At 40.5% G+C, this 144,179-nt stretch overlaps 8 protein-coding genes and 1 long non-coding RNA gene across 13 annotated transcripts in view; 6 read left to right on the top strand and 3 right to left on the bottom strand.

Moving 5' to 3' along the window:
* LOC144516600 (uncharacterized) overlaps positions 1 to 21,066 on the bottom strand; it is a 22,024-nt gene extending 958 nt beyond the window's left edge. Inside the window, exons 1-10 of one of the 2 annotated variants that reach the window (XM_078248032.1) lie at positions 20,837 to 21,065; positions 16,965 to 17,987; positions 12,821 to 15,239; positions 3,261 to 3,361; positions 2,249 to 2,345; positions 1,873 to 2,017; positions 1,558 to 1,694; positions 1,238 to 1,437; positions 1,030 to 1,115; positions 1 to 24 (exon numbers count right to left, since the gene is read on the bottom strand). The exon at positions 1 to 24 is cut by the window's left edge and continues 958 nt beyond it. In XM_078248032.1, the coding sequence (XP_078104158.1) occupies positions 1,040 to 1,115; positions 1,238 to 1,437; positions 1,558 to 1,694; positions 1,873 to 2,017; positions 2,249 to 2,345; positions 3,261 to 3,361; positions 12,821 to 15,239; positions 16,965 to 17,977 (4,188 nt within the window). In that variant the 5' untranslated portion in view covers positions 17,978 to 17,987; positions 20,837 to 21,065 and the 3' untranslated portion in view covers positions 1 to 24; positions 1,030 to 1,039. Of the gene's footprint in view, positions 25 to 1,029; positions 1,116 to 1,237; positions 1,438 to 1,557; positions 1,695 to 1,872; positions 2,043 to 2,248; positions 2,346 to 3,260; positions 3,362 to 12,820; positions 15,240 to 16,964; positions 17,988 to 20,836 lie in introns of those variants that run through there. The other variant, XM_078248034.1, reaches the window with a different exon arrangement.
* Positions 21,067 to 23,383: 2,317 nt separating this feature from the next.
* Positions 23,384 to 28,811, top strand: LOC144516191 (protein unc-119 homolog B-like). The gene is made up of 5 exons (XM_078247397.1): positions 23,384 to 23,875; positions 24,868 to 24,981; positions 25,221 to 25,320; positions 25,532 to 25,704; positions 27,241 to 28,811. Exons 1-5 carry the CDS (start codon positions 23,644 to 23,646, stop codon positions 27,351 to 27,353), a joined length of 732 nt encoding a protein of 243 aa, XP_078103523.1. The 5' UTR covers positions 23,384 to 23,643; the 3' UTR covers positions 27,354 to 28,811.
* A 6,357-nt stretch (positions 28,812 to 35,168) lies between these two features.
* Positions 35,169 to 57,270, top strand: LOC144516599 (RNA-binding protein Musashi homolog 1-like). 2 transcript variants are annotated; one of them, XM_078248030.1, is made up of 14 exons: positions 35,169 to 35,353; positions 35,845 to 35,885; positions 36,563 to 36,644; positions 36,786 to 36,870; positions 45,016 to 45,057; positions 45,472 to 45,564; positions 51,060 to 51,108; positions 51,711 to 51,793; positions 52,042 to 52,159; positions 54,261 to 54,341; positions 55,199 to 55,255; positions 56,377 to 56,433; positions 56,655 to 56,809; positions 56,890 to 57,270. In XM_078248030.1, the coding sequence occupies exons 1-14, from the start codon at positions 35,289 to 35,291 to the stop codon at positions 56,965 to 56,967; spliced, it is 1,086 nt and encodes a 361-aa protein (XP_078104156.1). In that variant the 5' UTR covers positions 35,169 to 35,288; the 3' UTR covers positions 56,968 to 57,270. The 2 variants fall into 2 exon arrangements, with proteins under 2 accessions (XP_078104156.1, XP_078104157.1); XM_078248031.1 differs by having other exon boundaries at positions 35,171 to 35,353; positions 56,926 to 57,270.
* Positions 57,271 to 61,350: 4,080 nt separating this feature from the next.
* On the top strand, positions 61,351 to 64,527 carry LOC144517457 (transmembrane protein 233). The gene is made up of 3 exons (XM_078249587.1): positions 61,351 to 61,536; positions 63,720 to 63,854; positions 64,516 to 64,527. Exons 1-3 carry the CDS (start codon positions 61,351 to 61,353, stop codon positions 64,525 to 64,527), a joined length of 333 nt encoding a protein of 110 aa, XP_078105713.1.
* Positions 64,528 to 70,776: 6,249 nt separating this feature from the next.
* Positions 70,777 to 72,750, bottom strand: LOC144516189 (uncharacterized). The gene is made up of 2 exons (XR_013501818.1): positions 72,335 to 72,750; positions 70,777 to 72,052 (listed from the first exon to the last, which is right to left on the bottom strand). It is a non-coding gene; the product is annotated as an uncharacterized LOC144516189 (long non-coding RNA).
* Positions 72,751 to 83,918: 11,168 nt separating this feature from the next.
* dnai1.2 (dynein, axonemal, intermediate chain 1, paralog 2) lies at positions 83,919 to 105,953 on the bottom strand. Its single transcript, XM_078247396.1, has 20 exons — positions 105,666 to 105,953; positions 105,376 to 105,441; positions 105,109 to 105,204; positions 104,786 to 104,866; positions 104,350 to 104,476; positions 103,996 to 104,051; positions 103,680 to 103,829; positions 103,431 to 103,490; positions 103,198 to 103,326; positions 102,777 to 102,861; positions 102,539 to 102,656; positions 102,322 to 102,365; positions 101,893 to 102,140; positions 101,470 to 101,559; positions 101,107 to 101,194; positions 100,822 to 100,901; positions 98,787 to 98,935; positions 94,181 to 94,280; positions 89,445 to 89,630; positions 83,919 to 84,493 (listed from the first exon to the last, which is right to left on the bottom strand). The coding sequence occupies exons 1-20, from the start codon at positions 105,702 to 105,704 to the stop codon at positions 84,392 to 84,394; spliced, it is 2,094 nt and encodes a 697-aa protein (XP_078103522.1). The 5' UTR covers positions 105,705 to 105,953; the 3' UTR covers positions 83,919 to 84,391.
* Positions 105,954 to 106,392: 439 nt separating this feature from the next.
* On the top strand, positions 106,393 to 117,904 carry fam219aa (family with sequence similarity 219 member Aa). Of its 2 annotated transcripts, none has more exons than XM_078248028.1 (6): positions 106,393 to 106,639; positions 111,120 to 111,216; positions 111,950 to 112,043; positions 112,592 to 112,672; positions 113,782 to 113,857; positions 114,826 to 117,904. In XM_078248028.1, the coding sequence occupies exons 1-6, from the start codon at positions 106,580 to 106,582 to the stop codon at positions 114,982 to 114,984; spliced, it is 567 nt and encodes a 188-aa protein (XP_078104154.1). In that variant the 5' UTR covers positions 106,393 to 106,579; the 3' UTR covers positions 114,985 to 117,904. The 2 variants fall into 2 exon arrangements, with proteins under 2 accessions (XP_078104154.1, XP_078104155.1); XM_078248029.1 differs by having other exon boundaries at positions 106,394 to 106,639; positions 113,782 to 113,836.
* An 864-nt stretch (positions 117,905 to 118,768) lies between these two features.
* Positions 118,769 to 123,976, top strand: LOC144516188 (BOS complex subunit ncln). Its single transcript, XM_078247394.1, has 15 exons — positions 118,769 to 118,915; positions 120,271 to 120,461; positions 120,666 to 120,810; positions 120,899 to 120,996; positions 121,132 to 121,209; positions 121,300 to 121,403; positions 121,679 to 121,767; positions 121,903 to 122,042; positions 122,127 to 122,305; positions 122,429 to 122,516; positions 122,624 to 122,662; positions 123,040 to 123,212; positions 123,313 to 123,366; positions 123,449 to 123,527; positions 123,674 to 123,976. Exons 1-15 carry the CDS (start codon positions 118,771 to 118,773, stop codon positions 123,728 to 123,730), a joined length of 1,659 nt encoding a protein of 552 aa, XP_078103520.1. The 5' UTR covers positions 118,769 to 118,770; the 3' UTR covers positions 123,731 to 123,976.
* Positions 123,977 to 127,699: 3,723 nt separating this feature from the next.
* Positions 127,700 to 135,668, top strand: myorg (myogenesis regulating glycosidase). Of its 2 annotated transcripts, none has more exons than XM_078248026.1 (3): positions 127,700 to 127,785; positions 130,274 to 130,651; positions 130,841 to 135,668. In XM_078248026.1, exons 2-3 carry the CDS (start codon positions 130,389 to 130,391, stop codon positions 132,630 to 132,632), a joined length of 2,055 nt encoding a protein of 684 aa, XP_078104152.1. In that variant the 5' UTR covers positions 127,700 to 127,785; positions 130,274 to 130,388; the 3' UTR covers positions 132,633 to 135,668. The 2 variants fall into 2 exon arrangements, with proteins under 2 accessions (XP_078104152.1, XP_078104153.1); XM_078248027.1 differs by lacking the exon at positions 127,700 to 127,785 and adding an exon at positions 127,807 to 127,965.
* The last annotated feature ends 8,511 nt before the right edge of the window (positions 135,669 to 144,179 follow it).

Here is a 144,179-nt window from a genome sequence, read left to right as displayed (position 1 = left end):
TGAACAGCAATGGCACTGTGTCTCCTAAAGGGAACGAGAGGAAGAAAAGTTCACTTTTCAAATTTATGTAATATAATTTATCGCATGTCATTAGTTGGTTTTACAGTAGTATAAGTACTCTGAACTTCTACGAGTGCATTCATTTTTAGCATGGATGGCCCAAGTGGCACTCAAATCCATAACCCTGTTACATCGACATGTCCTTTTTGTACCTGCTGTAGCTGAACAAAATATAGCTGCAAGGAGCAATTTCAAAGGCAATTAAAAGAACATCAAGCAGAGCAAACTGCATAAAGTCACAATGAGGATGTCTTTACCCACTACCTACAATTTAGATCATGATAGGAGAAAGCTTTGCAAAGCTATGACCCACTTCCTGTTTTTGTCTTTGCTGACAGTTTATTATACAGTTGCATTAAAAAACATTCGCTTTGTATTATCGCACACCTATCAAGCTGTCTTGCATGACTCACAAGCATATTAGTCCTTTTGAATAATGCCTTCACTCCTACAGTATTTCAGGGTATAAGCCAAATGTCAAAAATGTCAAAATGTTCATGCTCAACGCTCCTCTATGGCTAATCCTGTTAAATCCTATATAATGCTCTACATAGCATAGCAATTCACAGGTTATGAAAGCTCTAATGTGCTTTTCATTAATACCAGAATCAGAATTCTGTTACTAAATAGGAAAGTCATCCAAAAGATGCTTTTTTATTTATATATAATGACCACTGGATCATTTTTGTATGAGAATAAGCTAAACGTGTGCTTTTGACAAACTCTGAATACTTAAAGAAGAGTTATGTTGATTCATGAAAAGGTTTTAGGTGTCACAATAATGCAAATGTATTGACTCTAAAATGTAAGGAAAAAAAACACACAATGAAATAGGTGACTGCCCCCCCAACTCTATCACAAGCAAACAGCAGAAATCTTCTTTTAAACCTTTTTAAATTAATATTTTATTATATTTCAAAGAATCTGTGTCTTTGGTATTTCAATTATAACCTCTTCCATTTTGCTCACCTGTGTCTGGCTAAGCCTCGCTGTCATACTGACTCAGGCGCTTCTTAGACTTCAGTTCTTTCAGCCAAGCGGGAGAGGAGACGGCACTGAATGACACAGAATCACAGGTCAGAGGAGTGTCATGACTAAAATGCATACCAAATTTGAAATATTTTTTTCATCATTTCTATTTTTTTTTTTTAGGTGTGCTGTCATGCTCTTTTCCCACCCTGCATCCGTGCCGCCTAAGGGTGGCAGCACTCGTGCAGCCCCTGCCAGATGAGCGGCAGAGCGAGTAGAGCGGGACCGTTGTGAGGGAGATGGTGCCGCTTCCTCATTTTGACTTTCCTTCTCTTCGCTTCCCTTGTCTTCTTCTGGTTCCTCTCTTCCTCTGGTTTCACCTCCACCTGTTCTCTTTTTTAACTGAGCCTTGAATAGAAAGTTAAGGGGATTGTACTCAATTCAAATGCCTCCCATTTGTATCATGTTATATGATAAAAAAAAAAACATAATATACTTAAGTTCTCCTCAAACTCTGAGAGAACTTACAATCAAGGCTGCAGGGCTCAATCCAGGGAACATGGGGACTCTCTGAGAGGTGGGAGGAGGAGAACAGACTATCTTCGGTTTAGGCTGCTCCTCGTCAGAGTCCGACTCCCTTTGCTTAGAAGATGCCTCTTTTTCATCTAAAAACAGATATAATGGGTCAGTCAGAACATGCAGTAAATCAACATTTCCAGACTGCTTTTCGCCTAGAGCGGATGTGTTTAATTGAGACATTGTTTGCTTATTTTGAAAATATAAAAAAGCACTGAGTTCCAGCCATCCACGTAGATTACATGACATTATGGATGCAGTAATAACCTGTGGAGTCACGGGTCCTCCAGTCTGGGCTTTCTTTTGGAGCCAAACCTCCATGGAGCGAGCGTGACTGATGCGTTCGAGTTCGCCTCCTACCCAGATCTGCCTTCGATTTCTGCACGCTGGTGTCGAGGAGAGGAGTGGAGCTCTGTGCACAGACACACACACATAATCTAGCAAGCAATTAATAGAACACACTGTATTCACCGGTGTGTAATCATGCACCATCACACTACACCAATGCAGATGCAAGAGTTTTCCCAGGTAGGTATGCAAATTAACAACCAAACTACATTAGGTTAATGATTGCAGCGGATGACGCAGACATCAGTTGTCACCATTCACGAAGGGGGAAGATTAGAAACTAAGAATCACCAACCTCCGGAAATGGAGCCAGCTCAGGCTCTCTGGAAAAATCTGTGGTATCAACGTCTTCAGAGGGGACTTCAGGAACCTGGTCAAGGACGGGCATTGGGCTGAATAGAAAGAAAGCTATTTAAAATCGTGTGTGAGCACAGAATGAAATTAGAAGGACATAGGAATTGTTTGGATTCTTTCAGGTCAGGTTCAGGAGTAATTCTAGTCCAATTTCTGAGTTTTTGTGTTGTGCTTTAGTAGCCACAAGGGGGCACAGGGAACTCAAGTCTCAAAAATACTTGACATCACATTTTTGTATGTCAGAGAGCTATAGTGCTTCTATTTGTAGGTGTGCTCAGTTTGAATCAAATCGCCTCAATGTGAAGCCACACCTTCAGCACAAGACACAAGGAATGGCACTCAAACCTGTCCAGTCTTGTCTGTCTCCCATCAGAGTAAATTAAGGACATGAAGCCAAGGAAAGATACAGTCTGCAGTTCACAGTACTGTATGTATTAGGGCTGCACGATATGAGGAAAATATGCAATATGCGATAACGTTGTTGCATATCGTGATAACGATATTACTTGCGATACATAAACAGATATTAAAATGTATTCCGTTCTGCATTTCTGCTGCTTTCAGCATTCTTCTAAAATACAACAAATTGCTTGTTGAATTTAAAACAAATAAAAGGAAATAATTTCTAACATTGAATTGAATATAAAAGGCACCACCTAAAAAGAATGACAGTTACAGTTTAATGTGCAGTTATCTACTGATATTTTGTTACAACTAACACAAAAAATCTCTGAGTGTCTATCGCGATATGTTGCAGCCTTTCGCAATGTGTATATTGCACCAGTTGATATTGCGACGACGATTTAAAAAAAACCCAATATATATATTGTGCAGCCCTAGTATTTATATGTGTGTATGTGTGTGTTTGTGTGTGTGTGTGTGTGTGTGTGTGTGTGTGTGTGTGTGTTTGGGGGGGGGGGGGTTGTATTGTGTTAGTGCAACCTCTTTCCTACCTGTCAATTTCAGATGTCTGTTCACAGGCCTCATTCTGCGGGTCAGGCTCATCGTCTATCAATGCATCAATGTCTTCATCGTTTGTGCTGCTAACTGGTGCCTGAGAGACAGAAAGACAGACAGTAAATTAAATTGGAAAAAAACATATCATACAACAGAACCAGAGAAAACATAAAGGAAGCATTTGACATTACGGGATATATTTTCACCAAAGTCAACTCCAATTTCATGTTAAGCAAGTGCAGATATCTACCGGTACTACTCTACCTCTCTCTCTGTGTTGGATCAACTGCTTTATCACACAAAATCACATGATGTAAATGTTTTTTTGTTGTTGTGTAAATCTGCATATGAGAACTTCACATTGTGGAGATGAGGCAGAGAGAAAATGGAGTGTGTGCTGAGCCAAGATCACTAACTACAAAGGGAGAGAGGACTAAGGACCAGCCAAGCATGCATCTTTTAATGAGCCGGTCACAGAAGCTTGGCTGTCCTCAATAAACACCATGAGCACTGGCATACACACCTATATGCCTACACACAGACACACCAAACACACTCATGTTGTCACGCCTACATGCTGGAATGCATGGGTGCACACACACACACACACACACACACACACACACACACACACACACACACACACACACACACACACACACACACACACACACACATTCCAAACAAAAGCAACTACTGTGCACTTCTTAGCAAACATTCCTTTAAGTTCACTTCACATTTTGTCAAGGGCCACATCCCAATTTTATGTTGTCTGTATTGTCATATTGTCACCTGGATACAAAACAACACTTGAGTAAACACCCCTGCCCTCTGTATGATTTCACACACGTCTCATCTCCTTCATAAGTCCATTTATTACTCAGCACTCACACGACAGCTGCTTCATTTGCACAATGCCTGTTATTTGGCAACATCACAGCATGAATGAATAGGCTTCTAGTGATTTTCCTATAACCACAGACTGGTGTTTAGGTACAGAGAAAAACAAAGTCTGTTCTAACAAAGACACAGTCTACAGTGGTGCATTTCCACCACCATGCATATATCTGAAATCTATCCCACCTTTACTACAGAAGTAGCCACTGCAGCTTCCAAACTTTTTAATGTCGTTAACTAACATTTTTCAGTACATCAGTACTATTCACAAAAAGCTTCACGTGAATTCAAAGCGAAACGTTATGCATTTTCTGAATATTTCCTATTTGGTAGTGGTACGATTATGCAACAATGGACAATTCTGCCACAGAGAAATCACCAACTTTACTTCAAGTACCCTAAAATTAAAAAGATGATTGCCTTAAAGCAAGTAAAATTCTATTTTGAATAAGCAGCGGAAGAAGCTTTAAACTCAGCACTGACATATTGAACATGTTAGCAAACAGTTGCCTATTTGCACATCTAGCAGTTGCAGAGCAACTTCATTTGGTCTAGTAATTTGAATGTTGCATTCGAAAGGGGAGGCTAAGAAAATACACACTGCTGGGGGTTAGATTTTTTTAAAGTGGCTTTTTTGTTCTAAAAAGCCTTTTAAAATGTCAACGACGTCATACACATATACGGCCAGAGATACTGCTTCACGGCAAGCTCTGAGTCGCTTCCTTTGTTCTCTCAAGGCATCGACAACACAGCTGACTGGTTAGGATCTCCTTGTTAATACACGTGCTAGAAAGAGGTTTGCTAATGTTTTAAAGACCACACCGAAATATTCACTCTGACATTCTGGTTCTGCTTTGGATGCCGTCTAGCGGGATCTCCGATCGTAATCAGTCCTTCACTGACCAATCAGCATTCATTAGCAGAATGCTAGCGTGTTATGGGCAACAACGACTCAACCTGTAAGAAATCGAAAGGTCACAAGTACTCATTCATTTAACTTTTGACCTATAATCCATGTTGAACTTGCAAAAACTACAATCAAATCTGAGATTTCTCAACGACAATCAGGCGAAAGAGACACATTTAGCCGTCTAGCTCCATAGAGTCCCATTCATTTAGCACTGGACCGTGATCACCCCCAGTGGAACTCTGGTGGAACTGCAACCAAATTCGGTACAATGGGGCTGAATAGGGAGTGGAACGGCTTACCGTAGACGGGCTTTGTTTAAGCCCATTATTTACTCTCCTTTTAGCTCTGTTTTTGGCCTCCACCAACTCTGAGGGAAATGTTTAATTCTTTAGCTGCTAGGTGCTTTACTATGTTATCTGTCTGCCACTTGGTGCTGGGCAGGTAGCATACATACGGTTTATCAGATTGTTTTTGTCTGTTCCATGTGGGGTTGTCACTATGAGTGGGTACCTTTTACATTACACAGTAATTTAGGCCATTGTTAATATGAAAATATCTATTAGTGCAGCTTTAATCTACACGCGTGCAGCCGGATTCAGAGGTACATATACACTCTGGAAACTATATCGACGCATTTTGTTCCTTCTTTAAAAAGGAGTGTAAAACAATCAACACAACAACAACTGCCTCTAAGTTGCTGACATAAGAAACAGATGCGTTAAAAACTTCACAATACAAAAACTAGAACTCTAAACTGCAATAAATCTGCGTATGTGTGAATGTGCCAGCACAGTATGCGGAGGACGGAGGATGTGCAAGTCAAGACAGAATGGGCTTTATTATAGTTTACCTCCAAAACCTTTTTTGTCACGGTCAATGGAATGTGTAAGCTTGTTTCTGGTGTAGTGGAGAGGATAACAGAGATGCCACGAGCACAACTAACCGAGACTCTAATCCAGAATTAGACTGTCAACAAAACATCACCTCTAATAAAGGAATGTGATAGATCATCAAAGTGGATATAGCCTGCAGGTTATTTTCTACCTTTTGGTCGTTGTGGCTCTTGTGCATGCACACCCACATATATCAAAGACACACATGTTCACACTCACATGCAGCCAGCAGCCACAGTAAACACTACAAAACTACCAAGACAGATTCCAGCCTGTATATACCTCAAAAACTTCCACCTGTGTTGCAGTTGGCACCCAACATTTGTTTTATCTCCAAAGCAGATGACAATAAGATATTCAACAAGGGATAAGTATAAAGGAAATCAGATACCTGCTATTATGCTGTTTTGGCAGCAGATTTCCTGTTGAACTAATCGACAAAGTGTTACATTGAACGTTATTTCATCATTAGGTCTCTTAAAATACCATTACCATTATCATGTAATTTAAAGGTTAATCTAATGTAATGGGCTCTGATGTAAGGATAAATAATGGGGGAAATGCCAATTTCAACAGGGAAAAAGCTATAAAATGGCACCAGCCATGACTAAATGTAATCAGCTTGAGCTTAAGGCACACAAAGAAGCAGAGGGCACCGAAATAAACAGCCATACTTGGATAAACCTTGTCTAACCGTGTCACACTTTGTTATAGTCCTCGACTTTATCTCTGACACACACCACAGCCACAGAGGGAAAGGGCATGCATGTATACTGATAAAAAACTACATTTAGACAACTTTATCAGATAACTGTGGCCTTCCTGAAACAGGCAGCCACTGCCTACTGCACTCCCTTTTTACATTTGCATGGTTATCTGGTAACACATGTGCGGGGAAATATTAGACTATGGGATACATGGAGCTTTGGTGCCAACTGTAAAAAGCACGTAAATGTAATGAAGCCAGGCCCTAAAGGCTCCCATGTATATGTATCATTGTACCTAATGTCAACTAAAATGAGCTAGACAAACCTTTGAAGGTTTAATGTAAAATCTGATTGTCATTAGCAATTCTAATTATTACACACAACATTTCAAAGCCTTCATTGACTTCTACAGGGTTACTTCATCAGCTCTTACAGAGCAGGTTGCAGTGGCTCTCTTCTGCAGAGTCTGCCGACTTCTGACGGAGAAGCGACGCAGGGATCTCCTGCTACGTCTGGCGAAGCTTCGAAGCGGTGACATAGCTCTCTGAAACCTTCCTGTTCCATCTTCACCTTCTTCTTCCTCCTCTTTATCCTCCTTCTGCTGCTGCTTCTCTTCTGCGGTGCCCCACACCAGCTCCAGAGCCCCTTGCAAGGAACGTCGCACGCTGCCGACCCAGCCCGCCACCTGCAGCTGGGCGGCCGACAGTTTCCCTCCGAAGTACTGCATGGTTGAAAGGCTCACACGGCTGGTCGTAGAGGCACTAGGGTCACTATGGGAACTGAGTCACCACAGAAACTAAGGTTCAGCTTTGTTAGAGATGAAGGGGTTGTATGGGTGAGTCAGAAAGCTGTGTCGGTGAGCTGCCTTTCAGTTGTCATTTTCAGCAAGCAGAAGGTGAAGAGTCTTTTGTGAAAAGGTTTCTGACGTCATACAAAGCGAGATATATTCCTTTTGAGCGGGATCCATCCTCTTTCTCTCCATATTTTTATGGTTCGGGTCAGACAAACTTCCTGGAACAGTCTATTATTTGCTGTCAGTGAAGAAGTAAATAGTTTCACCAGCCATGTGTTTGCACCGTGACAACACTATTCCACTGCAGCATTCACTATGATGGATGTGACATCCTGAACAGCAGCGTCCAGAAAAAGATCATCACATCATCACATTATGATCCATTTAAAAACACACTGACAAAACTCATCAAAACTTTCCCTTTGGTCGTAAATACAAAAAATAGCAACTCAGCTTTTAGTCCTGCACAAAACTGTTTTAAGGATTACCTCTTTTCACGTGCACTCTCTTTCACTTCTAATGCCACAGTCAAGCCTGTTTGCTTGTGTACCTACGTCCAAGTTCACATCACTACTCCGTTTTCCATTCAGAAAAAAAGGGAAAAGCAGGGTGGGAAATATCTTCCACTCCAAACATCCAAAGCTGGGTACGGAGCGGTACAGTAGATCACCCCTTTATCTCCTCCATACCTGGGTGGTTTCACAGAACGTCAAAACAAAGCGTAGCTCTGTGCACGGGTGTGGAAAATCCAAAGGGAAGGAAGGAAGGAAGGAAGGTGCGGCAGGCTGGGCCAAGGTGCTTTCGGCACCTCCCTCTACTGTTCTCTCCCCGTAAGTAAATGATGCAGGTAACTTAATGAACCGAGTCTTTGTGAGAGGAGTAAGAAGAGGGAACAGCAGAAAACAGGAAGACTTTTGGAAAGTTGAGAGAAAGTTTGAGTACTAGATGAATGAGAGAATGGACAGTGGACAAGTGAACTTTCTTGTCCGTGGTTTAGCCCATCCTCTTTTGAGTGTATTTGTGCCAGAAAGCGTGTGTAAGAGGGGTGACGGGCTCTCTGAAAAGGGGTTGGAGAGATTGAGTAGAGACAGAGACAGAGAAAGAGTGGCACCATGTATGGTCATTCTGACACGCTGCCCTGTTGACCAAATCCAAATGAGGACATGATGACCACAAAGTACTTCGGCTCTTCTCACTATAGGATCTATCCATTCATCTTTCCGTCTGCCTTTTTAGTAAGTAACCTGAATGAGGTTGCACGGTTGGCTGCATAGCTTGTGTTTGCCCAGTAAATATTGTCCTCCATTATGTCCTGTCAAAATAAAAGCTTTTCTCTGCAACACAATAGTGTCCTATGTTTTTCTTGCAGCATAAACAAGTTTCTTAAACTCTCCCTCTTTAAACTTTACTGTTTTGTGTTATGGTGGCCATACATACATATTATAGTGGTGCAAGGAAGTGCAATTTCTTTTAGAGCAGCAGCGCCACTCAGTGGTGAAAACAGGACTGGACTCAACAAAGCAACCTAGTGGCTCTGTACAATGCCTCCTTACAGTAGTTCACTGGTTATGTGGATTGGTTTGTTTGCTGAAGCATGCAAACAGAAACACAATATCACTCACTCACACACACACACACACACACACACACACACACAGTTAAGGGACCCAGAGTTCAGTGTTTTCATTAATTATGCAAAAATGCTGCATGTTCAAACAGGTGGTGAACCGATCTGTCTTGACTTCACTGTTTGCTTCCTTGTCTCTTTTGATCAAGTTTTTTAGTCATTTAACATTTCCCAGCAACATTAGCTGACTACTACACGTCCAGCTGATAAGGACTACTTCTTTCAGGCAGTACAGCTATGATGTTTATTTGTGGCTCCACCCAAACGTTTGCTCAGACATGGCTTGTTGACTGCAGCTGTACTACAGTATATCGTCAATGGGTCCTTGAATGTGAATCAACTGAAGCAGAAAACATTTTGTTAGAAGCAGCCTTATGATATTTACAGTATGATAAGCATAGCAGCACTAATACAAAGCTAATACTTGTCCAATTTGTAAGATAAAAGTGGTTGACGTCTTCAGTCCACCAACACTTAGAGGTTGCCCAGCTTCAGGCTAAACTATAGAAAGACTTCAAATTAACAATTGGACATGAGCTACAAATGAATGCCTGAATTAAGAATGGGAAGGGTGATCAAATGGATTTTACTAGTCAGAAGTAGAGTTTTGTTAACTCCTCCCATGAAAACAGAGTAGGATTGCCATTTCTTGGTAGATCTTTACATTTTTATATTCCCAAATCGGCACAGAAAGTAAAATTAGGAGCAGGGACTATAGAAAAGATCCCATATCATAGTATCACACAGTATATAATTATATATTTTAATATAGTACATTTAATTGAAAATTAATTGAGTAATGTATAATGGGTGAAATAAACAGACAGGAAGATCTGTTTTTAGTTAATCCAGTCATTTAAAGCACTAGTTTGATATTTTAGGAAATACGCTGAGTTAGAAGAGAAGATTTATACCAATCTCACCAAATATGAAGCTATGGCTAGCAAACAGATTATCTTTATCAGTTATTTTAGCTTAGCATTAAGACTGAAAACAGGGAAACAGCTAGCTTGGCTCTGTCTAAATTATATATATAATGTATTAATTGGCATGCATTAGAGGTGCTGGTAGGCACTTTTTGTTACCTTTTGTTACCAGAACCAGGCTAGCTGTGGCCCTGTTTTCCTGTCTTTATGCTAAGCTAAGCTAAGATAAAATAAGCTAAGCTACACAGCTGCTGGGCCCAGCTTCATATTTATCATACAGGCATGAGTGTGGTATCAGTTGTCTCATCTAACTCTTAGCAAGACCGAAGAAGTGTATTTCCCAAAAAGTCTAACTATACCATACTATTCAAGTGGATAAATATAGTGATGGGAGAGGCTGGCTTACTGCATTACAGGACTAAAAAATAAATCTAAAACATGTATGGTGGAACCCACTCACTGGCTGGGCAATCTGCTACAAAATCTCTAGCACTTATTAGGTAACATTCAATCTGCAAAACTCACCCATAGCTGCTGGAAATAACTCATCCAAGACCCCCATGTGAAATAATCCATCCCTCCTTCTTATGCTCATGCAATGTTTTTTTTCTTTTAAACTGCCTTTGTCTCTGAAAATAAATGTTTTCTTTATGCACAAATAAGAGAAAAATGATTGTGGAGCGATGCAGAGGAAGTCGTAACCTCACTTCCTGTTAGATTTCTTAACCACACATCTTCATATGTGCACAACCAGACATAGAGTTCACACAATCTGATGTAATTTTACAGTTGACTGAACGATTCAGAAAATGCATCAGGAACTGTCTTTCTCACCCCCGACATCTCATCCTCAGGGGTAGTTTAATTTGATCGCACGAAATGAGAATCACTTTTTATCAACACACCTCCAAAGTCAACACTTATCTTTTTCCAACACTACAAGTATTTTTTTTATTGTAAGAAATAAGGTCGTGCTGTCAGCAAGGGCAGGTACTACTACTGACACACGGCACACAGATGTAGATTTCAGGCCATGCTTGTTACATTACTCAATATCACACCTAGACACACACCTAGACACACGCACGCACGCACGCACGCACACACACACACACACACACACACACACACACACACACACACACACACACACACACACACGTATTTAAACTGTGACTGAATCAGGGCGAAGCGAGTATAACAAGATGTTTTTCCCCGTGCTACATGAATGCCAATGTGTTGGTGCAGGTGGGGAGTGTGTGAATGCCAGGATGATTCAGTGGTGAAATAATCACATTTAGGCCTACCTGCATGTACACTCCTGTCTCTGTGCCTAACCTCACCCTTTCTGTGTCATTGAACAATTTCCCCTTCCATATAACTATGCTACGGTGGCAACTTAAGAAAATACATGCAAATAGACATAACACAAGCAAATTAAGAAAACAACTTCATTAATTTGACAACACATGCGCAGCATTCAGCAAACGCGCTGCAAATGCACACAACACAACCAAATACGATGCAAAAAGAAAAGCACACAAACCCCGAAAACAAATGCAACAAAAAAATGCTGCATCCAGATTACACAACGGAAGTTCTCCAGGCTTCTAGAGGGAGCAGCTAAGTGGAACAGCTGGATTTTCGACCCCATGGGGAGAGAGAAAGAGAGAGAGAGAGAGAGAGAGAGAGAGAGAGCGAGAGCCAGGACACGTTCAATCACAGAACGGTGTGCACCGTTGTGAAACGGTGTGCAACTGCTTTGAGATCATAGACTGTAAATATTAAGTCTATGTTTGAGATATGTTTTCTCTCGTTTGGTGGGTGTGTCTCGGCTCAGGTCACAGGTGATACTCAATCAGCAGAGACGTCTGTAAACTCGTGGTGATAAAACATTTAAAACTGCATCAGCGTTTACCGTTGACATTTGTTTAAGCCATATTACATGAGAGGGTTTAATTTCGAGGTCCGAAAGGCGCATCACTGCAGTGTAGGCCTCCTCAAGTGTAATATAAGTAGTCAATCTGTATTCATATTGTGGAGCAATTCACTCTTGAAATACAAAAAACAGACAGGATTTCTAGTCCCTCCCTTTTTAGTAAACCAGCCAATTTACCGTGGGATTTATCAAACTGAATAAATCCCGTCCGCACATATAAACACAAAACTGCTTCGCTAACTCCATCGTGTTGTAACTAAGTCATCTACTGAAAAAGTGATTGTATTCATTAGCATGATTGCTGTAGTGTTTAGTTCAAAAACATCCAAAACACCAAAATAGCAGACCAGACGCAAGCTTTAACTTTGAAAAGTCGAAGCTCGGGGACGACACCAGCCGGGAGGGCATGAGACGGGAGTTCTCTTTTAACTGTCTATGGAGGTCTCCAGGCTGCAGCCATACCCGACTCTAATAAAAAGGCAGAGCGCTCTCTCCCCATGGGGTTGAAAATCCAGCTGTTCCACTTAGCTGCTCCCTCTAGAGGTCTGGAGAACTTCCGTTGTGTAATCTGGATGCAATGTTTTTTTGTTGCATTTGTTTGTGGGGTTTGTGTGCTTTTCTTTTTGCATCGTTTCATATTTGCAGCGCGTTTGCTGAATGCCGCGCATGTGTTGTGAAGTTAATGAAGTTGTTTTCTTAATTTGCTTGTGTTTTGTCTATTTGCTATTTGTGTTTTCTTAAGTTGCAGGGCGTTTGCCCCTGTCGGCCACCGTACTATGCTGGTGTTCACAACAACAAACTCTATCAATAGTGGGTACAAATCGCGTTGCATTCCAACAGAATGGGACTGAATTTTGTATTTACCTCCTGCTCGTCTTCTTTGTCCACTTCATCTTCCATTGTCTCCTTCTCTTCCTCCCTCTGCGTCTCCTCCTCCTCCTCCTCCTCCTCCTCCTCCTCCTCCTCCTCCCCCTTCTCTCCCACCTCCATGGAGATGAGCTGTTCCTCCTCTGGTCTTTCCTGGGCTAATGTAGGCTTTGGGCTGCCTGGTTTTTCCACCTGCTCTGGAACTTTATTTTCCAGAGGACTGACATCCAGGGGTACCAGCACTTCAACTTCCTCTTTATCCACAGAGACAGCTGGCCAACTCTGGATGAGCGGACTAGTTTCCACTTTAGCCTGTGAGCCCCATCTCTTCGGTTTGACTGAAAAGTCGTCAAAATCCACCTTCAACAGAGGCGGTCTGACAGAGAAGTCATCGTAAACAACTTCGACCTGACTCTCACCCGTCTCATAGGCTTTCACTAAGGGGGAATATGCCCATTCTGACTTTTGAGGCACATCTTCAGAGTCAAAGCTAATTAAATTTGGCCCCGCACTCTCTCGTTCTTCCCTCTTTCTCTCGTCCTCCATTCGTAGCTCTTCTTCCAGTTGTTGTGCTCGCTTTCTGTCCAATTCCTCTCGCATTTTTCTCTCCAGCTCCTCCACTCTTTCTTTCTCTATCTGTCTCTTTCTTTCCTCTTCCCTTCTTCCTTCCTCTCTTTGTCTCTCCATCTCTATTTGCCTCATTCTCTCCAATTCTTCTTTTTTTTGCTGCTCTTTTAGCATCCTTTGCCTCTCCCTTTCTCTTTCCTCCGCCTCCATTCTTAATCTTTCTTTCTCCCTCTCCTCTTGTCTGAGTCTCTCTTCTTTCTGTCTCGCCCTCTCCCTGTCCTCCTCTTTCTGTCTCTCCATCTCTATTTGCCTCATTCTCTCCATCTCTTTTATTTCTTGCTGCTCTTTCAGCGTCCTTTGCCTCTCCCTTTCTCTTTCCTCCGCCTCCATTCTTAATCTTTCTTTCTCCCTCTCCTCTTGTCTGAGTCTCTCTTCTTTCTGTCTCGCCCTCTCCCTGTCCTCCTCTTTCTGTCTCTCCATCTCTATTTGCCTCATTCTCTCCATCTCTTTTATTTCTTGCTGCTCTTTCAGCATCCTTTGCCTCTCCCTTTCTCTTTCCTCCGCCTCCATTCTTAATCTTTCTTTCTCCCTCTCCTCTTGTCGGAGTCTCTCCTCTTTCTGTCTCGCCCTCTCCCTGTCCTCCTCTTTCTGTCTCTGCCACATCAACTCCAACTCTTTCTCTCTTTCCCTCTCGCCTTCTCCTCTCTGCCTCTCCGTCTTGTTCACCCACTCTTTTTCCCACTCCTCCTCTCTTTGTTTATTTTTATTAATTTCCTTCTCTCTCAGTTTTCCCTCCAATCTGTGTTCCTCGTGGCCGTCAATCAATCTCTCCTCCTCCTCTCTCGGCCTTTGTCTTTCTCTTTCCTCCCTTAGTCTCTCCTCTTTCCTCGCCTCCTCCTTCATTCTCTCTTTTTCCCTCTCCTCCTGATCTTGTTTAAGTCTCTCCTCTTTCTGTGTCGCGCTCTCTCTTTCCTCTTCTCTCTGTCTCTGCCACATCAACTCCATCTGCCTTTCCCTCTCCATCTCTTCTTCTCTCAGCCTTTTCCTTTCTCTCTCCTCTTCTTTTAACATTTCTCGCTCCCATTCCTCCATCCTCTGTCTCTCCATTTCCTCCTCCTTCAGCCTCTCTCTCTCCCTTTCCTCCTCTTCCCTCTGCCTTGCCTTTTCTTTCTCCCTTTCTTCTTCTTTTCGTTTCCGCTCCTCTTCCAACTTGAGTCCTGCCTGTTCGTTCTCTTTTGCTCTCCGTCTTTTCTGAAATTCCAAATGTTTCAGTCGTTCCTTTTCTTGCTCTTGCGTCTTATCATCATCCTTTTTTTGAAGACCTCCTAATCTTTTGTAAACAGGCACTGAAACAGGGATGTCCTCCTCAGCTTCATCCCCAGAAGCCTCTTCTTCTTCTTCTTCTTCTTCTTCTTCTTCGCTGGAATCAGACGCTGAGCCCAGGATCAATGGAGGCCCACCATCATCTCTCTCTACGATACCAAAGCGAACGGAGCGGCGTTTGACATCGTTCCTCTTTGGAGCATGTTGAGCACTTTCACTTGCAGCTGAGTCTCCCTCATCAGTGGCAGTGTGGGTCGTAGATGAGCTGTGGTTGCGTAGTTGGACACCCCCCTCTGTTGATTTGTTCTGCAGATGCTCTCCTAATGTTTCTCTTAAGTTTTCCGGTGGCTTAACTTCAGCAGGAGCATCTTTAGATGTTTTCATCGGGGTCTCTGTGGGTTGTTCAGCAGGTGACACCTTTGAAGGAAGATCCAGCGCCTGACTGGCCGATGTCTCGGTTGAAGGAGGTTCAACAGGCGGCATTTTGGTTGTTTTCTCTGCTGTTGGAGCAGTTGCTGGCTCAAAGCTGTGGCAGAGAACAGTTGTTCAAGGTAAAAAAAAAAAAAAATACAGTTTAATGATCCTGCTTTGAAAGAATGTTTCACAGATCAATGGCAGTGCTCAGACCTGCCATTTTAATACATCCAAGCACATTTACATGTATTTCAATACCTCTCTCATGACTAGAAACAGCTACAGGGGAAATAGCTAGCACCTCTAAAGCTCAGTAATTAACATGTTATATATTTGTATTTGTTTGCAAAGAATATTATGTAAAAATAAAAAGTTATGGTTTTAACGTCGTAATGTCCTGGCCTAGCGCCATGACTGGAGTGTTGCAAGGAACCTTTTATACGTTTTCTTGGAGTCTTGTCATTGCAGTAAGGTTGCCAAGGCGACCCGTAGAGAGTTTTAGAGACTTTGGACGGAGCCAGGCTACATGTTTCCCCCGTTTCCAGTCCTTATGGTAAGCGAAGCTAATCACCTGCTGTCTCTAGCTCCATATTTACCATACAGACATGAGAGTGGTGTAGATCTTCTGATCAATATTACCAGAAATGTCAAACTACTGCTTTAAAGGGTTGTTTCACCCACATTACAAAAAAAAAAATACATATATTCTTTCACTTACCTCTAGTTGTATCTAACCATTCTGATTGTTTAGTTTTATTTGCCAAGTTTTCCGCCTTTACGTCACAACAATGGTGGTGGATATAATTTGTGGTGCTCAGAGCACTGAAAGTTTACATTTACATTCAGAAATGTCAACAGCAACGCCTCTTTGTAGTCAGCTACTCTGGATCATCCACAGAACACACTGTTAACTGATTTTATAGGAACCATTCTTCTACTGTCGACAGTGATATCGCTCTTCAAATCAGTAAGGACATCTTGCTGTTGAATTTTTTAAATGTCATTTTCAATGCTGCAACAAAAACTAAATTCTACAGTATTCACATCTGTTGTAGTTGGAATAGCTGCAAAGGAAATATCAAAACTTGGGCAAATAAACCAAACTACTTGAGTGGTGAGATGCTGGAGGGGTAACAATGTCTTATACATAGAAAATACTTTAGTCTGTACTCGTATAGCAGATTGGATATCTAATCTTACTGTAATATTTACACTTTGAGGAGGCCTGGTTTGCACTCTTATCTAGACTTAGTTATTTGACAGAAATCTGGCCACAATCTTAATAGGAAACTACGTTACTCATTTACCACACCACTATTGATGTCCACACGGAAAGTTAGAGACACAAAGGAAAAGACGACAGGGCTGGTGACACTCAAATGAACACCAAACAGTTCTAGACTTGCACTCATGTCTCTATGATTTGTTATGTATGGCAGAGACTGGAGAAACCTTCCTCTCTTTAAGAAAACTATCAACCCTAGAGTCTAAATTCTATACGTGCCAATAAAGCACCAATTTTACAAAAAGGAGTACCCACAGTATTATATTGAGCAGACAAGATGTCAAGAGTTGACATAAAAAGCCCTTAAAGAGCACATAAAAAGTGTGGACGTGACACTTTGGATCTGTTGCGTGAGTCTGATCACAAAAAATGAATCTGAAATGAAAATAGTATAACCCTGGCCAATAACAGCCAACTATAATATATGTGCCATTAACCTTAAAATAAACATCTACCTTGATTGCAAATGCAAAAGGAAGTTCTTTTTTCTTTTACTGATTGTCTTAACAAGTCACAAACACAAATAGCACAGATGAAAGGAGGCTCGCTCACCTTTTAGAGCGAGTTCGGGTTGCAACCTGATGCTTCTTTTCAGTCTTCGGACCCTCAGGGATCGCTTCCGTGACCCAGGTTTTGATTCTCTCCTTTACACCCTTTACACCGCCTGTACCATTTATAATTTCTGGCTCCTCTCTCTTTGTCATGGCCTCTGGCCTAGATGACGAGTCAAACAGGAGACTGATTCTGCGTTTTATACTGCCTCCTCCCCTGTAATCCTCATTTAGTGCACCTTCATCGTTTGACGGCTCTGATGTTGTCTGGTTCGGCTCTGGATCTGAAGACTCTGGCTTGTGTACATCATCTTTGGTGCTGGTTGTAGAGACGGTTACACTTGGCTGAAGGGGTAGAGATAGGCCAGCTGACTCAAACTTCGAGGTGAGCTTCATGGACAGACGCTTCCTGCTGCTGCCCCATCGATATGCTGGATTGTCTGTAGAGGAAACGTCACTACCTGATTCTTCAACAATTTGGACGACAGACGTCTGAGTTATGTCTTCTGTCTTTTTTCCGTCTATCTGTTCTGAGTTTACAATATCAGTGGATGCTTTGTGGTTTGCTTGGATGACATCATCTCTCTGGATTGGCTCAGACTTGGGTGTCTCTTTGGGTGGAGCGGTTTGTGAGACTGGATCAGATTTTCCTACACTAGAATCAAGAGTATCCTCTCCATATGGACTTGCTTTGCTTTCTTTGGTTGGTTCCGGTTTATCTTTGGTGAGCACACTTACAGAGCCGGGTTTGGAATCAGAGGTGGTGGTTTGTTGAGGGAGTTTCTGAGCGGGGGTGGAGACAGATGGTTTGGGGACACCTAAGGCCTCCGATTTTCCAGTCTGCTGTGTTGTTGTCTTAGAGGTTGCAGCCATCCTCTTTGGGGCATGGATGGAGCGAATTGTGGTGTTCTTCTGCAGAGAGAAGGGCTTGGGAGTGAGCCGAGGTTTGGGGGCCAGAGATGGCTTGGGGTTTGAGGTGCCACCAGTCTGGGAAATCTCAATGGAGCTCTCCATAACTGAGTCACTGAAAGATGGGAGGAGAGGAAGTGTTTAGCAAAAACTACACATTGAAAGAACATTATCATCAAGCCATGACACAGACAGTTGGTTATGTTTTTGACAAAGAAAACTGGATGAGTCTGGTCTGTCTAGATTCTTGAAACCACATTACTGCTGCAGGGCCAAAGAGAAACTAATCAATCACCCTGAACAACAGTGAGGTAGTAATCGAGACCGGTCTTGGTCTTAAGACCGGTCTCAAGACCACTTTTTGAAGGTCTCGGTCTCGTCTCGGAATCGACCACATTTTTTGTCTCACCTTGTCTTGGTCTCGGATGAAGAGGACTCGGGATTTTATTTCAAGACCGGTCAAGACCACAACTGCAGTGATATCTCTAAATTGCCTGTGTATTCTCTGGTTTATGTGTTAACATCATTACTGTGATTGGATGTAAAACATCTTGCTTCAAATGCAACCAATACCTTGACTCATTTCTAGTTTGAAATGTGTTACTGGTAACCCCGTTACGCCCCCCTCAACACGCACTCCCAAAGTGAATGTAGGTGACAGGAGAAGAAGCTCTGGCTGTCTGGGAGATGTCAGCCAAATTGTCGGTAACAACATTTTATTTATTACCAAAACTCTCCAGTAATCTCTTTACCCCTCACCCAAAGGGATTTAGTGAATATTAGCTATACATATAAACTAGTTGTATACTGTAAGTTTCAGTTGTTTGGTCTGGTCTTGGTCTTGTCTCGGTCTCTGGTCTTGGTAATGACTTGGTTTTGGTTTAGGTGGTCTTGACTACAACACTGCTGAACAAACACTAGAAACTATGAAAAGTCTACCTGCTGGGATGGTTTTTATTTGGTTTTCTTCCTAAGTTTAGTTTTTAAATAATAATAAAAAAAACCTGTTGACAATTAATTTTCTCTTTTCTACTAAATTAAACCATTTAAATGGCCAGTTTCTTCCTTATGCCAAAGATCTGATCTGTCACTCACTGTCACTTTTTCAGCCTGGAGGATAATTGTTATGTTCCAAGTGACCTCTGAGGGTTCATCTTGATTGAGAATATCCAAAACTTGACTTAAAGTCTAAATGAACGGAGAGAAGTCATACATAGGATGGCAAACTAAAATGTAAGTCCCTGTGTTGTCCAAACAGTTTGCGAAGGACACACTTTTTATTTATGTCCCGAGCAACATGGACCATATAATTTTCAAGATTATATCTACCAATAGTCTTTGTCATATCTGGCTAATAAGAGGTTATTAACCTTCTGTTGGAGATCTTTGATAAATTCAAAGTGCACCGACCCAGAAAACTAGTGTGATTAGGTGACACTACTTGAATCTATTCTTAAGTCTTAGTAAGTAGATTCATAGGCTGGAAAAAAGATTCATTAATAAATGACAAAATTTACATACAAGTGTGATATTACACTGTTATAATATGTGATTTTGAAGGTAGAAATAAAGTGAGCTGCCATACAGTTTTAAACCACACTTAATATGAAAAACTACTAAAATAGAAATCAAAACAGGCAGGTGTTGTCAGAGACTGAAGCAGGCCTGATGAGTCAACACACACACACACACACACACACACACACACACACACACACACACACACACACATCTACAATATGGTCTTCAGAAAGGACACAATCACACCAGATTTCCAATTGAACAGAAACAACTGACAGATAAACAAGCTTTTATGTAAGTACTGTCTCATGAGCAAAAGAAGAAGCCAAACTTGCACACCTGTGCAAAAGAAATAACAGTAACAGTTTCCAATTTTACACTACAGTAGATGCCACAGGCATTCATTGTATGTCATCTGGTTTGACCTGTAATACTTTAGCACAAACCGGTAACTCCACGCCCCGCCATTTAATACTCTCAACTCTCTGCAACTCTCAGTGTTTGTCAGCAAAGTGCTCACTTTCACATTAACAATCTACAGCTAGTTTGGATCAACTGTATTGATTCGAGACAAAAGACTATTATAGGTTTTAAAGTATTTTTTTTGCATGTTATGTGTTTTTATAATTATCTTTTTGCTGGATTGCTCAAATACACATCACCTCTGGGCGTGCAAGGTATTGTGCAATGGGATCAGCAAGGACTCTTGCAGCTGTGTAATGTTTGTTTCTGCTTTCCTCCATTTTTTACACAGTTGAATTCCTAAGGAACAAACACTGTCTGGCAGATAAAGCTGCAGTTGATGGATGCTTTCTGTTGCTTATTTAGGCTACATTCATTAAGTCGGTAAAAATCATTCTACAGCAGCACTTAGCTTGTGAGATTTTAGTTTCTTTATCTTCGTTTGCCTTTAGTGACTGTTGCCCTGTCACACTCGGCCCCTTTCGTTTTTATGTCCACCCCGTATTATTTATTTCTTTGAGTGATGCTGTGAGAAGCCAACCACGTATTTTGGGATAACTGGTCTTCAGAGAGGCAAACATTGCGATGTAATGAAAGTAGCACACAATAAATGGCGAAATTAACGTTATTTCAGGCCATATGTTTCATTGCGGGTTGTTAATAAGTTACTAGCCTAATAAACGCGTCAACGAACTCCCAGTCGTTGAACCAGCAGTGTGTCCTCTGAAGCTGGACAAAGGAAACTGAGATGGATGAATATAAGTTAGCCTACTTTACGTTTAATTCAAGCTATGCTGTCAGTTTTGTGAACAACTCTTTGGTGAGGATAACGTATAGTATGCGGATACTCACAATATTACCCCACATATTCACGTTACAAAATAAGAAAATATAGGCTTGTCATAAAGACCACCTGCTCTATAACACCAGCTTTATGAACTTTCCCACCGGTTGAGATATTTAACAGACATTTCTTTTTACCTTTTGTCTTCACGCAGTCATACAGGTGGAGGAAGGAAGCGGGAAGAAGTTCCAAAATAAAAATGTTCCTCAGTTTTTCGCGATCGTCTCGCCTGCTGAGCTGTTGTCAGAGTGTGTTTTGTTTTTTGTTTTTTTTCCAAGTCATTAATACTAACAAGACGTCAGACTGCTCCTATACACCCAGCGGGCACTCCCTCTGCCCGCCTCAGGTCGAGCCACTTTGCTCTGGGAGTCAAGCTAGAGTCAAGGTTCACACCGAGAGACACGATTAGACAGGAAGTGATGTTTGTTTACTTAAAAATAAAAGCGCAAAATAATTATTCAAGACCATCCCTGAGAGGAGGATGCTGTCTCTGTCCACAGTCAGCTCTGTGCCCCGTTACAATGAGAGTGTTCAAACAGACACAGCTTTCAGTTTGTGTACAGCTTGCCTGATGTGTTTCTCCCTTAAAATGGAATCTATAAATTCCTATAGGCTAATATTTAAGCAAAGGAAATATGATGAAAGGTGACATTTGTTGGTATTATTATGATTAAGTGACCACTTTAGCCTACTGTTGTGATTTTGCATATTGTACAGAAGTGTTAACTATTGGGGACATAATGCATTTAGCCTACCTTAAATGCTTTGCGTGCTTGTGACGAGTTACAAAAGGCTATTTCTAGTAGATATAGGCTATAGGCTACAATATATACCAATTTTGTCAAGCTACCAAAGTGTTAGCTTTCTGTAATTAACAAATGGAACAGGTATGAAATTGATCAAGGCTCTGGGATCCAATGACTTAAACTACTGTTTTATGGCAATAATCCAAGGTAAGCAATCGATTTGAAAAGCTAGGCCTAACTGTAATGCTCAGGTTTTGCATTAAAATGAACTTAATGAATGGGCTGAAGTGACTCACCGTGATTTGAAATTAAAGCAGAACTGTAATTTTGGAGTGTTACTGGTACAGTAGCTATTTTGTCTTGAAAATTCGAACCAGAAATGCTCTGTAAACTGATTGTAGCCTGACGGAAGTACTCTGTTCAGTGGACTGGATTATCAGGTTCTGACGGAGACAAAAAGATACTTTACACCGGCTTTACACAAAGTTAAAAGGACTTGGATTCTTCCGTTGATCCTGTTCATCCCCTTTTATAAGAATTCATAAAAAAATTGCCCTCGGGAAGACATGGAGCCGTTGCAGCAACCAACATTTGCAAAAAGTCTTTCATTCCAAAACGTTATGTTTTCTGCATGTGCTATTTATTGTATGTATTGTGTAAGGCACATTCCCACATATTATTGTTATTATTATTAATATTATTATTATTATTATTATTCATGAAGCTTTCACTGCTTTATGGAGAGTTCTGAGACTTGGAGCATCTTAACAGCAGGAAGTGCCCATTAGCTCTCTCACACAAAACCTTTATTTGCATAACACCTGGGGCTTTACTGCGTTAAATTTGCGTTGCCTGCATGCACATTAGGGCAGGAACGTCACACGTTTTTAGCACACCATTTAGCAAATCTAAGAAATAAGACTTCTTAGATTAATTCCCCTGTGTGTGTGTGTGTGTGTGTGTGTGTGTGTGTGTGTGTGTGTGTGTGTGTGTGTGTGTGTGTGTGTGTGGCTGGCTGGCAATCGTCTTTCAACATACAATGGGGAAAATTTTCATTTTAGCACAGAACTCCACCTCAACTGTATGTCAAATGTATTGTTATAAAACATTGTGGCAATAAAACCTTTTCTGATTCTGATTCTGATTCTGAATCTGATTCCGATTCTGAAAAGCTTACATAGTGCATCAGTTGTAATAATCCAAACAAACAACATATACGCGCTTGCTGACACTCAAAGTACGTTTTGAAAATGATTCTTTAGTACAGTATTATTACATTGTGATATTGCTAATAAAGTAGGCAAATTTATCTGAGTACTTCTTCCATTATAGCATGTGTCACAATACGACAATAGTCTACTTTTTAATATTATTATTATTATTATTATTATTATTGTAACGTCCCTCAATAAGCAGCCGGTGAGACGTTATAGCCAGTTTACTGTCGGTTTTATTACTGACTTGAATACAGGTTACTGTGGGCCGTAACCAACGCCAAAACAAAGAAACACCTCAGTCAAATACACGTTACCTCACATTACTCGCACACCCCGCTAGCCTCCCTCTTCCACCTCCCTTCACTTCCTCTAGGACATAACAACAGCCCCCCCCTCCTCCTTAGCTCTCAGCCAACTACAGGTTAGGCTCACTCTCATAGGAAGATGCCATGTAGACAGGGTTCACAGCATCTAACTCACGTTTACCTCACTGACAGGCGGAAATCTCATGTTTAACTCAACATCTCTAATCTGGCCCCAACTACTGTGTATAAACCGTGATACTCTTAACATTTTAACATTAACATGAAGACATTAACCTGGAGAATTAACACAGTCCGTTACATTATTATTATTATTATTATTATTATTATTATTATTATTATTATTATTATTATTATTATAATAAGTTTGGTCATTGGTATTTTCAGGTAGTCTTGGCGAGCTGAGGGGTTATCCAGCGCTCCCTGCTGGACGTTTCAAAGAACCACTTCACACCCTCCTCTGGCTCACTGGATGAGTTGTCATGGCAACTGTGCAGCATGTGCTTACAAAAACAAGAGCTTGACCGTTCACCGACAGTTCTCCCGACATTCGACATCTAAAACGCTACGACGCCATTTTATTCTTCTAGCATTTATCAGAGAAGAAGACCGAAGACACTTGTTAAAACAGAGGTAGCTAAGCTAAAGACAGTTAACGATGAGCGGAACCAAAGCCCGCAGCGACACGCCTGTTGCTGAAAATGTCTCCGGTGGCGGCCACAGCACTGCGGCTCCTCCGCGGGACCGCAAGCCTGGCGGAGGGGTTCTGAAGAGGCTCAAGTCCCGGAGGAGCCAGGTGGACAGCAGGCCCGTCACGGAGGAAGACCTGCGGACACAAAGTGGACACATCACGCCGGAGGATGTGTTAGGACTGCGGGTGGCTACTCGAGGTTTGAGTCTCTCTCTACTGTTTCTTGTTAAAGGTTTAGCTACGTGGATACATGATGCTTAACGTGCTCCTGTGCTGTTAACCGAGACTCTACAAGCTACAGAATACATTTAATCTACACATTAACGTTACATAAAACTAGAGGAAATGACGTCCAGTCGAGCATGCTTATGTGGTATTACATCTGTTGTATTATCTGAGAAAATACATATCTGACATCATAAACAATAGTTAGACTTCATTGAAAAAACGATGTTTCTATTTTTAAGCAGCTCAATGGACCCTGGGGATTTAATAATAGGAGGCGTCTTTGACATTAAGGTTCTCTGTGGTGTCACTTTAATTGTACTAAGATCCTGTCAAATGTCAAATTGAGCACACAGAGCATTACTTTGACATCACAGCCAGGATTGATCACTCTGTATGGCCTGAATTAGATAAAAACTAATAATGATGGTAGATTGTCGTCAATGTTGTAGCCTACATTTACAACTGTTACAACATATGGGATATGCAAGGAAATGAAACTGTAGAAATTAAATGAATCACTTCATCTCCCCTTGATACAAGGTCACTGTTTATCTTATTATTAAATTGTGAAGTCCTAATTAGTGTTTTTAATATATCTGTCTTTTGAAAAACAGCACACATAATAGGCTACAGCATATTCTTATTGGCTTCACACATGCTTATTTTCATGCATATTTCTGTAATGCCACAGTAGCTCCACAGCAATCATAAAAGCTTTGTTGTATCTTATCTTCTTTTATAGATTGGGTGCATTATGTAACTGTGTATGCACAGTTGTGTGTGTCTGTGCACAAGCAAAGCTGTGTCGTCAGTGTTAACAATGTCAAGCACAGTGTTTCGCTTGTTATATTTGTCCATGTCAAAGCACCCTGTTCATGCTTTAAGGGTGTACACATGAACTACAATGGCTTGAAAATAATTTTAGCGTTTTTAACCCCTGAATGCTGTCTGTCATTGTTGCAGGGTACCTCTGTAAACCTGAGGACAATATTTATAACATTGACTTCGTACGCTTTAAGGTCAGAGACCTGGAGACAGGCACTGTCCTATTTGAGATTGCCAAACCCCCACATACAGGTAATGTGCATCAGCTTCCTGTTTGTATTATTGGTATTATTTTAGTGTTTGTTCTTTAATGACGTTGTTGACTGTGAAGTATCTGGCTTCTTATGTTCTGACCCTGCTGCCAACTTGTTCTGGTTATTGTCTCAAACCATAATAACAAGGTTCAGAAACCTCCATGGTTATTTGGATCAAACATAGTCCTCATTGTCAGTTATTAAAAAAATGTCTCTGTCCTATGTTGTTGGTCTCAGAAGACGATGAGGAGAACAGAGAGGCAGACGCGTGCGCAGGGCGATTTGTACGTTACCAGTTCACCCCAGCCTTCCTGCGCCTGAGAACCGTGGGAGCTACGTGAGTGACTCACACTTCATCAACACACACCTAAGGGAAACACACTCACCTGTTCCATGCACAAACAATGGAAATAATTGCAGCTTTGTCACTGTCAGATACACACTCATTTGAACCAGTGCAGTATGAATGTAATAACATTATGATCACACAATAACAGACATGTTGTTGTAACATTACATTCTCTCTTCTCTCTGTATCATTCAATCAGGGTGGAATTCACAGTTGGAAACCGGCCTTTAAGCAACTTCCGCATGATCGAGAGGCACTACTTCCGCGATCACCTGCTGAAGAGCTTTGACTTTGACTTTGGCTTCTGTATCCCAAACAGCCGTAACACCTGTGAGCACATCTATGAGTTCCCTCAGCTGTCTGAGAGCCTGGGTAAGTCATCTTTTCCTAACACATAGACATTATGAGTAAAACCTAAAAATTCCTTAAATACAGTGTCATGTTAAAAAAATATTCCATGCAATGATTATATTGAAGTATGTCATATGAGACATTGTAGCTCAGAAGAGATTGTGTCACCTTATCCAAATGTTAAATGTGTACCATGCAAATACCAAAAGAACAGATCAACAGTTATTACTAATGGTATTTTTGTAGAGGAGATTTGTGACTTCTCTTTTGTGTGTCACAATTGAGCTCTTAACAAAAGCATAAATTAGTTAACTATTAAACTCGTCATTTGGTGGTGAAGCTGTAGGTGATGGAGGGATCTGCAGCCAATGTTCGCAACAGTCTTCAATCTCTTACGCTAGCAATGCAGCAATTTCGCTTAACTCGTTATTTATGCTGTTTTGGATAATTCTATCCAAAATACCACATTTTTATGACCCTCATTTATGGTATATGGGACAGTATGTCATCATTATGTTATAGAAAACAATAACTCTACACTACAACTACTAACTCTTACCACTGTAGAGTAGATGATCTTAATATATTTTGGACAATCTTGCTGCAAAGATGTGCATATAAATGAGCAAAAGTAGTCTTTCTTAATACAATATCTACATGCCATATGTACGTTGAAAGAGTTGTTGGTCACTGCAATCTGTCCACTACTCCATACAGGCTGTAAAGAGATCCCTTCCTAGTGCGACTACACTGTAAAACATGGGGAGCAAAATTCACAGTACTGTAAAAATGCATTTTAAAGTTCAGCTTGAGCTAATATGAGGCTTCAGCAGTCTGAGCTCGCTAAATCAAGCGGGTATCTTCTTAGTCTATCTAAGTTTATTGCCAGTGCTGTGTCCCAGCATCAAACCTACATGCAACCACAAAGAAGTATCCCCCTGCCGCAGTTCAGCAAGGAAACACATGGGTAAACACAAAGAGGGAACTTTATCCTAAAATATCTAACCCTGGAGGATTGAGATTAAACTAAATCCTCATTTTAGCCTAGGCTGCACTGAACAAGACAGTGAATTTTGTCCTCAGTGTTATTTCTGCTATTTCTGTCCTCTATGTTTTACAATGCAGTTGCTTCAGGAGGGGGCTGTTTCATGGCCACGGCAGAGAAAGATTTATTACATTGACCAATGACTCTTTTAATGTACATAATGTGCATGTCAGTATTCTATTAAGACAGACATAAATACATCTGAAACTTCCCTTTAATGCTTTCACGTAAGAAGTTCCTATAAAATCACTTGTGTTATGTGACAACAACTATGGTGCCATTCATATTTGCATACATTATTTTCCTAATGAGCTGGTTTTGCCACTGGTTGTGTTGTGACATTATTATTATTATAAGGGGCATAAGCCCACCACAGTAAAGAATTTGGACATTTCAAATGCTTAATCAATAATGCTGACCCGATCGTTTCACATTTTTATACAATCGGTTCCAATAGTTTGGCAGTTCAAAATGTTGGAATGGATGAAATGCATATGTTGTCTGTTTTTCAGTCCGTCAGATGGTGGAGTGTCCTTATGAGACCCGGTCAGACAGCTTCTATTTCGTCGAAAACAGACTGGTCATGCACAACAAGGCAGACTATGCTTATAACGGAGGACAGTGATATCGGCCTACTAGCATGCAAAAACACACACACACACACACACACACACACACACACACACACACACACACACACACACACACACACACACACACATACATGCACACACATGTACTGTCATCTGTAGACACACATTTAAAGATACACATACATGCATGCACATAGCTGATTATACATCACTCCTACATGCAGCTAAATGACAAGGTTGAATTGCCTCTGATGTTTTTTAAAGATGAATTGCCATTCACTGGGATCATTTTCAGGAGGTGTATTTCATATTGCAGGAGGTCAGTATCAGTCTCTGCTCCGACATACAAACAGGAAGCTTCTGTTAGAAAAAAGTTCAATACGGGTTCATTTATCTGTTTTTAATTATGAACAGTTCTGTTTTAAACCAAAAGAGGACTCATCACTCTAGTGGCTATGTAACATCTTAAACACACCAAATGGATTTTAGATAGAGGGTTAGTCTCATTTTAGCAATTTTTAAAGTGTCCTACCACCCCCTCAACACACACATCAACACACACACACACACACACACACACACACACACACACACACACACACACACATTCAATCCCCAAGTGACACACATAGTGTTTACGCAGTGTTTGTCAGAAGCAGCTGTTCTCAGAGCTACCGCCTCCACAATCCACTCCAGACAATATCGGGGGAGAAAGCACGGAAGCATCCACAAAAACACTCCTGTCAAACACACATGGTCACTCCTGCGATCCCCATCTCCCTCCCTTCCCTCCCTCGTATCACACACACACACACACACACACACACACACACACACACACACACACACACACACACACACACACACACACACACACACCAAGTCATCAACAATAGTACTGTATAAGACTTTGATCCATTACTTTTTTGTTTTTTCTCTTGTTGATAGCAACATAGAAAAATAGATTGGGTAACAGTTAACTGCAATGCAACTGTAACCTTTGACTGCAATCAAACAAAAGACAATAACCTCATATGATGAACAACAGTCAAAAAAGACATTTCAAGTAGATAATAATAAGTTTAGAGTTCTGATATCATGATGCATGCGATGATATAAACCAAACAGGGGAAACGATTTGTAAGAAATGGAATACTGAATACCAGATATACTGTGAAAAAAAAGTTAAAAGAAGTGTACTTGGTCCAAGGAAAAGGTTGGACGTCCTTATTTTAAAGTCATCAGATATTTGTTTCCCCATCTAAGTTTAATTAGCTGTATTTTTTTTTATAATCATTTCCTTACCACGCACGTCTTAAGACATCAAAATCAAGTTGGAATATGTCTGGAAATTGAGTGGTATTTCTGGCTAGATAGTGTATTCCCTCTTTGTACTTTGTAAACGTTGGTGTTCAGGGTTAAAGGTGGTGTTTGTAAAAAAAAAAAAATATATATATATATAGTTTGTAAAAAGTTATCAAAATAAATGTACATTTTCAGATACAAGATGTGTGATGTTTGCTTCATTTCTGGGGATGAGAAATAGTTGCAGGAAGTTGAGCTGATTTTGGTAGTTTTAGAAGTCCCAAAAGTGGCCACTAGGAGGAGTTATGTTATGACTAAGTTATAAATGAGTGCCACTGGTTTCAGTTTAGTTTCATGTTTGATTGTGGAAAAGATCACAGCAGTGGCTTTTATTATTATGCTGGAACATTTTGACATTGTATCTGGTATTTGCTCAACAGTTATATTCGTCTACTGTATGGCTGTGGTTTCACTGCAGAGGGGACATAACACTAATAATATCATTTTAATTCCACATAATTACTTTATCTACAGGCCACGTGTGATGAGCTAGCATAGCATGCAATACATTCAAAAATTGTTGCACTTTGATCATCCAGTTTTGGAGTCTTGTGGGATTTAAACCAAAATTTGAGCCGCTCTCTGTTTATTCTTTCTCAGGCTGTTTCTTCCTATCTCTGTGTTCATCTCTCGATCTCACTTAGCCTCTCTCAGTTTCCAGCTCTCTTTCCAGCTCTCATGCCCAAAATCTCATGGTATTTTCTCCCTCACCTCTCCTATTTGGTTTCTCTCTCCACACCTATGCAGCTCTCCCTCCCTCGCTCTCCCGCTCTGTTTTTCCCTTTTCTTTCCTCCTCTCTCACCTGGTAACCAGACCTCTGGAGAGGAGTGTTAAGTTTCCACTTTCCCAGAGAAGAGGACAATCTGAGCCACACAAAGACCCACAATGGACCCCCTCTGCTCTCTCCTCCCTTCACTCACACACACACACACACACACACACACACACACACACACACACACACACACACACACACACACACACACACACACACACACACACACACACACACACACACACAGTGAAATACAAAGTATATAAGAGTACATACGCCTTCTGCGTGTTATTCCTGTTAACCTATTCATTCTTTTTGTTTTACTTTTCTTTGTATGAAGCGTTGCTTCATCTTTTCTCCAACTAAATACTCTCCATATACATTTTGGTGTTCTCACTGACAGTCAGTTGTATGCAGTCAACATACAAATAGAAGTTTAGTCAGACTAGCATACTACCTCAAAGCTACAAAGCTAAACTAAATCAACCAACCAAATCATTATCATCAAAAGCTTCAAACAGCATGTAGACATTTAAAAAGGGCCTCCTTAGGTTTTCTCAACACACGCTTTCTCCAAAAAGTAAACTTTACCTTTAAAATACATTTAAAAAATGGTGTGAAGATCTAATGTGTCAGTTGCTGATTAGACTACAAAGCAGGGCGCAATTTATCTGTGAGCTCATAAATCAATAATCACAGCCTTCCATCAGGCTGGAGGGCCTGTACGTTGCAGCACACAAGTAAAGCAGCTGGACTTTAGTGAACCACGTGTTACAATTAGCATGTACACACACGCACACACACACAAACACACATCCACGGCAATAAATACACACACTTTCCAACTTTCCAGGGATGATTTGTGTGTCCCCAGGCCTTTGTGGAATACATTTCAGCAGTCAGTCACAGATCAACATGCACGCACCGGAAACAACTGGACAGGTGGGATAAATCAACCTCATTCCCCCCCCCCCGCCTCCTTTATACACACACACACACACACACACACACCTATATTTGTAACTGGCTTTCCCATATATCCTGTTCAGTGAATCACACCACATTGAGATTAGGAGAGGAGTGAGAAGTACTGGTTTATTGAAGGTACCCTGAAACACACACACACACACACACACACACACACACACACACACACACACATATCTACACTCAGGCAGGGGAACAGGGGGGACAGTGGTCTCCTATTAATAGTAACAAGGAATGGCGTTGATAGGTCCTGTGAAAGGAAACGGAGGGGGGAGTGGAAAAAGGATTAAAAGAGATGCAGGGACGCACCGCAACTACACTTGTGTGCGCGTGTGTGTGTCTAAGGCACTTTGGAGAGAGGTGGTATGGATTTCTTGCTACAAATAAAATTCTCTCTCTACTACCAATGATCCACTCTCTCTCTCTCTCTCTCTCTCTCTTAACATAAACACACTTCCTCATCCTCTCTTTTTTCTCTGTCTCACTCTCCCTTTATTTTCCTTTTTCTCACTTTCTTCCGTCCTGCTCCGAGCCCCTGGCGTGAAATCCATCATGTGTTAACACTACATTACGCAGCACATCTTCCGATAAAGAGGTGATGAGTCACAGCACAGTCCTCTCTTTCAGGTCGGCACGGCGATGGTCTCAAAGATAGTTGTGACTCCATCTGTATCTGTCACAATGACTATTCCAGCAATTGCTTAGTGACATCATCTCAACCCTGAAAGAAGTCAGGGCAGACATGAAGCTGTAAACATAGAGGATGGTGCATGTAAATATGAATGAACCTACATTTAGGAGTAAGAAAAAGCTGATTCATCATCACTATTGCCTTTTAGAACACTCATACAGTCAATCAAAAGAGTACACTTTTAAAAATAAAAAAAAAAATAAAAAACTTTGTTGAGGGATTGAAGTGTCACTTTTAAAGATCATCTCATTTCAGATTGAATGGATGTTGTAATTTATTGTCATGCCAAGCAAAGCTTCGTGGATGTGACAAAAGATAACAGATAATTAGTTTTCTGGAAGTTAATAATGCACTGGGTACAACAGTGATGGATAGAAAAGTCCTTTAACGAACTGTGACTCCCATACCAATTTCCACGGTGACGAGTGCAGTATTGAATATCTGTCTTTAAGTGTTAGGTCTCTGCGGATTTGTAACCAGAAGCCTTTGTGTGGCATCTATGTAGTGCATATGTGAGTATTTCCCTGCGTCCATCCGCCCCACCGTCTGTGTGGTATTACAGCGTGGATCTTCGCTGCTGCTGCTGCTGCTGCTGCTGCTGCTGCTGCTGCTGCTGCTTGCACTCACACATACGACAGAAATAGTCCTGTGTCATCAGGGTAGATAGGTTGTGGTCTGTTTGTGCTCGCAGGAAGCCCACAGCCGCCTTTGGAAGCCTCTCAGAGCCTTCCAGCACCGTCAGGCCAGTTTGTTTTGTGTACATACAATTAATCAAAGGTTAACTCAACCTTCAGTCAACTGTTGAAGAGACCTGTAAATCTCCCTCACAATCTCTTCCTTCCTCTCCCTTTCTCTCCTCCCTTTGTCTCGCTCCCTTTGCCACACCTTCCCCTGGGGGATGGAGGGATTGTGATAGGAGAACGGAGGTGGGGCTCCTGCCGCAACCACAGGTGTTGTTGTTTCCTCCCTTCTCCTCTCTCATGTAATGATTTCTTTGGCTCGCCACCTGCCAGGTGGAAAAAACACCCACAGCAAATGGAGTGCTTTAAAATGGTCTCCTGGCTTCCGTTTCAAAAGACTTTTTTTCTTGTTCGGTTTGTCTTTATCCATCAACAAACATTCCATTTATATCTCTTTTCATTATCCAATGCCTACGTTTATTTCAATGTAGTCCTCCTAGAACTACTTGTTGCTTGTTTACATTTTGCATCACAGTCAAATGATGGCTTCTGGCTCTAAGAACTGCTGCTACTGAAACATACAGATGACTATGCCACAGCTTCTAGCTTTTCAGATGGTCAAAAGTCGCCTTTAAAACTCCTTTCTCTCGTGATCCCCTTCTTAACTCTCTTTCAAACTGCCTCGAGGGTGGTGGAGAGCAGGTCCCAGGCCCTGGCAGGTCAGAGGTCGCTCACAGACAATTGGTTCCCACTCCGGGTCAGCTGTGGTCAAGGAAACAAAAGCAGTGAAGACTTGGGTTGGACAAACTATCGCAGTGTTTTAAGGTGGCAGAGTGACAACAAGACAGAGGGAGAGTGACGGGATGGAGCAAAGGCACGAATAAAAACTGCAATGTGAGCTTACTGAAAACCTCTCTCACACACCCACCCACTCACAATTTACACATGCGTAAATTTTGCTTTTACGCATACTTTACCAGATTTAAAATTCTGAAAAACTGTTAAACACAAGTTAGCCAAAGTTGCTCAAAAGCTAGACATTGTTGTCTCTTAACTGTCCTCGTCACTCTCTTGTATTTGTTGGGTTTAAATTAATAATCAATTACAAAAATTGACTTACTTTAGTATTATAATATAAATAAAGCCAAGTGTTTTTGCTTTATTCTACCCGTATCTTTTCAAATCGCTCTAACTTGTTCCTCCCCCTCCCCCATGCCGCTGTCTTTCTCCTCTCTTTTTTATTCAATGCCATTGATCATGCATGCAGAAATTCAGCACGCCCAACCATGGTGCTCTAGCAAGGATAGGTTAGCTAGTGCAAGGCCTTGTCCTACATACTGTTCTCTCGCTATGGTCCACTAGGCCACAGTCACACCCTCCCCCTGATCTGCCTCCCACTGACTTCCCCCATTGCCAAACACACACACACACACACACACACACACACACACACACACACACACACACACACACACACACACACACACACAAACTCTCTGCAGCCTGTCTCAGAAACCAGCACATGCACAGATCATCAGGTGGTGCTGGGAATGTTAACTCATTATTATCAAAACCTTTTTGTCACGTGTAGTGAACTTCTTTTTTTCTTTTTTCTTTTTAAGATTATTTTTTGGGGCTTTTTTTTTTAGGCCTTTATTTTGACAGGACAGCTGAAGACATGAAAGGGGAGAGAGAGGGGGAACGACATGCAGCGAAGGGCCGCAGGGCGGAGCTGAACCCACGGCTGCTGCGCCCGAGGAGTAAACCTCTATACATGGGCGCCTGCTCTACCAACTGAGCTGCTCAGGTGAACTTTTTAATGGGGCTCAAAACTGTCCCTGATTCAGGCCCGCTAACTTGTTTCAGACACACAAATAGTTGTTTAATTTTAAAGGCTATTATGTGCTACTGTAATCAGGTTACCATATTCAAACTACAAAAAAATCTAAAAATCTCAGCTTGATACAAGAATCTCATCTGGCCCAAAAAATCATGCATGATCTCATCAGTCTAGGAGATTTGACAGAATGATGTGTATGCTGTGAGATTATGCTTTGCTGTGTGTCAAGGTCACTTTATGATGATAGTAACTTTGTGAGCACTTGTTTCACTTTTGTTAGAGCAGCTGAGGCATGTGACGAAACTGCTCAGCTGACCAGGCTTGCCCTGGCCGAGAGAGTGGCTGACTAAGGTAATGCTGCTAATCTTCTACTTAGCTGGTTAGGGCGGCCTGTCACGTGGGGTGAAAGAGAGTGGGAGTGGGTAAGATCAGGTTTAGGTGAGGGTTGAACTGTGATTGGGTAAGAACTGGATGAAGGATGTAGTGTGGTGGTCACAGCTGTTTTGGATGTGATGGATTAGGATGAGAGCTGGGCATCAGGAACAGGTGGGCTGAGGGTTGTGGGGGTTGGACCAGGCAAGTATGATTGATGGATGGAGAGGAAATCAAAAAGGGGGTATTGCATTGGGCTTTGAAAGACTTTGTGGATGTGGGGTTAGTGTTGATGATGAAAAATGTAGTCCAGGAGGTGAGAAACAACCATGTTCAGGTTAAAAATGAATTAATACATGTGGTGGATTACTGTTGGATCTGACCATGGGTGAGGTGAGAGTTGGTAATGAATACACATACTGCCACATACTATGACATAACATCGGACATCACATTCATAAGCTCTGTATCATATCACATTACATCATATGTCACATGAGGTAGCATCAACACTCATATCACATCATAACAATATATATTTGTTATTTTCAGAAAACGAGCCCTTGTTGACCTTCATGCAATCTAAAACTACAATTAGGACTCCATATCCATATCCTGTTTATGTAACCTATAGTGTCTGGCTAAATAGGTGAGCAGGTACCCTGTTTATGGATGCCTCATTTCACCTGAGATGTAACCTGGCACCACATGAAGACATACGTTTCCATTATTAAAAATATGTTCATGTGGAGATATTACTATAATGAGTGAGAAAACATTGAGTGAGAAGGTTTTTAAAGCTAGATCTTTCTCCATTATAATGTTACAATAGAGAAAAGCTACTATAGCCTAGATCTCAAAACATTCAAAATGCTATGGGACCAAGCTGTTGGGATCGACCAATGACAGGAACGGCGGGGAAACACTACAGAGAGCGCCACTGGCAGCATGAATAAAGGCAGACAACGCAGGGAGGGGAGGGGAAGAGGTCCGAGGCTGGGGTAGGCTCATAGGGTAGGCTACGGGAAAACGAGGTAGAGGCGGAGCTTATCTTTGAGCGTGTATGCATGTGTGTGTGTGTGTGTGTGTGTGTGTGTGTCCTTGCTCACCCCTCCTCCTTTTAGCTACCCCACCCCCACCTCTCCTGCCCCCCTCCCCTCTCGGCTGCCCGCCCCTGAGTCTGGAGCAGCAGCAGCAGTGGAGCTTCACTGCCTCTCCTCGCCTCACAGTGCGGGAATATACCAGCGGAGAGCGGAATGGATACGGAAGGGAGCCAGAGCAGCCTGTCCTCCGGCACGGACAACTCCCCCCACGACCCCTGGTAAAAGCCTCAGCCCGTCCGCCTGCCTTTTGCTCGCCTCTCGGCCCGATTTGAGTTCACCTTGGACTTTAGTTGAGTTCAGTGCGGGAGCGGAGCAGCGCCGAGACAAAAGACAAGCACGCTGTGTGTGTGTGTGTGTGTCTGTCTGTGTATGTGTGGGATGGATCCACTCAGCGAAGGAAACACAGACGCACCGCTGCTTTCCGCCTGTTTTCCCCCTCTTGTTTGTTTATTTATCTCGGGTTTCCTCCAGAAGGCCAACTTCTCCTCCATCATCTGGAAAATCCTCTCCTTTTTTCCTCCTCCAGGGGATTATAACGGCCCGACTGGCCGATTGGTGACTTCGCAACATGGCCGATGCTTTCTTCTTACTTTATTGATGCTATATTACACATAATTTCCTCCAGTTTGCCCCTTGAATGTGCATGTGATGTGCTCGAAAGACGGCGTGTTATTCTGTGTGATTTACAGCTTGTATTTCTCTCATTCAGCAAAATGTTCATCGGGGGTCTGAGTTGGCAGACAACACAAGGTGAGCTGTCCCGCACGCTACTTTAATAAGTCTGAATGAAAGCCTCCTGTTTACTCCTGTTTTCTAGCTTCCATCTTACCAGTGAGGCTTCCTGGAGTTAAAGAGAAACACTGTAGCCTAAATAGTTTAATCAAAGCCTCCTATTCAATAAGGATCAGCTCTTAGGATTTAGACTTGCCGAGACGCAGTGAGATTAACACTGGAAGTGCATGCACATACGACGACTTTGTCTGCCTTTTCCTGTGCGCTCATTACGCAGATGGACATTTATAGTAAAAGCGAGCGATTATTCAGCGTTAAAGCAGAAGTTATCGCTCGCGTGTTGTGTTCCTTATTGTTTCACTCTGCTGAATCCATTCATTTATTTTAAGACCCATGAGCGCAAGGCAAGCTGATTGACGAATACATTTTATTCTTGTTGCGGCAGCCCTTGTTATTATCCCGCTGCTGGCTGCTATGTCAGAACAGCAATCGTCACCAAGTGTTATGCTGAATAGCCAGATAGCCAGTGTAGGCTACAGTCTCTGAGGACTGGAGGGACACAAACACAACGTGGTCAGCCAGAACCCATTGTCTCTTTCCAGCCACTGCCTGCACACCACCTCACCAGGGCCTGTAGGAAAAGTCATATCTGATTAATGGATTTATTTAATAATGTACACTTGCTGTCTTTGCAGAGGGCTTGAAGGAGTACTTCTGTAAATTTGGGGAGGTGAAGGAGTGTATGGTGATGCGGGATCCCGTTACCAAGCGGTCGAGGTAAGAAGGAGGCGTGTGCGCTTCGCCGTCCTATCACTGGATGCCTCATGCTCTTCCATGCTTTACCATTAGGCTGTTTAAGCTGCCGTGCATTTTCATTCTGATTTTGAGTTGAATTGCTTGTTGTTTCTCCTTTTGCAGGGGGTTTGGGTTTGTAACATACGCAGAACAAGCCGGTGTGGAGAAGGTTTTGGCGCAAAACAGACACGAGTTGGATTCCAAAACGGTGAGTTATAGGCCCACCTTTGAAGAGCTGGATGCTGCCAGTGAGTTGTTCTGGGTAACTTTTCCCAGTTCTGTGTAGCATGTTTTTTTTTTGTTTTTTTTTCTCAGTGCATTTTGCCTCCCACCGTATGGCTTGTAAAGTTGAGGAGTGCGTTTTGGAGCAGCCCCCCTCCTCCTCTCTCTCTCTCTCTGCTCATTTCCCTCTCCAAATCCCGGTTCAGGGCGCCAACATGAAAGCGTTCTTTCTTGGTCTTCATTGCCATGGTTACCTGGGGACCTGGATGGGGTATGAGCCCCTGCTAAACCCTCACAAGGTTTATGTAGAGAGCTCACAAGTTTTTTCTTCTTAATAGAAAATATCAGCAGCACCAGTTTTCTGGTGGCAACTCTCAAAGGAAAAAAAGTTTGAGGAAAGGAAACAGTTGTGGCAGTTGTTCCCAAGCTGATGTCAGGGGGTAGTCTGTGAGGTCCAAATGAGTCTGAGTTGAATTTAAATATTGAATTAGACGCTGAGGTTTGTTTGAACAACTACTGTGATCAGAGGGTTCTCTGTGATTTCCCCTCCTACACTACTGACACATGAAGATTCAAATGTGGGTAAATGGGACAAATCAGTTACCGGATATAGAAGTCAGAACACACAATGTGCTTGTGTTTAGCTAGCTACATAATTAGCTACATAATAATAATTTGTAACTATACGGATGACAGTGACATTTAGACGTGTGTGAATCCCTACGTTTGAGTCAAAGCTGCTGACTCAGATTTAAATATCTGTGAAGGTGTGAATGTTGTTATCTTGGTTATGTATATTAGTTGTAGAAATGGGGACTGGGTGTGTCAGTTTGTGGCCTACACACACACACACACACACACACACACACACACACACACACACACACACACACACACACACACACACACACACACACACATAATAGGATCATTTGAGAGTGAAAATCGGTGGCACAGAAAGGCAGCAGAGCCCAGGGGTGGAGAAAGGTAGAGTTGGTTAGCTGTTGGAGCAAGCCTGTTGCCGGGGGTGACGCCAGCCACAGGAGACAGTGCTGTAACTGCACAGCCTGATGGGATTTATGTCTCCATAACAACTTCTCAGCTATTTTGCATCAATTTAAGACACTCGGCTCGGTTGGGTAGCAGAGCCACACACACGCACACGTACAGATAATGTTATGTCACGACAGACCTTTATACTTAGGTGTGAGTGTGTGTGCAAGATTATCTGTGTGCTTTTAAGTGCAGTTTTCAAATGTTTGAATTTAATTGCAAAGTTGGATCTTTCTGCGCAGTTGCTGTGAGTTTTTTTCAGTTAGCTTGGATGCAAGTTCTAAGCAACTGTAAAGTGTTACTCTATGAGTCATATTAACGATTAAACCCAGGTACAGTCTTTGAGAGCCTGAGTGTGATGTGAACATTTTTGGCAGGCCACTGGTGGGGTTAGGCGTTGCCCTATTATAAACCAAAATACAGCATAAGGCTAAACAATAATAATGTTAACCACTCAAATGCAGCTGTGGTTGCTCAGGTTGTTGTGGCAGCAGTCTGCGGGGGAAGCACACCGTGCTACCATTTATCTAACCAGGCATTTTAAACAGGGTTGTGGTTGCCATTTTGTTGTTTACATTTCGGAATATTGGAGCCTAAATTTTCTTTATGTGTTTGCAAACCTCTCAGTTAAAGATAATAATGACTATATTGCTTATCACAATACATTACAGTGACAATACATCAATGAAATATCAAAAATGCAAAATGACCGAATGTTGTGCAGCGGCTAAACAGCTCATTCCTCAAAAGCGCAACACAGTTTCTACTTTTTTGTGCTAATAAATAATTATAAATAAAGCCTTTCAAGAGTACATTATTGTTCAAGCATTGAGTCAACTGTGGGTCAAATTCAGTTTTTTAATAACATGCGTAGCTTTATGGGATCAGTGACAACCTCTCTGTAACGTTTCCAACACCTGTCCCAGTTTAATTCTTTTCTATATTTATTTATTTCTAAGCACTTTGTGTCTTCTTGCACCTGGACTCTTTTTTTCCCCCTCCCTCTCTCCACTGTTAGAGGAGGATAACTATTGTTTGATCAGCAGGAGATGTGAGAAAGACATTCCTCCCTGGAATGAGGAAGAATATTCGAGGCTCTGATTTTCCCCCCTTCTTTTTATGCTGAACCTTTGGTTTGTGAGAAAAGACGCTACAAGGCCTGATGCATGAAGAAGGAAGGTGAATGAAAGGGATGTAACAGAGCAACAGAGTGCTGTGTAAGGACCCAGGGTTAGAAGTAAACTACATAACTGGTGCAAGGTTCATACCACTGGTTACAAGTGGTATTAAACATTTACAGCCCAGTGCTGTACTGTTACGTCCAGTATTATTTCAAAGCAACAGTCCAAACACCAATTGAACATTATGGTTACTGTCAATACCTGTGGGACTAAGTATTTACATGCAACACAAGAGCTTTTAGAGTGAGGTTGTTTTGGTTGGAGGTTAGATTTCCTGTCGGAACAGAGTGTGGCCTTAGGGCAGTGGTGTGCTGTTGTATTTCTCTGGACAGAGAAGAAGGGCACAACTGGTATTTGTTTTCTCTGAGGAAATAGTTTACTGGAACCAGTTATGGGTAGAAGAAAAAATGAGACCAGATATTCTCTGAAATGCCACTTCTCATTTACTCGGATTAGCGAGGGGAGATTTTAGATTTTGGCGTGATATTATTTGTGATGTAGTTATGGTATATGAGTTTTGAGATGAGACAAAATGTTCATGGGATTTTGTGACGTGAAATTTGTCCGCACAATTTTGTTTCACTTATTCGGAGAAATAAGTAATAGATTATTGTGCACTTTTTAATTCTTAAGATAAATAAACATATTTCTTTAGCCACATTCAAAGTGCAGTAGACAGTACTTGATGATGATGATGTGCTAGTAATGTGTAATAACAGTAATTGGTAGGGGTGTGAATCTTCACTGGTCTCACGATTCAGTTCTGTCAACGAATCGATATGATTCAATATCCTGATGCATCACGATGCGCCACCTCCTCAAATGTATTATATATTGCTACACATGGTTTTCATCAACACATTCAAGCAGCCCTCCCATTTTATTGCATCTGCTCAACAAGAAACATCAGTAGGCAATAATTGATTATTGTCTGTAACTGCATTGATGAATGATGCAATGATTAATTTCAATACCCCTAGTAATTTGGTAGTGTCCCAAAATAACCCAAGTTTAACGCTGAACAAACATTAATTGAAAGAAAAGGATCCTTTTTTATAGAAGAGAATGACAAAAATAAGGCACATACAGAAGATTCTTTATTTAATTTTTTATTTTTTTTTACACCAGGTAAACAAGAATGCCCTTTCTGAAATGGGTTACAGTGGGTGGTAATTGCTGCTTTTAGCATGACCATCTGTGAAGATACAGTCGTGGTCATCAGAATGGTGCCTATATAGCTGCTTCCGTCTATTGCTGTGCACTTTTAACAACCTACAGTATGTTAGCACCAGCCTCTGTGGACCATTGGCACCACAGTCTGCCGTGGCTACTGGTCTAACACCTAGTTAGTGGTAGTGGCTAGTAGAGTTCAGATGCTAGCACCAGCTCCTCGCTCCTGACTGGAGATTAGTTGTTAGTGCTGACGTGGACAAAACTGGAGATGGGGGATGGAAAAGGTGGAGGAGAGGAGAGTGAGGGAGGCCCAGCTTCTGTGCTGTAATTAGTATAGATCTGAAAAGCAACTAATCCGATTGAGGGAAACAAACTGGATTGGGCTTCCGTGGTCCATGCGTGGCCTCAGATCCAGGGTTCTCTGTCCACGCACAACCCTAAAATCCTTACCACCACCACCACCACACACACCCTCCCTGGTGAGGTGCCCTAGCAGGGTTATGGGGGCAGCGGTGGGGTTGGGTTGGGCCTGGGGGCAGGGGGGGGGTCCTCATTAGTGAGCTTCGTTAACTAATTACTGTGCCATTGTTCAGTTGTGCAGATTGACCCTGCTGGCCTGAGCCCAAACCAAGTCTCTCTCTTGCGCTGCGTGCATGCATTGACATGCCAAGTCCTTTTGTCTCCTCTTCTGTTTATAGCTTTTTGTCAAGCTTATATTGATTATAGTGCCATAATGAGGCAGACTGTGGTACTCTTTTTATCAGTGGTTTAACAGTGTTTGCCATTTTGTTGCAAGAATGTGTTGGCAGGTTGGCTAATGTGTCACAGCTTAAATGTCTGTATATGACTCTGTGATGGCAATGCACTTGTTGTCAGTAGAGGTGGATTAGCGTTTCTGTGTGTATTCATGTATTCTTGCTTATTTAATTACATATGTGCGCCACTTTGTATATGTGTTGGTGTTTATGTTTGTGCTACATTATGTGGGTGCTCGTAAGTGAGTGTGTATGCATGTGTGCCTGTGGGGGTAGCACCGGAGCCCCAGTTCCTCTACGGGCCCATCTGTTTTGTACTCTTTGTCCTGTTAATTAATGAAATCAGAGGGGCTGCCTGCTGAGACGGCCCCACTGCACCGCCACACTGGACAGGCCCACTTTCTCATGGGCTGACTCTGTTTTCCAAATGAATGCCTTCTCTTTCTCCCTGTGCTTTCTCATTTTCACACTCTCTCCTTTCTCTTTTCCTCGCTCGCTCTCTATCCCTATCTAGCTATCTATCTATTGATTTGACGTCCTATTTTTTATTTGTTTTCCAGTTTGTAACACTGGTGGACGCGCTGGGCCATGTGAGGTGAATATTGGTCGTAGATTAGTCTAGTCTTCAAAGCTAAACCACTAAAATCATATTGTAGGCTCACTATGCTACTTTAGGATGAGTGGAGGTTGGATGTCATGAAGCAGGATGTTAGTCAGACCATTTCATGAACACTCAGTCATAACTCTTCTTTGTCAGTCTGGGAAGAGCAACTTTTTCTTCCTAGAAAGGTTTAAACATTCACGCGTAGTTATGTTGTCACCACTGTTGATTGGGACTGTTAGATTGCAGAGCCACTTTTCAAATGTCCAGCCTCTGAAGAGCTATTTCTGAGTGTTGCAAACAATGACCTGGCTAAGTCATTTTATCTTTTGCTTTGTGGCCTATCTGTCTTCCCCGAGGCTAATCCGACAGTCTGATAGATGCTTTAGTTTTCATTTATTATAGCCTTCTTCTGAGTACAGCCAGATGTAGAAATGACTTGTTAGATATTTTCTGTTATTTCGCTGAAGTGGAATGTTTTTTTAACAGCATGGCATGACTGTAGCCATAGTAGCACTACTACAGATATTGCATTAGGTCTAACCTAGTCTAGTTGGTAACCTTCTGTATTTTAGGATGTCTTTTCAGATTAAAGATTCTTGATGATTTGAAAGCTATGAAATATTGGTGTTTTCACATGACAACATGTGAAATATGGGTGGGAAATATGATGATATATTTCATGAGACATAAACATTTGTCAACGGATCTTCCTGTACCGTTTGTCTCTTAAATGTCTCTGATTACATTGCATTAACACGATTGTTGCATCAATGTGATGACGCATCTTGACTTCGTAAGATGTTTCATTAGCTGGATAAGCCAAAAAAATACAGTGTCCGATTATTTTATCCATTTTATTTATAGTTTTTCAATTGAGTTTTAAGAAAGTGTATGACAATATATATTCATTTTGTGACATAATCTAGATATACTGATTACCTACCTCTAACGTAAAAACGGCTGTTTCCAAGCAGAATTGAAGAACAAATGGATCTTACAAAGATCCATTGACAGGAGACAGGTTTTCAAAATCAGCACATGCTGTTAAATTAGTAAAAAAAACCAATGCTGTTGGATGTTTGTGTTTGTATGCATTCAGGCTGATGGAAACTGATTTTTGGCAAATATTTTACTGAATACACTGTACGCGACTGCAGCCTGTCAAATGTGAGAGTTGCTTTCTGACCGCTGTTATAGTCAGCTCGTGGTCTCTGTCTCTGTCACATAATGGCCTCAGGGTAGCACCTGTCCTCTAGTTTTGTTAAAACCAGGGTAAAGGCACCTCTCAGCAGCCGTATTTCCCAACCACTTTACACCAAGACTGTTTTGTAAGGATGTGTTATTGTAAAAATATGTATTTACAAGATTACGGAGCACAATAGTTAATAATGGTTAGGTACATTGCTGCCTGTTGTGGTAGTCTTCTAGTGTGATTCTGTCATTGTGTATCCTTCGAAGGTCTCTGCACATGTGCACTGTTACTTGCACTGTAAACTGTGAGACTTGGAGTATATAGAAATGGCTACATCTGTATTTGCCTTTTATAGTATTTGTGTCTTTTGCTCCCATCTTTTTAATAAAAAAACAGGTGGTGGTACAAAGGTCACCGTGGTGGTAATCATACAGTATGAAGCCACTCATCTATTATGTTCCATTTGGCCCACTAAGCACAGATCCTGTAAGAAATGCTGTGTTGTTGTTTGGTAGTGCGCTCTGTTGTTGCACTGCTGTTGCCTATAGTCGCTGGTGGCTTTGTTTGCCCTTGTCACCTTTGTCTTTGTGCTCACACCAGCTGGAGGTGACTCCTCTCGTCTTTGTGCCCCACTTTAAGGTGCAAAGACCTTCTGCAATCCTTTCCAAGGACGCTGCCGCTGCATCTTGCACAGCGCCGTGTTCTCGAAGAGGTACTTAAAGGTCCTCGTAGGATACTTTCGTCTGTAGATTTGTCATCAGACGCGGTAAATCATCACAGGAAAGAGATGAAAGGATTGTTAGAATATTGAAAGAACACACTCTCCCTTGTATTGTGTGTATTGTTCACATTATAAGTACTTATTTCTGGCCATTTGATAGGCTCCTCTTTAGTTGCCAATATCAATTCAATACCTCTGATAGCGGCTGTGTGAGACACAAGGGCTTTTGCTTCACACATCCAATTATTAGAACAAAGATGGAACTCTAAGACCATAATACATTACAAGGTCCTGTGACCTAAAATCATCTCTCTCGTTGGCTTTAGTGAGAATAACACAAGATTCCTCACAAATTTAAAATGCCAAGCCAGGCTTTGCATATTTAGCATTATTAAAGGCCAGCTCATTCAAAACTCATTTGCTTCTAATTTTATCTGTAACCTTGACCACTGCTGAGACATTCCACTTGGGAGAAATATGTATACAGTCAAATCTGGTTAATCCAAAATGGAACTTGTCTGGATTTGTGAGATTTAAAAAATATACTGTATATATATATATATATATATATATATATATATATATATATATATATATATATATATATATATATATATATCCATCTGAAATGTATTCCGAATATTAAATGCTCATTTTGGATTCCAGACTGCCCTGCTCCGTCTAGCTTGTGGCTAAGATGTATTTAGTTGTGTCTCAACACACAATTTAGAGAATGTACGTATTCACGTCTCACTCTGTATTTTGTTCCCTACGCCTGTTTGTTTGGCTGGTGTGTTTGGATTTTTTTGGGCTTGCATAAACAAGGGTCTACTATACATACTCACAGATTAGCATATATGTTCCATTTCTGGAAAAGGAAAAATATTTGTTCTATTGCTTAACCTTTTTTTTTTAACGGTAATATTTTTTTTGGTTGCCTGAAAACTCAGAGCCCTCTTTAACAGCTCAAAATACATCTGACTAATTAGGATTTCTTATAGATGATTTTTAACTGATTACATTACAAAAAATGACACACTACTTCTGTTTGGGGCCTCAAAGACAAATATAAATTAATGTAAATTCAAAGGGAATGGTTATCACTTAAATACTTTTCCACATATTAGGGTTAAATAAGGCCAGATAAAAAAAACAATATGTAAAGGACAAAGCTTTGTTGATTTTGCAGTTATTATGATTATTTTTACACTTACAGCAGTGGGGTTTGTGGGTCTCCAAAACAATGAGAAGGTAAAGAAAATGTCAACCACAGCTCACTTCTAATAGAATCCTCTAAATATCTGTAATAACTGTCCTATTGTCACAGTTCATCAGTCATCAAAACTGCATTTAAATGCACACTAGGATGTCTTGAAATGTGTACGTTATTTCAACAGAAATCTTTTACTATTACCAATTTAAAACTCATCTTAACTCATCTCACCCCAACAGATCGACCCGAAGGTGGCGTTTCCCCGCCGGGCTCAGCCTAAGGTGAGTGCACCCTGAAGCGGTTAACAGAAAAAAGGAGTAGTGATGATGTCATATGTCACCCCTCATCACGCAGTCCTCTGGTTGGCTGGGATTAGAGTCAGGCAAGTGACCAAAGAAGAGCGGCAATCCACTTGTCCAGCCTGACACAGCGACCCCTGACCCTAACTAACCCCTGACCATCAGCACCCAACATCACACAGTACAAACACACACACACACACACACACACACACACACACACACACACACACACACACACACACACACACACACACACATGCTAAGCTAAACTAAGTACAAGCTTAACACAAACAAACACCAAGTCTCTTTATCATCAGCATCTACCCCCTGCCTAATGTGATTAGTGGTAAACGATGCCGTCTTCTTCTTCTTCTTCTTCTTCTGTGTTACTAGCTGGTGACCAGGACAAAGAAGGTCTTTGTCGGAGGACTGTCAGTCAATACCACCATCGAAGATGTGAAGCATTACTTCGATCAGTTTGGAAAGGTAAACTAATATAAACAAATCTTGTATCTATTTGTAGTCATCCCACTCAGTGATAGGCTCCTGTCTTTCGGATTCTCTAGTGCAGTGGTTCCAAACCTTTTGTGTCAGACTAACCTTAAAGGGGAACTACGTCCGTTTTCAAAATGTATATGTGTTATTCTTATGGCAAAAAAATGTTGGCAAACATGAACAACTCTCTCCCAAATCCCAAAACCAGAGTGCTAAAACTCAAAGTATAAAGTCTGCTCCCTAGATAATGAATTGGGAAAAATGTTATAGATGACACAGAGCACCCAGGGGAGTATATGAACATTCTTCATTCAGGTGGTGTTTCCCTTTAATTACCCCTTTATCAACAACCCCCCAACATCATGTTACAAATTAGTTCACATTGAATTGAGTTTAAACAAGCTATTGTTTAACTAATAATGACATAAAAGTGGATATGATACTGTATGTTAAAATATTTTTTTTATACAATTGAACTGTTTATTAGGTGGGTTTGGTTAGGTTTGCATTTGTAGGCTACAACTACAGAAGCGGGATGTTTATCCATTACTTTTAGCCATTTCAATCGTTTGTCCAATAGCTAACTATTTAAACAGTTTATCCATTGCTATTAGCTAATATTCACTATTTCAACCATTTTCCTTTTAGCTATTTTAACCATTTATCCATCAGCCAACATTTTCAATGGTTAATTCCATCCATCACTTTTAGCTAACATTAACTGTTACGCTATGTATCTCTGTTCGCCTGCTGGCTCAGTATGTGGTCATATTTTTTTATATGAAAACAAAATTTCTATTTTATCAAATTACTTGAGCTACTCAACAATCTTTCCATGTACCCCCAGGCAACTGTAGAAGTACCCCCCTGGGGTAAAAGAACCCCTGGTTCGGAATCACTGCTCTAATGGACTGTGCACCTTTGATAGATTATATTCATCTGTTGCCCCTATCCCTTTGACATCTCTCAGCTTTCGAAAAGCTTGTTTTTCTCATTTTGTTTCTATTTTTCCCCTTTTCATTTGAGTCGAGGCACAACAGAAAGTGCAAAAGGGGCCTAATTACAATAAACAACCAGCAAATGTTTAAGGGGAAAGAGAGGACTTGAAGGGAGAAAGAAATTAAATAAAATGCTGTTTGACCATTGATGGTCTGGTCTGCCAGCTACAGTATTAGTTAGTTTGTTAGTTTATATCTTTTGTTAGCTGTTTTGCTCTTTTACTTTTCACATCTTAGTGTTTTTGGCTTCTTCATTTGTCTTGCTCAGCTCCTTTGAATGAAATTTGGTGAAAGGCAAACACATGCTGTGGAGACAGATGAGTGGCCAGGGAGAGGGAGGAAGAAAAAAAAGCAGCAAGAGGAGGGGAAGAGAAGAGGGACATGGGGTGGGGGACTGAAAGGGAAGAAGCAACCCCCCGTAGAGAGAGAGGGAGGGGGGCTAAGAAGGGTTGAAGGGCAGAGAAAAGGAAGAATGTTGAGATAGGGAGGAAGAAAAGTGGCTATGAAAGGGAGAAAACACCAATCTGATGGGCCATAAATGCATCCAACCAACTTTGGGAGGTTTGGGAGTGTGTTTGAGTAGAGTTCAGGCTCTTCAGTATTAACTAATCAAATGCAACAGCTGCTCCTGTATTAGCCCCCCCCCCCCACACACACACACACACACACACTTTACCCAAAATCAGTACCTCAGACACCAACTCCTCTCCCATCCCACATACACATACCCTGCTCCAGTCCCTCCCAGCTTGTTGCCGTGGTGACCTGCTTTCGTCCATTGTCCCGCTGTAATCCAGTGTTTTTTTTTTTGTTTCCTTTAAAAAATGTGTAAGAAGTGTGCATTTGCATGAATTGAAAGCAGGGTGTGTGCGTGCATGGAAGTGTGACTGTGGCATCGCTGTAGCTGCGATGGGAGAGATGCTTGCATACATTTGTACAGACTGTAAGACTCACAGCCAGTGATCCAGTTGTCACAAACATTACGTGTGTGGTTCTACTGTTGGTGTAAGCAGGAAAAGAGTCTGAAAAGAAATATTGCTTCAGAATTTAGGCCTAATGGATTGGAATAAATTAACAGCACAAACCTCTTTCTGCCTTGTGTCTGCCTGTGTTTTCTCTCAGTTGGCCTCTGGCTCATGTTTAGGGTTTTACCATATTTCAGGGGCTAGTTGAAATTCACATAATGTCTTCTAATTGTTGGTCGTGGGTCCTGGTCAAAGGTGCATGTTGTGACATGTGTCATGTTTCCCGACTTGTGTTTTATAAAATGGCAGCTCTGTGCCGAATCAGTTTTCCCTGGTGATCACTGACACTCATATCTAAGACAACACTCCCTCAGCAGGATGAGGGAATATTTGGACTGCTTGGACATGTGAGCCCAAAGCTGTATCATGGATAGCGCCAATTCCAAAGTGCATTCCTGCTGAGCGGGAGGTATTTCTTGTTTATTATCTGAGCCTGGTTACAAGGTGCAGGTTGGGATGGAGTAGGACTCAGTGTCCTGTTTATTTTCGTACTGTGGCACCGCCTCGCAAAGGAAAACACAGAATGCACTATGCATTATCTGCAACTCTCTGATACGTGCAGTAGTTTATTTTTTTGCAGTATACTTCTGAAGGCACACCTACATAAACTTCATTAGACTCACTGGACTGAAATGGCTAGTCAGTTGACACGGCAGGTGTTTTGGACCAAAGGCAGGAGTCAACGGCATGTGTTAATGTGGGGTTTCCTTACTGAACAAATCGGAGCTCCTGTTGCTAAATGTCACCAGCACAGTCACTACAGCAGCCATGTTTGTATGAGACATAAGTCTTGTGATTCCCCCTCAACCTGGTGGAAAGTTGAGAACACCTCTCTTCTTTTGGCCCATGTGATTCAGAGAATTGTGTTTTAAACTAGTAGGAAGGTAACTTGATAATTAGCATTTCAGGCATTCCGGTCATACAGTCCCATCCATCCACCCATCCATCTACCCGAAGGTTTTATTCTGCTTATTCTGCTTATAGTACCTCACATGAAAAACTACCATTAAAATCCATTTTCTGAAATCAAGTGAGAGAGTAAGTCAGAGCAGTAAGCAAAGGAAGGAGTGGATAAGATGAGAAATGCAGCATGGATAGGGCAGACGGGAAAAGTTGGGACTCCACTCACCCATGTGAGTTGGCGATTAGAAGGCTTGACTGAACACTTTGTCTGCTGGCCTGTTTAGAGAGAGATGGCTGGAGAGAGAGAGAGAGAGGAGAGAATGAAAGAGGGAGATGTAAAGAGACAGAAGGGAAAACATGTGAATGCCACCTTTCATAATCTCGCAGAAAGTGTAATGGACTTGTCAGCAAACGCTTGTTTTTCAGACAATAGGTGCACGCTTCACTAAAACATGGATATTTTTAATGCTGCTCTCGGAAAGCTGCGCATGATCATAGCTGACCCCTTGTTCTTCGGTACATCTGAGAACGTCAGGACTTCATGAGAATATGACCTTAACTTTTTTTACTCTCTGCATGCATGCTGACTAGTTAGTTACTGAGCCGCTGCTAAGCCAATCTCAGACCCCCACAGCTATCCAATCAGATTGTCTTACATCACCCTGGGCAGTGGACATCGGAGATCATCTTCTTATTGGTTTTGGCAAGGGCAAGGGGCTGGTGTGCGACCACAGCATAAGCTCACACACGTGACGGAATATTTCTCAAGTCAGCGTGCCATTGTATGCTAATGGAAGACAATAAGATGAAACACATTAGCATGACTGCACAGCATATTATCTTTTGCTTCTGGCTTCAAAAATGTGGCTTAACAGCTCAAAAGCTCCTCAGACCAACCGTCGGTCATCTCATCCAGAATAGATGTGGCTAATGCTAACATGAGGGCTAGCTGTGCAACGTGTAACTCTACTCTTATGATAACATGTTGGCTTGCAGCTGTCTACTTACTGTCCTGTTCCCCGGCTCTCTGCTGTGTCATTGAGTTTGGACAACCGGAAGGGTGGAAGGCATGAGGGAAGAAGAGGAGGAGGAGGAGGAGGAGGAGGAGGAGGAGGAGGAGGAGGAGGAGGAGCGGTAAAAACTGAATGAAGGACAGAGAGAGGAGGGGGGTGCTCTGTGTGTGTCCAAGCTATATGTTGACAAGGATGAGAGTTAAAAGGGTCAGGTTGTGGACGCAACGCAACCTTGATCCTCTCCGTGTTCATCATTTGGCAAGGAAAATCGGAAAATCTTCCATTGGCACAGGTGTCATCTCAACTAGAAGGATGTGTTTTACATTTGAAGTAAAGGTTAGAAATCGGATGGCCTGGTCATACAGAGGCCTCTGCTACTCATGTTACACTGGTTTGAGTTTCAGTGCTTGTTGCCTAATGAAAATAGCCATGTAGTCATACTCCACATGTATCTTCATGTGATATAGGAAGATCTGTGTTGCAGATTTTTGTGAATGTTGTCACAGTTCTTGTTTTCGGCTAACGACAGAAAACAGAAGGTCATTTCCACAGCAATCCCAGGCCTTGGCCTCTCTCTCTCTCTCTCTCTCTCTCTCTCTCTCTCTCTCTCTCTCTCTCTCTCTCTCTCTCTCTCTCTCTCTCTCTGTCGTCAGAGCTCGAGCAGAAGCTGCTAACTTTCCTGCCAGTGAAGGACAAGTGAGGGAGGGAGGAGAGGGTGAAAGGGGGGAGGAGGAGGAGGAGGAGGAGGAGGAGGAGGAGGAATATGAATAGGGCAGTGGAGTAAGAGCAAAGAGGAACATGTAGGGAGAAGGAGAATGAAAGGAGAGCGTGTTGACAAAGACCCCAGTTCACTTTGTTCTATATTCTGATTCAAAATGTTCATTTATCCTCTATCAAAACTTCACCTTCTATTTTGTTTTTATCACTCAGTTATTCATCAGTTTCCCCTTTTTTCTTTTTCTGTCACATGCTTTTCTCTCCCTCTCCTTTTCTCCTTTCCCTCCATTCTATTCATTGAAATTAGTTGGGGGGGGCAAGTTCTTCTAATTGAAATTCTTTACAGGGTCTCCATGGGAATGGTAAACTTTGTGGAGAGGGAACAGTGAGGGTGAACGAATGAAAGGGGGGAAAACGAGGGAGAGAGAGCAGGACAGAGTTTGTGAGAACTCAGGATAAAGACGGAGACCGAGCAAAGAATGGGGAAACATTTCCTCCAGCGCCTCGTGAACGGGGAACATTCACTTCTTTTTTACCTTGATGGGTTGTATTTCATTTTATTTTTATACAGCGTTCCCCACCACCCCCGCCCCCCCATTTCCCCATCACTCTCTTCCTTTCTCTCCCTTGTAGTCTTTCTTTTTCTTTTCTCCTTTGTCACCTGTCACCCCTCCCTCTCTCCACTGCACCCTCTCCATCTGTTTTCCCCTCTTACTCCAAATGCTAAAGAGGGACAATGGCACCCCATGCTGTGTAATGATTGTGTGTGTGTGTGTGTGTGTGTGTGTTAATATGTCAAAGCTTATCTATTCTTTGCTTTGTTCTCACAGGTCGATGATGCCATGCTTATGTTTGACAAAACAACCAACAGACACAGAGGTACACACACACACACACACACACACACATTATGTTAAGTAGGGACACCTACAAACATCCGTTCTCATAAATGAAAGGAGAAACAGCGTGATAGAGTCACTGTGTGAACGTCCACGAAAAGAAAAAAAATGCATCCGATACAGGGTCAGGATAGTTCCAGGCCAGGACGCAACTTAACGAGACAAGTGAGGAAAGAGGGAGAAGGAGAAGAGAAGGGTGGAGTGAGAGAAACTGGGTGTAAAAATTGGTAAAAGGCAGTAAATCTGGGCTCAGTTTTTGATGGACCACGCCCCATCCCTGCTCCTCCTGATGCCAACAGCTTGATTGACAGGCAAGCAACGCCAGGCCTGTTCTGCTGTCGTTTAACTCCTCGTGTTAGAAATGGCTGGCGACAGTCTTATTATATCCACTATAGAGTTTTTAAAAGTGTGTGAGATATTGAATGTGGTCAAGTGTTTGTGTTAAAAAAAAGACTCTTTGTAGAAAGGGAAATTCTGTGTTTTTACATAATTCTTTTTATCCATATAATTGTGGGATCTGGGGTCGTCTTTGTCACAGACCAGGGTACCGCAAGTGTTGGAATAAGCTTGTGTGTGTTCCAGGCTTTGGCTTTGTCACCTTTGAGAATGAAGACGTGGTGGAGAAAGTGTGTGAGATCCATTTCCATGACCTCAACAACAAAATGGTACGCATGTCAGCAGTAACATAGCTTATCAACCTACAGGTTTCTATTTAAGAACTAAAAGTCATCTAATGAATAAACATCCAAAACTGTTCAGGTTTTGAAGGGTTGAGCATTATCTACTCAGTGATGTTAGGATTTGTTTGAGCTGCTTTTAGTTTTTCTGCCAGGGTGTCATGTTGTGTAGTTGTGTCTTTCTCTCAGTATTTTATACTGAACTTATTACTCAACACTGGTTTCCTATGCTTTAGGTGGAGTGTAAGAAAGCCCAGCCCAAGGAGGTGATGACGCCAACAGGCTCAGCCAGAGGCCGCTCCAGAGTGATGCCCTATGGGATGGACGCCTTCATGCTGGGCATCGGCATGCTGGGTAAGATCCAAAATCAGATATGTACCCGAAGCAAATAGACTGAAGTCTCCTTAAAGGTTTTATTCATTAGCGGTAGGTGTTGTTGTTTAGAGCAGAAGCTTAACACAACATGAACACTGACACAGTTTTATCGAAAAGGTCTGTACGTAATATCACAATTAGTAATGTATTTAACAGTTTAAATTAAAGGGTACTTTCACATATATAATTGAAGAGTTTGAGTTATTGCTGGAATTAGATTTTCTTCCAAATTTCTAATTGTTGTTATTCAAAATACAGGCCTGTTTTAAAGATTATTTTAGGCCTTTATTTGACAGGACAGCTGAAGACACGAATGACATGCAGCAAAGGGCCGCGGGTTGGTGTTGAACCCCGGCCTGCTGCGTCGAGGAGTAAACCTCTATACGTGGGCGCACGATCTACCAACTGAGCTATCCAGACGCCCATATAGGCCTGTTTTAAAGCTACATTTAAACATGTAATTGTATTTTATTTTTGATGTACATTTATCCCAATAATAACGCATTTGTCATGGACAGCAACTTGCTGAACACACCGCAAATTTCACGTGCATCTTGGCCTGTTTAGTGCTCTTTGTCTTTATCCTGCAATACAAAACTAAACCCGTGCCATGTTAAGCATGTCGTCTGTGGCTCCTTGTTAAGAAGCAAAATCCAGTTAACTTAAAATTGGCTTCTTAATTTGGTTGATATTAATCTCCAAGCCGATTCTTACGTGCTCATCTCCAGCGAATAAAACCATGATCTATGATGTAAACATTTAGAGGTCACAGGCTGAAGGGCACTGGAGTTAAATATGGTTTGAATGCGTTCTCATTGAGAAAAACAAACTGAGAGCTGTGTGTGGCATTTGTGGTTGTTTGGCTCCCTCTACTGGACATTTGACATTGTGCTTTACTGTAGTCCCCATTGTCTGGCTGTAGATGTTGTTTACTCATTTATTTTTTATTTTTTTATTTCACCTTTATTTTTACAGGCAAGTCATTAAGAACAGGTTCTTATTTACAATGACGGCCTGACAAGTGGCATAGCCACTTAGGGAAAGGGAAGAGGGCTAGATAATGAATACATTAGAAACACATACAGTTTAGAAACTACATAAAAAATACAATTTGAAATACTACACAGAAATCAATAAACACTTATAACGAGATAAGTGCACAGGTACATGGGTGAGTAAGAGAGGTAGAAACCATTTAAATATTTAGCTGGAAACATTTATTATGTAGAGAAGCAACTGCATATGTCCGTGAACAAGGATGATATTATGGTTTTGAAGGATGAAATGGAAATTAGTTTGTCCAGTTTGAGACTCTTTTGCAGAGCATTCCAGTCGCGAGCGGCAGCAGATTGAAAAGATGCGAGACCAGAGGCAGAGTTGGTTTTTGGAATGCTTAATTGACGATGAATTGAGGACCGGGTATTGTATGTGACAGACTTTGGCTGCAGCAGGTGAACTAAGTAAGGAGGTGATCAGCCAAGAAGGGTCTTGTAAATGAAAGTGTACCAGTGAATCTTACGTGAAGGGATATGAAGGGAGGGCCATTCGGTCATTCGGTCTGGTTTGTTCATAATTCCTCTTTGGTGACCCTGATTATCGGGTTGGTGTGTCACTGCCTTTTAAGAAATACAGGAAAAAATCTGTTATGATAATGTGGACGCTTTAATAATCATACTCGGTGTCAAGTAGTGCATACTTAATAATGGCTAAGCTTGTTTTTTTTATTAAAGAAATTGGTCATATTTATATCAAATGTAATGTTGATAATGCGACATCACATACTTTGGATACTTGCTGCATTGGAGCAGAGAGAAATAGCTGACAGGAGACTGGTTAGCAGCAGGCGAATGTATTGTTGCATACACAACATTAACGGCTGTAAAGGTTTATGATGACAATCCTACTACTAGTAGGCAGGTTTTCTTCATGTAAAACTAATCGATATGTAATCTAATATGTTACTCATTTTCATGTTAACCCGCAGATCAATCACATTTAATAAAGTTTCTGTCTTTATGTCTTCATGTGTCCTTATTCAGCCAAGTTAACTAAACGGATGATTATTTCTAATTTTTAACAGGTTACCCAGGTTTCCAGACTGCTACCTACACCAGCCGTAGTTACTCTGGAATTGCTCCTGGTTACACTTACCAATTCCCAGGTAAGTCCATATACATATAACATTTAATGCACTCTCTATATGTCTTTTAACAGGGAGAAGTAAGTAAGTTTAAAGGATACAGGCTGTAGCATGTAGTTGATTTACACTGATTTTCACTCCTTCTGCCCGCCTGTCCACAATGGGGTTTAGAGCCTTCAGACATTCTGCTCCTCGCCTTTGGAACTCCCCCCCGCTATCCATCCGTACCATAGAGTCTCTACCAACCTTTAAAACCTCCCTCAAAACCCACATGACCCCACTCTCCATCAAAATTGTTTGTTTTAATTATATTTGCCTTTTTAACTGTATTTTTGCTTGTTTTAACTGTAAGGTGTCCCTGAGCCCCTGATCTGCCTCCCACTGACTTCCCCCATTGCCAAACACACACACACACACGCACGCACGCACGCACGCACGCACACACACACACACACACACACACACACACACACACACACACACACACACATACACACACACACACACACGTTTTTAAAATTGTTCCTGTCTGGCTTTCCAAACCCTCCTCCTTCTCTTATAATATCTCCTTGCGTCTCAAATCTCAAATGTCCATCATTTGCCTGTTTTCTCCTTTCTCCTCGTTTATTTGATCTTCTTATGTAACCTCCTTTCATTTGGCTGTGTTGCCCCTCCTCTTCCTTTGCTCCTAACTTCCTGCCTGTCTGTCCTTACAGTAGAGGTGTAACATGTTGTGCTTGTGCTTCCATGTTAGCGTTCTAGTGTGGTTAAATCTCTTTGTGTGTGTGTGTGTGTGTGTGTGTGGGGGCTTTGTAGTCTGGCCGGTGGATGGTGACTGTATTTACAAAGCACTCTCTCTTGACCTTCTCTGTTTCTAGAATTCCATTTAGAGAGGACCCCCCTCCTGACATCATCCCACCCTCATGAACTGGCAGGTCAGTGGCTCCTCATTCCTCCAAGGGCCCGAGAAAAAAAAAAAAAAAGAAGCTATTTAGCAGCAAAAAGTCAAATGAAACTGATGGCAAGAAAGCCTTTAATCGTATTTCCCCAAATGTCAAACTATTTCTTTAGGTTTCATGTGATCTGACTCTGCCTTTGATGAGAATAGTCAGGTTGTTTACTATAATAATGACCCATTTTACTCAGGTAATAAAGTAGGCAAAAACACGAGCTTTGTAGCTTCCTGCAATTATTCCAATCACATTTTTTACACATCTTTAGAGACGTGTATGATCCTGTGACTCTACAAATGATCCTTTAAACTTACAATAAACTGTCTGTCTGTGAATCCTGTGGCCATATTAACAAAGTGCCAGTTATCTTACCAGTAAGAGTCGTCTTAAATTGCCACTAAGAGTTCCTAGCCAAGAGGTTCCTCTTAAGAGCTATTCGCAAAGCTGCTGAGAGCAACTTCTACTGAGAATTCTTAAGATAGGAGAACAAGCAGGAGAAACAAACTTGAATTTTTTATTAAAATGTGCATTAATTCAAACAAACAATTAAGTTAAAATATAAATTTAGATTGTAGTTTAATTAAATAATACATTCAATTTAAATTAAAAGTCGAAAATGAAACGCAACCAAATTAAAAGATGACATTAAATTAGCAGCATTTGACAAATTGTGAGCAGGTCTTTAATGACTCGGGAGTTCTTTGGACTGCCTCTAAATTCTCTACACTCATAATTTAACCTAATTCAGCCAGTTAGGAGCTACTTGTTTAGTGAGTATGGCCCCTGCATCTACCAGCAGCTCCTGCAGCTCTGCCTTTATTCTGCCATCTAGTGGCCCTGAGTTGTACTGTCATCCTCCTTGTTGTTATCGTACGCATTATTTTGTTCCTTATTTAAAGAGCCTAAAGTCTGATTTTATGGGATGTTATGTGCAGCTGTTTTTGGGGATTTTTCCCCCTCCACAAGCTGGATTAAAATTAGACGACAGACATTTGTGCAGATGTTATGTCAACCGACACTGAGCTGTAGATCGTGACTCATGATGTGATATGAGAGCGATTCACAATGACAATGGAATAATTTGGTGTGTTTGTGATCCATAGCCATTCCCCTGACTGCATATGGACCAATGGCAGCAGCCGCAGCAGCAGTAGTTAGAGGTATGTGTGTGTGTGTGTGTGTGTGTGTGTGTGTGTGTGTGAGAAACATGTTGAGGCAAAGAATGTGTGCACTTGTGCATACACTTGCCTTAGGTAGAAGTGTGTACAATGTCCTGCTTAGACAAAAAAAAGTATTTTTAGATGCGTGTGTGTGTGTGTGTGTGTGTGTGTGTGTGAAGCCCTCTAGTGAAGAAGCCCAACTTGTCTCCTCTGTTTCTCAGGCTCCACCCCTTCACGCACAGCTGGTTTCCTGAGCACAAGCAGCCCTGGACCAATGGCTGACCTGTATGCTGCAGCCAACCAGGACTCAGGAGTCAGCAGCTACATCAGTGCTGCTAGCCCCGCCCCCAGCACAGGATTTGGCCACGGTCTAGGGGTAGGTCACATGCCCCACCAACATGCACACACACATTTCAATGCATGCTTGGACGCACGTATTATTCCCAAATCTAATAGAACGTGTCTCCACTCACTTGGTCTGTGTATCCCCAGGGACCTCTGATTGCTACTGCGTTCACTAATGGCTACCACTGAGAAGACTCAGGTCACTGAAGATGGGTGGGCCTCTCTTCTGCTGATGAGCCAATCAAAATGCTGGCTGCCCTCTGAAGGCACAACCCGATTGGCCGGCCACAGGCTCTTCCTGGCTCCCTGTGGCTTCACCCACTGACTGAATATCTTTTTAAAATCCCGAACTCTGTTTTGCTGTACTAATCTCACTTCAACATAACGTCCCCCCTGTCTCTCCTCTTTTGTCCTCATGTAGTGTAATAACTAGACCCCCCACCCCTCTGTTATCCATTATTTTCTTTTGAAGCTGAGGAAAAAAAAAAAAAGTCTCGGAAGCATTTGTCAAAGTCACAGGGGACTATGTTGAGTTTTTTATTATTATCTTATTTCAATGTGATACTTGTTTCATTATGAAATCCTTTTAAGCTGTTACTGATGTGAACAGAGAGAGAAAAAGCTGTGCAAGATGGGTCTTTGTCTGAAAACCATTTTTAACAAAGGAAGAACAAAATCCAACAAACTCCTCTTTTTAACTCAAGCATCACGGAAACATGAAAAAAAAAACTAAACTAAAATGTATATTTTGGTAGTCTTTAAAAACAAAACCTTTGTAATATTGTTATTAATATTGACATAATAATGATAATATGTAAGGTATTTTATTCTGTAATTAGTTTTAAAGCAATGTTTTTATGACTGTAATATATTGTACATAGACGTTGGGTTGGGGGGGGGGGGGTTGAAGGGGTTACTGAACTGGCTCGCATGTCATTGGTTGGTTTGGAAAGGGTTAATAGCTATTTGATTGGCTGTCATTTACTACTACGTGTGGCCATCTCACTATTTTAATCAGTATACATATGGTATATGTGTACGTTGTTGGCCAGTCGGCTCCAGCGATGCTTCAGCTCAGCGCTGTCGACGATAGCTGTTGAGAAATAACACTTCAAGGAGTTTGTCTGGCACATTCTTTCAGTTAAATAAGTTTTGTCACATACTCATCCCTTTGTTTGCTTTGCTTCTTGAAAAAAAAAAGCAACTTTGACTTTTAACTTTTAACACCATGATGAACCAGATTTCTTGCATCTTCATGAAAACTACTTCAGATTAAGATGACGGACTACTGAAGTATCACAACCTTAAACAGGAGAAATCAGGGGTTCATGGGGTCGGGGGTTGACTTGACTTCCTCTTTTTTGAAAATATTATATATATATTTTTTGCGCGATTCACTTCTTAATGTTTTTGGTTTTTATTGTTTACTTTTTTTTTTAAATAATTCTTTTATGCGGTGTTCTCCACTGGGAAAACAAATGAAGGACATTCTCAGAGAAGCAATTGTAGAAAACATCACAATCATGTTCTGTCTTCTTATCGCTTTTGAAGGTGCATGTGATTGCGTCTGAGCGTGTGTGAGTGAGTGTTTGTGCGCATACATCAAGGTGTAATATGGAACTACTTTTGGCAACGGAGGAGCATTTCGATTGCCACTTTTTTTGGTACTAAAAGAAAAAAAAAAGCACCCTGTTCCATTGTGGCTGATCTGCTCCTCTCCCCTGCCTCCCTCCCATTTCATATTTAGGTTTAACAAATTTGTACTCCTCTGGAACCAACATATTGTTTATATACAGTTGCTGCTCCGTGTAGTGGTGAACAGAGGGGGTTTGGGCAGGGAACAACAAATGGAACAGGGTCTCGCTCCCAGTCGGCTCTGATACAGGACCTCAGTACAGACGACACTGGCTGGCAAGGAAAGTCAAAAAGCTGGAACAAATTCAACATTTGCAAAAACAAGTAGGCTGTTTGTTCAGCCTTCTTGCTGCAGCCTGTTTGATGTTCAGCACAGCAGAAAACTTCCTGATCCAGCTGGTTGTTCCTCTGTCAGAGCACCTGGGACTCGACATAAAACTACTGCTGGACACCAACACTGTAACTTTTTAACTTACAATAAAGCAATAAGTTATTTTTTACCTTACAAATGAAAATAGTACTATTATTGGTAATAGCAGACGACGCGACGTGTGGATAATTCTGCGGCATTACGACTTATTTTCAGAAAAAAAAAGAAGAAATTATATTTTTCTGTTTTGAGATCTTGTTCCCCTTGTATATTGATTTTAATGCTGTCTTTTGTTGTGTTGATGTAAGGAAAAGGGCCAATGCTTTGAATGGAGCTTGTAGCTCTATATGAGCTCAGTTAAAGTTTAAGATTTGGGCTGTCCCCCACCAAGCTTTACAGCAATGCTTTTCTTTTTTTTTTTCTTGTTTTCTTTTTCTGATAATTTCAATTTTAAAATCCTAATAAATTATTCTAAAGCATTTGATTGTGATGGTTTTTATTTATTTATTATAATATAGTTGACTACGTATATATGTAACGTTTCTGAATTTGGAGACACCTAGTGGAAGTATTCAAAAATATCCCCCCCCCAAGCAGATTTGACCTGGAGATACACCAAAAGTGGTGCATGCTATGGTGATTTTCTGTAAGGTTGTGCGGCAAAACTTCAATTTAATTGAACTTTGACTTAAATATTCTGACCTCCACAACGCACATTCAAAGGGAATCTGGCATATTGAGGTGGAGGTTAAGTTCATTGGGTGCATCTCTGAATTCCCAGTTAAAACTCCGCTCTCTTAATCGTTGTAAGACTTGAGTAAAAGTATCTTAAGCATGGCAAAAATATCTGTGAGGACACCAGATTAGAAAACTCATATTTTGTTCATCACGTACAGAATCCTAGTAAAAAAGACAAAACGATTCCAAAACCCTGATTTTGTCAGAGATCACTCACAACAAACATGTCACGAGAGGAAACATTTAAACCATATTGGATCATTTTCTTGCTATAATATTTCTGAGGTGTTATGTGAAAAGCACCTAAAGAAGACAAATGCCAAGAAGTTACAATGACGAGACGTTCAAGATGTAGTGAATGTGCAAGGAGAACCTGTTTGCCATGTGCAGCCTGATACTTTCAACAGTGTTTTCACAAGTTTTAAATTCAACTGTGACAGTTCCAGACAAACACAAAGAGAAGGGTACATGGTACAGCAACATTCCTGACCCTTGTGTAGTCTAAAGCAGGGGTCTTACATGTTTTGTAAGCCAAGGACCCCTTAACTAAAAGAGAAATGGAGCAGGGACCCCTACAGTGGTGTATTATATGTGATACGCAGGTATACGCAGTATACCCACTAAGAAAGCTCCAGGATTTCCATGTACCCACTTAAAAATGCCCAATGACCCGCAACAACATACTTTCCATTATATTTTTGATATATTTTGAATTGTCATCTGTGTTTTTCTTCTTCATATAGGCTAAATTAAGGTATTTCCACCGTAAATTGGTGCATAAAAGTGTATCAGAATACAGGAAATTAAGTCGTTGATGCTCAAAACTTCCCTGGGAAGGACAGCCAGATCTCCCAATATGCCCCCCCTCCCCCAAAGGCAGATTCTGGCCTATATATATATATATATATATATATATATATATATATATATATATATATATATATATATATATATATATATATATATATATATACCCACTACAATACATTAGACTACACCACTGACCCCCTACTATATATAGTGTATACAATGAAGTTGTATGATAAACTGGGCCTACAATACTGTGTAGGGCAGCCTAAAGCCTTTATACATACCTTTTTTGCATAGAATACTAAGCTATTCAAATAGCCTAACAATTGTTGGCATAGTTTTATAAATCATGTGGCACAGTGAATCCTTAGGATGAACTAATGTATCTGTGGATGGCCTTAGTGACTACCTTACCTATAGGCCAGTAAGCAGTGGGGATTTATATTTGCTAATATGTTGGACTTTTACATTTTTTGAATAAACTTTCAAAAATTAACAATAATTTGGAGGCCCCCCATGCACTGACTCTGAGGACCCCCCTGTTGAAGATCCCTGCTGTAAAGGGTTTACTGTGTTAACAACATTCATAGAAGTTACATGGCACTGAAGTGTTGATAGGGATTATTTCCATGTATCAGCATGTTGTGTGTTTCTTTGAGATGAGATGCCAGCAGTGGAAAACAGAGTCGATGCCTCATGCTTCATCTCAGGGCCATCAGTGTGCTGGATGGAGGCCAGCCGGGTTAGTGATCCCCTTCCAGCTCTCTCCTGCTCCCACTCTCCCCACAAACGTCACTATTTTCAGCTTTGACAGAGGACTACAACCATCAGCAACAACATATCAGTCTTCTTATCAACTTCTGGTTTCAAACATTTTCTAGTTAAAATTTGGACTTCAACTCAAGTTGGATTTTTTGTCCTTTCAGGTTCTGGTTATTTGCAGCTTGTTTGTAACTTTTCACTGTTTCAAATTTTTGTGTTTTCCCCCCCCTGACTGTGTTTCATTTCTGCCAGGTACAATGGCTCTTGGAGTGCTTAATTCGCAAGTTAAAAATTCCCTTAGTGGGAGTGTATTTCTCGACCATGGTTCTATAGAGGAACAGGCACCTCCACCTCCACTCCGCAGCTACCTTTGTTTGACTATTTTTACCTGCTTCTGTCCTGCATACCCCGTCAACATTGTTGCCCTGGTCTTCTCTATCATGGTAAGCATGGCATTTCCTGAATCATCTTACAGCATGATTTGCAAACTGATGATATTCAGTTCTTGGCCAAGCTACAAACCAGACTGTTAACAATGTGTTGTGTTTCCAGACTTGTAATCTGCCAGCAGGCCTGCTTAGTGTTGTTTTACCAATATTATTAAAAAATATATACAATTTAACCATTAAAGGTCCCATGGCATGACAATTTCACTTTATGAGGTTTTTTAACATTAATGTGAGTTCCCCCAGTCTGCCTATGGTCGCCCAGTGGCTAGAAATGGCGATAGGTGTATCCTAGCCCTGGGTATCCTGCTCTGCCTTTGAGAAAATGAAAGCTCAGATGGGCCGATCTGGAATCTCCCCCTTATGAGGTCATAAGGAGGAAGGTTACCTCTGCTTTCTCTGCTTCAGAGAATTTGGCCCGCCCATGAGAAAGAGAGAGACATCATGGCTTGCAAACAAGCAGAGTGGCAGTTGGTCAAGGCCACACCCCCACCCGCCACCTTGCCCCCCCCTCTCCTCCTCAATAGCATTTAAAGCTACAGACACAGAAATAGCACATACTAAGGAAAGCTCATTGTGGGACTGGCTCTAGTGGCTGTAATTCTGCACCAAGGCTGAATTTCGGCAAAGAGACTTCAGATACAGTATTAGGGGACCACTAAGGCCTATATAAAAGAGACTTCAGATACAGTGTGGGAGACCCAGGTTCGATTCCCACTGCGATATCGCACCAATGTGTCCCTGAGCAAGACACTTAACCACTAGTTGCTCCAGAGGCGTGCGACCTCTGACATATATAGCAATTGTAAGTCGCTTTGGATAAAAGCATCAGCTAAATGACATGTAATGTAATGTAATACAGTATTAGGGGACCACTAAGGCCTATATAAAAGCATCCAAAAAGCAGTATATCATAGGACCTTTAAAGCATGGGACCAGGTCCCAAAACGTTAGAAAGCTTTAGATGACACGTTAAAGTTTCTAAAATGTGTTTACGTTAAACAAATATTTTGCAAATCTTATGCTAAACATTTCTACCTTACAGTAAAATGTCTGAAAACGACTAGGCCTGTTAATATATTTTGTTGAGTTGTGTAGCCTACTTATACATTATCCCAAACATTTAACAATGTTTAAACAGAACAGAGAAATCTGTAATTTTATCCAAAGTAACAGTCCATTACATTTGGTTTCCTGGCAATGGTGTCATATAACCTTTAAGCCGCCTACACATTACACGCAATTTGCTCTCTGTGCACCACTAGGTAGGGTGCAGAGCAAAGCGCAGCGCAGGTAAACGTCATCAAGGGTGGCAAGGAAGCTATTTCCCATTGCTAGGCAATGACATGCTGTTATCTCATTGTTTGCGCTTTCGAAAGGTCAGCGGCTACTAGGTCAAAGTTTAAATAATTTGAACTTTGAGCGCAGCGCAAATAAAAGCTTATAGGAAATCAACGGAACAGCTGGCGCAAAGCAGTTTTGCCGCCTATCATGCATAAGTGGCTTTAGTCTATATCCACGACGTTTCACTTGCAGGATTGCTCTCATTCTGTCGGAAATTCCGCTGGATGTCACTCTTTTCAGATGTCCGTTTTCGGAAGTCCCGTTACCTTTGTGTTGTAATTCTAAACTCTGGTGGATTTATGAGGACTATGGTTAACTGCTCCTCAGATCTCTGCAGGGTAAATCCAGACAGCTAGCTAGACGATCTGTCCAATCTGAGTTTTCTGTTGCACGACTAAAACAACCGTTTTGAATATTACACGTTCCACCAAAACAAGTTCCTTCCCGAGGCTATTTTGCAGCAGCACTGTGACTCCACTCGGCGCTTAGCACCGCCCAAAACGATTGTGATTGGTTTAAAGAAATGCCAATAAACCAGAGCACCTTTTTCTCCCATCCCGGAATGCTGTGTGGACTCGCCAGACCCTCCTCTGCAGCGCTGTGGAGGAAGGTCTGGCAATGCAAGACTATGTAACCTTTAACCCTCCTAGTTGCTTTAACAAAGAAACACAGGAAACACCAGATAATACGTCAGAGAGTAATTGTAAATCATACGATGTCACAGAATTATAATCAGTAACTGTAATACAGCTTTTTGTCCGCCACACAGCATAATTGTTTCATTATTTTTTATTGACAAAGTTTTATGTGCAACAGTGATTTTTTTTAATTCTCAGTCTAGGAACAGCTATGCTTATGGAGACTATGATGGGTCGAGGCGGCTGGGCAGGAACGCCCTCTATGTAGCTGTTGCCTCCATCATCATCGGCCTCCTCATCATCGCTATCTCCTGCACCGTTCATTTCACCACTGTAAGACACACTCCTGTGGTTGGCCAGCATGACAGTATATGTCATGACCATTACCATGTGGTTATTATAGCCACAAAACTACTTTTACTGAGATAGAATATTGTATCCACCTACACACACCTAATTCATTGTGATATTTTTGAATTTCACAATGTCATTGTTAAGTCCTCTTGTTTGCTTAATTATACAGTAGAAAAGTATTTTAAGTATCTATTTCCATAACCTCCCTTTTGAAAATGTTCAATATTAAATAAATAAAATACTTTCTTAAATAATTTCAGAAATGATTGCATCTGTAGGATATATTTTAAACAATGTATTCATGTGACAATTTATTTCATAATTACTCGTTTGTTTATTTAATATTGAACACTTTGGGGTTTCAGGCATTGTATTTTGCGTCAAATCTGCAATCGTGACATATGATGTAAAATGCAGCACGGAGGTGAAAGAGAAAAGTCTCATCGTATATGAAATCTATATGATATAGTGCATTATTATGTGAGAAAAAAAATATCATTATTATGTATCAATAAAAGTAAATAGTAAGTTTTATAATATGTCTCTGGCAGATTTGTCTACTGTGGGTAACTACCACTACATGCAATTTAAAAGATGTTATGTAATGTAAGTGTTCAATGTACTTCTGTTTGTGTTCCAGATGGATTTTTAGTGTTGTGGAATGGGAGAAAGTGGGAGAAGAGAAATAAGACAGTTGAACAGGAAACTGTGGATGATGCCAATGAAAGGACTATGACTCGCCTCATGTTTACTTCAATCTGTACGTCACTTTCTCTCACGTTTATCATTCTTCATATGGACAGTCAAGGATGATACAATGTGGTGAATGTGTTCATTTCAGTGATTAACGTCAATGATGCTTTGAATTTTTTTAAAAGGGCAACTTACTACAAATGTGTAGTGAATCCATGGTCCACAGCAAGGTTTTGTTAGGCTGTGACCCCCGAAGACCCCGTTTTTTTTTTGGTAAAAACATTGCTAGAGCTAGATGATGACAGTAAACGGTCTGTAACTTTATCAAAATACCCACTTTATCCATGACAAAACCAAATGATGTTAATAAATGATATTCCAATATAAAAATAACCAATAATACCCACTTTCATTTCTGCCAATACTCCCATATATACAGAGGTTTAGTCCTCGACGCAGCGGGCCAGGGTTCGCTGCATGTCATTCCCCCCTCTCTTTCCCCTTTGATGTCCTTAGCTGTCCTGTCAAATAAAGGCCTAAAAATGCCCAAAACAGAATCTTATTAGAAATATGTAGTACTGCCATTGACATTATTGATTATTGATATTTATCTTCATTGTTATTATAATGTGTATGTCATAACTTTGGTATGTACAGTACGACTTGGAAATTTTACTCAGAGAATTTACAATGTTTAATGCTCTTTAAAAATAACAGCAAACTCCTTATTAATTAGCTCTGAACACATTTCTAGATGCATTTACTGCTAACTGTATAAACAAACCTTCCTTTGTTTCATTTTTTTCTATGTTTTACTGTGAAAGGGCAACCCAACCGATTTTATTATCAGTTGACATGTTGCAAAGAGCACTACTCCGCATGTATAATGGGTTTTTAAAGTGAGACTATGTAACCTTTAAAGAGGAAATAACCCATTTTTTGGGGGCAGCAAGGGTCTAATAGAGTACTTAATTGCATTATGGGAATATATATTTCTTAGTGGGTTTTGAGCTTGACCGATTCTTGGGAATCAAAGTCACAGTATCTTATCCTTTATGGCGTCAGTTTTTTTTAAATCCTTTCAAATCAGTCACTAACTAAATTGTTGAAGTGCCCCTTTAACAACGCACTTAAAACCAACTTCCCCTTTCTTGGCAACTGCAGTGAAAATGTCACACGTTTGATTATTTTCATCTTGCTAACGACAGAATTAAGCTATTCCTGCTGTCATGTTACCTGACTAGTGCCACGCTGTTTCCTGTGTGGACTGCCTTGCCATGGCTCCAGACTGTGCCACATTTGGCGTCAAAGCTATCATATTAAAGTAAACACAAACCAAAAGATCATATTACATGTCTTGAGATTCTCTACACCTGTTGCCTATTAGACCCTCATACCCCGCCTCTCTTTTAAACCTTTAAATTATGTATAAAATTAGGATTTAAAAAAAATATATTTACAGAAACAGACTCGGGCCTATTTAAAATATGTCGTTTTCACCCAAGTTAACTTAAAAACCTCCTTTGAACCTTGAAGTACAACCTGTCTTGCGGGGACATTTTCTTGTAGTTTGATATGTCATAGTATATCTCCAACTAAATATAGAAGAATCCCCCTCCGTGTTGCAGGCTGCCCAGCATGTCACGCGGTCAGGCTGAACTGACCCTGTTGCAAGGTAACTGATACATATGTAAAGTGTCATAAAAGGTAGGAAATAAAGTGAAGATTCAGATGGGTTCAAGCAGGAGGGTCCTGATCCTGTGTTACAATATCAATCTCACCTCAAACCTCTTCTCACTTTTTTTTTATTGTTGCTATTTAACAACACTTTTGGGCTGTTTTCATACATTTATTTTCACAGCTCTCCATGGAGTTTTAATGACCTTTATGGACATACAAATTAACACCTAAATGCAAAATAAAAAATAAAAAAAACCTGTAAATAAAATAAATAAATAAACTGTACTGTTTGGGTTTTCACTTTTTGATTTGCAGCATGCACCTTTTCCGTCAAACCAATCTTCTGTATGCAGGTGTAATTCGAAGCAGTGCCTCTGATGTAATAGGCCTGCTGCCAAGTTTCAGCAGTTATTCTAATGCACTTGGACAAATAAGGTTTGGCAGTAATTTTGTACTATTATCTCCCATTACTTGAAAGAGAATTGCAGCGTGTTTGTAGTGCCACCTCTTTGATGTCACACCAAAGCAAAACTCGAGAGAACAAGATGAAAAATGAAATGAGTGCAGGGATTAGGCGACTTGAAAGCATGCTTAGAAAGATTACAGATCAAGGTAGACTTTGTGACAGCTAACTGATTACCTTACAATATAATGAAACTCCTTTGTATTGAAAATTCACACAAACAAAATGCATTAATATAGTTTTCATTTCATTTTTTCATTAAAGTGATCTGATTTCCAGCTTTGTGAGACAGCTGTGTTTTTTTCTTCCCTACCAGAATAATGAATCATATTATTTTCCAGCTCGCATTCAACAGCATCAACTCACCTGATGCTTTGCTGTTTTGCTGCTAGCTGCAATAGCCAATACATTTGGAGAGCACTCCATGATTCACATGAAGTACTCATAAATAGGCCACTCAAAGCAGCTGCTTCCATTAACACAAGATAGAGCCTCCATGCTGGTACATATCCCATGACACATTCCTCCCAGGGAGCAGCAGTTTGATCCAGTTTGAATACATGAAAGAGGATAACTGTGGGAATGATGAGGAAAAATAAAAGACGTTATAGTGATTATAGAATGTAGTGCTGTTTACAATTATAGTAAGGACCACATCACTAACGTACTACCTAAACATACACTGAGCAGCCTAAATTGCATTATTGTTTTTAATTATAGTATTATTGTTTATGTCCATTTTTTCTATCAATGATTACTAGAGAAATAATTAATTATGAAAAAGCTTTAATTCATTTATAAATAAGTTATATAGTCAGTGTATTTTGCATTTAAATAGTAAATTAGATTAGGTATTTTTATTTTTTTAGCTTTAGCTAGTTTAGCTTTTCCTTTATCTTGTTTTTACCTTAATAGATTATAACTGTTCACCCTATTGTGGCTATTTAGAAATCATTGTATCACAGAGGGTGACCTTTAAGACTTGTCCTTTTCTGACCTGCTGAAATTTGTTCTCTGTATGACACAAATGACCTTTGAAAAACACACGTGGTAGAATAACCATTGCTTCAAACTAGAGATGTTCCCAAAATGCTGGTATCGGGAAGTACTGGAGTTTATGCACCGATCCGATACCACGTAATAAAGCCCTAAAGAAAATCTACATTAAAGTAGTTTATTTATGTTCTTTTTCCGTTATAACTGACTGTCAAACTGCATGGTAAAAGAACGTTCTGTGGCATTCATTTTGTTTGTTTGTTTGTTCATGTTTCACAAAGAGTATAACCTGAGCCAGACCGACAACAAAGATAGAAATCACATCCATACAGGGATAGTAGTATACAGCTGTTAAAACATAATAAAATATATGACACACTGGTATCGGATATATCGGCCGATACGCAAGTTCAGGTATTGGAATCGATATCGGGAAGCAAAAAATGGTATCGGACCATCTCTACTTCAAACTGGTTCATGACTGTGGCACGCACAGTAGCAAAGTATGGATGATTGTATGATGATGATTGATTGTAGTGCATATTGTCATAACAAAAATAATGACTGTGAATAATGACCATGAACTATATAGGAATGTGAAGGAGTTCAAGTACCTTGGGGTCTTGTTCGCGAGTGAGGGGACAATGGAGCGGGAGATTGGTCGGAGAATCGGCACAGCAGGTGCGGTATTACATTCAATTTATTGCACCGTTGTGACGAAAAGAGAGCTGAGCCAGAAGGCAAAGCTCTCAATCTACCGGTCAGTTTTTGTTCCTACCCTCACCTATGGTCATGAAGGCTGGGTCATGACCGAAAGAACAAGATCCAGGGTACAAGCGGCCGAAATGGGTTTCCTCAGGAGGGTAGCTGGCGTCTCCCTTAGAGATAGGGTGAGAAGCTCAGTTATCCGTGAGGAGCTCGGAGTAGAGCCGCTGCTCCTTTGCGTCGAAAGGAGCCAGTTGAGGTGGTTCGGGCATCTGGTAAGGATGCCCCCTGGGCGCCTCCCTAGGGAGGTGTTCCAGGCACGTCCAGCTGGGAGGAGGCCTCGGGGGAGACCCAGGACTAGGTGGAGGGATTATATCTCTAACCTGGCCTGGGAACGCCTCGGGATCCCCCAGTCGGAGCTGGTTAATGTGGCCCGGGAAAGGGAAGTTTGGGGTCCCCTGCTGGAGCTGCTACCCCCGCGACCCGACCCCGGATAAGCGGATGAAGATGGATGGATGGATGTATATCATGTGCTGTGTTTATTTTGATGTGAGTGAAGTTTAGGTTACTGTGTGCTGGACACATGTTACTGTGAGGTTAGTCTCACATTGCCAGACCCTCCTCCACAACGCTGTAAAGGATTTCACTCATTTAGGCCCGATGTCCCTCACCTTCCACTTCCTTTGTGTTGGCATTCTAAACTCCGAGCTAGAACCGACAATCAAATTACTTTCATCTTTTTTTTTTTGTCAAATTTTCATCAAATGCTCGACAGACATTTGAAATCCAGAGCTCGCCTCCCTACGTACACATGCTCCACCAAAACAAGTACCTTCCCGACGCTATTTTGCAGAGGCACCAGTGCTGCGTCCAGCGCTTGGCGTCGCCCATGACGATTGTGATTGGTTTAAAGAAATGGCAATAAATCAGAGCATGTTTTTCTCCTATCCAGTAATGTTGTGTGCACTAGCTAGATCCTCTGACTACTACTACTGTGAGGCTAGCACAGGCTGAAACTGTAAGTAAGCATAGGAACCACTTAGACTTTACTGAATTCAAAACTGCATCCCCTCTGAAAACAGATTTCTTGTGAATTACATGTCCTGCAGTTCTTTAGTTCCATTCGGAAACATTATTAACTTCACATGCGTGGGTGTGTTTCAGCTGGAGGTGGTTTGTGGTGTGCTAGGGGAGATTACAAACACTGCAGTGTGAAGACAAGATACTCATCTGTGGGAAGCAAAGGAGAATAAATGGAAAATAAATGTTTTTTGTGTGTCTTTTGTTGATAATGGACTCTACATAATAATGAACAGAATTGACCGTATATTAGGTTACACCTCGCTACCACCCTTGATAATATGAATTCTAGGGAGGGAGGTCATTGACATGATAGCAAAATTTGCTGCGGCCATTTCAGCAATGACATCTTTAATCTTTATTTAATATGTCATGTTGTGAAGTTATGACTGCGTTTTAAGGAACCGTTAGAAGGCTACTGATAAAAAACCAGTGATTCCTGCCAGGACCTGGAATATATTTCTTTGTATGCTGCGTAAACCTCTGCCTATATTGCTTTCTGCATCTGTCAAAATCTGGCAGCAAAATAAGTGTAAAGCAAAATATGTACGGTTCTATGTTCCGTGATTTTAATAATCATTCCACAGGTGCATGGAATTTAAATTTACAGCAACCAGATGACAGATGAAAGTGTGGTCTTATTTTCTGCTGATACAGGTGTGTACAGCGGTTTTCTTTATGTCCCAGGTCTTCTTCCGTATTTGTTTTTGAAAAGACCTGCTTATAAGAATATGTGGGAGCTAACAGAGAGTTACAGTATGTCCTGCCTACGCACAGCCAAGGTGCCAATCTGTTTTCCATTGGTTTTCTCTCTCAAGCGCTGACTTTGATCCCAAATCCTGGCATTTTGAGTTATGTGTGTGTTTGCATGTGTGAGCAAAAACAAAGAGAGAGAGCCACGGCAACAGTTTTACAGCCTTATCTGTCACATTCAGTCTAAATTCTGCTATTTCGCCTTTGTGTGTTTTTTGGTATTACATCATGTTATGTTATTATTCACAGTTGATCAATAGTTTGCGATATTGTTGAGGAATTTGACATTGCTAACAGTACTTGTATCTTTGCTGAACAGCCAAAGTCCCAGAGGGAAGCTGCAGATTCTTGATTTTTTTCCTGTGAAGCCTGTTAGTCTGCACAAAGACGTCTTCCACAGTCAATTCAAACCAGTCTACACTCGCCAGCAATGATATTTCTGGCCTGTAGAGGGGCCTCAAGCTAAATGTTCCATGTTTTCCTGAGTATTGATCTTGCCTTCCACTAAGTTATACAGTAAACAGACATGGGTCAGTCATGGTTGTCAATGTAATTAAGAAAGCAGAAGAGAAGATAGAACAAATAAAACCCCACAAACACACAATATAAATATACTGTACTTATAATAGCAATAGTGCGTTTTTTAACATGTTGGCACAAGGTGGTGATTACTGTATGCATTTTCATCTGATCTCATTTCACATTTTAAAAACATTTAGCAACTGAATGCATTAATTATATATTTCACAGCAAAAATATACCTTTTAAATGTCTTACACTGTTCCAGGTTGCATTGAAACATTTAATAATAAACAAACATTTCACAAATTGATTCAAAAATTAAATATTTTTCAAGTCTTTAAAAGTCACATGGTACAGCACTTTTCAGCTCCCTGACTTTGTAATTGAGACATTTGCCAGAATAATTGTTGTGTTTGACAGTGTCAGCCTCGACAGTGAGCGACTGTATATATTGAAAACATAACTAAACATGTTAATAGCTTATTGGAATAAACAGCCTGAATGAACCTTATTCAATTTGAAAAAAAAAAGTGGTGTAAATATTAGTTTAAGCACACATAATGTACTCATAAGTGGAGGCAATCCCAGCCCACTTTTTGTTCAGTATTTTGAATACAGCCCCTTTAAATAGACTACAGTGAATACAGTATTTGTCTATTACCTCCTAACCCTATGAATGGTCCATCTCAGGGCCTTTTTTTTCTCGCCTATCCAGGAGTGTATGTTTGGAGGGGCCAGACCTTACTCCGCAGCGCTGTGAAGATAGGTCTGGCAATGCGAGACTATTTTTACAGTGACCTTTCATCCGTATAACATATGGCTGTTGCAATATGAAAGGAACTATACCACTTTCCTAAACCGACTTCCAAATGTAATTTATTTTACTTAAATCACAGGTTGCAGTGCTGGTAAACTGTCGAAGCATAGCTTGTGAAGATACTTATGTAGCTCAGCGCAAATTCTTTCAGGAAGACCTAACAAATAATCAGTCTCTCCTAAAGTGAATCAGCGCTAGAGGCGCTCTCCTTCTGATAATCCAATCAGGAACGGCCAAAGATTCCATAGGCCAATCACAGCGTCACAACACTGTTTTAAAAGTGCTTCTCTCCCTGTGCTATCAGCTGTCATTTCAGAAAGGCGTTGTCCCTCCTCTTCCCCTTCCACCTCCCGTCCTAGTGATTCTACGGCTGTCGCTCCAGTGCCTCCTCGGTCTGGTCTTCCGGCCCTTCTCCACCGCCACCGGTGTCTGGATTCCATCGGGGGGTTACATCATGGTTCCCTACCCCTATATTAAATGTATTAATATATCAAATGTATTAATATAACAATGGAGTTCAATCTCCAATACAATGTTCAGATTATGCTCTTGTACAATAAAACATTTTGCATATCTGCAAACAGTCTCTCCTGATTGAAATGCCAGTTTGTGTAGAATTCCGTTCTTGTCTTATTCATTAATTTTGTTTAACTTATGATAATAAGTAATAACTAATAAAAAAAATTTAACCACAGAATCCTGGGAGTTCTTGTTTTGTAAGGGACAGATTAAATTACCTACTTAGCCTACCTTAAAGGTGAATTATACTGGCTGTTCCCAACCTGGCGCGCGCCATCGTGACGTCAAAATGACGTAGATCTTGCCGGCGCCCCCGGATTTATAGCGTGCGAGCCGAGATCGCGCACCACTCTTTTTTTTTCAGCGGCGCGCGACAAAGGGGAAACAGAAAGCATGAACAAGCTCCTGGGCAACCGGATGCAAGGACTCTCAGAGTGACTGCAAGTCTCTCTTGTAAACTTACTGGGTTAAGATGAGTTTTTTTATGGTGAATGAAAGGCTTGATCCGACGAAGTAGGTCATTGAATCACATCGAAGCTTTGCTGCTGCCAGTTCTGCCGTTGTTTATCTTTTTCTTCTTCTTCTAGTCCACAGAAAGAGCAAAGTCGGTCACCTTTCCTCATTAGAGCCACCTCTGTTCTGGAGAAGACTGCAACTAGTGTCGCTACCACCAGCGCGGGTATAAATAGTTACGGCGATTTCATGACGTCACATATGCTCGCGCCAGCTGGGCTGCGGTTACTGTAAAACACGCTTTAGTTGTCCATTTTGCTGTCTCTGAGCTTACTGTTTTGTCAGTATCTGCTGGCAAAAATGGCACGAAATGTTATCAGTTTCTATCAGTGTTTGGGAAATTACATTTTTTATTACGTTACTGTCTCATGTTCATTAAAAAATTTAAATCTTTTCTAGGGGTCCCTAAGCACTTGCTTATAGCGCTTAATGGGTAAGACCCTCTGGCTGCAACACTAATTGTTTCTCTCTCTGCTTTGTCAGCTGTTTTTCAGCCTTGAAGACATCTCTGTGCTGAAATCATTGTGAGCAGTCCATATGATAGCGTTACTTACTGGAAACCCTGCCACAGTGATCATTTTGCAGCTTACTTAGCTTGGCCTTATATTAGAGTATTGATCAGACGAGCTAAAGGGTAGGCTTATGTAATGACTTTAAAAATGCAGTGTGGTATATTTCCAATTTGTGAGCCAGCATTAGGGCCAATTCATTCTAATCTAAAACCTAACGTAACATGATAACATGACTTCCATTGGTTTCAGGACTATCTATTTATGGGGCACTATCAAACCCCCAAAAAGTGCATCACTAGCAGGGCCGAAGGAGGAGGAAGCATCATGATGGAAGAAAAAAAAAAGAAACAAACATGAGACTTGGACAGACAAGGGAAAGTTCCTAGTTTGGAAACTGTATAAACTTGCTTTGTAATGAGAGTAAGAAAAACAAAGTCCTTGAGTCTTAATTTAGGTTCCTCTCATAATAGCTGAGCGTGCCTCTGTCTGTTCCCATTCCTGCGTTGAACAGCTAAAACAATTTGTTTGGCCATACTCTGCGATGCGGAAGTCATTGTTTTGTCTGACAGGCGGCTTTGCTTGTTCGTAACAACCTCGCCCCCCCCCCCCCAAATCCTGTCTGCAGCAGGAGCCCTGTGTAATTACATCCAACCCATTCTTCTCTCCCTTACGCTTGATATCACTGCTGAGATCGACTAGCACAGCCCCTCCTCCTCCTCTCTCTCTCTCTCTCTCTCTCTCCCTGTCTCTGCTATTGGAGAGCTCTCTCATCAGCAAGAAGTGTGCACTACTGCCTCGTCTTCAGTGGTGTGTGTAGTGCAGCGGATCAGATGGAGAGGGGAAAGAATCAGGGTGAGACAGAGGCAGAGATGAGAGAAGGGGAAAGAGCATGGTAGAAAGCTGAAGAGGGAACTGTTGTCCACATAAACAGAAACGGATGATAACTTAATTATACAGCGGGATATTTATTCAGAAGACAAACTGTTGGCTGAGTCTGCGAGGTAAGTGAGCAATGGGTATGAATCTAACGACTTTGCTCTGTCATGCGACAGCACACAAAATTCAAAAAGTCTTGGCGAGCTGAAGTAAACATCCAGACAGTAAAAAAGGTGTTTTTTCCCCACAGGACTGGAGGTAACCTAAGCATCTTAAAATGTGACGTAATTAGACACTGAATTAAATAATGATACACAAAGGAGATCTCTTTGTTCTTGGATTGCTGCATCCTTAGACTCTCAGGGGAAGTTTTCAATTGTTTGTGATGTATAACAATCCTCCTTAATCTCTTAAGAATGAAAGAACGGAGGCTCCTCTCCACCTGTGGGTTGAAGGCTGCACCAAAGCTAGATCAAACGCTCTGTGACCTTATCAAATCCACCTGTCACACCCATTACAGTTGTGGGTGTATAAAATTCACTGAGGCAGGGAAATATGATTAACAGATCAGATGGATTGACAATAGGTGATTAGGGGTCTGGGTGCGACACTGCTGTCAAGGTTTGCCAACAGCTCTAGGTAGATTTTTTATGTGTGTGTTGTTTTGTGTGTGTAACCCACAGAGAGAAAGAGATCCAAGTGAATAATTCACTTGGGAATACATAATACAATACGATTTTTCTCATGGGAAGTGACTTAATGCTATTAACCACTTACTGTATTTGCGAATGCAGAGCACAACTTCTGAATTGAGAACTAGAGCCACCACTCTTGAGCTTTAAGGATATTTTCCTTAACGCACATTAAGGCCAATTGAAAGTCAATATAAAAATGAAAAGCTCCCACTCTCTGCCCTTCGATAAGTTTGCCTTATCCATATTCAAGGTTGAATACAAATATAAACCTTGACTAACATGATCAATAGTTATTAATTATGTTGTTAACTGTACTGAATTTCATCCAATATGATGACACACATTTTGCTGTTCTGACAGAATTACATGGAAGAGATCACTGCATGTCACCCTTTTTATGGCATTAACGGTGATAGTAAACAAAATGAAAAGACAGGTGTTCAAAGTTTAGTGTCTAAGCAAGTGTTTTTATTGCATAGAGATGACTGCAAATGAATGCTCATTTGTTTGAACTAAATCAGGACCACAATGAACATCACATCAATTCAGATAATTTATTTGATCAGTTCTCACAATAACTGCCACAACAGTAAATCACCAAGTGTTTTTCTTTTTTTAAGATTATTTTGGGGCATTTTTATTTCACAGGACAGATGAAGACATGAAAGGGGAGAGGACATGCAGCAAAGGGCCGCAGGTTGGAGTCGAACCCACAGCGTCGAGGAATAAACCTCTATATATGTACGCCTGCTCTACCAACTGAGCTAACCCGGCCACAGCAAGTATTTTTCTGATGTTGTTTGGATGTTTTTATGAATTAAAAATGATGAGACTCAATAAGCACTCTCCAGGTAAACACTATTCACTCCCTGTAGCATAAGTTGTGCTATTCCAATGTAAATTTATGGATATGCAAATTTACCAAATGGGAAAATAATGGGAGTGAATTTTCAATCTAGTTCCTGATATTGTGCATCCGTATTAGCATATGGGCCGTCTGTACTGCAGATGCTAATTTGAAGGATTATGAAGAAAGATGAGCACATCAAGTATGTAGACAAGTGTGGAAGAGTGAGATAGTGCATGTGAAACAAAAGCTATGCAGCATCTGATCTGATACAGAATTTGGGTTTATTTTGGTGAATCAAAGTGCAGCCCCACTTTTGGTGTATAGTTGAAGGCTTGCAGTGCACCAGTGGTGCACATAGAAACGGGATGGGATTGGGAAGAAACCATTATCATACATTATCAGTCTAAGGAATAGTTTGGGGGTTAGTAACAGTGTCATAGACACTGATATTATCACTTCAAAAGCAGTGCATACTGACAGTTGTGGTAATGGAGTGGAGAGTCCAGATTGGTGTCTTTTAAGCAGAAAGCATATTCTTATATGTGAGAGTTGTATGTGTGAAAGAACAGCAGCCTATGAATATTGTGTGGTTATTTTGCAGCAGCCTAATGGTGGTTGTGTCAAATTTAACAAAGCTAACCACAGTGGACTTCTAAGTGGAGTACTTAATTTGTGTAAGCTTGATTTAACACTTGTTTAGGAACGTGCACAGTGTGAGTACCCTGGAAATCCAGAGTTCTCGCGAGAGCACAATTTGAATTTGCTCAGAGAGTCACTCTGGCATTCAGTAATGATGCTCATTAACTACGCCCTTGTAGCCGAGTGCACCAATCACATCGGTGTATCTGATATAGGCGGGCCAGAGGCGAGCTAAACAGATGACGACAGCGCTGCGACGTCAAAGTCATTAGTAAACATTGCAAGATGGCTACGGATGAACGCCAGTTGTTTGAAACGGCTTTGGCCGCTACGATAAACGAGTTAGACTTGGCATTTTATGTAAAAGAGGAACAGAAGACGGCACTTGAATCGTTCCTTTGCAAGAAGGACGTTTTTGCTGATTTGCCGACCGGATACGGCAAGAGTTTAATCTATCAGTTAGCTCCGCTGGTAGCCAAGCGTATGGGTACCCTCTGGAAACGTCACCCCGTGTATTGTTGTGATTGGTCGTAGTGTTATCCAATTGCATGCAGTGAGATTTTCAAATTCATGCTTGGGCCATTTTCATTACTCATTGCCAGACCCTTAATCTTTAGGCCTGGCAAACTTGATTCCTTTTAAGGATTCAGGTTATTCTGAGTCACTCACTAAACTGATCCGGGTTGTGCGAGTCACTTGAGTCACTTGAGTCAGTATTGCTAGCTTGCAATGTTTCGGACTGTCTGCTCAACTTTTATGTTAAAATTGCATTTTAACATACTACATTATACACCAAAACCTACAGTAGGCCTAGCTAGGCTACATGCAGAACATTGTATGTTATTTCAGAAGTGAAAGAATGTGGCTTTTGTTGTGGATTTGCTTTACCCTAAGATCGAGGAGAGACCTCACTCGCTCATCTGCTACAGATCCACTCATAGCTGGCTGATTCGCGTGCTCACGCGAGAACTCATGAGTCATCGACAACTCATGAGTCCTCGAGTTAGTCCCATGGTCTTCGAGCTTGCAATGTTTCCGGCTCTGAGTCTGCAGGTAGGGAAGTTCCTATAACCTGTCTCGGACTGTCTCTCTGCTCACTCAGTCACTTGAGTTGACTTGTGGAGTTGTGGTTGCCTATGAAATTGTAAGTTCTAAAGCTTTTGGCAGCTAAGGTGGCTAGGACTAGTAGTAGCTAATGTTGCAAGAGGTTTGTGTGTGGCGCTGTTATCATTTTAGATTGAATTGTAGTAGGACTCAACTGATCTGAGTTAATGATACTAGAGACCAAGGTTATAATCGTTAACGAAAACGAACGAAATAACGAAAACTAGGTGGGAAAAAACATTGTCGTTAACTGAAATAAAAATAAAAACGAGGCATTACAAAAAAATGATAACTAAACTAAAACTGTAATGTCTGTGAGCAAAACAGTTCACAGACACTACTTTAGTGTCACTACTTTAAAGTTTACTTTAACTAAAATAAAATAAAATTATCGAGTAAATGTCCTTAGTTTTCGTCTTTGTCAATGTCTTTCACAGAGCAAATAACGTTATATCTTTCAGAGTTGACATTACTGACCATAGACCTGTTTTATTCAGTCTATGCCGTAGACATATAGTTTCCAACTGGGAACCCAGAAATTCCGACATTCCACGTCAAATTGAACACAGCATGTCCGTGCCCCTCGCCCATGCCTGGCATCATGGTGGTACCGAAAGTCGGAAGAAAGCGGCAGAGTCCTATTTGATTATGACTGTGTCAGATAAAAGCAAGTGCCTTGCAGTGGAAGGTGGTAAAATAAGTGGACAATTTATTAAAGGGAAAAATCCCACGAATTTGAAAGTACATTTGAGAAGCGCGCACAAGGAGGCTATCCTAGCTTACCTTAAGAAGCAGTGACAGGGCAAGGAGAACGCAAAGCCCCCTTTCCCCAAAACAGAAGCTAACCACGGTACAGGGCATGGATGTATGGATACAGGGCCATGGCCCTGTATCCATACATCCTAATCCTAACCCTAAACCCCGTTCCCTAAACGTTCTGTGTTAGTGGGGCAGGCAGCATGACGGAGACAACAGCAGGACAGAGAACACTACAGGCGGCATGCTTTCACCGGCGACCGGATAGCTGCTGGTTAGTATATACGCAGGAACACCAAAAACGGGAGGAAGCGTGGGCTAATATGTGTATTGATACTGGGATGTCTACACAACTGTGTGAGTCGATTGACTTCAAAAAGTTCACCACTTTACTCGAACCAAAGTTCAAAACACCTGTTGATGTCTTCTTTAGTCTATTGGTTATTTAGGTTTTTTCCTGGCACACGTCACTTACACATTTTGCACTTACTGTGGCGTCTTGTGTAGACTGTTTACATATTCGTGCTCATCATATGTACATTGTATGTACTGGTGTTATTATTGAATACATTGTGAATACATATTTCTAAAATTGTATGATGTTTTTGTTGAGTTATTATTACACAATACTTTTTTCTAACCATTTTGAATCTTGCCCCCGACAAATAACCCATATTACAAAAAAAGACTAAAACTAATAAAAACTAAACTAAAACTAAGCATTTTCAAAAGATAAAAACTAAACTAAACTAGCAAACCCACTTTAAAAACTAATTAAAACTAAACTGAATTTGAAAACAAAAAGTCAAAACGAAATAAAAATGAAAACGCAAATGCAAAACTATAATAACCTTGCTAGAGACTTGCGATTCATTAGTCAATTTAAAGACTCGGGTGAAAGATCCGAGTGAATCACGACTCAAACAGGTTTATTAATCTTTCAGATTTGGGTCTGGATTTCCAGGCTACAGTGTGAGGACAAAAGGTCGGAGCTACCGTAGTACTTTAGTGGTACAGATTCCCTAACAAATTTACAATTAATCAAATTACCAAAACCAAAAGACATACAGTAAACCCAGGGTTTTGGGGCCCTGGGGCAGTTGCCCACTTTGGTAATCCAGACCTGCCAACCATGTCTGCAGGTTTTCATTTCAACCATGATTCCACAGTACTTCAAGTAGAGGGGGAAAACTAATCTGTGGTGATCAGTTGGAATGAAAACCATCAGACTGTTTGCTATCCATGGCACATGGTTGGCAACCCCTAATCTATACTTTCCTTTACTGTGGTTATTGCTATAATCAGAATAAAATGTTTAATTATAAGCATGACCTGTTTCCTTTTCATTTTGGTCACCAATTTCATTTGACATTTAACACCAAAAAATAAGCACAGAAAGGTTTCTCATCACACAAGCTCAGATGCAGCCACGTTTAAGATCAAAGATGCAGCTATATCCCTGCGCATCTGATGAAAGTTTAATGATATGTTAACTGACTGACACAAAACTAGTTAGTAGTCCTTATTGGTTAGTAGTTATATGTCCTATCTCATACTCTGCTTGTGTTTAATTACTCCTAATTGTTCTATTTGTTTCCTCTCTTACAGACACCGGTAGGAATTTACTGGAATCATAATCTTTTGATACTGTGAAATAAACACCGCCAGAAAATGCTGCAAGGCTCATCTGTTTGGCAGAATGGTGGTGTGTCACCCTAAGTTAAAAAGAAAAATAGAGTTTTGAGGAGTAAACATTCATCTCTGCAGTGAGAGGTACAGGCAGAGACATTCCTGCTGTTGTCTTATCTAAATATTAGGCAAAACACAACGTGCATCATGCCAAGGAAAACTCCCCTCTTACAGTCACAATACATATTGATTTTTTTCGCCTCACAATACCTAAAGCATCTAACGAAGTAAAGTACATCTGTGGACATGAGTAATCATAATCATATGGATTCAAAGTTCTACCAATAAGTCTTAAATCAAGACATTGGTGATGCTCAGTCTTACTCAATCCATAATAATAAACTAAGGACATCATGGAACCAACTTAAAAATCGAACATCTAAGTTGATCAACACTGAACACTGCAGTCCAGTCTTCATTATGGAATCTGAAGAGAGCATAACAGGACTTTCTACAGCTGCGTTGGTGGCCATTGGCTGCAACACGTTTGTCGCCATCCTCCTCCTTCTTCTCTGTCTAATTCTCTACCGCGCCTGCGGGGTCCCCTCCAGCCCAGAGAGGCTGCCGGTGCTGGCTCTGAGTGGAGGAGAAACCCAGCAGGCGAACGAGCACAAGTACCTGTTGACCACCTGACTGCAGAAGGATGAGTCAAATGTAGCAATGAGCGATGGCCTCAGTGCACCTCTCCACATGACATGACCACAAGGATGGATGCAGGTTACACAAAGAGCGAGAGAATGGAATGTTCAGTACACAAAGAGTGGCTGGCCTGTTCTAAATATATCCTCTTATTTCATTCTCTCTCCTGAAAATTAGAGAAAAACAGTATATTGCTGAGAACAAGGACTTGAGCTTGTGTGGAGTGTGTGTCATTGTCACTCATAAATACCCGCGATCTGTGAGGCATAGTGCCTGGCTGAGGGTGTTACGTAAGGACTAGAGAGGCTTAGCTCAGATTTGTGTCCTCTTCAATTCGATCCTCACACTGACATCTGCTTGTGGCTGTATGTGACGACCCACTCACTCTGGACTGAATCACAGGATGCACACACAAAGTGATCAATCATGTGGAATTCTCCACATCGCAAACTGAAAACTGCCCACATTCCCCCACATCCCACCACAAATCATCAATACTTAAGCATTTTACCTGTATGGCTGGTGCTGCAACTTCATACTCAACAAGGCATGTTGTAGAGTTAAGAGATATAATGTGTATTTTAAACGTAATACCTTCCAGGCTTTTAGCTGATATCAGAGTACAGTATTAAGTAAGCAATGATTTATATACTTCCTGCATATTTATATATATAGGATATATATATATATATAGATGTTGATCACATGAAATGATGTCTGTTAAAGCTAAAACTGTGTGTATAGAATTTGAAAATGTCCAACTTTGGGGCATCCCAGTGGTGATGCACTGTGACAGACAGTAAGGTAAACTACAACATCATACAAACTACCACAACCATGAATCTGATGCAGGGAAACTCAGAGCATCGGGCTGAAAGCAATAAATACACCCAACCAATTCAACTGGAATTGGCTCATTTTTCTACAAACTGAAACTTTGGTCATCAGAATAATTCAAGAGATCCTGTAATCACTTAAATATTCTACAGATAGACATAGTGTCTCTAAAGAAACTATCCAAAAACACTTAACATGAGATAAGAACTTTTGGAACTGTTCTTGCATTTTTAATGAAGGAACGTTTCGTCAGGTTTAAAGGTCCCATGGCATGAAAATGTCACTTTATGAGGTTTTTTTTAACATTAATATGAGTTCCCCCAGCCTGCCTATGGTCCCCCAGTGGCTAGAAATGGCGATAGATATAAACCAAGCCCTGGGTATCCTGCCTTTGAGAAAATGAAAACTCAGATGGGCCGATCTGGAATCTTCCCCTTATGACGTCATAAGGGGAAAGGTTACCTCCCCTCTCTCTGCTTTGCCCGCCCAGAGAATTTGGCCCGCCCATGAGAAAGAGAGAGACATCATGGCTTGCAAACAAGCGAAGCATGGCAGTTGGTCAAGGCCACACCCCCACTCTCCACCTTGCCCCCCCCTCTCTCCTCCTCAATAGCATTTAAAGCTACAGACACAGAAATGGCACATCCTAGGTAAAGCTCATTGTGGGACTGGCTCTAGTGCTGTAATTCTGCACCAAGGCTGAATTTCAGGAAAGAGACTTCAGATACAGTATTAGGGGACCACTAAGGCCTATATAAAAGAGACTTCAGATACAGTATTAGGGGACCACTAAGGCCTATATAAAAGAGACTTCAGATACAGTATTAGGGGACCACTAAGGCCTATATAAAAGAGACTTCAGATACAGTATTAGGGGACCACTAAGGCCTATATAAAAGAGACTTCAGATACAGTATTAGGGGACCACTAAGGCCTATATAAAAGAGACTTCAGATACAGTATTAGGGGACCACTAAGGCCTATATAAAAGCATCCAAAAAGCAGCAATTGCTCCACTGACAATAGCCTAAGTAGACCAGAATGCAAAGCAGCCATGAAACATGTTATCGTTTAAGTTAAAGATGACACTCTTTCTTAAGAGGAAACCTTGAAAAGAAGAAGTTCATACCCCTCTGAAAAGGTGGTTGGAAGTCGTTTTAGTAGAATAATTGTCCTAGTCAACGACAGAAAGGAAAAGCAACTTACAACACCTCATCAAGTAGCTCCTGGAGCTCACTAACTCACTCAATAACACATATTGATAATAATACTATTGATAATAAGAGTACTAGTACACAAGGGTGGAATTTTACTCTGGAAATAATACAGTTGTTTCCCTGAAATTGTGACCTTTGTTTTGCTCTTTCTAACCACAAGACCACTCTTCCACCCAACCCAAATGTGATGCGCCTACAACAATCTACAAAAACGCAGCATAAACAAACAGTAGAACAAACAGTTATAGATCAAACCTGCAGTATGCTTCCTATTATCGCAGTAACGAGGTAACTGGTGCAGCTCTATTCAAGTTACTACCCCATGGCCACAATTATTTGTTACGCATTGTCAGTAAAAATGAGGTGATTGAGGAACCCTCTCTAAACTTGTGGAGATTAATGAATCACACTTAAGGGAGAGAGTGCTGTAAGTATTTGCAGAAAGATGCAAAGGGCAGAGGAGCTCCCTGTAGCATAGAGAGAAAAAGAAAGAGAGCACTGTGGCAGCATTTGATTCCAGCAGAGCATCAGAGCACTGGGTGGTGCTTTACTGAAGGACAAGATCATTAAGACAAAGAGGAATGGAGAAAAAGACGGACACCACCATGGGTCAAAGCAAAGTTCTCCCCATAGATTGGATATTAAAAGGCTTCAAGCTCATCCCTGGACGAGTGCCCAGAACAGTGTGTGCCAGCCAAGATAAGTTGTCTGGATATGGTCCATAAATGCTCAATCTATTACGCTACTTCATCTCCCCTTCACTTTTTAGCTTAATCAACTTGTACAATACATACAAAATAGGTTTAATAAATGCAGAGGTGGTCATTCAAGTCAAGGGAATTTTAATGTTGCCTGTTTAACATGTATTGAGTACTGAAGTATGAATAAATGCATCATTAATTGAATATGAATATTTTGTTAACAGATTAAAGTAAAGGGTAACACTTTATAATAATGGTACATGAATTATCATGAATTCACTCATGTGGTACTTCATGAACTATCAGTAATGTACAAGGATTAATAGTATCTCATGCATGACCTAATGCAGGAACAATACGTTAATTAATGCATCAATTAAGATATTTGAATCATCATGATTTCTGATTTATTAATGATCTTCATGTCAAGTTATTATGTGTTTTGACCAGTTGTATGAACGTTTTGACAATGGTTAAGAGCGCTGGGCTAGCCTAGTCTGGCAGAAATCAAGCGGCCATAGCGGCCATCGAGATGCACCCGCCCCTCCACCACCACCGGTGAGGAAAGTCTCCCAGCGGTGGGGAGAACAACAAACCTCTTTTCCCCCGGTGCTAAAAAACAACCAACAGGGGACAGAGACATGTAAAATATACTGTGATATTGTGGTTTTAGCTGCTGGCTAATGTTAGCTTCCTTGCTCACTAGCCGGTCAGCTACCACCACAAACAGAATCTAAGTAATTACGTGGGAATAACTTTGGCAAAAACAGATACAGATACAACAGATACATCTTAATCGGCAATGGTGGTTAACAACAACTCCCATGATCCCACAAAACTTCGAAAACATCAAAAGTCCGTGCTCATATCCATGGTTTCGATTGGGAGAGAGAAAATTACATATTGTAAATTTAAGAGAGATCAGACGAAAACACTTTTTTTTTTTTTTTAATTTTAAAGATTATTTTTTGGGGCTTTTTTCCCTTCACTTCAGAGTGACAGTGGATAGACAGGAAAGGTGGGAGAGAGATGGGGATGACGCGCTGCAAAGGCCTCAGCCCACACGGGGTGCACGCTCCCACTGGGTGAGCAAGAGGTCGCCCCCGAAAACATTTTTAATAAACATATACAAATAGCTTTCTTGTTATGTTGATGCAGTTTATTGTTGCAAACACTGAGTATAAGACATTTTTTATTCTTTCATTAAAGAGAATAAAAGATTGTACCATGTTGCCGTGTTGGGGAGACACGGTGGCTGTGTTAAACTGTGCTTTGTTCTGGTTCCCTTAGCAGACTTAGGAGCTTTTCCATCTTGGCTATTTCCACTTCTGGACCCTTAGGCTGCTCCTGACCTTTCTTGCACTACACACACACACACACACACACACACACACACACACACACACACACACACACACACACACAGAAAAATCAGAAATGATATTATGCTAACCAAGCTCTTAGGGAGCCACAACCCCAGCAGGCAGTAACAGAGAAGAACACAACCCAATCAGACAGAAATTGAAATAAATGTAAGGTCAATAGCAGCAGAGTGGTTATATTACTTCATTTTATAATAATTTCTTTCCGCCATACTGTGAAATTTCTTTGAAGAGATGGAGATAATGCCTAAAGGGCACCATTGCAAAGGGTAAATTCAAAGAGATCTTTCAGTTTCTGGTGTGTTATTATTATTGGCACATTAAATACTCCTGCGTGTAGAGAAGAGTTATATAATATGGCTCAATATTTCTCCTGTTCTGCTGCAGGAAGTCATTTTAACTCTGTTAAAGCATATTTAACGGGCCTATCATTATCAAGGCTCATTTACTCTTGTTACAGGATTTTTCCAAACTGAATTGGACTTTGATTAAAGAAGCCTGAACTTTAACATCGCTTCACTTGACCTTAATCAGGAAATTAAACATGCAGTTAAGAAGCAACATGCATAAAAACTTGTAGCACTGAATTAATGCAATAGTTGACATTTATACAATGATAGTACAACTTACTGGATATACTGTACAAATATGATGGACATTTCCTACTTTCATGAACACAGAGGTGATTCGTATTAACGTCTTGTGCGTTTCGTATAAACTCTGCAAAACGCTACTACTGAATATATTTGACTGTCATGCTCTTACCAAGACATCACAGATTGTGACTTTGTTAGAGCAGGAAAAGCACAGGTGTAACCAATAACATTTATGAGGGCTCGTTACATTCAAGTGTCCCAGTAAGTCATGCTTGTGAGCCAGCATGCACAATACCAGGACCGTGGAACTACAACTTCTGAATGGAATGCAGCTAGCATTAGTGTTGTTAGAATCACCTGTGCTTTTCCTACAATAACATCAACTTGCTTTCTAGGTATTCTGATTGACGATAAACTCTCTTGGAGAGAACAGGTTGGTTTTGTCTGCAAACAGGTCAATAAATCTCTTGGGATCCTGAGAAAAATAAGGGTTTGTACACAATTGATGTTTCTTAACATTATATTATAGCTTAATTTATCCTTATTTAACATACTGTAATATTGTGTGGGCAAGTGTGTTTCCTGCATATCTGTCTAAAATATTGTTGCTACAGCAAAAGTTAATTATATTAGCAACCTTCTCCAAAACTGTTACACCAAGTGCACCACTCTCTTTAAAGTTGCAGTTATTGATTATTTTCGATATCAGCATTCTTCAGACCTATATATTTGTGTTTAAAATGAAATATAAAAAAACTGATTTACCTTATAGCTTTAGATATTATTTTGCTAACAATTCACGTTTCCAGAATTACCCAACGAGAGAGAAACTTCATATTCCTTTTTACAAAACATCCTGCGGTCAGTTCTCTATCAAGTTTCCTGCAGTTATTTTGTGAAATGAAAATGTACATTATATGGATTCCTCTATGTCATTTTCTGTGTATAAAAATAGACTTAGAAATTCTTCTGTTGTTATTTCTGTCTGATGTATTTCTCTTTATTTAACTTTTTATGAATGCACACTTTAAGTGTTTTATGAAACACTTAAAATTTATTTTTGATTTTGTACGTCTACATTTGTGTATGTCCTTTAGTTGTGGTTTTTATATATATTTATATTTAGCTTTAATTTGGTGTTTGTCTGTGCACCTTTTACTAGTAAAGCCAATTCAATTATTGTATACTAACTATTAGTCTCGCTTTGCCAGACCCTTCTCCACAGCGCTGCGGAAGAGGGTCTGGCTAGTCCACATAGCATTCCAGGATGGGAGAAAAACGTGCTCTGGTTTATTGGCATTTCTTTAAACCAAGGCAAGGCAGCTTTATCTGTATAGCACATTTCAGCAACAGGGCAATTCAAAGTGCTTTACATGAAAACAGATTAAAAAATTAAAAACAGATTTACATGAAAACAGATTAAAAAATTAAAAACACATCGTCATAGGCGGCGCTAAGCTCCACACGGTGCTGCTGCAAAATAGCCTCGGGAAGGAACTTGTTTTGGTCGAACGTGTACGTTCAAAAGTTGTTTTAGTCGTGCGAGGGAAAACTCAGATTGGACAGATTTAGCTAGCTGTCTTAATTTACCATGCAGAGATCTGAGTAGAAGTTAACCATAGTCATAAATCCACCAGAGTTTAAAATTCCAACACAGAGAAAACGAAAGGTAACGGACATCGGCAAAAAGACATGCATCCGGCGGAATTTCCTGCGGCACCAGGGCAATCCCGTAAGTGAAACGTCGAGGATATAGACTAACTAACATTACTATTAGTAAATAATGTATTTTTTTATTGCTAAGTATAAGTATGGAAGGGGGACATAGTGACATACTGAAGTGTGACTGACTTTTTTTCTCAACAGCACAAACCCTCCACAATTACACCACAAAAACACAGGCCTATACAATTCTGTGTGTATAGCATAACAGCAGGCACACCTGACACTACCTCATTTGTAACTGTAGCCCTCAGGCTTACAACTGGGAAATAAGTACTCAGTTCAGCACAACGGAGAGCATTTTAGAACATTTAACATACTTTGGCAAGGTACATCCTGTAGTAGATTTCTGATACTTATAGTCAGAGTTCTAACATTTGGCCTCTCATTTCGTCCTGCTACGTCCAGCTATGCTCTGCTGTGCCACGCTACATACTGTAACGCCCTGCAGTGTCCTGCTATGACATGAACTACTACAACTACCATTTTTTAGTCACTGTTACATTATCTTTATTGTGACTATTATTGCCACTGTTCATCATTTCCCCAACCGGCACCGTCAGACACCGCCTACCAAGAGCCTGGGTCTGCCTAGGTTAGTTTTTCCTGGCCACTGTCGCACTAAATGCTTGCTCTTGGGGGAATTACTGGAATTACTAGAATTGTTGGGACTTTATAAATTACAGAGTGTGGTCTAGACCTACTCTATCTGTAAAGTGTCTCAAGATAACTCTTGTTATGATTTGATACTATAAATAAAATTGAATTGAATTGAATTTTGGAAGCTCAAAACAATTAATTAAAAACTATTTGAGGGGAGTAAGTCAGCCTTTCCAAATGCCCTTCAAATAGGTACAACAAGTACACCACACTTGTATTGTTACAGTTTGGATTACCAGGCCACCGTGCCAATGTTTTGGGTATATTAATGGGCCACCATGCCCATTGTGTAAGTTTTAGTGGGCTGCTATAACACATATAACTGATAATATTTGCTGTGGCTGTTTGTGCCTGACGCTTATTTGCCACACTGCGTTCCAAAATGCCCTGAGCGCTGTCAGTGGTGCTGAACTGTGCAATTATTTACCAATTGTACGCTTTAGGGCTACAGACTGAGGTCGCTAATGAGGTACCACTGGATGTGTGTGTATGTGTATTTATGCTGTACCCATATAAACTGTGTTTATGTGAGTGGTTGAATGAGAACCGTTTATGTGTGTTGCACCCAGGCCCCGCAATGCCATGTATTATGCACAAAAACGTGTTATGAAAATAAATACGTATTACTCTAGTCATTAGAATTTCTTTTAGTTTCCATGCACCCATGTGATCACCACAAAGGGAAACTGGAGAGGCTGCAGAGCTGACTGTAAATGGGCCCTGATTAAAGTGTTGTGACTCAGTGTGCTATTAGGTTTCCTCCTGTGTTTAGTACGACAGCTTTGATTACTCCACAGCTCATTAACCATTGTCATGAGTGGCAACAGAGTCTTCAGTAACTCATCAATTGTGAAGTTTCAAGCACTTTATTGTCATTATGTAGGACAACGAGACAGCCCAAGGGTGCGCTAAAAGTGATAAAAAAAACATGTACGATAGTACTGGAACAATTTAAATAAATGTAAATAAATCTAATAATAATAATAAAATAAATGTTAGTTTATCTAGAATAACATATACTATAAAATAACAACTATGTAGATAATAATATTAAATAAAATAAGCTGAAAATATAAGTAAACGTTAAGTACTAAAATATATAAATGTGTATAAGATTTATATATGAATAAAAGCTAACATTATATAAATAGGAGCTAACCATCAATTGTGAATGGACTAAAGCAAAATTTTGTTTTACTATATAACTAGAACTTAACTTCCTTTTCTTCAAGATTATTTTCCCCATTATGTCTTGGCAGTTATTGCCAGTTGGACAGTATGAATGCCAGGGAATATAGGGATACAGAAAACGGGATGACTTGTGAAAAATATCCATGCGGTTACCACGGGTACCCTTGTACCTGGTCACAGTTATGTGATTGGCCTTTTAAACCACTGGGCTTATTCAATTACAAAGAACACTCGGCTACTCTGTGGCTAATTGTTAACTGGCCTAAATCAGCATAGGACAAGAAATACAGGTGATTAGTGATGCTGATAATGAACTGCTGAGGAACAACGGTGGCCTTCATTCCATTGTTATTTGGTGAAATTAGCTCAAGGTCAGGACTCTTCGAAGAATGAATCATCTGATCTGCTTTCATTGATGTGGCAGTTATAAATAATGCAAAAGGGCAGACATGCATTTAGATCATTTACAGATAAGATGGTATATAAGGTTAAAGAACACATTCAACTGCAATGGTAACAATGCTGAACCATAGTGCTGCTGAAAGTGGCAGAAGATTTAATCCCTAATTTGCAATGTGGACAAGCTCCATTCGTATGTGCCAGTAGAGCCTCATTATAAAGACAAAGCAGCAAGCGAAGAAACATGAAATGGTAAAGCAGCTGCATTTGAAAATACTTTTTTTTTGTTTATTTCCTTACCACTTATAGGTGGCTTAAAATGGAGTAAATTAGCTGTGTCTCTGGCAACTCGATAATTCTTACCTTGGGTTTCTTGCGGAGGTTAGGGGAGAGTTTGAGGCTGCTGACATAGCCTCGGTCATCGCCCACTATGAGGATAGGATAGATGGGATTAAACTCAATGTGAGTCAGCTTGGTCTTCTTTTTGGCCACCACTGGCTGCTGGCAGATGGCTTCATATTTGTTGATGTTGAGGTCAAAGACATGAACCTGAAAAAGATAAGTGATCAAAAGAATTAATTTGTCGTTCATGATTTTATTTTATTTTTTTTTACAATTCTGATCATCTGAACTGACATTTCAGAAGGTTGGCATTACCACTAACACTGACTGAAGGTTTAAATAGAAACCCTATAAAAACTGACCCATCTTACTGACGACCATATATTAGGCTGGAGGATGTATGTCTGAAGATTTTGCCTCCAGAGTAAGTAAGTAAAGGCTAAATCTGTTGCTGCAGATTGCCTTTTCATATCATGTGTTTGTGTTGTTATTGTGAGACTGGTGGAGCAGAAGCCTCTGAAGGGATGCAGCCTGACCATCTGTTGCAATGAAGGGTGTTCCCTGTAATACAATGAGTGTGCACTTCTGTTCGTATGAGCGTATGTATGTGTGTGTTGTCTGTGCTGGCAGCCCCAATACAAAATCCTAGGCATCGTTATCCAGAAGGAACCAGATCTCAGATATTAGACAATCTGTCGGCGACAAATGATTCCACTGCAAAGCACAGCTCACTCCTTTTACCAGAAAGATGACTGTGCCCGGGCTGCTGGGGTTCACGCCGGCTATGTGTACCAGCACCACACAAAGCATTGCAGACATCACTTGCAACCAATTCTCATATGCTACCAGGGTATGACTTTCTGTAACCTTCATCACTACAGCCTTGATCTGTAGTGTTTTTGCTTTTGATATATGAGCACTAATGTAGTAAGTTAGTCATGACTGATTGCAGTACACACTGACTACGTTTGGAATTCACACAAGAACCTAGAGCAGAGACACATTTTACTGTGCTGAAATGATTGCCAATAATTTATGAAACTTATATTGTATTAGATATTGTATTTTAATTGATTGTAGTATATCAAAATAGTTCAATTATTTAGGCTTTTTTTTATTGCTTTAGGTTGATGTTGTTAAAGTATCAGATCTGAAAACCTAGCATGTGCTGATGCATGTATACTAACTGATATATGAGGCAGTCCATATGCAGAAGGTTAAGGAGGAGCAGCACAGAGCACAAATATGGATTTGGAGACTAATCACTGGAGAGTAAGCATGGACCTCTCATTATTTCATCCTGACACTTTATTTCCTCAACAGTCAGCTCAGATGGAGAGGCAAGGACAGAGAGAACGAGAGATATTTGTTTGCACTGCACAACTCAGTGTCATTCTTACACCTCAACTTGCCAGGCAAGTCATTATCCTAATGAACACATGTACAAATGCACGTATGCACACACACACACACACACACACACACACACACACACACACACACACACACACACACACACACACACACACACACACACACACACACGTACGCCATTGTGTCTGTGACATTTTGCAGTGTGGCAGCAGCAGGCCAGGTTTTCATCAACAGAAACATCAAGGGGTGCACAGCTCATGCTGAGTCACTCAAGCTCTACCAGAAACTTGTCACAGAAAACAGCAAATGTACTGCAAAGAAACTGCTATCCTGGGGAAGATTATGAAGATTAACCTCATGCTCTGCAACCGCATCAATGAATGTGGGAAGTCTGACAAATGTCAAGTTCAGCCTTGCCTTGGACTGAATGTACAACCGTTATTTAGTGGATCCAGTTAATTCTACACATCTGTCAGTTTACAGATGACATTTACACTCATCTCAAAATTTGGCATCACAGTGAATACTAATATACCTATATATAATAACTAGCTCACGTCAACAAAGTCTAAGCTATTTTCGCCCAAGTGCATCCTTAAAATCAGATTGAAATGATAGTTCAGTTTGGAATTTAGTACACTGAAAAATGGACCTGGCATACTGACCTTGATCGACTCCAATTTAATATCCTTGTCCTTCCTGCTGCTTAGATAGGATATTGTGCTTGTAAAATGTATGCCAACTGATGAGCTTTTAATGAGTTTTTTAATAGCTGTTGAAAATGGCTTTTGATCCAGTTTCAGAGAATAAATTACAATACAGGACTGAAATTTAATCTATTTTATACAGTCTGTGGATTTTATATGCTTTCTAGAAAAGTCAATTAGATTTTTTTTTCTGTAGAGGATGTTTACAATTAAACAAACTGCTTGTTTTAGTCAAGGTTAAAGATCACCTGTACGCATTGCCTGTTATTTATCTGACATTTCATCTCTTCCATATCAAGACAAATGTTTAGCTGTGAAATAATTTGCATAATCATGGATATACTACAGTATGTATTGTGTCTATGGTGACTGAATTCTGGCATTGGAGAGGACGGGACACACATACACACGCTATCACATAAGGTGTCTCTCAAAGTGCTCAGCTCTCATTTCCTTTTTGTCACTTTCACTCGACTTCACTTGGCACACTGGACAGTAAATGTGTCAGACACACAACACTCTAGACTTTTATGGCATGGTGCAAATTGTGCGAAGACAACAGATGGGGACAGATTGCAGCCATACTAAGAAAATATGTGCACATAAGCAACACGGCATCCACTGAAATTACTTTTGGCTGGAATTAATAACCAACAAACTAATTTGCCTGAGGCTATTCTGCATTAATCTGAGGCTTAGCCTTATGAATACAGTATGGGTTTAGTCATCTGAGTCTATAACTATATTATAAGGATAATGGTAGATGGTGCAGCTGTTTGTGATTTCACGTTCTGTCAGGTAAGTGTGACACTCATGTTATCTTAGGTACACAGCAGGGGCCCGTTTCAGGAAGGAGGTTTAACAAACTCTGAGTCTAACACTGATCTCTGAGTTGATTTAACCTGAGATGGGAAACTCTGAGTTTTCGGTTCCAGAACAGCTGATTTGAGTTGGTTCAATCAACTCGGAGTAGGTTCACTCAGAGTTAAGCGCGTGCACCACCACTATAAAAAGGCAGCATGATACTACGATTCACCATGGTAACAACCACAAACAAACTGGTCGGCGGAAATACTCCTGCGCACATACAGCGAGTTTGAACATATATTTCGTTAAAAAAGCAGCACAGCGGCTGCTGCAAAAGAGAGAGAATTTGCGTGGGAGAAAATTGCTGCTAGAGTAAATGCATAAGTTCCAATATAGTGTATTAATATCATATTTAAATCATAAGTATAATTAATATTACTGGTGAAATGATATTGAATTTATAATCTATTTCATTTAGTGCAATCCTGCGGGCGAAAAAGTCCTAGGCCTACTAATCCCATTCTGAGGCTGCAGCACCATCATTAACAGAATTATAATTCATAATATTTGATTTCAAAGGGTTTACATCATTCACCTGCAATACTGTGGAACTCCTTTTGAATGGCTCTTACTGGTGTGTGTCCAGGGAACACTACAAAAACGTTTATAAAACGTTTCAGAGCGAGTCACACTCTTCTGACGGCGCTTAGCTATACAGTGGCTTTACTAATATGCTCTGCATCACCAATGTTATAAAGAAAACTGCCATTTGCAAAAAGACGTAATGCGACACAAATAATCTGCTGGGATGTAAGAGCATGTCCACGATGGGTGACGTTAGTGATATGAGGACAGATAAGGTTACGTAGGCTACATAACTGATAGACTGGGAAGAAAAACGATACCGCTCAAATAGGTAGTTATCTGGAAATGAAAATGCATCTATAGTCGGGGCCTCAATATCATCTCCTGACGTATGTTTACCTCACTGCGAAGTAATACAGCTTCTTCATCAACGGGATCGTCGACACAAGGAAATGCCATGTTTTGAGAAAAAAAAACGTATAGTCTGCCTAACATGGTTAATAAAACAACACTGTTTTTTTATTCATGCAGATAACAAACTGCGCTAAAATGCACCTGATACAGACTTAATGAATGAATGAGGAAATGAAAGCGCGCTGTGTCAGAGGGAGGAGACTGAGAGAAACTCCAGGTTTCTTGAAGAAAACCTGCTCCCGACCAGGTTAGGTTCACAGACTCAGTTACCATAGTAACTGACTCTGAGGTTAAGTTACCTCTCTTTCTGAAACGGGCTGGAGTTACCCCTCTCTCTCAGGTTTAAATAACCTCCCCTTCTGAAACTGAAAACCCAGAGTTTCCCTCATCTCAGGGTTAACAAACTCAAGAGTTTTCACTAAACCTGCTTTCAGAAACGGACCCCAGATGTATGGGGGTGATATAATCATAGCCTTCAGACAAAGCATCTTATAGGCCCTCATATAGGTCTGAGACGTGCTGTACAGTCAGCCTATATCACATGGTGCCATGAAATGATTGTATATTTTCATATGTTATTATATGTATTAATATATTGATACAAATCATTAGTAATGTGTCCCTTCTTCTAATCCCAGCTAAAGGAAAAACAACAACATGTATGATACAGTCATTCTATATTGCATGTAGACATACAAATCTGCTTTTTTCAATTATGTGAGATTGTTAATTAATCTAAGCATAAATCATGCACTATACTATGGCTTGAGTGTTCTGAAGGCAGGTAAAAAAAAGTTATAAACTGCTAAACTTCTCGCTAAAGTCAAGCTGTGGGCTGCAACATTTAAATTAAGACTGACTGTTACTTACTGTTCCATCTGTAGTGACAGCAGCGAATACAGTGGAGGAGTATGGAGACCAGGCAACATCACCAACAGCTGCATTCAGATCAAAGGTGAACATTGGAGTGCTGAAAAAACCCACAGTCAGACAGGTCAGACAGGAAATCTTTTCATTATATTGCACAAAATATTATGTGTCAGAGAAACATCAGACGTATTTGCTCAAGTGGTACACTTTATTTTATATGGTCAAGGCAGTGATACATCTGTAATTTCTTCCAACAAGTTTCCAGGGGTGGAAAACCATCTTTAGACTGCCATCCATGGTAATCAGTTACAATCTGTCCAGACAACGGGTGAAGATAAAACAGAAAGGTATTGCACACTGTTTCCTCATATTAACTTGTGAGACACCACTGGAAGTAAGATGAAACAATGCAATATTTCTAAGAATCCAGGCACATGCAAGTCTTCTTCAAATATTAAGGAGGGACTGTGTGTGTAAGCAATAGAGACAGAGAAAGCAAAACTTTTCAATTTCAATAGATTGCAAATTTGGTAGGACAGAAGGACAGACTTACATGCGTACATGAAAGCAATTTGCACTCACAGTCTGTAGGTAATTGGTGTTTGATTTACTGAGGCAGAAACTAAATACACATCCAACATCTGAGATGGCCTTCTAGGCACATTCTGCAAGTGAAGCAGAGCTCAAAGACCCTATTCAGTGGTAGAATATGTCTACCATCAGCAAGCCCAGAAAAATAAATCAAAATGTAGCAATGTTAAATTGGGTTATCAAGAATGTATTTAAAATAGTGCTTCAGCAGCTCAGGAATATCAAATATGGCCACACACAGCCTCAACTCTATAGCCAACTCTATAATCACAATTAATTGCACATTTTTATCTATTCTAAATCCTTGATTTCTTTTTGGCCCATTATTTTTTCTCATTTTAATGCTCTTATCAACATGGAAAAGTGGTATCCATGTGCTTCTGTCTGAAGCATAGACTGTTAATATTAATATACAGTCTATGGTCTGAAGTCATCCATTGTCGCCTGGCTTTGACGAGGGGGCGGAGAATTCGCATCAGCTGTGTGCTTGGCCATCAAGTGGTATTTCAGACTGGACATGCTGTGATAGCTCAGTTCACAACGACAAAACACACAGATCACTTTGGTCTTGTCAATGGAACCATTTGGCAACTTTTTAAAAGTAAACTTTCCATTCAGAATCTTATTGGCATCCATTTTGGCGTCTCACACTCGCCATCCACTCAAAGCGTAACGTTAGCCTACTACTCTTTGGCCGGCTCGCAAGCCCAAACAAGTGTATACGGCGTGCCTGTTGTTTTGTTTCCGGTCTAGCTAGATCCGGTGTGGTGTTGTAGTTTTTCTAACGTTACTAGTTGTTGCAACAGCATGTGAAAAAAACTACAAAGTTTGCTAGGCCAAAAAGAACGTTAATCTCACGATAAAAAAATGTACGCTGTTAAAATGGGTTTGCGATTACGCCGTTAATAACGCGTTTAACTGACAGCACTAAAAAAAACATTAGATTTAAGCATGTCAAATGATTATTTTAGCACCCTATGTCTACCAGACAGGACAAGTTAGCTGTTAGTAGGTTAATACTAGCTCAGTGTTAGCAGGCTAAGGCACTTGCAAACATAATACTGCATAGCTTTATCATTTATTCATACTGTATATGACTATAACACAAGTTACTGTCAAAATGTTTTAACTTAACTTATAGAAAGCCTAAAACTGACATATGTGATGACAAATGTCAGTGCACACCTAACATTAGGCTTACTGAGTGTCAGGATCACACAGTTTCCCATTTTTTCTGCTGATGACATCTTATTGCCTGTATCCACTTTTGTCTCCCTAAAAGCTCAGTTTTTCGATTTGGCATCTTATAAAAACTTAGTTATGGGTTCTTTACCCTGTCTTTACCCTAGTGCATCCCACCCCCACAGAGCAGCTTTTAGGCATTTGTCTGTTGTTTGCTAACAGATGGAATTGACAAGGAGGCACCTTCACGCAATGGAGAGCGATGAATTGTTTTCCCCTCTGGTATGGGTGGGACTCAAATGCACTCTGTTTCTTTTTTGAGGTGCATTCACACTTCAACCACTGTCACTGGTTATTTACACAACATTCTTCCTTAAATACAGTTTCCTCACAAATATTCACACATTTAGAAAAGAGGTAGCGTAAAACAAGAGCAAAACATACCCTCACAAATTGAAGGAACTTCAGTAAACGAACCAAAATGAACAATCAACCACACTTAACACGCTTCCCATTATTTGTCCTGGCCTCCCTTTATGAGTTTGTGCAGGTTGACATTCAGAAGACAAACTGTGCTTCCATGCTGCTGTGCCTGTTTGATAAATAACATGCACTCTGGTAAGTGAAGAATATGATTAAAATTAGGTGCAAAAGTCTAATAAATCTGGCCCAGAGTCTTTCAAAGGAGGGCTTTTACAGCAGAATGCATACCGTTAATCCAAGAGTCAAAGCTAATAGGATTCATAAATTATGTCCAAGTTTATCTCTAGGCTGAGGTGAATTTATCAACCTTTTGTGTGATAAGAGACTTGATGCAAGTCTTTTCTATTACTACTTCAGCTCATTCAGGACTGGCTAATGCCATGTGATAGTTTTACAGGATATATTGGCGTCAGCCGTCAAACAGAAATAGCAGTTTTCAGCGTAAAGCTTTGACACACTTCTGAACATTGTGGCGAAGTTTGTAAAAAGTTGTTTGATCCAGTCATACCCTCTCCTGGAAACAATATGTCTTGTATCTATGGGATGTCGATCATTCTTGAAAACCCTGTCTCTCACAATGGGAGGGCGATTACTATCATTATTTAGTCAAGTTGCCTGTGCTGACAAGAAGTGGGATGCACCGTGGGTCAGTCAAATAAGCAAGGGAAATTATGCTGGGTCCATAATGAGTATAAGAAGGTAATAAAGACTAATATACTGTTATATTATGTAAAGATTACAGAAATGGTGATTATCTTGTCCCTTTTTCACTGAATACATAGACATTTGAACATTAGTAATGTTGCTAACCATAAAAATATAAATACAGTTTAAAAGTTGCTATTCTGTCACCACAGCATTTCATTCCCATGAGCAATACATGACACATTTACCTTCCATCTTCTTCCAGCCAGGTACTTTAACTTGAATAACATTATACTGAAACTAAAATATAAATTATACTTTGCAGTCAAGCTGCAGTTACTGGGAATCTAATTCCATAGAAATGGACAATTAGAAATTAACTTAAAGCGCCCATATTATGCTCATTTTCAGGTTCATAATTGTATTTTAAGGTTGTACCAGAATAGGTTTACATGGTTTAATTTTCAAAAAACACCATATTTTTGTTGTACTGCACAGCTCTCTCTCACTGCTGCAGATCCTCTTTTCAGCTGGTCTCTGTTTTAGCTACAGAGTGAGACCTCTTTTCTTCTTCTTCTTCTGTACTATCTTTGATTGCACTCGCACATGTGCAGTAGCTCAGATGTAGATCATGTCAGCTAGCTAGCTCCATAGACAGTAAAAGAAAGGCTGTTTCTCCAACTTCGGTCAGTTACAAGGCAGGATTAGCTGGGAGACTTCTAAATGAGGGCGCACATGTAAGTAGTTCTTTTGTAGATTATGGTGAACTTGTGTGTGTTGTAGCAGTGCTTTGCTATTGAGAACGAGGTAGCATGCTAGCGTTAGCATTAGCGTTAGCATGCTAACACTACGAGCTAACGGTTGCGGTTAGCCAGCTCGTGCCGATTTTGAACAGCTCACCCGGAGATTGAAGGCAGGACACATTCAGAAACCGTATCTCACTCTAAACAGCATGGATGGATTTTTTAGACACAAAAGAACACCCCAAATCCCAGAAAAAGTGTTTTTTTCATAATATGGGTACTTTAAATTAACAATAGCCAATTGAGTAATTCTTTTCCTATGTATTTATTTTACATTTCTTCTCCTTTTTTTCCCAATTTGACACAACCAATTCATCATGCACTTTAGTTCTTGTCACCGCTTAACTCCCACTGTCGGCTTACAGCCAGCCATGTGTCAAATGACTTGGCTCAAGTCCAAAACATATGGGGCTAAAAGCTCCTTCTTTTCATCCAACATTACACTGTACACTCAGTACACTGAGTATTTGTCACCCTCCTCTTCAAATGCACCACAGCCAACCAGTAGGAGTCACTAGTGCAGCAACAAGCACATGACACATGACAACACTGCCAGCTGTGTTTGATGGGGACGCCCAGTTAAGCCAACAGTGTCAGAGATGGAACCCTAGTCGCTGAATGCCACAACATTTTTCCAAAATGTACTACAACTTAATTGTCATGGTGTAGGTACTTTTTGATATATGAAATAAAAATAATTTAGAACTAAATAACTACACAGGAATTAAAATGACATTTCATAATAAAGGAAAACAAAACTTAATACTGTAGAAACTTCTACTAAAAACTAGATAAATATAGACAACATAGAATCATTCCTATAGTTGTGATACAATATACAGTGTGTAGAGTGATGTTATATCTACAGTAGCTGCAAGTATTCACTCTTTCGCTTTTCTTACTTGATGGCATGGTCCCAGATCTTGACGGTCCAGTCTGAACTGCAAGAGATGAAAACCTTTGGGTGGAAGTGGTTCCACTTTACAGCATCCACTGCCATGCTGTGGGCATCATAGGTCTCCAGGAACTGGCTTGAGTAGGTCTTGGAGCACTAGGGAATAAAGGCAAAGTCTTGCTTTGGACAAAGTTGTTATATAAACAAGGCTGCACAATATGAGGAAAAAAATCTAATTGCAATTGTTTTGACTGATATTGCATTTGCATATGATTCACTATATTGGAGGGATTGATTTTTGCATTATCATTCTCATTTTCATTGAAAAATATGTTAAAATTATCATGGTGTCATTTTGCGCGGATCTGTACCAAACAAAGATTTCAGAACAAAGAAATCAGAGAAAAACGAGGCCTAACAAGACATCACTGACTTGACAAAGGTCCCTCCAGTGCCACAGAATACATTATCCAACTATTTTCACAAGCTGAGTAACAACATGACTTGAGTTGTAAGTTGTAAGTTTTCTAAGGAAGTCTTAGGAAACGTTGATAGATTATTTGCTTGAGAATGCTTTATGTATCTGGGCACATGCAATTTTCCATTGACAGCTGATGGACGAGTCTTGCTGTGACATTGCTGATTGGAGAGAGGCCAGACGTCTAATATACTTGACAGTTTTAACCAAAAGAGAGTAATCCAATCCTCTGTGGTTCATAGTGAATTGCCCTATACATTTCCACAGTTTGTTTGCAATTGACAGAATAGGATTTACAAAAGCACCTAAACAACAGCAGAGTTAAATTGCAGGGATAAATTAACTGGACAATCCAGGATAAAAACAGCTACACAGCTTGTGGAGAAAGCTGTTGCACTTCCAAGCACTGACACCTTGATTGTTGACCTGCAGCTAGGTGAAAGATTATTTATCTGTCCTCTCCAGGGGTTTCTGTGCCACTGAACCTTGAAGTGACAGACACACATACTGGGTGTCTGGTCTGCCCATATGTCTCCAAGGAGGGTTAGGTAAGTTAGGTGATTTCACAGAAGTGCAGCTAAGGTGTAGCATGTATCTAAGCCACAAGAATCACAGGCAGTAGACTAAAAAGGCTTCATTCAAAAGTGTCTGATCACAATTAAGTCCAATGAGTAAGATAATCAGGGATTTCATTGCATTTCAGATGTTGTCATGTCAGGAATTCAAGGATAATTCTTGTCTGCTGTGAGAAGATACTGCGAAAATGGTTTTACTGAAAACACAAGATGTGAATTGACACTTATGAGTGTCTTGTATTGAATACTGTTATACACCATGGTGCACAACATTAAATATGGTTATTTTGTATTTTTAAATGTCACCTAATGTAATGGTAAAGCTCTTTTATATGATGTGTGCGCTCTTGCATTACACCTTAAGGTGCAGCCACTTTAACTCTACCATCTCACTACCGAACATTGTATTCTCTTTATGATCATGTGAGATAGACTTCCCTCAAGCACTAGGTTTATAAATAAACATCAGCCAATTTCAATGATGTGTGCATTAGTCAGTGAGCTGTTTTAACAATATTGTGTTATTAAATCAATAAAATGAGACTTTTATGAGTGTTTTTCTTCCTACCCTACGGTAACATGAGGAAGAAAAGCATTGAGAAGGTGGAAGGCCAGCCAAAAACTCAAAACAAATCAGCTGTCTGATGTGGACAGAGAGAGCCTCTGCTTAAGGAGACATGCACAAACGCTTAATGTCAAGCCTGACACACACACACACACACACACACACACACACACACACACACACACACACACACACACACACACATATATAGAAAGAAAACACATTTTAGGTATAAGGCTTTACTGCACAACAACAGCAGATTTTTCTGATGAATTTTCAAAAGTCATCCTAACTAACTAACTTCGCAAAACCTGTTTTGGTTCTTGTTGACTGTCTAAATGAGTGATGTCAACAACATGCTTGATGTAAGGAGTGACCTATGTCATCCAGCCAAAACCAACATAGTGGAATTCTAGATACATACCTTGTGTATTTTCCCCTCCTCTGTGCCAACTAGGAAGAGATAGTCAATCTGTTTATGAAAGTCAAACGATGTACCACAGGCTGTGGATAAGAGGCATCAAGCACTTAAATTAGACGCACACTGTTACAGACAGCCTGATGTACCAGACTGATTCAAATCTGGTCTGATATCAGGTAATAATTAAAGTGTAGTACTTTGCATGAGTAATAACAGTTAAATTTTTTTGTAATTGCATAAATTCTGTGTGCATGCACAAGATTGCATGCAGAGTAATGGAGACCTTACCGATGCCAGGCTGCTCTGCACCCTCTGGCCCATCAGAGACAGCACCATTTAGTGACAGTCTGATAATGTCTGTAAAGACCAGCTCATTCTGCAAGCATGCAAACACACTGTGATGCAGTAATAGATATACTGTGTAGACATGCAAAATATAGATATAAACACACGCATAGAAAAAACACAATTGCAAAACAAACCCTGAAAACACATGTAATTAGCATCTTGAAAGTTATATTATATTTGCATTTTACAGAGATAATATGAAAAGAGAGAAAATTACCTTTAACACTACCATATATTATAGTATAGTATATAGTACAAGTTACAGAGAGAATATATGTAAATAGAAAAAATTCCATCGCTAACCTTGACGAGTGTCCAGGACACAACTCGGCCATCAGATGACACAGAATAGAAATTATGGTTATTGTCCATGTCATCGTTCTGCCAGCGTACCTGAATAAAAAAATAAATGAATAAATCTACTGAAAACAGAAGTGAAAAAGGTTCATGTGCATGATCAAAATATTATTTGACAAAGAAGATACATTTACTGTATGTGACATTTCCTTTATTCTCCAGCACACACAATTCTCTGTTAGGTTAGAGTATCATAACTCAGGATTGCGGCATGCTTGGTATTAGAGAGTTAATTAGTTCACTAGTTCAGTTTTTAAAATGGAAAAACTAAGTAAACGCACAAATGAAGTAATAGTGCAAGGGTAGAGTGACTGGAACTAGACACACACCCTGAATTACCAACGCCTCTACCTTGTCCCCTCCTCTCACCTGCCAGACGGGGTCTGTATGCTTGCCAGTCTTTGCTGTACTCTTATACAGAGGTTCCAATCCCTCCTCTTTCAAGTTGTAGACAGCCACACAGCCGTCATAGAAGCCTACCGCCACCAGGTAGGAATGCTGCTCATGGATGTCTAGGCATAGGACGCCAGAATCTGTGGGGTAGATGAACTCTGGGAAGGCAGAGTTCTTCAATGAGTAGTAGACAAGCATGCCACGCCCCTGCTTACTGAAGTCGTCTGGCCGGCAGAGTGATAGAGGAGAGGGGACGGGAGGAAAAATCAGGTCAAAAAACAAATAGGCCTCATTAAAAAGATAACAATTAAATTTCTGATTAAATATAGGTAAAATGAAAATAGTCTCAGAAATGTTAACATAACTGCACACTCATAAATCCTCATTTCTATCCTGTGTACTTACATGATCCCATTCCCACAGCAAAAAGGTCGTGATATTTCTTGTTCCTGTTGAGGACAAGTACATCAATCAGTCATCTGCCCTTCTTGTAACAGCAGAAGGGATATACAAACATTGAAATACAAACACTGATAAATGAGGTATACCATCAAGGACATCTTTAAAACACTAGATAGTGGGGCAGTTGCAGCTACATACTGTAGTTCATGAGCAAACCTACCAGCAGAGGGCAGTGACAGACAGTCTTTTGGCTTTGTCATATTGAAACTTCCACAAAGGGAGAAGGGTGCCCTCCTGGTCCCTGAACTCATCAGACGCATCCTCAAAGTATTTGAAATCTAAAAGGGCATACAGTGAGGGCAGTGAGAAGTGAGGAAGAGAAGCGAGAATAGCAACTTGAGTATCAAATGGGATTGTAGTTTATTATTGTGTCACTTGACATATTTACTAGAACATACCTTGTGCTATGTCATCAAAAGTATTCTGATTGACCATTCGTTCAAAGATCTTGGATGCCTTTCCCACTTTGGAGATGTCATCATTCTGCAACAGAAACATGACAACATTTTAGATAAATAGACTGCAAAAAAATACTTTAAACACTGCTATATTTTGGCTTAATTTATCTACCTTATTAAATTATCATAGACCAACATGAGAACATTAGTATGATGGTACAGCTTTATCATGAGTCCTAGGAAGTCATACTGTTAACTATGAAGATACAACACCATGTTTTGATGGCGATTAACAATGTATTGTAAAGCATTGTATGTAATGTATGCATGGTAACATTAATATCAGATATAACTGGGCTAAGATGCAAATATTAAATGCATGTTGAATTTAGGCAGGAAAGTTGGTAAGCACTCAATTTACCTGAGTCTCCATCAGCACCGTCTTCTTCTTGCTTTTGTCATTATCGTTCTTTGATGCTGCAGCTTTCTGCTTCTCTTTATTTTTTTCTTGCTGCTGCAGCTCCTCCACATATGCATCATAGATTTCCCACTGCAAAGAGAATAGAGTTATAGTCAACCCATGTGAGCACATATATTCGCTGATGCTCAACAGTGTGAAAATATCTGTTTTAAACAAGTCTGGGAATCCAGTACCTGATTAGCGGTATCAGAGAAGTTGCTGCGTGGAGGAGGTTCAGTCTGGCAGCTTCTTTCCTACAGGAAAATAAAAAGGATTCAACTGAAACTCTTGAGGCACTAGGCTAGGAGTATTGTATTATACACACATCAATATTATGTTTTTCATACCCTCCAATATTTAAACTTTCCTTTTTAAATGTTAGATATCTCAAATATTGTGTAAAAAATGTCTGTTGAGATAAGACAAAAGATTCTCCTTCCTACCCTCAGTGGGTTATTGAGGGTCTGGGATGCCCTCTCACTAAAGTTGAACTGGTTAGAAACTTTTGGCTCCTTCCTGTCAGTTTTGGATGCAACACTGTCTGGTCTGTCCTCTTCTCCAGCTTCCTCCCCTCCATCCTCTACGGGTGTTGCCTGTTGAAAACCAAAAGGGGAAAGTGTTGTAGTCACACACTTGCATTATCGAGTATGTGAGGAAATGTTGATCAAAAGGACCCTGCCATGCATTGTTTAAAATGGAGCATATACTGTTCAACACAAACCGGTGCTCTGATTTTAGTTCATCAAAACATATTTTTACCGGGGTTTTTGGTTTCTCCTCATCAGGTTCTGTTCCAGTGTCGATGGTCGCAGTCTCTGGACACATTAGAAATATTAAATCATAATCTGACTGTGTAGAAAAAATGAACACGTCCCTCTTTGACATGTAAACTCTGAGCATGTCTTCAATTTTATAAATATTCACACATATTGAAAGTGACACCTTGTGGCACCAAGTATACATTACACCAGAGAAGAAAACAACACTACAAATATACACTATGGAACACTGTGTACAGTTATAGAAGATGATAATTTATAATCCTTGAATATCTCAAAAAGTGTTACTGTGATCTGTAAACTAATTATTATTGCAGCATGTTTCACTAACTACCCTCAGGGAGACCCTCCTTGGCCCTCAGTCTACGAGCCTCATCAGAGTCTCGATGCAGGAGGCTGCCCTCCAACACAAAGTGAACAGCCATCTGATCCACAACACTGATAGGCTTGTAGGAACGTTCCTGGGAAACACAATAAGCAATGATGTGAGGAACAGCGAGCCTGTTAGTTTTGTTTGATTATGGTTTGGTGAGAAGAAAATCTGGTAATGAATCACTTACATGGTATCAAACACATTTTTTTAAACAAACACACACAGGAATATTGGTTGGGAATAGCCATTTTTTAATTGTGACTAGCTAAGAGGGAAGCAAGAATGTCTGCCCTTCTCATGAAATAATCTTCAATATAAGGTGGCTCCAGTATTGCAGTGATGCATCTATAGTGAGTAATGTAAAGTAAAGTAATAAGCCTGGCTATAACGTTGTTACCTTAAAGCTGTAGCGGACAATATTTTGGGGGGCATGTGGGTTGTTTGCAGTCAGGATCCTTGTGGTTTCCTCTTTCAGCTCCTAATGATATCATTAAAACATAAAGAAAAAGACAGAGCACATAACATCACAGGTTACACATGCCTGACTAATTTGGCAAAGGTATTGTTTGCAAAAAAAACAAAAACAACTAATGACCAAAAGATGATGATGACCTATTCGTGGTGGAAAAAAGTATTATGTAATAGCAACAAAGTCCAAACCAAATTTCCTCAACACAGCCTATGTGGTTGTCTTAAACTTGAGTAATGAAGAACTCTTACAGCCTCAGTGAGCTCCAGTTGATCTGGAGGCTTAATAAGTGCTTTCCCAGACCACTCGTCCCATCCATCACCCGTATCCACTCCCTCGTCCTCATCCTGTAATGTTACATACAAAATAGATTTATGTCTTGGTTAAATTAAAAATGGCATCAAGTTGTAATAGCAGGTTTCTCATAGTTCTTCCTACTGCAGCCAAATGCCAAAATTCAGAACTGTCATCATTTTCTGGAATTTTGTCCTAGGTTTGTGATTTGGAAGTGCACCCACCTTTTTCTTACTTGCAGCTTTGGTTGACTTCGCACCAGGTAAAGTTCCCTTCTGAACAGTTGAGCCCTGTGGGAAAACAAAAGAAAACCAGCTAAATGGTTAGCTGCCACAATATAATGGCAAATACGTTACTACTACTATACTACTTACTATAGTTACTAACGTGAACTGTACTGCTTTTACTTTATTCAGTTACTGTGACGTAGCATAAACATTATCACTTTTCTAACTAAGTTAGCTAGCTAGCTAACTAGGTTATTTAACGCTAGCTTAACAAAGTTGGCATTTACCTTTCTCATTGATGCTGCGACGTTGTTAGGCACTGGCATTGCGAAAAGAGTGCGGTTTAATGACTTGATCAACAATTAGGCTATTTAGCCTTGACAAAATAGAGCACAACGACACAAAGTAAAAAAGAAACCTTTAAATAATTAACGTTAGCAACAGAAGACTCGCTTTTCTTCAGCTGCTGACTGCTGCTGTATATAGGTTGCCAGGACAACCAGCCGTCACACGTCGGGCTCTCGAGCTTAATGTCTGTTTTTTCCAAGTTGTGTATTAGACTCATAGACCTTACATCACCGACATTTTATTTCAGTCAGCCCATGACAACATGTTACAAGTTTTGAAAGCCACAAAACATTGATACATGGAAACAGTGTTTTGTTCTTTTAGAGTGCTCCTATTTTATTGAAGGAAAAAATATAGGGTAGGATATTTTCTTCAGGATATTATCTTCTTTCTTCTCTGTTTAACGATTAAACGGATAAAACCAGAATCGATTAAACTTTAATAGACTCAGGTTGTATCCTGTAAAAAATGGTTCATACTGTAGGAGGCAAAAGGGGTGGCTATATTTTCCTGCAATGACACACCAATAAAAAATGCAGTATTATATAAGTATATACTTCTACAACTCTTTCTATTAAATATGTTTGATGGACCATGAATGTACTTCCCTACGCATTTCAATATGATCTCCTCTGTGATTGGTCAGACTTGTCATGAATATTCAATAGACCCGGAAGTGGGGCGGTACTGCTGTTTTGCTGTCGAGTCACCTCTGTCAGGATGGAGGAAAACGAGCTGCTATCATGCTGAAAAACGAAGGATCCCGACAACCAAACATCATCAACCGGGATAGTTAGGCATAAGTCACCGTTTATCTTGACTGCTGTATTGTTTTCTGTAACGCTTTGCCAAAATGATGGAAGAAATCGACCGGTTCCAAGTACCTCCAGTCAACGGAGAGACACAGCCTTTGGTAAGAGAGGAAAGACAATAACACATCGTATGCAAATCATTCTTTTGAACGCATACGGCAACATTTTAGTCTCTCTTGTGTGTTTATCGTGACAGCTGTGTGACATAATCTGCGTGTGAGAGCTAACCGATAGCAACCTACAGCTTTGGCACAAACTGGAGCTTTGGGATGGGTGTAGATTGATTTTCTATAGATGAAAGGATTGCGGCTATAACGTTTTATCTCTCTCCATGGAGTTTGCATATAATACATATGAGAAAATTACAAAATAACAATCCTTCACTTTATGGTATCATGGCAATTAAACTTATGCATTTGAATAAAATCATGATTTAATTTTTTTTTTAAATCCACGTCAGTATGCGCGTTTACATTAAAAGCTGACATTGCCCACTGGCTTTACATTTCGTCATTTGGTGACGTGTTATTTGGTTCGGGATGGCTGTGAGCCCAAATGATCGCGTGAACAGGAGCTCTGTCCACACCAATACTGCAGACTACAACCCTCAGGGTGGTTAGCCCGAGCAGGCCCATAGTAAGAGAATCTCCCCTCCCATTGGTTGATTTTATGACAGACCTGCCAGTAAAATTAGAATCGATATACCTCAAGAGTAGCCAGTCATGACAAATGTTTTCTGTACATCATTCTCCATCGCACTGTTTATAAGGGTATATATTTCTCTGTGTTTGAATGCCAGGATAATATAGGCCCAACCTGCATACTGGACAGGATCTGAAATGATAAGTCATGGCCACCAATAACTTACTTGAACCATTTCTCTTATTCCCTGGATTCCCCTTTTATTTCAGCAATACAGCTTATTATCACCATAGATAGTTCTGATACGCCAGCCTTAGTCTCAACACTTTTCTTTTTCTTTTTTATTCACAACACAAAAAGAAGTCTTAAACAGCTGTCCCTTTTTTAAAAAGAGTTTTCCTTAGGGGTTTAGGCAAAAGCAGAGCTCCAAGTTCTACTGTTCATTATCATACCCATGATGCCCCCAGCCCTCCTACCCGCGAGGCTAAACAACAACAGAAGAACAGACATTCTCCACTACAGAAAGTCTTCTTCTTCTTTCATATGCAGCAGAAATTGCCTCTCCTTATGAAGATTGAATCAGTCTGCTCTCGTGTTTCATCCAGTAAGACTTCCATGGAATAAAAAACAATATCGGAGAGACGCATGGATTGTGGCTGCAGTGTGTCTGTGGTCAGCTTATATCCTAACACTCAAATTGAATAGTTTATTCCTTATCACGTCGTGTAAATATCATGCCAGAGTCAAACAAAAATGTGGGTCTCTTTAAGTGAACACCTGCTATCTTTTGCAGTTTCAGCCTCTGAAACAGTCCCTCACTCTACATGTAAACCATGACTGATTGTGTCGGGATCACAGTTGCTCTGGCGCACATGGCTCTGCATGCTCTTAATGCTATTAACTTCATTGTGATTCCTAAACTGCATGAATATGCTTGGCATCTGCCTCCTTTGTTGAGAATACATTTCACACAAATAAAACAGCTTTTTATAGATTTTTGATTTGAATCACTGAGTTATTGTCTGTTATCAAAGCTGTTTCAAGCTCCAGATTGTGAATGTTAACTTGCGAATCATTTTGAACCTACATGGTATTCCAATAACTACCCTTTTACAAACTGTCCCATCATTAAGCACAAGGACATTTGAGAATGATTACTGTAGGCTAATTCTAATTATGACAGATGCAGCCCAGTTAACATTGTCATAAGGATAGCATTCAACTGTGTTATTGGTCACCTGATGTATCAGCCTACACTGCTATTGGCCAGTGGGAGGCTGTGATGTGTAAGCCTTCCAATCGCTTGGTGTCTGTGCTGTGTCAGCAACCTTGTGGCTATTCATCATCAGCAGCAGTAAAAGAGTCGTAGGACAGGGTGATGAAACTGATACACTAAGAGGTCATCTCATTTATATGTGTATGTGTGTACGCATGTTTTTGTGTGATTGAGTGCAGGTGTATGTGAATGCATGTTGAAGGTCAGGGCCACTACACAGGTTTGACTTTTAATAGCAAAATCAATGTGTCACCCCAAATGTCATAGGCCAGGTCTTAATCATTCGTCAACGACTGTCAGCACTCACAAATACATTACATCAAATACATACATCAAACTCATGTACAATTACAGGGAACTATGTGTTCTTAGTGTATGTTTTTAATGGCCTATTTGGATTTGGCCCTCTTGTGCCAACTGTTGTGACTGACTTTTCAGCAAAGTGGTGCACATAAGGACTTATTGACGTCTAGGAACTTTTGGTAGCAATTTTTTTTAGGCCAAACTTTAGACTGATTTAGTGTAAGCTGTTCTATTTTAAGAGGAGTTTTAGCTTGTTTATTGTGGGCAACCCGCTAGTTGCTATCTGAGGCTTCTCATGTTCAAGAAGTGGAAGTGAATTCTGTCACAGACAGCTTAATACTGAATCCCTTTTATTATTCACTGCCAGTTCTGCTGAAAAATTTCAAAGGGATTTACTTGACTGACAGTATGACCCTACCTCATCACAGTATCTGTCCATGGTGGAAGGAAAGTGTGGAAAAACAAGAATGAATAAAAAATCCTTTGGATAAGCCTAATGATCCAAGGGAAGGGCCTGTCACAGAACAGAAAGAGCTCATGCTTGTGCTTGTTACAGTGGGAAAGCCTCATCTGTGTGCTGTGCTTTGATTGCTCCAACTATTGTGCATACCGTAGTCACTGTTGCAGCTCTCATTAATTATTCTAGCTAAATGAACACTGCTTCATAGCCAGATGAGAATAAGACTATTGAATCTATTGAAGGTGTGTTTGGCCATATTGGATAGCAGTTTTAAAAACAATGTGTTGTGCTTTGCTGTTTTTACCAGATTTTGTTGTTGGCAGCTTGTTTTAAATGTGTTACATGAACATTTATATGCAAAATAAGCTTCTCGCTGCCCCTGCTAAACACTCGTTTTTTTTTTAATTTATTTGTCTCATGGAATTGGCCTAAATTCCTATAGTATGAAGTAGATTCAGGCATATCTAAGTCTAGACCTATTTATATTGTAATCCCCCTGCTTTCTTTAACCCTCTGAGGACGAAAGACGCAAACATTGTTTGACAAAACTCCTACTCAAAAATCGATATTGCAAAATTTCATTCATTTCAGACATTTATTTACTATTTTAATCATATATAACCTAAGACTTTGGTGAAATCATTTCAAGCACCGAAACAATCCGTCCAAATACATCACAAATTAAGGTTTGTTTTGAAAAGAGATTTAAGAAATTAAATAAAGCCAACATCAACGTTTCAGCTTTATCTCTTTACACATTGCTCTAGAAAAAAATGTAGGCGTCAGTATACGAACAGCGGAGTTTGTTCTGAACATTTTAATATGAAACACATGGGGATCAGTTTTATGCTAATACCTTAAAAAGGTAAATTAAAAAAGATATGTGCAAATGCCCTTAGACCTCAGAGGGTTAAAGACACTTTACTATTTTATGAATAAAAAAAAACAACATTTTATGAAGTATAAACACACCTAGGCCTGTTATGTGTCTTTTAGGTATCCAACACTTTAATTAAACATTCTATTTTATATTATTAAAACATATTTCTAAAAGTAGCATACTGTATGTCAGTAAAGCTGTAAAGTTCTTAGTTTCAACTGCAGTTATGTAGTTGCTTGGAGGAGCGTTTAGATATAGCAGCCATTTCTCTGGAGAGAATACAGAGTTGTTGAAAGCCGAATGCTTTCGTCCATGTGGCCTGTGGAGACCCTCAGAGTGCAACAAGGGGAGGCCTGTAGGATCAACATAATGTGGAGCTCTGTCAGCAGAGCAGGCCAAGCGCTGCCCAGCTCCCCTCTCTCAATCTGGGGAAACCGTGGCTCCAACAGCAACCCCCTCTGTTCTCCCCCAGCCTTCTCCCACGGCCTTCTGCCATCACTGCTCACGCATAAAAGAGCCAGCGACATAGGCAAAACACTCAAGCCTATTGATGCTGCAAACCAGGCAGCTATAGTATAGTAGCACATAGAATTGGGAAATCTTGCCAGGGTATTGGACACAAGCAGCAGGTTCTTAAAAAGAGCGGATTTTCTGGGCTATGTGAGCCTGTGCTACCCTGGAAAACCAGAGTTCTCGCGAGAGCACAATTTTGAATTTGCTCAGCAAGTCAAAGGTGTTAAATCAGTGGGTCGCCCTCGGTGCTGAGTCGATTGTGCCCAAAGGAAGTATTACACAAGTTGATTTGAATTGTATAACTAGAAAACAGATTGGGTCCAAATGTAATCCCTGTCAGCTACTGAATTGGCAAACAATGCCGTCTCTGAAGAAACAGGACCCTAGGATATATTTCTGAACTATATGAGATTGTACTAAAATAAGATGTCACCTGTTAGTTGTAATGTTGTTATTTAGTCATACCAAAGCTAACGTACTCTGTACTGTGCCTTTTCATTTTTCTAGGACCCAGCAGCATCCTCCACCTCAGAGACAGACCCTGACACCAAGGGAGAGACTATGGCCATGAACTACAAGCCCTCAACACTGCAAGTCCAAATAGGTATCCCAACTGACACACTGCAAATCAATACATGGCATGACTTCCCACTCTATAATTAAGGTTTAACAGTAAGCAGTAGCAAAGAATGCAAAGCCCTCGTAGAATGGATAGAATTTAACACATTGGTGCATGAAATGTGCCATGGGGCTACCACAGTATGCAAATTCAATTCAGGTCAAAATAAGCCCAAACATTCTGTTCGTCATTAGTTTCTATCCAGTACCAAACAATATTTTACAGAGTATTGTATGTCAGTGAAATTATATTCCCCAGCATTGCAATTTACTTCGGCTGTCAGAGGTGTCGGAACATTTTTTAAGCTGCCTCTGTTGTTCCGCCGCAACACTATCAAAGCTTTTGTCACTATCAAAGCCTTTGTCACACTCAGGATTTCTCATTTGTATTTAGTCCTAAGGGCTCTGTTCCAAAAAAGTTAGCTGAACAGTATTGTTTCCTGAAACTCACCAGTCAATATCTCCCAAATATTCATTTTTTTTCAAAGGATTACATCCTTTAATACATATTTAAATTGAATTAAAGGTCCTGCCTGTGCTGGCTATATAGGCTGTAAACTGTATAGCAGTTGTATAACAGGTAAGATGACTAAAAGCCAGTTTAACATATTTGTTTATCGTTATCAACAAACAAAATCATATAAATCTACAGCTGATGGTCATGAAGTTGACATGTATTGATGTATTTACTGATGACCTCACATCCTGTGGTTGCCCAGAGAAACAGAGGGATCTTGCCAGGAAGGGATCAGTGAAGAATGGCACTGTGGGAAGTCCTGTCAATCAACAACCCAAGAAGAATGCCAGGACAAGGTAACAGCTTCAAATGCCTACTTGTTTCCTGTGATGGTGACCAACTTGACAACAAATGGCACACTTACTCACAACAAAGCTTTTTAGAGAAGGGGATGTTTTCGTGGGTGTGATGATAAAAAGAGGGCGGCATTAACGCAGTATAACCAACAGCATTGACAACTGGATCATCTGTCTGTCTAATCCCACTCCCTAGTGGATTAGTGGAAATATTAGAAAGGTTACCGACTGGTCTGCCCTCCGAGTCTCAGAGGGGAAAAGATAATCTGGAAACGCCTGCAGTCTGAAGGCTACAGATTAGCCCCAATTTTTGTGTCTTTGTGGCCTATAAGAAGAACGCCATACTCAGGCCAATTATCTTGTTTCTGTCTTACATGATTTGAAATGTTTGGAAGTATTTTTGTTGGGGTTTCAGTAACAATGCATTGCACTGCTTGGGGAAAAGTGTAAAAGACTTTTGTTGATTGTTGAATGCTTTTTCAAGTTTTGTCTTCTGTCTTCTGCGTGTCGTCTTTGTGTTCCGTCTCGTTTTCTGTGCTCATCTTCAGGTTGGTGGTGCCAAACAAAGGCTACTCCTCTTTAGACCAGAACCCAGATGAGAAGCCCCTGGTAGCACTGGACACTGACAGGTATGTACATTATTTAGTATAAGTTCTATAACACTAAAATATGACATGGTTAGAAGAACAAACTTTTCACGCCGACCTAAAAGGAGAAAAAATGGGATATTTGCTAACTTGTAGTTTTGTAGGTCATAATGGTACATTAATCCATAGAGCAACTTGAGAGAGTTCTTAACAGACGGGATCCTAAAAAGGGGCAAAGCCTCCCAGGGTGCCGGATTAAGGGATAGCGGGGTGAGGATTTGGACAGGGAAAAGCAGCTCAGAGGGAGTGCTCGTTTGCACCCTGTAACAGCAGGTCTGCATTTGACACAAATGAGGCCCACCCTTTGTGCCCTCCATATGTTGCTACACTAGGGAAACTCTCGTGTGAAATGAGCACTCTGGAAGCCAACCAGGCTTACATCATGTACTGCATCGTACACACCCTCTGACAGGCTTTCTGACTCACAGTCACACAGGACACCCGTTTGTTTATTGTCCACATTTTAGATTCACGTGCAGAGACTTCGCACAATGTCGCTCTGTTCTATTTGTTCACAGTGTACGAAAGGCAGATTACTCATTTGGAGGAAAAAAACGGCATTAGCATGATATTACTACTCCTTAGATCACATTTTATAGAAGAAAGGTTGACCTGTATGTTGTTGAACATGTGCTACAGTATTTTAAAGGGACATGGCATACATTGTTTTAATGTATAAGAAAATAAATAACCCTGATGATGTCACCAGGGTTATTTAGAGACTAAAAAACAGAAAGTCTGCGTTACAAACTAGGACCAGAGAGTTTGAAAGACTTTTACCAAGTACAAAGAAGGTACCAGACAGGAAGGGTAGAACAAAAGAGCTTACAGAATTGCATTATGGGAAATGCAGGATCCAACATTTTTTAGGCTTGCTTGACCCATACTTGGACTAAAAGTCAGGATATCTCACCCTCTGCTACTTCAATTTTAAACTGTTCTTTAAAAATCTGACTGAGTCTACCAGCAATACTAAATTGCTAGACTACCCCTTTAAACATTCAGATGTCATTTTCCTATTTTTCACTATTATTTGCACCCTCGTCATTTGAGACGCTTGTGTCTAACTGCTGCTGTCTCCTGTCTTTCAGTGATGATGACTTCGACATGTCCAGATACTCCTCATCAGGATACTCCTCAGCCGAGGTGAGATGTCTGAGGGACCAGGTATCTATACACGCATTATACTGTTTCACAGCATCATTTGCCGAATCCACAAACATCACCACCTGATCGCCCACTTCCATTGTCACACCCCTCACACCAGGTATATGTGCACCCATTGGAAAAAATGTGTTCTGGTTCCTCCAAGGATTCCTATTCCTCTGTAATTATTTCTCCATAATTCTCATCCAAATTCCTGTTCATTTCTTCCTGTTAGAGTAGAATAATTTGTGTTTGTTTGTGCTTCTTGCCTCACCCTAGCCTGACAAGCCAGACCCACATCAAGATGTTGGGTCTGGGAACTCACCATTGGCAGGGCTCAATCCGAGGGGCGGGATAAACGGTTGTTTTTCAAATTCCCTCTTCACGAAATAGGATAGCACTACAACCAACCAGAGCAACGCTAGTTGATAGATTAAACTTTTGCCGTATCCCGTCGGCAAAACTCCGAACACATCTTCCTTTTTTTCTTTGTTCTTTTTTCAAAGAAAAGCTTAACTCCAAGTCTTCCAGAGTCGCGGCCAAACCCGCTGTTTGCCAGCAGCAGCAGCCATCTTCTTTGTTTTCAAGTAGCAGGGAATTCACGTGGAACCGTCGTAACTCTGCCGTCATTATGTTAAGCCTGCCCACCGACTCTATACACGATGTGATTGGCCCGGCTAGAGTTTGGCTTTTCCAGCTCGCAAGCCAACGGAGAGTTGCTAGACTCACCCTGGCTGCAAATTACATTTGCTGCCGCTAGGGTGCGTCTAGATTTCTAAGCTAGCCTCACTCCAGTGCCAACAATGACCTTCCTGCTCTATGTAAAAATTAATAAATTTGGACTACCATGTTTTGGAACATCTATAATGAGATTTTGTAGAACTTTTAGAAACTAATTTAACTAACAAGGTCGTTCCTAGCTTAAGGATTTTTTCAAAATTGTCATGAAGCTCTGCTGACGCCGTGTCTCGTCTCTTTTGCCCCTGCAGCAGATCAACCAGGACCTGAACATCCAGCTCCTGAAGGATGGGTACCGGCTCGATGAGATCCCGGATGACGAGGACCTGGATCTGATCCCCCCCAAAGCAGTCAACCCCACCTGCATGTGCTGCCAGGCTGCTCCCTCCACAGCCTGTCAAATTCAGTAGCAACCCCCTCCCCCCCCCACCTCCCAACCTCCCAAAAAAACAAAAAAAACAAAAAAAAAACAACTACTGACCAGAGTGGCAGCAAGGAGGCAAAACTATCGACTGGCAATGGCACAAAGGGAAATTAAGAAATGGAGACAGGTCAAGTCTTGAGAAAAGAGTCAATATGTACAGTATCTGTGCACGTTCCTCCTATGGTAGGATCTGTGCATCTTACTTGATTGATGGCAGAAACATTACCTCTAAGGAAAACATGTTACTTTTGCTTCTTCTTCGTTTGACTTCCATTTCATGCTTGGGGATATTTTGGGATATAAGGACCACGAGGGATTGTGAGACATTGTGGAAGAACGCAAACAAAATCGGTTGACTGAAATGAATACATGAATTGGTCACAAGGTGACATTGCTGTGACAGTGCGTCATCCATTGAATCTACTTCTTCTACTCGTGTGTCATTGACGGTCAGATTCGATAGACAAGAAGAGATTGTGAGTTTTGTAATGGCCATTCTTTTTTGTTCTCTCTTTATCATTTCTTTCAGCCAGACTGCTTTGTCCTTCGGTGTATATACAGTATGTGTCAAACATGAAAATGACGTGTGTGTCTAAATATGTCCAAGAAAGTAGTGCTAAACCGTCAAGCTGCTGACGAAACACTAATGCTTACACTCACAACACTAAGTTATTCCAGTTTTCTTTTTCAAGTTTGTCTGTTAGAGTACACCATGGTTGTACTGCTTTATTATTTCAAATTCAGTTAAAAGAAGCTGAAAACAAATAGTTTTGCATGTTGCCTGTTAACACTGTGTCTGAATGACCCGCTTGTGCAGATGATTAATCCGTTTTTATTGAAATCTAAACATATCCTTGTGCCGATGACACATTATGTGAAGCGTTCTTTTAAAAACATCAAGTTAGTAATGTTTAGTTTCACCAACTGTAATATCAGTAGATATAGAGAAACTATTATTAGAAACTGCTCATGAGTTAGTGCATACTTTCTTTCTGTTTGTCCACGTTAGCCTCGACATGAGTGGATGTGTAAGAGGAGCACAAAGCGGTCATCACCAGTGAATGTGGTTACAAAGTAATAATAATAATAATAATAATAATAATAATAAGAGGTTTAGAATACGTGCAAATACATAGAAAGTTGTGCAGTTTTGGCCGTACCTGTTATGGGTTCAGAAGAAAGTTCTGAAAAATCTATAAAGTGATTCCATATTGCCTGGATGCAAATGAAATGGGATTTTTGTTTTCATAAAAAGACAAGTTTTGTTTTAAGTGTATTTGGTTTGTATGGTTGTACATCTGCACATATTCCCCTAGAGTTTTAATATAACCAATTTGTCTGAACTGATTTGGGGACAAGAACTGTATATGTAGCACCGGACACAGCTGTGTATTGTTGATGCCAATGGATGTTTCCCATAATGTTGAAAAAGAAGTAGTCCTTATCGTTAGGAAGAACTGAATGCATACTGTCTATTTGTCATGTTTACATCTCTAAAGACATCTCTAGAGCTCTACAGACATCTGCTTTCTAGTAGATGATGATAAAAGTCACTTGCATGTGAATCTGCTCTAAAACAAATGACAGTAGAAGATCAGGCTGGGTTTCCCAAAAACAAACCATTGTGACTAGTATGACACCTGAGAAACATTTTCTATTTAACGTAACTTAAACCTAGATAAGCTCTTATATCTGGTAATATAACTGCAGCTCTAAGTGTTTGTGCACTTTACGATGTGGTGTAAGTTTTTCTCTTACGGGAACGTTCGGGATATTCTTTTGACTCATGTACAAAGGATTTGAGATCAAGATGTGAAATTACTTCTGAAATACTGTGCGCATCAACTATGAGCAATCTTATCTTGATTATCTTAACGGATATGTTGCAGTGTTTTGGGGAAACTTTGCATTAATCATGCTCTGCTGATTTTGTTAGCACGTTTACAACTTGGTGGTGTTACATTTTTCTGAAAATCCTTGCAATAACGACTGCAGCAAAAGATACAGTGTGTAATGTATGAGTCCAAATGACTGCATTTCTTCGAGCTGAGAGAGTGTTTGGAGAGGTGCCAGATCTGCAAGCATACATTTAAGCATGGTCAAGGAAGGAAGGAAGGCATGTTTTTGCTCTGGTTAAAGGAATGAATGAATAATACTATATGTGGATAGTAAACTGAACTAAAGCTATTTGGAAAGAACAAAAATGCTAATTCTACCCTGTAAGAGGGCATCTCCTTTTTTTTTTTAACACTGATTTACTGTACCTGATGCAGCCTCAATGTCTCTACAGCATTTGAGCTAGAAAAGTAAACAAACTAGCATAAAAACAAATTACATTTCATTTTTAAATAAGGTGCCATCTGTGTAGATAATAAAAATACTTAATTAAGCATTAAGTAGAAAAAATACATGAATAGTACAGTAGGTCAGGTAATATGTCACTAATGGAGCTATTAGCTGAGGGGTGTGTTGGACCAGTAGCTTTACAGTTAACATTGACATTGAGGGACTTACTTTCTGATTGACTATGGTGCTGATTTTTGTCTTCTATCATTAACATCATCCTAATAGACACACACACACACACACACACACACACACACACACACACACACACAGACAGACGTGTGGACTACTGACGGCCAATGTCGTCTCACTCGAGGCGTAGCTTCACTCATCTTTTGAGTTCAGAGTCTAAAGTAATGCATTGTAACAGAAGCTATTTATTTGCAGTTGTGTGTTTTTAATTTATTTTTCACAAATGGAAAATAATTCATGTGCAGACAGATGGGTTTTTTTGTCAGGTGCTTATTATGATGATTGTGAACTGGTTCCATTTAGATTTTAACAGTGTCAAAGTTCTGTGTATAGTGCAACATATCAAAAAATAAATATTAGATATCTGATGTGATGTGTGTTTCTGTTAGTTTTTAATTGTACGTTTTTTCTGATAAACAATGTCTTACATATTTCAGACAGACTGATTAGGGGGTGAAGTTTCCAATGCAGCCTCAGTTGGTTCTCACGTGCTCCTGTGTACCATCTCTTCAGACGGCTTCAAACTGTTGTCCCTGCAGGAGATGAAACAAATAGCTACTGTATGAAGCAGTTTGCTTGCCACCCACACAGAGTCTCTGCTGCTGATGTGTGATTACCTACTGAGGTGACTGAATGTAACATTGTAGCCAGGAAAGAGAAGATGGGAAGGAGGGATGGGTAGATAGATGAAGAGTAGTGAGTGTGGGGGGTTGGATATTTGTGATTAGCCTTGAGTTGATCCCTTGAGAGCAGATGGTGAATGGTGGCTTACCTACAGAAGACGCCCTGAATCCCAGGAGCTAGTTTGTGTCCACGCTGCAAGCAGTAGCGCTGAAGTTGACGAAGAAGTAGTAAGAAGGCTCATGAGACAGGAGCGCTGGGAGACAGGTGAGGAACATTTCCATGCCCAAAATGGTGCCAGTAGAACATAGCTGACTTAATGGGTTTAGATATGATACATTCTTGTAAACTGTGGGAGCTGTGGGAGCCTCTTTATGGATGTCCAGGTTGGTTGAGAATATGGTAGTCTCTAGTAAATGACAAAATGGATGGTCCATCTTCAGCCACCTGTTCCTGATGAAGTTGTCAAGGATATCTCTAATAGGAACTGCAAAAATCCTCAGCATGATTTATATAGCATGTCAATTTGAATGTGTCTGGCCTTACCTTACTGTAACATCAACCTTCCTGCATAGATTGAGACCATTACATAACTCAGGCAGGACGTGACATCATGTTGCTGAGAGACCTGCATGTAGCCTCCGTGGTGCTGCTGCTCTGTGTCCAGTGTCTGCATGGATCGGCTCTCCCTGCCGTGTCCTCCTATGAGTTCACAGCCTACAGGATGCAACAGTACAACTTGGCACAACATAAGCACGGTATGTTCAGAGAGTAACACTTTATATCCAGTGGTGGAAAACAATTATGTACATTTACTCAAGCTTTGTACTTAAGTACAGTTTTAAAGGTACTTTACCGTCCATTTTATGCTGCTTTATACTTGTACTCCGCTACATTTCAGAGATAAATGTTGTATTTTTTACTTCACTACGTTTATCTCATTTAGCCATAGTTACCTCTTTTAAAGATTAAGATTTTACATAAAACAAAATATGATACTCTTACATACAATGCATTGTTAAAGATATAACAAGTAATTTTCACATAATTTCCACATTTTTGGCTTGAGACCCCCTATACAAAACGCAGTGTCTTACAACATTTCCCAAAAAGCAATTAGAGGAAACTCGGGAGAATGAACATACATTTGTGGTGACGTTTTTTTTTCTTTCCTACCCCATTAATCATCTTAACCACCTAGATGTATCTTGTTAATGTTTGTTCACAATGTATCAATGTCATATATGATCTATTAGTCAAAACCCTTTTTTTCTTTAGAACGAGTACTTTACCATTTATTGCTTTAACTATTTTTGGCTGATAATACTTCTGTACTTCTACTTAACAAGGATATTTATATGTAATTGATTTTTCTTTCTTTTTTTTTTAACATTGTTGTATTGGTACTTTTTCTGAAGTAAAGGATCTGAGCACTTCCACCACTGCTCACCTCACATATTATTTGGCACTTTTGAGGTGATAGATGCATCAACATGCAGCAGCTATTCTACAGTCATTTTGTAATAAAATAATTGTGAGAGGTCCTGATTATTGTTACATTTGGTACTCAGAGTGATTCAAGAAGATACAAAACAAGGGTTTCATTCACTGTATTAACACATACACTCAAGATAACACGGCCACCACATGCTAAACACATTTGTATTATCCTTCAATGATAACGAAGATCATGTGTCAGCTCATCTGAGCTACTGTAAACATAAGGACCTTTATTGACAGATAACAGTTATTGACATTACATTTTTAAATTTTCTTAAAATGTAAAAAGTAAAAGCATGCATTGTGCATTATGTGTTTGTTTAGACTTTTAAAATAATATTATAAGATGCACTAATATGTAAGATGGATTTCAATAATGTAGCTAATTGAGATGGAGCCAATTTGAGCTATTATTGTGTCTCATGTATAGCAATATATCTCATATCTCATAAGCCTCTCATGTTTGCATGTAAAATCTGAATACAATTTTACATAAAATCTATAGCTGTCAGATAAAAGTAGTGGAGTAAAAAAATACCACATATATAATCAAAGTGGTTTGAGTTGATATTTTGTGTTCATTTTACCCTTGTCTTTTTGTTTGTCTGCTGAGGTTGCCGTGGAGCCATCGTGGTGGCGGAGGCACGCTCGGCGGAGGAGCCGGTGCTGACTCGCCGCTGTGTCATCATGAAGGTGCTGGACTTCACAACAGACAAATACCTTGAGGCCCAGAGGCAAAATGCTGCTGCCATCCTGATCCTGCTGCCCCAAAATATCTCCAGTATCCCCCACGACACTGTACAGGTAACAAGTTACCCAGAAATACCTTTTTGCTCTAGGAAAAAAAAATACAGCCTCTTTTCTGATCCATCAAAATATAATATCTTATAGCTTAGTGCTCCAGGGTATTATGTAACAGCTTGCTAAAGTGTTATGATCACCACACCACAGAGTATAAAACAATTGCTGTATATGCTAACGAAAGACACTTCCTTTTTACCCTTGCAGTCCTTCATGGTGAGTGAGCGTAAAGCCTTGCTAAAAGAGACGCTCATGCCCGTGTATGTGGCGCCTGAGGATGAACAGCTGCTTTACATGTATGATGAGGTCAAGCAAGCTGCAGCCACCCGGACCTCATCTATATTCGTCAGAGGTGAAAGGAGCAAGAGGATATTACATTTTACTGTAAGCAAGCTGAAAAACAATACTACACTGAAGTTTGTGTGCTTTCATTTTGGCAGTCCTTCGAAGCATGGTCACAGCTACAGCCTTTCAGATCTTAGTGAGCAACAGTGTCCCTATTAAGGGCTTCACTGACAACACCATCGCCACACTGGAGGTGAGTATGGAACTATGCAGAACAGAGCAGTAAAAACCTTTGATTGACATTCTTTAAATTTCAGTCAAACCTGATTAGTTTGGCTTGCGATTGGTCCTCAGTCCTGCACTGTATAACTGGTGATGTTTATTTCAGGGGGTGCTTCCCGGAGCAGGGGAGGATGTACCCACTATTGTCATCACTGCCCACTATGATTCCTACGGGCTGGCACCAGTGAGTCACATGAAAATGATGAAAAACAATCTCAGCACTTGCAGTATAACACTATGTTCATGCATATGTGTGTTTTTGTGTGTAACACAGTGGTTGGCATATGGAGCAGACTCTAATGGCAGTGGGGTCACCATCCTGCTCGAGTTGGCACGTCTCTTCCAGAAGCTTTTTAGTAGCCCAAGCACCATACCACCGTGAGTTACAATTCTCTCCAAAGAGGGACCTTTTAACAGAACAAGACATATGCTATTTGGTCATTCATGTCTCCAAAGAACCCAGTAATGCTAACAGTGTTAGCACTAGAAGCTATGAGAGCATACATTTTTATTATGGGGTAAAGAAAATAACATGACAATCCTGACAGATGCTGCTAGATAAACCAGTAAAAAAACATACTATAGTGTTTGGTCCATTCAGGATAAAATGCTTGACTGTAAGACAATTTTCACATTTGTTTTTGGTCTTTTAGATATAATTTAATGTTCTCCTTAACCGGGGGAGGAAAGTACAATTTCCTTGGCACAAAGAGATGGATTGAAGAGAATCTGGACCATGCTGGTGAGTCTTTGGGCTTCGGGACCGACGCTGTATCCAACATATGGAAATTGGTCCACAGCACTACAATATCTGGTTTATTCCATTTGTTTATTAATCCAGTTTAATTTATTTCATCCAAACCTTTTTTATCTCCAGAGACCAGCCTGCTCCATGACAATGTGGAATTTGTGCTGTGTTTGGATACACTAGCCAACAGTGATGAACTGTACGTGCACGTGTCCCGCCCTCCTAAACCCGACACTCCAATGCACTCTTTCATGCAACAGCTGGAGGAGGTAACAAGCTTTACTGCTAGGTCCAAAATATGGAGTAGGCCTTTCTCAATTATCATGGACTTAAATGTGTGATTACTCCTCCAGGTGGTGTCCTCCAGATTTCCCCATGTGAAGGTGGGACTGATCCATAAGAAGATCAATCTTGTGGAGTCCACAGTAGCGTGGGAGCACGAGCGCTACAGCCTGCGCAAGATACCAAGTTTCACTCTGTCACATCTGGAAGACCCCAAATCTGAGCTCCGTGGTTCCATGCTAGACACCATGTAGGTTCTTAATTCGGTTTATGATTATTATGACTAGGTGCTTGAAGGCCTCGTTTACTATGAGATGATATGAAAAGATGATGCAGAGAGACACATCACAGTGGTCTCTGTGTCTTCTCACAGGTCACAAGTGGATTTCAGGAAAATGAAGCGTAACGGCATCATCGTAGCAGAAGCACTGGCACGTTATATGTACAATCTCTCTGGCAAGGTAATTAAATGCATGAAAACAGAATGCATGTCTTCAAATACAAAAACTCTAGTTTCTTCCTTCATCAGCATTTGAATATGTGATTAAGCTTCATTATCTTCCACAAGGGTTCACCAAAAGATGTTCAGGTTTTCAAAGGCCAATTGGTAAGTTCCTGGTTATTTTTGCCATCATGCAAAGAGCAAGTACTGACCTCTGGTGTTAGTTTGTAGGCATTGCAGAGTCTTCAAAGGCCTAGGTCTGCAAAATAACCGTAGTGTGTTCATTTGATTCATTTAAAGATTGGGGGCATTGGATTAAGACCATTTATTTAGATACATTTGGACTGTAAAGTGTAGAAAGTTATTTAAATATTCATTTCTCCTGGTAATTGAAAAAAAGCAAAGTGAATTTCTAATTAGGTTTTTCATGAGTAACGAGTGGGACTCCTTGACATACAATTATTTAAATGTTTATGTGATGGCACATAAGATGTTTTCTACATTTTTCTTTTTTTCTTGCCACGTCTAAATTCTTGCTGCAGGACTTTCACGACGGTCGTATGTCCAGTCTGATGTCCTTTCTGACGTCCGTTCCTCGAGCCACCCAGCTGCTGGATAAGGAGCCCAGTCACATCCTGCTGGTTAACTCACTGGAGCATGAGTTCAAACGTTACCTGCAGCAAGTTCACAGACATGCCTTCCGACAGGACAGGAGGTATAATGTGGTAGTAGACAACACATACTGTGCAATGCTTTCCTACTGCAGGAAGAAATACAACAATATCACTACTGATTAACTATATTTATTCATACAGGGACCCTGATATTACCTTTTTTGATCAAATGAACCCACCAGTAGTGATGTACAGGTAAATATCTGTGTTCATATGCGTTTTGTGCATGTGGTAATGTCAATAAGATATTTGGACACTGACACACTTTTTCTTCCAGAGTGAAGCCTGCTGCCTTTGATCTCTTCCTCGGCGGCTGCATTGCTGCTTATTTGGGGATTGTTTACTATACTATTCAGGTTCGTTTATATATCCTTTTATATTGTCCATTCATATTGTATTGCATAGCACCTTGTATGTTGTCTTATACTTTTAACAGATAGGTAGACGACACTTGACATATCAGGTTTGTTTTCTCACAGTATTTGTTTGTTCTCCATTACAGAATTGTGGTTATCTCTACACAAAGCTCAAAGCAGCAATGAAATCCAAGCACGAGTAAATAAGACTGTGAACACTGAGTCTATGACAAGGGTTTTGAAGTCTGCATTGCACATGTTGGAGCTCTGTTTCACTGGCTGTGCAGAACGTGAAAGCAAAGCAACAAGAATCTTCAAAGACTAATCGTATGCACAACTTATAGTATACTATGAGTGTGCATTTGCTTTTGAAATGTATTGTGTCCATAAATCCACTGTACTGTAAACCATTTCTTATATGAACAAACTGGAATTTTGAGAGATGTACTGTAAACACAATAAATAAAGGAGGAGTTTGGGATTTGCCTCGCATCAAAGTATACTGTAGAAGGGAGCACAAACTACAGATTGGATTTGATTTTTTGGTCCTCTGCTCTGCATCTGTTGACATGGATTTAACTGAGCTTCACGTGGCTGTCAAACAAAGCCCAGGCACTGCAGCGAGATGAACAGCCAGTTCCTGTCACAGATAACTCAGTGAGAGCAGTGGAGACACAAAGGCACCCTACAGCGCTTAGTGAATTATTGATGCTCATGTGGCATGCTGACAGTGAATAGAGGTGACCCTGGGTGGTGGTGGTGGTGATAGTGGGAAATTCTTAGAAATCCCATCCCTCCTCTGGTTTGTTCCAGTTCTGCAGATCCAAGAAGATTCTGTTTTAACTACGAGGTGGCTTAACAGCTGGGAGCTGAGCCTTTTATTTGAGATCAGTGCTGGATGGTTTGTAAAGGCCCTGGGAGGGAAGTAGGTCATGGACAGTGACCCTAGGTATGTATGTCTCTGCAGGGGGGCTGGGACTATTAGAAGGGAAGATCAGTGGCCGAGTGCTCAGGTAGCACAGAGAGATGTTCTGGTTCAGCAAGGATGCTCTTAACCGGTCTCAACTATAGATTCATCACAATAGCTACAAGTTAAACAACGTTTTCACCATCTATTTGTTCATTGTTGAAGACCTGAGCAGGATTTATAGCTATAAGTGTGCGCACATACTATATTGTGATACATTGAACACAGAAAGAGTAATATATACCAGAAAAAATAGGTAGCATGCACAACCCAGCAACCGTTTTAAGCAGAAACCCCCCACACATTAGAAAAAATTTGCAGGAAAAAAATTGAGGGTAAAAGAACAACAGATGCACAAGTACGAGGGAAAGGGAGGAGCCACCAGGTGACAGGGGAGGAGAATGATGCTCATGACTTTCAGGCAGACTGGAGGGAAGCACCAGTGGAAAATAAGTAAGACAACAAGAGAAGATGGCTCCCCAGCTCTACATCACCATGTACAAAGAGCAGTTTGCCTCTCCTGGCAGACCAAAACGAGAACAACTTCGACCCACCTCTGCCCACCGCAGGAACAACCCCCAGCCCCGGCCGGTAAGAGGCACAGCCACATGGACTGTATGGGTTGAAAGGGACAAAGTAATTATTTATGATTGTGCATATACAGTAATGTTACTACAATAATTTAACACATTTCCAGGTGGAGCATTTAAGGCAAAACAAGACTAATTGGGTCACTTATTACTGGCACTCTCTTTATTGTTTTCATTTAGCCAGACTAATGTGTCTTACACTAATTGGCAGGCTGGTTGCTAATGTTTACATTTCCCTGTGCTTAGTGAAAGCTGTATAACATCTATTATTCAGTACTTCCTCCATGCCTATTTATCTATCCAGACATGGAGTAAACAGAGCTAAGACGAGTACAGTCACCCTACTGTGAAGGGGGAAAAAAATCCAAAAACCTACTTTACAGTTTCCAGTGTATTATAATGATAATAATACACAGAGGAAAGCCATTTAGGATAAATCAAAAATGCTATTTTAAAACCTGAATGCTCTTTATATTCTGAGTACTGACAGAAAGGAATGATCTGGGACATGGTTTAGTCAATCAGAGTAAATAAACAAATAAGAATGTAAAACATAAATAGGAAAGTATAAGAATGCCATATTAAAAGCATATTAAATGTGCTATGTACGGTAGACTACATGTAAAGAAGGATGTTCAATTTAGTGAGTAATAGGAGGATAATGATATCCAGTTTCTTCTTCCCCTTATCATCTCCTTATCTTCTTCTACATCTTTTTCTTCTATCTCTACCTTTCCAGGACTTTCTGTTTCCCCGGAGTCTTCAGGCCAACTACAGGTCATGCCGTACACTACCCCACTCCCCTGTGGACATTGGGCGCCCTCTCTTCCCCCCTGTCAAACATTTATCATTCCACAGTCCAGTTACAACTTTTCCACACAACTACCTAAACACAGCGAACACCGGCAAACCAAACCGCATGCCCCCTGTCAACCCATCCACAGCACAAGCTCCGCCCTCTGCTGATGGACCTCAGAAACTACAGCTGAATGAGCCTCCTGCTGGATTTAAGCTCCACGCAGCTTTGAAGAACCCAGCACGGTAGCAATAGATAATAGATTAATGTAATCTACAGGCCAAAGATGACTCTAAATACACAACAATGACCCTAACTGATTTTCTTTGCATTAGAATGGATTATCAGAGGAATGTTCATCCACTCTCAGCACAGCAACTCAGGTGAGGGAATGACCTCTGACCCTTCTTGCGGACTTTGAACCCTGAAAACACTGGATAAGTTGATGAGAATTATTGAGTGATAATTGAGTAATTCTGACAAAATGACATCGTTTTTGACAGGCAACATGCAGGTGCTCAAATTCGGACAAGACCCCAAACCAGCAACCCTCAACACCACTTTCCGGGGACACAATACTGGAGGTCTACTTCTAGTAGCAGCAATGAGTATGGGTGCATATTGAACTTTATTTGATAAAAAAATATAAAATAAAAGTGTGTCACAATATAATAACCACTCTATTTTTTGCTCCGATGGTCTCTCAACAGCGGGTGCTACAGCTGCTTCCATGTGGTGAAGCCCTACCAAGCTGGACACTACATCATACACCCAGAGTTTGTGTCTGAGTGCCAATGTTAGGATTATTAGAGCACTGGCTTCCACAGTGGGGACTGGGGGACCTACAGAGGTCCTTGAGGGGATCGTTAACTTCACTATTGTTTAATTCTCCACTAATTAACCCAGCGAGACAAGGTGTAATAATGAATAATGTAACTGTAGGCAGCACTCTCACCACTACTATCTCCCTACATAACAGTGTGGTTACTTTTACATTCCGTACTAAATCAGCAGCAAAGATCTTCCCATAAGGGCTTGTGGTGATTAAACCGAATGAGGCACTGTGGCCCTAATGTGTATCTGTATGTGGCATTATCATTTTATCCTATACTAGAGAGATACTTTTCTACATTTGATATAGGAATTCTTTGTTGCATGTTTGGAGGGTTTGCAGTTTTAGTAGCAAACAATGAACTCTACTCAGGGGTGTTACAGACTTATTATGGTGATTATTATAGATTATTTCTAGTGATACTATAGTAGACAAAATATACTGCACAGCACATATAGACCTCAAGTCCCCATAGAAATGTGTTTTCTTTTCTTCTACATCCATTGTGTTATGTGAAGTTTTTCAACTAGAGTGACATGCTCAAAACATGTAAAACATATACAAACATATATAAATGTAAATAATGAGAAAATAAACAATTCTCTGTTCCCACCAGTGGTGTAGTCTAATGTATTGTAGTGGGTATACTGTACTGTGTGTGTGAATCTGCCTTTTTTTGGGGGGGGGAATTTCATAGAGGGGGGTCTGGGTGTCCTCCTGTATTTGGATACACTTTTATGCACCAATACCTTTATTTAGCCTATGTGAAGAAGAAAAACACAGATGACATTTCATAATATATCAAAATTATAATAGAAAGTATGTTGTTGCGTGTCAATGGGCATTTTTAAGTGGGTATATGGAAATCCTGGAGCTTTCTTAGTGGGTATCCTAACCTGCGTATCACGTTGACTACACCACTGGTTCCCACAGAATGGACTACATTTCCCATGCTACGGTGGGCGTAGACAAGGCGGACACGCATCAACATGCTTGATGCCTCGGATCTTTTTCTGTGAACTGTAGCAAACAAGTTGTGCTTGGAGCTGCTGAGGGGGGGCTGCTGCTAATCGGTAGGCAAACACTATTTCTAATGAACAGCTAAAAGTAAAACAGGGCAAGCATAGACGATATTAGAATATGCCACTTTATTTACACGGATTGCGGGTTATTTAACCCTCCGTTAACTTTCTTGCGCCACCCAACACCGCACACAACACGGCTTTTTATGCATCGGACTATAGAAGCTGTGGGTAAGCTACATTAGCAAAGAAGACATTATTTTCTGTAGCTTACGTTACGACTATTACATTATGTTTGTTTGTAGGTCTATTGGACGTATTTAGCCCATTACATGAAAAAAAAAAAAAGCACAATACAAGTAGAAAATTCAACTCTTAACGTTAAGACACATCCAAAGTAAAGGTTCTCAAAGGTCCTCACTCTGCTTTCGGTGCTCTGTAGAGTGCTGCCGTGTATATATAGCCTATATTCAGGTTTATTAGCAAAATATGACACTATGGGCTGTAATATTATTAATAATAGGCAATATCACTGTAATCAGCGCACTGAATCACGTGATACACACGCAAGCGCGCGCGAGCGAGCGACTTGTTCCGTCTGTATTGGCACTTTTGTGTTTATTTTTTCAACGTCAGAATAGATAGTGAATTTGCTGAAATGGCAGATATGAACCCTCCTGATCACACCATAAACAAAGAAATGCCCTAGTCTGAACATTTTGCTGCGTTTTCACACCCTTTTAATGAGAAAAAACACGTTTGAGTTCAATATTTTTGTTCAGAAAACCCACTGTATGCGTGAAAAATGATTTTGTGTGAAGGAATTACGATTAGTCAGACAGAATAGTAACCTGCAACTATTTTGATGGATACATTTTTTGTCTATATTAAATATAGGTCTACAGTGGGTCATTGTATTAGGCAATGTTGGGTTATTGATTATGTATTGTATATAAAAGCATCATAAAAAAAGATATCATCATTTAAGTAATTTTTAGCAAAACATTTCCTGTATCCAGCTTCCTCTCTGGTTCCAAATGTTTGCAATTATTTACTGTAGAGCTGCAATGATTATTATGATTATTCGATTATTTAATTGACAGATAAGCAAAAAAATTAATCGGTTAATCAATACAAATAATCCACAGATTTATCGATAAAGAAAATAAAGGTTTTCTTGCCTTATTGGTGTTTCTAATGAATTGAATATTTTTGGGGTTTCGGGCTGTTGGTTGAATGGTTCAATTGAAGCAACTTGAAAACATCCCCTTTGGCTCTGCAAATTGTGGATATTTGAATTTGTAATATGAATATATTTGAATTGAGAAAATAATCATCAGATTGATTAATTATGAAAACAATTGTTCGTTGCAGTCTGATATGATAAATTAAAAATCATAGATTGTCATAGGTTCAGTTCTTACATCTGTCCTTGCAATTTTCCATTTAAAAAAAAAAGAAAGAAAAAGGCATACATAAATAAATACAGTAAATCTTCCCTGTTCAATTCCAGCAGCCTGAGTGGATCTTCAAATAACCTATAGTTAGTTCTCTGTTAATTAATGATGGGCTCATGTTATCACTCCTATTGTTGGGGGAAATCTATACTAAGGGTGGTTGAACACAGAATTAGTCAATTAGATTGCTAATTAATAGCAAGCATTTTTTATTATCGACCCTCGCTGCCAGGGCAGACCATGAGGGTCAATTGCAGTTAGGACTAGTCAGCTAACAGGGAATCTGGAGAGGACTGAACGCCCTTTAGTCAGCTGTGCACCTTAATCTAATCTTTTCTGATTAGCTAAAGCAACAATATCTAATATCAAGTAGTTTATTACCCCCAAGAGTTTTTGCTGTATCCATGCAGATAATGATGGTCAGGGTTAAATGCAATTGAAATGAACACTTATGTCAAAGTGTATTTTTTTTGGGCTTGAATGAACTAGGTAGTCACTAGTTTTGGTTGGTCTGGCTTGAGGGAGCACAAAGTTTAGTATTCTTCCCTCTTCTTCCCGGCATTGGCAGAGCTTTAAGGCCCAAATCCCCTTTTCTGCTTCTCTACTTCCTTACATACAAATGAGTATTATTTCAATTGAACTCATATGTTAGAATTACTGCTGGGAACATCCACTTTATCCTCTTACATGCAATTGGCAGTAGATTTGTTTTGTTAAATCTCAGACACATCTTTAAAGTTTACATCCTGACAGCGTAATACCTCTAAGTGCTGTGGAATCACCTTGAGGCAGCAATGCAGATCATGTAAGACAATCCTAGAAATGTAATGGAGGCTTTGAACTGACAATGAAACAAGATAGACTGGATGTCTCTAATAGTGAAGTGATTTTAAAGTATTTCTTGACTAATCAGAACTGGTAATCAATGTTGAATGTGAATGTTATGTACAAAGGCTCCGATCTTTTTCTTTTATTTTGAACAAATATTTGCCAAAAAAATAGCGTTGATATACGAAGAGGAAATATTGCATAAAGGCCTAGACACTGACTTTTCAAAGCTTGTTATCTTTCTCTCATGACAGGCAAGCAAACAGGCATAACAACGTGCCAAGAGTGCAGCAAATGAGCTTCCTTGGAAAACATTTCTATGATCTTTAGAATAGCAACTCTCAGATTTGCCCACTGAACGGCCAAGTCATGTACCAAGTTGTACCTGGAGGAGCGGGAGGCACAATTACAGATGTTATCCCCAAGCAGAAACACAGCAAGGACACGCAACCCTTAGTTGGAGCTGGAGTAATCGGCCTGGTGCTGGTAATTGCAGCAGTGACCGCATGGTGTTATTACATAGCCTCTCTACGCAAAGCTGAGCTGCTTAAGACTCAGCTCCTGGATCTGAATAAAGATGGCTACATTATCCGTAACCAGGGAGGGTCTATTGTATTCAGAATGGATTTCAGGTTGGTATTTTTCAATGGTCTTTGAATTTTTATGTTTGTGTAAAAATGCACATTTCAGATACATCAGAACATTTATGTATAATGTAAATGTATGCATGTCATTGAAGATATTTAACTGTTACAACAGAACTGTGAGGTATGTGTTGAGAGAGATTGCTTGTAAATTTAATTATATTTAAATCTTGGCAGGTCAGGTACGCTGGATTTGGATTCATGCTCCAAAGAAGGGGAAATGCTGAGCTGTGAACGCACCACTGATAGAAAACTAAACTTCTTCATTGAGACAGTGCGACCCAAAGACCCGGTACAATGCTACCGTGTGCGTTGGGAGGAACTGGTTCCTGACATTCCTGTTGAGCATGCTATGACATACAAGTTTGCACACTGGTATGGGGGTGCAGTGTCAGCAATTCAACACTGGCCGATTTCTATTTCTGGCCAACAGGCTCCCAAACCCTTTGTTACAAGTGACATCTACTCAAACCGCAATGAATTTGGTGGAATTTTGGAGAGTTATTGGCTTTCATCCAATGCCACGGCCATTAAGATAAATAATTCAGTGCCTTTCCACCTGGGCTGGAATGACACAGAGAAGACCATGTCCTTCCAGGCGCGATACAATGACAGTCCCTTTAAGCCAATCCCAGGAGAGGCACCATGTGCTGAACTTAGCTACAGAATATGCGTGGGCTTGGATGTGACATCCATACACAAGTACATGGTCCGCAGATACTTCAACAAACCAAACAAAGTGCCTGCCAAAGTCATGTTTCGCCATCCTATATGGTCGACCTGGGCGCTACATAAGACTGACATTGACCAAGAGAAAGTCTTGACATATGCTGCCAACATCCGCAAGTATAAGTTTAACTGTAGCCTCCTGGAAATAGATGATCGCTACACCAACCGCTACGGAGAATTTGAGTTTGACCCAACAAAGTTCCCCAATGCCTCGTCCATGTTCCAAAAGCTAAAATCAAATGGATTTCTGGTCTCACTCTGGATTCACCCTTTTGTTAACTATGACTCAGAAAACTTCCATACTTGTGTAGAGAGGGGGCTGTTTGTCCGTGAGCCTACAGGCCGTCTGCCGGCCTTGGTGCGCTGGTGGAATGGTATTGGCGGAATTTTGGACTTCACAAATCCAGAAGCCCGTGATTGGTTTTCCTCCCAGCTACGTTCACTGCGCTCGAGGTATGGGGTGTCCTCTTTTAAATTTGATGCTGGGGAGACCAACTACTTACCATGGAAATTTAGTACCAGAACTCCCATTCGGGACCCGAGTTTTTTCACAAGACGTTACACAGAAATGGCTATTCCCTACAATGATCGAGCTGAGCTGCGCAGTGGCTACCAGTCCCAGAACATATCCTGCTTCTTCAGACCAATTGACAGAGACTCTGTTTGGGGCTATGAGTTGGGTCTCAAATCTCTTATCCCCACAGTGCTCACCATCAGCATTCTCGGCTATCAGTTCATTCTACCAGACATGATCGGAGGGAATGCATATCTAAACCGCACAGATGGAAATAGTGTATTACCCGATCGAGAACTCTATATCCGCTGGCTGGAGCTGTCGGCCTTCATGCCCTCCATGCAGTTTTCTATTCCGCCATGGGAATACGACAACGAGGTGGTTGAAATTGCTCGGAAATACACAGCCCTGCATGAAAGTATTGTGGCGCCACGGGTCCTGGAGCTGGCTGGGGAGGTGCTGAACACCGGGGACCCAATCATACGGCCCCTATGGTGGATTGCCACAGGTGATGAGACAGCCTATAAAATCGACTCCCAGTTCTTGATTGGGGATGACCTCATGGTAGCCCCAGTTTTAGAGCCTGGAAAGCAAGAGCGTGACATCTACCTCCCTGCCGGCCGTTGGAGAAGCTACAAGGGAGAGAGATTTGATATCAAGGAGCCACTGCATCTCACAGACTATCCTGTAGACCTGGATGAAATTGCTTACTTTGTTTGGGTGTAGCAAGAAGGGAATCTAAAGCTGAAAAGACTTGATTAGCCTTTGCTTTCCTTTTTATGCTTATATAAAAAGGTTGTTTGTTATGGAAAAGCTTTTGTGCAACGAAATACGAATACTTTTTAAATTACAACACTACGTTGCATCGCCAATGTAAAACATGCTCCAAACCTCATCTTAATTTTTAATTTCATTTTAATGAATGTATGCATAATTCTTTTGTTGTTGTTGCATTTTTTGAGTTGTATTGCAAAGATAGCTAGGTAGTTTTCCTTTTAAAGGTTCTGTACTTGACAGTCAGAACATTAATATAGCAGTAAACAACTATTTGCGATGTAAAGATATAGTGGAGCAATGCCGTCCTGAGCAGAGAATGAAGTCACACTCCCTCTGTGTGTGTTGTGATCTGAGCATCTCTGTTCTTTGTTTTGATAGCCGGTCCGGCTGCGTGTTAAGTTTATGTGAGTGCCTTTTGCGTCGGTATCAGACGCCGATGGCCGTGACAAAGCATCAGTTTTTGACGAGGTGGGAAACGGTCTGTGAGAGCTGTGTGGAGGCAACCCCAGTTCACTTTTTCAGTATTTTGACTACAGCACTTATTGTCACTACCCAATGTGAGTCGAGTGCAGATGTGAGTTGCGCATGCTCAGACTTAAACGGTTTATGGCGTAACACCAAGGGATCCGGATCCGGCAAACGTTTTAGTTATCTATGATTGTTTGATTACTAACACCATTCAAGTGACAGTCTTTGTTGTGTTTGATTGCTAACTTGTAGCCAACAGTTAACAGTTATTAACGAACTTAATTATGTAGGTCCATTTTTATTGTATTGACATTACAGAAGCCTTTAATCTAGAACTGACGTCAGGGAAAATGTGATGCTTTACGCTAAATAATAAATTACTGCTATGTAATGTACCTATATCATTATTCTGTGGCTAACAGCAAAACAGATCTGCGTGAAATCTGGTCATTGTCGCAAAGTCACTCACATCTGCACTCGACTCACATCGGGTAATGACACCTATAAAGAGAGACTGTTTAACTTTTTCTGAGTGGCAGCCACTGTAGCCATGAGTGACAATTATGGGGTAATAATCAATGTAATATAACAGTAGCACAAGTAGAGAAGAGTCATACAAGTCAACAGACTGACTCAATCAGTAACGCCAGGTACACAGCACGTCACGTAAATAACATTTGTCAAAAAGGGAATATGTAAACTGTGAATAAAGTAAAGCATTGTATGCCATAACGTTAAATTTAAGCCAAACAAATTGTATCATGGGAGGACAATTGAAGGGGTGTCATTATCGTCATTAAGCAGACATGTGGTTACATAAAACCTAACTATAAAATTTCAGTTTGACTGAGATATCCTACTTTCCTATGACACTAATGACTCTTCTGCTCCAAGATACTTTTCAGGAAGTCAGGTTTAATGCTTCACTTATCAGGATGAATGTTTGAAGTTTTATCATTACAAACCGAATGTGCTCTCATTTGTGGAACACATTGTCATGTAACTACTCTTAGCCCAGAGGAAGATGCCTTTTATTAGGCACTAAATATTTGATGTTCTTCCTCAGGTAACAGCTTTTTCTGGCTGTAGTGTGTTTTGAAGTGTCTTTATTGTGCTTTGCAGACTCTGAATTCAGCTTAATTCAGTCATAACATAGTGTATGATACATTGAACACAGTAACCTAAGTGATAATGGTCTGGTTACTTTATACTTACAGTATGTGAAAGTCTACAGATGCAATGATTTTAGCAGCATTTAATTATCAGTTTAAATGGTACAGTGTATTTTGTCACTTTGTGTTTTGTTAATGTGAATATTTTGTAACTGCAGTGATATCTCCGAGTGCCATGTGTTAATAATTACTGCCACATACTATATGTGATTTGTTGTTATGCTATACATTTTTTATTGTATGTAATATTATTGTTAATTTAGCCCTTTATGGGGGGAGTTAAGCCTTTTATGTGCAATCACGTGATCAACAGAGTGTACCACAAATGCAACAAAACTACATTTTCCATTATGTAGCTGCAAACTAAAAAAACATTTTATTTTCATAGTTTTAGATCAAATCACATATTGATTGTCTCATCAAACCTGGGGTAAGGCAGCACGTGACTTTTTCCAAAGTCAAACCAATAAAGAATAATATTGGTAACATGGTCCAGCTGTACAAATAAAGGCTTCTGAATACCAGACCCTTTTTAAACATGAAAATGACTTCTTGTGGTTCATTTGTTAGCTTTTAAAAACAATGTTGAGGTGGATTCTGATGAGCTTTAAAGCTGCAATTAAAAAAAGGTGTTATTGTGAAGTAACGTAAACAAAACGTCCACATTCTTATAGTGAAATGTTCTTATTTGGCAATACTTCTTTGTTTTTGTTTAAAGGTCCCATGGCATGACATTTTCACTTTATGAGTTTTTTAACATTAATATGTTAAAAAATATATATAATATAATATAATATACCCTCCACCTTGCCCCCCCTCTCTCCTCCTCAATAGCTACAGACACAGAAATGGCACATACTAAGTAAAGCTCATTGTGGGACTGGCTCTAGTGGCTGTAATTCTGCACCAAGGCTGAATTTCAGGAAAGAGACTTGAGATACAGTATTAGGGGACCACTAAGGTCTATATAAAAGCATCCAAAAAGCAGCATGTCATGGGACCTTTAACGCTGTCGTATGTGGCTTACAGGTTGGCCTTAGTGGGTTTTATTTGTGTCTTTTGACATAGTTTCATCATAACAACACTCACTATTTAAAGCAGTTCTCACTCAGCATCTGGGCCAGGCCAACCTCGGAGGCTATTTCTGTCTCCGACTCTCTTCCCTTATGACGAGACTGAGAGGCTGTATATCTTGGACTGAATGTTTCTTTGCTTTTGGCTCTTTTGACCCAGTGTGTGCTGTCTGCCTCGAGTTATTGTAACTGAACATGGCACTAATTTGTCAAGAGTGCATATTTGATGTCATTTTGTATAAATGTATTAAAATAAATCAAGTTGAACTTTGGCCTTGTGCTTAATTTGCACACATTCGTCTTTGTTTTAATAGTAAACATCACATAGAACTTGAAGCACAATTGCTACATTTTGCTACTATGACTACCACGACCAGATGAATGATCACTATATGCCCAACCTTTACTTATTTACACACACCTACACATGAAGCTCATCTTAAATTCTTTCAGGAAGACTACTATGCTTCACATTTATCTCTTTCCCAACCTAATCAGCTGCATTGTCGTCAGCTGAATGTGGGCGTTTACTCTTTCAGTTTACAACCAGATTTGCCACAATCTCCATGAGCTATAGCGTTGTTGCATTCAAACTCTAAATATATTCTACTCTCTGCAGCTGTCTGTTTTAATTTCAGGCAAAATTGATGCCACCCTCCTCCACCTCATTCACCTCCAGTTCTCATTCCCAGCACCCAGAATTCCTCCATCAGAAGCCTCGCTTCACATCACATCCATTCAGATCTTCAGGCTTCCTTTATCCCTTCATCACCTCCACCAGTGTCTAGACTCCATCAGGGGGATATTCCTATATATCCACAGCCTCTATACCCCCTTATAAATTAACAATGGATGGAGACTCTAAACATATCAACCTATTATATGCACCATGTTCATTAAACTTATTTCACTCTTAAATGAAGTCTCTCCTGATTGAAATAAAATAAAAATAAAAAAGACACATGGACATGCATTTCAGGTTAGAAAGCTGACCATGCAACCAGTGAACCAAAAACAACCTGTGACCTCTCATGAGTCTGCAACATGAAAACTAATGTGTCTATCAATTCAATATTGAAAGAGACACCCTTGAGGGACTTTTCCAACTTTTGGCACCTGGCTTATCACAGGGCGATAATAACAAGGTGATGAAGCAATTGTGCAGGTTATTTGGAGGCTGTGTTCAGATCAATAAAGCATCTGATGGTTCATGATGTGAGGCCAAAGAGCGTGTGATATGAAATGACCAGACACCAAGAATAAAAAAAATCAACTCCAGTAGGAGATAATAGCAGCAATACTTATTAGAATTACAGCCATAAGCATGATTGTTCTGTCTGAGTTCAAGCAGGCTGGCAGGACCATTTCTTACAGCTATAGTCAATCTTTCATATGTTTGGGGAATTTATTTCATTTCAAAGCAGCGGGATATGCTTCAGAACTACTTCACTTTATTTGCCAATGCCTCATCTTTCTTCAAAATTGATCTTGACTTGCAGCCTGTGCGGGTAGGACATACATTCATTGATTAGCTGTCCGTTTGTAGCAGGGATCAATATTATTTGTCAGTTTGCTTTCTGCAATCATATTGTTTGGTTCTTCCCATCTTTCTGGATTGCTGGACAAGTAATTTATAAATGAGCTTAAAGGGGGACTTGGAGATTTTTAGGAGGAGGGTTGAAAAAGACAAGTTTAGAAAAAGGACAATTTTACACCAAAACAATAGGCCTGATTAACTGTGGGCTTTTTGCTTAGTTCACTGTGTTGAGGAACATGCTTTATTGTTTTCACTATTTTATGAATTTGTTAATTTATATGAAGGAGATAATGCATATCTACCTGTGTTGATAGCAGTAACAGTGGAGGTTAAAGCATGAAACTATGATACAGAGTATTTAAAATAAAAAAAAGTTTAACAGCTTATTTGTGAAAGAGCATTTAACAGCTATTGAAAACTAAGACATAATGGAATCTGTGGGTGTTTTGGCCATGTGGTGCTGCAGACGTCCAGAAGGGTGCAGTGTAGCTTCATTGATAAACTCTCCGTGACATGTCAGTGGACCATGGTCCAGATGTTATGTGCACGCACGCACACACACACACACACACACACACACACACACACACACACACACACACACACACACACACACACACACACACACCAAGCAGGACACAAAGCTGGCAGAGCACTTCCCCTCTTTCCTTCCCCACCTGCGAGCCCACCTGTGTGTCCATCTGCAGAGGAGAGACGCCAGTTGTTCTGGTTAGGAGCCAGTGTGTCTCAAGTACCTTCCCATATCCTCCTTCCATGAGCCTGTCTGCTGTCTGTCCTCCCCAGTAAGGCATATATATTACAGAGAGAGAGAGAGAGAGAGAGAGAGAGAGAGAGAGAGAGAGAGAGAGAGAGAGCGAGCGAGCGAAGTGGTACTTGGAACAACAACCATAACAATATTAAAAACAGATGCATCTTTTGCAATTTCCAACTTGCTTTTCTAATCAGAACTATATTTAATGTCCTCAGATTTTAGGAATATCTGACAATATTTAATGAAGAAATAATGACCATGATCAAGAATTAGTTTAAAAAAAGAATTATTTAATCACAGTAGTGTATGTCACTGTGGCTTAAAATGCCAGAGATTTGACATTACATTACCTCAATTTGTGTTACAGCTAAGTTCAGCTTGACCACAAATAAGCTAATTAATGAATACTATATACTGCAAACAACGTATTAAACATGATCACTACAATAATTGCAGATTACACATTAACATTAGAACTACTGAATCCATCGTCAAAATTGTTGATTAATACAATTATAAAGCAAAATAAACGAGACAAACAATGATGAATAAGCTTCAGTTTTCATTAAAAAAGCTTTCCAGCTTCTTGAAGCTAAGTGTGAAACGCACGTTTATTGTGGAAGACCACAGGGGAAATAAAACCCCACGGCCGTCTCTTGTGTGAAATGAGAATCTTTGTCCTTAACCCAAGAATTTCACTCTGTAACTAGAATGACCTCGCATCTGGTGCTGCCATGGCTTGTCTGACAGGAATATGTCTGTCCTCGCTAGGTAACAAATGAACCCAACACCCCAGAGACTTGTCTTGCATCTGTTTATCTTTTTTACCTTTCGGTTCGCTGCACTGCATCAGGCTTACACTGCTCTGCAGCCTTTGTGGATTTCAGAGCATGCCTTTGCCATTACAGGGACAGAGATAGTAGGTGTTGGCTGGTAGCAACATTTGTTAACATTTTCTCACTGGGTATGTATAGTTTAGTGTGTAAGTCCAATTCAACTTTTTTATTAATATATATATATATATATATATATATATATATATATATATATATATATATATATATGTTATTTTTTATTGGCTTTCTTTAGCTATTTTTCTTTTGGCGTTCTTCTTATGTCTTATAGAGCTAAAACGATAGGTCGATAAATTGATTAGTCGATTGACAGAAAAAAAGGGCAAATATTTTGATAATAGATTAATTTTTCAAGCAAAAATGGCAAACTGATTTTTTTTCCTTTTTCTTTTCTAAACCAAACAACTGGGTTTTAGACTGTTGGTCGGACAAACAAGAAATTTGATGACATCACCTTGAGCTTTAGGAAATTATGTGGATTTTTCACTATTTTCTGGCATTTTATAGACCAAATGAATAATCACTTAACCAAGAAAATAAATGGCAAAGTATTGGATAAAAAAAATCATTAATTGTAGCTATCGCTAGTTGTAGCCGTAGACTTTGCACCTGACTGCAACTGTAATTTTGTTGTTGCAGATAATGATAATAAAGCTCTCTTGAATCTTGAGTGTATGCAGATAGTATAAATAGAGTTAATGAAAATGGCGAAAGATATGCTTAAACAGTAAAATTAAGGACTTAGGTGAGGACAACAGGCAGGGCACTTCCCCTGTGCCTTGGTGGGGGTAAGAGGTTGAACGAAATGTCAGCCACTGAGGAACAGATGCATAATTGAAACATTGCGTTGCTGCTGCAGCCTTGCACAAGGTTGTTTGATTGATACTGTTTTAGAACACTCCTGTCCTCTCATGCTCATGGGGTTTACCTGGGGAGAAACCAGGGGAGGAGGAAAGGTGCTTAGGTGGCTCATCTGGGTTTTGGAGGAAAATTGGTGCCATCCATCAAACACTGCATTTAACAAACGCTAACGTAGGCATGGCCAACAAAGGATTCGTATATAAGGCAGCGAACTGGAAAACATGTGAGGTGCAGGGATTGCTGAGGGTCTATCAATCAGCCAGTCAGCTCCTTTATTTAACAAGCGAGGGCCACAGACCCCGAAGGGCCACACTCTATATTTTGGCTGGTTGGGCTTGCAGTCTTCTCCTGTAAAAGGAAAAGAAGGGACGAGAGGAATGAAGGGAGGAAGGAAAGAGGGACATGAAGGGATTTGGGTTGGGGTTGGTGGGGGGGTTTCAGAAGGGTTTGGCCCGTGTCCCCTGGCGTGCTGGTGCGCTTCATCTTCTCAGTGCAAGGGCCTGGAACTGCTGCTTGATGGGATTTTCAGCCCTGTGGCCTCCGCTGTCCCAGCATCCATCTGGAGGGCTGCCGTGTGCACAGCGAAGAGCCAGCCACTCAGCGACACAGCCATAAAGAGCAACCCGTAGGCCAGCCAATGCCACTGATCTGAGGCTCGCAGCTCTGTTCAGTGGACAGGCCAACACTCAGTGGCACACATTCCTGTCGGGGACACAGGCTGATCCCTAAGCTACTGTGTGCTCAGTGGAACAGAAGACACGCTCTGTGAGGCAGCCCACATCCAACCACTCGCTCCTTCAAAGCTTACAAAATTGGAATGGAACAAGGACTTAACTATTCAGCATCCCTAATGGTGTGGATAGGACTATCTCCCCTCTCTCTTTTGGTATCTGTGTGTGTCACAGCAATGCAATCTATACACTGATACTTATGTCTGCATTGCGTGACTTTATCAAGATTTTACAGTGCATATAAGTAATAGTGGCACTTTGTAGATGATCCAAATGTACACGCAGTTGAATAAGCCTGTTGGACGGTTGGCCATAATAAAACCTTTCCTGAAAACAATGCTTCCCTTTCACGTTCAATAAGAAGAAAAAATATTACGGAGATGTTCAATTTAATACCACAACGCACAGCATCGACGATAATATCAGCTCTATATAATTGAAAATCAAGACCAAATATTCAAAGAAAATCATTACTGTCTCTCATTACTGGATCCAATTTATGTATGCCCCGGGGGACAGAGTAGCAAATAATGGTTGAGATACTGTACGCAGCAAATTGGTGGTGAATGTGCATTGGATCCCGCCTGATATAACTGATGCGTATGTGGAAAGTTTGGATTGAAAATGTTTTTGTTTCTCCTCAGGGCTACGCAGCATCATTAGCATATTTTTTTTCTCTCCTGACGACTGTAAATTCAGTGAATGTAGCCCTGTGGTGGGTAAGGTGGGCAGACGGCAGACTGTATAAATAAACAGAGTCTGTCTGAGGGCAGCACTGTGGCCCCCACCTGCCCACCATCAATCAATATTACAGCGGGCACTGGCAGCCCAATCGCCCTTTTATAGGCCTTTGAAATGATCAAACATCTGCTCATAACCATACTTCATATATAGATGGATCAAACATACAATATCAAATTCTGATGATATCATGCTGCACAACAGGATGTAACAACGACAATACAATACATTTACTCAAAAGTGTGTACAGTGGCAGATTCGTAGGTATAAGTATAGCCTTGAGCATCAGTGGGCTTTTTAAGGCTCACCAAATACTTTGGATCAACAAAGCCAAAATGGATGACACATGTTTTCCAATAATCATGTGCGGTATTGTTGTGTCCAAAAGACTTGGGTGAAAAAACACAACTCAACTATTTCCTGTTTACTGTTTAAAAGTCGGCCGTGTTAATGGAAGCTCAGTGAACATGATAAAAGTTGAGCCCAGTAACTAGTTTGGCAGCTGTAGTAGACAAAGGTTGCTGGGGCCTGGTCCATGGAGAGGGGGAATGAATCCAACTGGTCCAAGGTTAATGGTGGCCTGGAACAAAATGGATTCAATGCCAGGGGCGTGCTGACAGGTGATTTGACATGAGTGAAGGTGGGCCATCCATCTCCTGTTGGCCCCTGTGACCCTCCCCCGCCCAGCTGTAGCAGCTAGGGGGCGCCAGGTGTCATGGTGCCCTGACCTGTACAGGTCTCAGATAGCCCACCTGCTGTCTGCCTAAAGCTCCCCCTACGGCTAGAAGAGACTCCCATCACTTCACGCTTGGCTGGCATAATGAAACTGTGATTGGGAGATAGTGAACTGTGACAGGCAGTAGTAGACTCAAAGTCTTCAAGCCAAATTCAAACCACTCGCTCCAGGTTTTCTTTTATAGCTCGCTTTTCTCTTGAATGGATCTGACAATTTAATGGTGCAAAAATGATAATCTGCCAGCCTATCTTTAAAATGCTTTCATATTCTGTATGGCTATTTTTTTGTGAACTGCAGAATGTCTGGGATTTGTAACTTCTTCAACCTGAGGAGAAACATCAGGTATGCTGAGGCAAAAATTATTTTGTGTAGCTTGAGTGTCATTATGCACATGTGTGTACACATGCTCCATCTTGCAATGTCCCCCCAACCCCCAGGGAGGCTCAGCATCACGTTTAAAACTGACATAAATTCCCTGTCACAAATCCCTGGGGCAGCCAGGCTTGTAGGGACAAAAGCAAATATTTCCGTTCCTGATCATGGCCAATCCCTTTTAACATCCCCACCCACTGACCACCCTCCCCACCCTCCTCTGAACCTACCCTAGCACCGCAAGCCAGCCATTTGTCACAAAGTAATTATAGAATTATCGATTGGCAAGCAATTAACACCTTTCTTCTCTTTTTCCACCCTCCTCCTTGCCCCACCCAACCCCCTCCACCCCATCCTTTAATTTGAACTTGGAGCGAGAGAGAATAAGAAAGGGGAAAAAAAGCCGTGGGAGTAGCACATTTAATCCTGCTGGCATTTCCTAGTTCTCCTCAAATTAATAGGCCGACAGGGACAAAACGGCTTTTCTTTTTCTTCCTCTATTTCCTCTGTTATTTCTCTCCTTGTCTTGCCTGCTGATCTATCTTTAACAGACAGGGAGCTGCTTAGAGTACAGCCAAACACTCTATTCCGGCTAGAATGAATGAATACACCATTAAACCTAATTTAAAAAAAACAAACACATAGCTCCCGATATAGATAGCTATAACAATGTTGTTGAACTCTCAAACAGAAAAAATTCAACTAGTACAGTAGTTTTTCTATTTTACAGTCTGTACTTTTACCTTTTCTTCCTGTCCTGTTTTTCCAGCTGCCACTAGTAGTATTGGTCCAGATGGACTTGCAGGGGAAAAGTGCTAGAACCTCCGGCTGGCAGATGTCTGAGTCAAGATGGATGTCATGGAACATCACCTTAGTAACATATGGATAGGGACAGGGGATTTGATTCCCCTTCTGGCAAGTTTGATAACACATCTTCTCTTTTTTGTTTATCAGTCTCCCTGCCATCTCGCACTCACCTGACTTTCATATTCTGCTTGCCGTGTCCACTAATAGCGATTTAAGTCATTGAGATTTTTTCTTCCTTTCTTTTTTTTTTTCTTCTTTTTTTGTTATTATATTATTACTTATTAATAGGATATTTTGCTGCATCTGAAATTGAGCATAATATGTCTTCTTAAACTATGAATCAGACCCAAAGTGGGTCATGGCTCTACTTTTAGTGTCTTCCCACAAAGTAAAAGTACCAATAAATATTAATGAGTCTGTATCCTAGGATGAGAGACATCATTTCTAATTTGGGTTCTGCACTGAAAAAGAACCCCTGAGTTACAGGGTTTAATTTTCCTCTGGTTTCTCAAGAAAGGGGGGGGGAAGCTACTTCTAAATTGCAATTCATGTTATCACACTAGGGTTGGTTGTGTGTTGTTGTTTTTTTTCTGTGGGGAGCAGATGAGGTAGAGCTACTGTTGTCCGCGATCAGTGGTGACACAATTAGTCATGCTCATAACATAATGACGGTAATGAAGCTACAGTAACTTTCTCACAAACATGACCTGGTTAATGAATAAGGACTATATTTTATTTTGGTAAGGAGGCTTAATTATGCATATGTGATCAGAGCAGAGTATTTCTTAGTTTAGATTTATAGGGACTATATAATGAATGCAAGAAGGTCACAGATACAGAAAATCATTTGATTTAATACTTTAACAGTCTGAATACTGGTACTATGCACATTAAAACAAATACTTACAATTATTTGGAAATGCAACACCTGAGGCTCTCTTTTCCTCCCTCGAAATGCAGCTGACCTAATGTGAGTGGCATTCATTTGACAGCAATTTAGGAATAATTTGAAGGCGTTGCGGGACCTTTCTCTTTCATGCTGTAGTGGTGATCAATAAATCCCCTCAGGGTGTTATTCAAACAAATATACAGCAATATGCCTTCTTGAAAAACACTGATATTGACCCGTTTTTCTTGCCCTGCAGGCCTTCTTATTTTCTCAAAGAATGGGTAACCCAGGAGACCGACATTGTTGTGGCCCTCTGCTCTATGCAGGTTTTCTGGCTTTTCTGGCTCTAACACCATAGCTCTCTGTCACAGTTTATTTAAAGCCTTCTCACACTTTTGCAATTCATTCTGTATGGTTGACATTTAAGAGAGTTTTAAAGCAAACGTGGGATAATCTATGTGTGGGTGTTTCATCTGAGCTTGT

The sequence above is a fragment of the Sander vitreus genome, chromosome 4 (assembly GCF_031162955.1).
Source record: "Sander vitreus isolate 19-12246 chromosome 4, sanVit1, whole genome shotgun sequence".
Classification (NCBI taxonomy): domain Eukaryota; kingdom Metazoa; phylum Chordata; class Actinopteri; order Perciformes; family Percidae; genus Sander; species Sander vitreus.
Note: the sequence above shows the minus strand (reverse complement) of the source record. Positions and strands in the feature narration are given on the sequence as shown.

Bases quoted from the DNA above. Each gene is read 5' to 3' on its own strand.
- LOC144516191 (XM_078247397.1), top strand. From the start codon at position 23,644: ATGAGCGGAACCAAAGCCCGCAGCGACACGCCTGTTGCTGAAAATGTC. The intron at 23,876-24,867 runs GTTTGAGTCTCT...TCATTGTTGCAG, and splicing joins ACTGCGGGTGGCTACTCGAG to GGTACCTCTGTAAACCTGAG. The intron at 24,982-25,220 runs GTAATGTGCATC...TGTTGGTCTCAG, and splicing joins TGCCAAACCCCCACATACAG to AAGACGATGAGGAGAACAGA.
- LOC144516599 (XM_078248030.1), top strand. From the start codon at position 35,289: ATGGATACGGAAGGGAGCCAGAGCAGCCTGTCCTCCGGCACGGACAAC. The intron at 35,886-36,562 runs GTGAGCTGTCCC...CTGTCTTTGCAG, and splicing joins GAGTTGGCAGACAACACAAG to AGGGCTTGAAGGAGTACTTC. The intron at 45,058-45,471 runs GTGAGTGCACCC...CTGTGTTACTAG, and splicing joins CCCGCCGGGCTCAGCCTAAG to CTGGTGACCAGGACAAAGAA.
- LOC144517457 (XM_078249587.1), top strand. From the start codon at position 61,351: ATGGCTCTTGGAGTGCTTAATTCGCAAGTTAAAAATTCCCTTAGTGGG. The intron at 61,537-63,719 runs GTAAGCATGGCA...TTTAATTCTCAG, and splicing joins CCCTGGTCTTCTCTATCATG to TCTAGGAACAGCTATGCTTA.
- dnai1.2 (XM_078247396.1), bottom strand. From the start codon at position 105,704: ATGCCAGTGCCTAACAACGTCGCAGCATCAATGAGAAAG. The intron at 104,867-105,108 runs GTAAGAGTTCTT...TGATATCATTAG, and splicing joins AACTGGAGCTCACTGAGGCT to GAGCTGAAAGAGGAAACCAC. The intron at 101,195-101,469 runs GTTAGCGATGGA...GCATGCTTGCAG, and splicing joins TGTCCTGGACACTCGTCAAG to AATGAGCTGGTCTTTACAGA.
- fam219aa (XM_078248028.1), top strand. From the start codon at position 106,580: ATGATGGAAGAAATCGACCGGTTCCAAGTACCTCCAGTCAACGGAGAG. The intron at 112,044-112,591 runs GTAACAGCTTCA...GCTCATCTTCAG, and splicing joins AAGAAGAATGCCAGGACAAG to GTTGGTGGTGCCAAACAAAG. The intron at 113,858-114,825 runs GTATCTATACAC...TTGCCCCTGCAG, and splicing joins TGAGATGTCTGAGGGACCAG to CAGATCAACCAGGACCTGAA.
- LOC144516188 (XM_078247394.1), top strand. From the start codon at position 118,771: ATGTTGCTGAGAGACCTGCATGTAGCCTCCGTGGTGCTGCTGCTCTGT. The intron at 122,043-122,126 runs GTAACAAGCTTT...TTACTCCTCCAG, and splicing joins TCATGCAACAGCTGGAGGAG to GTGGTGTCCTCCAGATTTCC. The intron at 122,663-123,039 runs GTAAGTTCCTGG...TTCTTGCTGCAG, and splicing joins AGGTTTTCAAAGGCCAATTG to GACTTTCACGACGGTCGTAT.
- myorg (XM_078248026.1), top strand. From the start codon at position 130,389: ATGTACCAAGTTGTACCTGGAGGAGCGGGAGGCACAATTACAGATGTT. The intron at 130,652-130,840 runs GTTGGTATTTTT...AAATCTTGGCAG, and splicing joins GTATTCAGAATGGATTTCAG to GTCAGGTACGCTGGATTTGG.